The 143,286-nt window shown below is 42.4% G+C and overlaps 5 protein-coding genes and 1 long non-coding RNA gene across 19 annotated transcripts; 3 read left to right on the top strand and 3 right to left on the bottom strand.

Annotated features, from left to right (window-relative positions):
• Positions 1-18,002: 18,002 nt before the first annotated feature.
• Positions 18,003-75,583, top strand: LOC116315173 (rho guanine nucleotide exchange factor 9). 6 transcript variants are annotated; one of them, XM_039615959.1, is made up of 15 exons: positions 18,007-18,339; positions 19,678-21,359; positions 23,363-23,701; positions 24,512-24,638; positions 24,726-24,835; positions 46,165-46,344; positions 48,514-48,714; positions 51,667-51,846; positions 52,083-52,315; positions 53,379-53,508; positions 55,354-55,485; positions 57,370-57,613; positions 59,682-59,750; positions 74,456-74,600; positions 74,711-75,583. In XM_039615959.1, exons 2-15 carry the CDS (start codon positions 19,752-19,754, stop codon positions 74,829-74,831), a joined length of 3,819 nt encoding a protein of 1,272 aa, XP_039471893.1. In that variant the 5' UTR covers positions 18,007-18,339; positions 19,678-19,751; the 3' UTR covers positions 74,832-75,583. The 6 variants fall into 6 exon arrangements, with proteins under 6 accessions (XP_039471901.1, XP_031589231.2, XP_039471893.1 ...); XM_039615962.1 differs by having other exon boundaries at positions 24,729-24,835; XM_039615960.1 differs by lacking the exon at positions 18,007-18,339 and adding an exon at positions 18,432-18,450.
• On the bottom strand, positions 64,308-72,524 carry LOC116315176 (ankyrin repeat and SOCS box protein 12). The gene is made up of 4 exons (XM_031733377.2): positions 72,378-72,524; positions 71,857-72,180; positions 70,517-71,045; positions 64,308-69,823 (listed from the first exon to the last, which is right to left on the bottom strand). Exons 2-4 carry the CDS (start codon positions 72,139-72,141, stop codon positions 69,678-69,680), a joined length of 960 nt encoding a protein of 319 aa, XP_031589237.2. The 5' UTR covers positions 72,142-72,180; positions 72,378-72,524; the 3' UTR covers positions 64,308-69,677.
• zc4h2 (zinc finger, C4H2 domain containing) lies at positions 75,166-86,848 on the bottom strand. 2 transcript variants are annotated; one of them, XR_005614019.1, is made up of 6 exons: positions 86,579-86,848; positions 85,756-85,927; positions 85,384-85,556; positions 78,689-78,851; positions 75,677-75,885; positions 75,166-75,388 (listed from the first exon to the last, which is right to left on the bottom strand). XR_005614019.1 is itself a non-coding variant. In XM_031733375.2 (5 exons), the coding sequence occupies exons 1-5, from the start codon at positions 86,629-86,631 to the stop codon at positions 75,772-75,774; spliced, it is 675 nt and encodes a 224-aa protein (XP_031589235.1). In that variant the 5' UTR covers positions 86,632-86,847; the 3' UTR covers positions 75,166-75,771. The 2 variants fall into 2 exon arrangements, 1 of the variants encoding a protein (XP_031589235.1); XM_031733375.2 differs by having other exon boundaries at positions 75,166-75,885; positions 86,579-86,847.
• On the top strand, positions 75,772-101,641 carry LOC116315143 (moesin-like). Of its 6 annotated transcripts, XM_039615991.1 has the most exons (16): positions 75,850-75,904; positions 88,519-88,623; positions 89,795-89,842; positions 90,045-90,128; positions 90,208-90,303; positions 90,410-90,532; positions 91,067-91,218; positions 91,322-91,405; positions 91,508-91,654; positions 92,099-92,195; positions 92,725-92,888; positions 93,055-93,185; positions 93,376-93,536; positions 93,794-93,886; positions 94,646-94,879; positions 98,989-101,641. In XM_039615991.1, the coding sequence occupies exons 2-16, from the start codon at positions 88,615-88,617 to the stop codon at positions 99,151-99,153; spliced, it is 1,788 nt and encodes a 595-aa protein (XP_039471925.1). In that variant the 5' UTR covers positions 75,850-75,904; positions 88,519-88,614; the 3' UTR covers positions 99,154-101,641. The 6 variants fall into 6 exon arrangements, with proteins under 6 accessions (XP_031589188.1, XP_039471925.1, XP_039471921.1 ...); XM_039615987.1 differs by lacking the exon at positions 75,850-75,904 and having other exon boundaries at positions 87,011-88,623; XM_039615997.1 differs by lacking the exon at positions 75,850-75,904 and having other exon boundaries at positions 87,011-88,623; positions 94,721-94,879.
• Positions 91,290-96,970, bottom strand: LOC120441367. The gene is made up of 3 exons (XR_005614020.1): positions 96,285-96,970; positions 91,530-91,636; positions 91,290-91,419 (listed from the first exon to the last, which is right to left on the bottom strand). It is a non-coding gene; the product is annotated as an uncharacterized LOC120441367 (long non-coding RNA).
• Positions 101,642-101,648: 7 nt separating the features above from the next.
• Positions 101,649-112,113, top strand: LOC116315172 (androgen receptor-like). 3 transcript variants are annotated; one of them, XM_031733366.2, is made up of 9 exons: positions 101,649-102,523; positions 103,592-103,728; positions 104,007-104,123; positions 104,270-104,416; positions 104,540-104,749; positions 105,347-105,491; positions 106,431-106,561; positions 106,711-106,862; positions 110,919-112,113. In XM_031733366.2, the coding sequence occupies exons 1-9, from the start codon at positions 101,649-101,651 to the stop codon at positions 111,081-111,083; spliced, it is 2,079 nt and encodes a 692-aa protein (XP_031589226.1). In that variant the 3' UTR covers positions 111,084-112,113. The 3 variants fall into 3 exon arrangements, with proteins under 3 accessions (XP_031589226.1, XP_031589227.1, XP_031589229.1); XM_031733367.2 differs by having other exon boundaries at positions 104,543-104,749; positions 110,919-111,083; XM_031733369.2 differs by having other exon boundaries at positions 104,270-104,413; positions 104,543-104,749; positions 110,919-111,083.
• Positions 112,114-143,286: the final 31,173 nt, after the last annotated feature.

A 143,286-nucleotide genomic window follows, 5' to 3' on the forward strand; every position in this document is an offset into this window, starting at 1 on the left:
TTGGAATATTCATACTGTTGGTGAACTGACGGTTTAAGCTTTATCTGTTCAGGGAGTGTCGTGATATCACATCCCATTTGCAGCACAATAGAGCTGAATAGAAGAGAGTAGAGTGCTGGCCTTTGATCCCCTACAGGGGGATCGCCTGTGAAGAAGATAATGAGGAAATCAATAAGGCTAGTTGTAAAACTCGGGCTAAGTCATGCCTGCTCAGCTGGGGGTAAGCTGTGTCTTACCGTCAGCCTTCCAGCATCAGCTGAAACATAATTGCGTTACATGTGCACGTGTGGGAGTCGGCGTCTCAGCTTGTGTCCAAATATATACGTACGTGTTTCCAGATATCACATGTGAAAGGCACTGAGGTTATAGTTATAGATTCATGCAGTTTCACTTGTCACATCTCTGCTTAAATTCATGGCATCTCATCTGACAGGAGCCAAGCCGGAGAGAGGGGGGTTCCAAAATAGCCTCAGTGCTGCACTGTATTAGTCTTGCATGCTAAGACAAGCATCCTTTCTCACTGTGGGGAAGTGTGAGTGAAGAGGCAATGGTGAATTGTGATTCCGGCAATATTTCGACATTCTGGAAAATACACGTGTTCCCTTGAAAAGGTCAATACCGCTCAGATATACTTGGTGGTAAATACGAAGCTACAGCCAAAAGTCAACTAACTCAGCATAAACACTGGAAACAGAGGGAAACACCCAGCCTGCTTGTCTCTATCCAAAGGTGAAAAAAGATGGGTAAAAAGCAACCCAGCTATATCTTGTTGTATAAAAATCCCTAGAGGTTTCTGAATTGAGTTAAGCTAGTTCTTTACCACATCTTCAGTCTTCATACTAAGCTAAGGTAAAACAAAAAGAACAAACAAAACAAAAAGTGTTCAATTTTATCTCTCTTGTTTGTGTGCATTTGATTAGCAGTCTGACTTACCCGATAAGAAACTGAGAATAACCCTGCTAGAAACACATTTTATCTGCGTCCAGTAACTTTCGTCATCAAGCCTAAATATTTTTGAAGCCAGCATGCTGCAAATTGAAAACAATCATTTCCTCACACTTATCAGCGAGAGGTTAGCAGGAGGGAACACGCTGAGTCTTTTTATATTGCACAAACAATGCTTTCGTTATAGCTGCTGGACATTAGGCAAATTTACAAGAGAAGAATCTGACATGACTGGCGATGTTCCTTATTACTCATGTATCTGCGTGCTCTACACGGGCAACACATACATTTACTGTATTTAACCCCTAATTGCCGTCAGATAGGAGGACCATGCAGATTGAAATGCATGCCACAGAAATACTTCAGGTGCTTAAGAGACTGATGCTGCCAGAGGGAGATGGTATAAATTTTATGAAATGAATTTCACACTATGACGGATAACAATAGAACCTAACCTCAGCTTGGGGAGCAATGTGAGGCAGCTACATGAATGATCGCTTGCGCATTTAATATTTGTTGCTGTTTGATCAGTCAGTCCGTTTGATATTTCACTCGTATAAAGTTCAGTTTAGTGAAACAGTGTTGCAGTGTTCCGGGGGGAAATGTACTTTATCGTAGTTTCATACAGAAGAAAATAAATAAATAAATACAATAAAGGATTTTGTTTTCACGTTATGGTGCACATTTACCGTAGCTCATTGTCTGCATTTTTATTTGGAGCATTTTATATCTTGTATCAAAATATGTCTTGACATACACTGCTCTTTCCCATCCATGCTTATAAGCAAGTCATAAAAAATGCATCCCTAACCATGATTTCTACTTTTGACCCATTTTACATCAGGAAAGCGACGTGAGTGAACTGCACAAGCTTGCATGCTTGTCATGTGTTATTCTCATTATGTAGTTGACATCAAAAAGGTGTCCAGTAAGAATTTCAAAAAAAAAGAAAAAAAGATGTTAATATTTTACAATCGCACAACTCTGTAATGGCAATTGTGCAGAAGGAGAGGAGAGGAGAGCAGAGGAGACCTTGGGCTGGTTATATATTCAGGAAGGAGCCTCACTCTAATCCAGATACACTCCTGCTCTGTCCCCCATGTGTGCCCTGCCCTTAAGAAGACAAACAATGGATATCCTTCACTCTTCTCCAAATCACCTTTTTCAACACATTATCCTTCATCTACTCATTCTTGATCCTTTTCATGTACACCTGCATCTTTATATCTGCATGTACAGCAGAACCCAAAAAGAGCATGCTCACATGAAAAAGATTTAATTTTTTAAAAAGGGTGAAGAAGGAGGAGAAAGGGCCTGGCTCACTTTCTGTTTGTGTAAGAGGGATTTTTAGTTAAGCCCAATTTAACAGTCAGTGAGTTTAAGCAAAGGTGCTCCACACTTTCTATTCTGCAGCATAAACACTCAATATATGCTAAGCCTCATTCTCTTGGTGTGCATAATGCTGCCTGGATCTCACCGAGCTCCTGTGGACCTGCACACACGGCCCCATCCTCCTCACTCCTTCTGCCAATAGCTGCCAAGGAAAATCAATATGTCAATACACATTGCAAATGTTGGGTCTTGACTTTGCAAGGTAATGTCCGCTTGTCTCTTCAATTTTGCTCTGTGCGCAAAAGGTAAAAAAAAAATGTTCCTTCACTCTCCCACGGACATCGGGTGATGAAAAACACAAACACCGTGGGTATTCACTGTTGCTTCTTGGCCTCAGATATGACAGCGACCTTCTTTCTGTTCATCCTTCGCATACTCAGAGGTTGCAGTGCACAAAACTTGAGTTTTACTTTGCTTTTTTCTTTTCTTTTTTTTTTTTTCCAAAGCCTGACACCCACAGAGCTGGTGATCAGAAAGAGTGGGGAGCACATATTATCTATGCTTCTAGCTATCCATTAGCAGATTCCTCTCCCCTTCACTGCTCTTAGAAAAAAAAATATATAAAAAGACGAAGATTCAGGCTGATTTCAAATGGAAACCATAACCTTGAGCCTACAGTACTGTATCCAGGTTTCATCCCAAGGCCCAACAGTGTTTAAGCATGGTGCTGAAAGGAGTGGGAGGGAAATGCCGAGGAGGAGAACTGGGGCTCAGCACTGAGAGCCCAGAGACCCCCGTGTCTCAGAGAGATCGGTTCTACTCTGAAAACTCTATCTACACTTAATCCTGTCTCAGAGGGACACACACCCACGTGGTGCCCATACAAATGTAAGCACAGAAACACACGTGCAGCTGAATAATTCATACACAGTCACACACAATGAGTGCATATTGCACATTATCACAGCTGCAGCTGCACGAGCACCCTATCCTCAGTGGTAGAGCTTGCACTGATGAGTTTAGAACAGCTAAATGAGAAATAATGGTATTTTTTTTCAGGCTTAAGACTACTTTCTTATTATGCACTAGTTCGAACACACATATCACAGCCGAGCTGGCTAGGGGGCTGATGGCTTGCCAAAAGCACATGTTGAAAGGAGTCTTTTGCAAAACATACGAACCTTCTCCCAGTAGAGCTTTGCACAGTACAAAGTGTGTGACAGATGAGTAAAGCTGGAACACTTTGAAACATCTTCAAGAGTCAGGCTGCCCTACCTTAACATCTGAATATGCATGAGATTTCAAATTAGCAAACCCCCCCCCCCTTCTCCATTTCAAATAACATCCATGCTGGCTCTTCAGCTGTCACGTACTGTGCATGTATCTGACAATAAACAGCTCGAGAAACTTTAACACACTTGTTTTCTTTTTAAATTTTCACAGAGGACTGATTTTATTTGCTTTTTGTTTGTTTTTTAAGGCAGTTTCATGAATAAGGTCACTAGGGAGGGACCAAACAACCCTGTCAGACACAAGCAGTTTCTGAAGCCCATCAAGGTTGTGTTCTCTCCAGGGATGGTAAATGGCACTCATTCTCACTGTCTTGTTGTGTTTTGATCCAGGCTTAGCTTTTTGGACGATCACTGATTTTTGCTGTTAAAGGTGACTCATGAATAATAATATGTTTTCAAGTGAGGTAAATTAATTCTTTGGCATGATGTCAATAACAACACTCTGAATAAATACAGCATTGACACGTCTCCAATTTTTTCAGCAAATTGCCAGAAAGGAAACAGCTGTTGCTTTTAAAATGATTTCCAGCCACTCTGGAATGCACACAACAAATTGTAAGCACAGAAAGTATTCACACGGTGTAAGACGACAGCATGCGGAGTCATATATTGTTAGCCATTGGAAAGCAGAAAAGTAGAAAAGAAAGTAGACAGAGCCATAATAAAGTGCAGGGCAAAAGTCTTTAGTCACCTCTTATTTCTTTGTATTTTGCTTCCAAGCAGCCAGACTTTGATCTTGAGAAAGAGTTGTCAGGATTTCTGAGGGTATTTCAAAGTTTGTCTGTGGACACTGGCTGTTTTTAACTCAGTTTAAGTCCAGTCCTTGCGCTTGACCATTTTCTGACGAACATTTTTATTTTTTGCTATGACTTATTCCAGCATTAAAAAAAAGGGCACCTAACTCAAGGGATCTACGAGAAATGCCAAGATAACCAACAGATTCTCACTCCCAAAGCGTAACATTTCACACTAGGTGACAAATCGTCTGTATATTACGCTTCTGGGCACACAACATGTCCCTGCATTACGAGATCGGAAAAATGAGGAAACCATTTGGAATGAATCTACACATGTACGTTCGTTTTACTTAAATTCCTTTGGAAAACACTATCTAACATCATTAAAGTGCTGATTAAGGTCAGGGATAAGGTTAGGGTTAGGGCTAGAATACATGGGTGGATTACCGCGGGAGTGTCACTCTACTGGATTTCATCCATAACCTGGCGTGCGACAGCTGCTGATGTAATGCAATGTATCACCACATGGCGGCGCCTCCTGTCTCGTGACTGGTGTGTCACCCACTTTTTGTTCTTCTTCGCACTCTCCCTGTAATGTACACGGACTAGTGTGCGGGCTAGTGTGCTCTCAAGTAATGTGTGGTAGAGGTAGCACTTTTATTTTTGATATTTTAAATAATTGAGAACTTGTGAAAAGTCAGAAGCTGTTACTCATTCGCTGTCCACCTGCACACCTCCACGGCTGGCTTCATCTCCACCGCACGTTACAGGCACGTAGCATGAAAAAAGCCACCTTTCGCGTTCCTCAGGAACGCCTCTGGACTTCACAAATCGTCACTATATTACGCCTCGGGAGTGAGAATGAGCTGAGATAACACAGTAAAAACAGTAAAGTAAAAAGTACAATGTTTTTTTCACAAACAAGGTGATTCCCAGCAAGCTATTAGCTGAAAACTTGGCATAAAGCTTGGTATGTGTGCAACATGTTCTTAAAAGAGCTGAGGAAACTGGACAAGTGGAGGACAAAAGAACAAGTGGCAGGTGTGAAAAACTACCTTTAGCAGATGAAGAGTATCTGAAAGTTTTGTTCATAAGAAGAAATCCAGCAAAGACCTGTGTCAGGTCTTTGCTGGATCTAACAGGTCTTGTGGAGAGATGAGTCCATTTGAAAGTCTTGGTTAAAATCATGTGTATATGCAGAGGAGGTCAGGAGAGAGGTAAAGCTGTGAATGTCTACAGCCATCTTTAAAACACAGTGGAAGCTCTGTTGTGGTTTGATACTGCATTTCAGTCAGTGGTATTGGAGATCTTGTCAAACCTTGATGAAATTATGAATGCAGAAATTTACCATCAGATTTTGATCCACCATGCAATCTGAAAACTGTCTGGTTGGCAATGACTTAACTTTTCAGCATGACAATGGTCCCAAACACACTGCCAATGCAGTAAAAGCATACCTAGATAGAAAAGCACACAATGCACACACAATCATTTATGGATTAGCCTCACAAACCCTGGGCCACAATGACAGAGAAGCGGTGTGGGATCATCTTGACAGAGAACAGAACAAAGAGAAGCGCTTTGAATGTCCTTCACGAAGCCAAGAAATCTATTCCTGAAGACTACTTAAAGAAATGACAAGAAAGCTTGTATAAGAGAGTTCAGACAGTGTTGAAGAATAAAGGTGGACAAATATTGACTTCCAAGCTCATTAGAATTGTGTAAACTCTGTTTTTACCTCTTATTCAGTATTTCCATGTATGTTTGCACATGTTTCTGTAAATCATTTTTCCTGACTGACTCGAAACTTTTGCACAGCATTAAATTATGTCTTGTGGTGTTTTTGTTGTCATTATCAGCTAATGGCTGATTTCTGTGACCCTGACTAGTTTTTAGCTCTTGAGTGTAAAATGATTGTCCTAGCTAGCTGCTACATTTTACTGAAAAACAACAGGCTTTATCGGAGAGAACTGCAAATCAGAAAAGATATATAAGAGTTGATGAAATACCGCCTGACACAAGGTTTGCGGGAGACACTGAAGAATATGGTAATGTGTGTTCATACCACAACAATAACAATATAGAGGCTAAAAACCACTGGCTGAAAATTGGATGAATGCACTGTGGGTTGGGGTTTGATGGCATTTCATAAATTCCGAATTCAGTATCAAATCCACTCATCACATCCAAATTGAATCTCCGAGTTCATCCTTTTTAAATAACTATATAAATATAATAAAAGCTCTCAGGATGTTCCATTCCCCAACATAAGCAATATTTATAATATGCATTTGTCAGAAATATTGAAACAAACTTCAGCTACATTGTAGCATCCCCAGGGGTTGTTCTGGCAGGGGGCATTTTGCCTGCTGGTTTTATGTGCTGACTAAGAGTTCAGAAAGTATAGTGTATGGGATTTGTGATGTCGAAAGAGACAAACGCTCATGGCTTGTCCTGGGTGTTTTTTAAATGGCATATCTCTTCCTATAAAGCCATTGATTTGTCAATGACTTGTATTGTGGCAGAGGTACATGCACTACTTCTACTGCAGTTTCTCAGTAAAAGAAACCTTTATATGGTTTCATTCTTGGCACTGCAGTCGCAATCAGGCAGGAGGCAGACTGCATCCAAACATATTGAAGGGATTCTTGTTGTGTATGCTACACATTTTCCCGCATTCATGTATTTGGTCACAAGGGCTTTCTGCCGAGAGGGGTCTAAAGCACATTAAAAGTTGCTATAGGGTGTGTTTTAATCAAAAGCATTTTTCCCCCAGTCAAAATCAAACCATTTTATTTTGTTGTCTACATTAACCATAATTAAAAGAAACCTCACATTGTACTTTAAACTGTAAATAATAATAAGTCAAAAAGTCTAAGAAAACAAATCACTTCTGAACTAGAATCCATATCTCCTGGGTGTAAATCCTGTGTTTAACCCAGTCATCCTGTGCAGCCTGCTGCCTCTGGTACACTCTTTCTACTATCTCACCTGACTTCCTGAAGGCTTTCTGGCAGGAAGCCTTGAAGACAAGTTTCTCCTACCAGTGGCATATCTCGGAAGAAAAGTTTGTCAGCACAAATGCTATTTTCCTTTCATTTTAAGTCTAATTCATGTTATTAATTCACATTACACAGAACTGCTTTCCAAGTCAGACTTCATGATGCACCCCAGTAAGTAAAAATCCACAATTTCCTTTTGGCTCATATTTCTAAAAAGTAATTTTACACTATTTAATCAGAGATGTGTAAAATTGGTCTTTTCTTCGCTGGATTCCACTCACTGCTCTCAGGTAAAGACAAACTAATTAATCTGTAATCCATGACAGGCTGTATTTTATAGAGATGAAGTCACACACAGTGATTCTTCTCCACTCTGCCAATATCCACACCCTGAGTAAAGTATAATCTACAGGGAAACCGTTCTACAACAAAGATGCAGATTCTGGAGAAACCAGCAAATATACAGTCGGCTTCCTGCCCTCTTCAGTTAAATGTGCTTGGTAATTCATCTTGTTGAATGTTGCTCATCTTTTATGTATATAGCTTTGCTGCGTTGTGTATATTTTTGCTTTTTCTTCAGTGGCTCAGGGGATATCAGTGTTGCCTCTCAATAACAACACCCCTGTTCTGATTCACATGGTGATTTTTTGTCGTAGTTTTCTCTGAGTTCAGACTTCTATTTGATGGATTGCTGCAAAATCTGCTACAGATAAATTAGCAAAATTAGCATGCTAGCACACTAAACTAAAGCTAGTTCCAGGCTCAATCAACAATATCCTGCATCAATCATGCACTCGTAGTCACTTCAATCTATTTGCTTGAAGTTTGTCTCCATTAGTCAAAATTAATCTGTGGCTCCCTCCCAACTCCTCCAACCGTTCCCTGTGGTTAGTGGCTCCACAGGGAGCTAATGCGCTAATGCATCTGTCACAGCCCCATGAACTCAGGCTTGGCCACCAAATGCTCACCTGCTCCAGGAGAGGGCCCAGTCTCTCATTTTCAGGCAAGGTTACCAAGCCTCAAACTTTTAGCTTTATTGGAAATTTCTGAAAAATGTCACCCGGTGTTTGGTCCAAGCTTCTAATAATGTGAGACTCTCCTCAGGGACAGTGTTTGGTGGACCAAACAAGACATGAAGCAGCTTCATTGTGGACTGCAATATAAAATCAATTTCATCACATATGAGACTGGCAGAAATTCTCTCAATAATCAGTCAATTAACAGGCGTTTCACCCATCAATTGAAAATAGCTATTCGTTTTTCTCTAGCTACTCAAGGGAAGACAGCATACAGACAATCAATGAATCTTCTGTATTTCACTTAAGTATTTAAATTCTGAGCAATTGTCTGATTTAACTTATTTATTCACCCATTATTTATTCAGCGAGTTACTGAACTAGCGGCAGCTCATCACTCACAAGAACATCTGGTTTTCATGAAACACTCGATTCTATCCAACTCACATCCAGCAAATTAAGTTTGTTTGCAGTGTTCAAACAAGGAAAATGAAGTGATGATTTAGGTGTTTCAGTTGCTATTTGTCGGCTGACACAAAACAAAAAAATAAGACCATTAATGCCGCGTCAACAGATAGTGCAGATGGGAAATACATTAGATTGTGCTCATGTATATCCAATGGAAACATAAAAGGAACAACTGAGTGCCCTTCATAACAATAGACAGTTTACAATGGCCCAGGGGGATGGTGACACAACAGGGGAGAGGAGACACAAGTGTCTTGATTAGTAATACTAATTATCATCAGACCGTTAGCAAAGACGAGAGAGCATTAAGTTAAATGGCCTGCTCCAAATTCTCTTTGTTTCAGCAACATAAATAGCTCGACGACAAATCAGATCTTCATCTTTTTCTCATTCTCTCCGTCTCTCTCTCTCCGACTCCCCACTTTCGCTCCCTTTGAGGAGAACAAAATGAGTCAAAATCTTGTTCGTTACAATGAAATCAGACAACATTAAATTGTTCGCCTATTAAATCAGCCCTTTATCAGACGAGATATTTTCAGTACAAAATGCACAAAATGACAACCAAGTTCACACAAATGCAGGTCTCTGCAGACCAGCGAATGGACTCCAGCTCTGCTGCCACACTTAGATGATAATTATAGTATATATTGTCACAGTGGATGCATCCTGACAAAACACAAACACACCATATGCAGATTGGCCAGTTTAACAGGCTGAGGATAAATCAACATTTAGTGTGCAGCAACGCTGGAGAAATATTTATCCTGGAGGACAAATGATGTGTGTGACAAAGCAGCCATATTGGGCGAAGTAAATAAGGCAGATTAACCGTTCTGTTGTTCTGGTGATGTTGTGTTCCCAGACATGTTCTAGTAGGACAGATGGAGGCAGTGAGACATACAACCCTCATTGTTATCACAGACTGGGCAAAGCTGCATTAGAATTAATTAAACAAAAATAAACTCAGCATGAGGAGGGCTTCATTACTTATCATGCAAGGACCTAAAATGAGAATTAAAAGATCAAAGTTATTACAGTTAAGATGTAGAGAGAGTAGAGTATTCACAAATAATTGTTTTTTTGCTACTGCTGTACATTTGACCTTATGTGTCAATACAAGATAGCCTGTAGGGCTGTCACCATCTTGGTATTTTGAAGCCAGAATAAGGGATGTATTTGGATGAGAGGGAGAACCCAGCCATGGAGGGGCCACAAGCCAGTCCTTCTAGTGCCCAAGCCACCAGATAAATGGGCAGGGTTGTGTTCAAAAAGCGCATCCGGCATAAAACCTTTGCCAAATCAAACATGCGCATCATCAAGAATGAGATTTCCATACCAGATCGGTTAGGGCCTGGGTTAACAACGACTGCCTCCGGTGCTGTTGGCCAACAGGGTGGCAGTGGAAACTGTTGGCTGAAGACAAAGGAGGAGGACAGGGGGAAGGCATGTCCAGAGGCAGCAAGAAAGAAGGAAAGGAAGAAGTGCTTTGACTAGTAAAGGGAGAGAGCTGCCTGATAGGACGTAGAGAAAGAAGGAAGATAGATATATTGCGTGCTCAAGAGACCTTGTGGAAGGGAAGCAAGCCCAGGAATACTGGAGGTGCATTCAAGCTCTTCTACCACAGTGTAGCTAGAAGGGGCAATCCTGAAGAAAAAGTATGTAACAGTAACAGTTTTGTGGAGGTGAAGTGAGAATCAGACAGGATCATGAGCTTGAAGTGTTGAGTGTTATCAGTGCGTATGCCCCCACAGGTTGGATGTCAGTTAGAAGAGACAGTGGAGTTCTGTGATAAGTTGGCTGAAGTAGTAGAGAGTGTCCCCAGGAGGGGGAGAGTGGTGATTGGAGTGGACGTCAATGGATGTGTAGGTAAGGGGACCAGAGATGATGAGGTGTTGGGTAGGTATGGAGTTAAGGAGAGAAATGCAGAAGGGTGGATGATGGTTGATTGTGGATGAGAATATTAAAGGGAGACACCACGTTGAGCGTTTTGGAGACCCTTAGAGAGGCAAGGTGGGGATGGCTCTGACATGGTGGCCAACAGATGTTGAGCTGCTAGGAAGACCCCAGGGCAGACACACGGATGTGATGAAGGAGGACATGCATAGGGTTGGTGTGACAGAAGAGGACGCCAGAGATAGGGAGAGATGCCGAAAGAGCCGAAAGAAAAAGGAGATTTGGATGAGAGGGTGGATACAAAGTTGCAGTTAAGCTAGCATGACACATTCACAGACTGCAAGGATGTATCACACAGCAAGAGATCTTCTAATTACCGCTAAATAATATATTATTGAAATACTGGAATTTGACTCATAAACGGTGGAGCAGGCTTATTAGACGGGGTGTTAATTAACCAAACGAGCCATATTACTTGCTTGATTATTGCCTTAAAAATGATGCATCATCACTAGCAACACAAACATGGTGAAGAGGTCCATTTCAGTTCATTCAGCGAGCCTAGATGAAGGCTAGAAGACTGCTACCTGTTTGTCAAAGCAGAGACGCCTGTAATGGTAACATTAAACATTCACAAGATTTAAACAGGTGGGTGTAAAACCATTCAACCCTATAGATGATATAATTTTATATAAATTAAATTACTAATGACTAATTGGCTCTTTCCTCCTTTCTCCTGTGTTGTTTAGAGCTCTGCCACTGTTTGCTTTAATTCCACAATCCTACTGTGTCACCAAAAGGGTGCAAGTTGTTTTTTTCTCTCGCTCTTTTATTTCTGTCAGACAAGTCAGTCTCATATTGATGTCAATCCATTGGTAAGGTCTAGCCAGTCGAATGAAAGGTCAGAAGACAGACTCTGTATTCCTTTTCAGTAGCAACCAAAGCCACCCACATGTAATACTGTGCGCTGCATTATCAATCCTGATGAAAAGACACGAGGCAATCTTTCATCTCACCTGGGAAATGTCATCTCTTTCAGCGGGACCTTGCCTGTGCTGAAGTTTGTTTGTCATTTCTGTGTACTGATCGTCCGCTGAAAAGATATGTTTCCTTGAGGGATTATTCAAATTAACAGAGTTAAAAATGATCAAGTGGTATTTGCTTTTCTTTTTTTTTTAATTCATGCTACATACCTTTGATTGGCTTGGGCTGAGCACACTGTGAGAAAGACTGATTAAAACATAATGCCTTTTCTAAGTGAATATCATATATTTCCCATATGAAATAATGCACACGCGAGCTTTAGCAGCATTTACCTTGAAGCAAAGATCAGGCTGAGAGCCTGAGACACAGATCAGTGGAGGAGTCTCTGGGGAAAAGTAAGTCTCCCTCCTGCTCCCAATGATAATAACATCCATGGTTACAGAGTCGAGAATGCAAAGATATCACTTTCTTTCTTCTTTTAGGGTCTCTTACACACACACACACACACACGCACACACGCACGTGTATATCGATATATATATAGAAACATTGCAATTACATTCATTATTACCATAAAAACAATCTCTGTGTATATTCACACACCAGAGGGACCTATCTAATCGAATCTATTTCCTTTGCAGATGATGGATTCACCTTCTGTCATGGTGGATGTTGTCACATTTCCATGCTGGTGGAAATATGGTTTTATTTCCCGGCTTATCTCGACTGCCTCTACCTCATCTGCTCCCTGTTCTCTCAGCATCTCACACCCGTCTCTGCCTCTCTCGCTCTCTCTCTCTCTGAATCTCACTAACATTACCACCAGCAGCAAAAAATGATGGTAATTGGCCATTTTGGACTTGGACAGCTGCTAACATGAAAGCAAAAGTGGCTTCAGCTTGGAGTGCTGGGCTCTATAACCTCTTCAACAGTTTTCCCACTAATAACCAGGATATCTCTTTCCTCTCACATAACCTCAATAAGAATGCATGAAAAGATGAATGTGGAACCCAGGTAATACATACAGGACACACAAACACACACACATGTGAGAAGCATCTCTACTGGTTTCGCTCCGTCTTGGCTGATTGGAACTGAGAGCTGAAACAGAGGTATGTCTCCCCATATACAGATTAAAAAGCCTCTTATCTTGCTTCTTAAAGCCTTTAAGCAAGGACGATGCGCTTCACTGAATTATAAATGAGAAAGTTCCACTTGACTTGTAGTTTTTAATTTAAACCAAGCCATTACCTAACTTGCATCAATTAGGCATCCTTGGATTCTCTGGAACTGGCCAGGAAAAAAGTGGCAGATCATGTTACTGTTATTTTTCTCAACATTTTTGCAAACGTGCAAAGCAAATAAAATGATTTCACAGTGTTACACGGGAAAATCATGATATTGAATGGAGGGATTCCACTATTTTGAAGAACGTCCCGAGGCTCGGTACCTTGTAACAGAGATCCAATCGATGCCTGTGGCTTTAATCACATCTAAGTTTAATGCTAGCCACATCTCCGAGGTCTAATGCTTTACTTTCACACCAAATTACTTTTTAGCCCAGGGCACATTTTCTGAAAAAAAAAATGTATCTGTGGTCACAGCTTGAACAGTACGACCATGATCCATTGATTGACACACGGCTAAAGGCTGAATCCCACTGGAGAGGATTCCTCGTGAAGCACATACAGTAGCAGGAATCCTGCCTGTTTCTGTGGAATTACTGCACATGTAACGAGACCTTTATTACAGAGTACGGCGCCCAAAGCCTTACGACAACTTTTTTTCATTTATAGCGAGCCTAGATTCAGGTGCAGACTAGTGCTGAACACAATCACAACCCCTTTATCAGGTTTGGTAGCAGTTTCTTATTGAACCTCCAACAATTGCCAATAATCCGATGAGAGAGTGAAATAAACCTTGGAACTCTGGTAGTTAATTAAAATCCTCATTGGAAATTTGGTTCATTTCATTTCATCATTTTAGATCCATTCCTCCAGTTTCACTTTATCATTCTGATTCCCCTGAAAACTGGATTTGCCTGTGTGGTATTACTCCTGAAATAGACAATATTCTCAAATGCATTGTATATCTGATTTTTAATAATAAAGGATTGTCTTGTAATCCAAAGCAACTCGCGAGATGAAGCAGCATGCTTTAAAAGAACCAGAGTGCCATCATGTGGAGGACATATTTAACTGCAGGGTGCTGTGTAAACTGCATTATACAAAACTGTTACACAATTAAAAGTATTTACAGGAGTGACAGCATATTTCAGTGACCTAAGTTATTGTTTTTTGAAACTTATTGTGTATTTTCTGTTCAGGGACTTGATTTAGTAGAAGAAAAAATAGCCATCCCTCATGTCCCTGGTGTAAAAAGAGAACAGTTTCAGTTGGTTCCTCCAGATGTCTCTCTTTACCCAAGTGTATTTGCATATTTGGCAAATCACACAACTCCAAACAGTGAGGATCTAGGGGGGGACAGTTGTTCAGATGGCACTGAGTGTACACAAGTACATGCAAAGTCCAGAATATACAATGTCTGTCCATTTTCCGTATATTGTAAATACTGTTGTGTTGCCATTTGCACATTTATGCACTCTTCTCAGGGCCAAGAGCTGAACCATATTCTGCTATTGTAATCTAAGGCTCTGCTGCGGTTATAGAAATAGCACACAGAGCTGGGTTGGCCCATAGACATAAAAACTGCAACTAAGTGAATAAAAATACAATTTTTAGTTTAAAGAAACGAGGCGGGTGTTAGAATTCCAGACAGTACTTAGTAAGTGACTACCAGATAAGCAGCATTTGTTTTTGGATGACTTTAGTGGGATTACAAAAGAATAATTTAGTTGTGCTACTTATAGAGGCATCCTTTTACCACCTTCCTTTATACAGAGTATCTGATGATTAGAAGAGCACTTCCATGTATTTCCCTTTGCCAGGAGACAATTCACAGAAAGCTGAGAGGACACAGGGAGAAGAAAGGGAGATAAATGATAGGGCTCATTATAGAGCTATTGTTTCGAATCTGTTAAAAACACAGTTGGTTAAACTTGATTTCAACAGCTAAACCAGCACAGCGGACACTGACCAGAAACAATGACGTGGTCAGAGGTCAACATTCATCACGGAGATAAAAACAGACAACTCTAAAAGGACTTTTCCAGTGACGACTCAGTGCGAGGAATGCCGGTTTACTATCAATCATGCTACTGATCGTGTAGGATATCTCGCCTAAGATCTCAGGCCTTGACTCAGCTCAGCTGTACTGACACATTGTGCTGAGAAGACGCAGAATGATCTTCAAAGTTTTTTTACCTTTTGTTCTCCTCAGCCCTCCTCTGCTGACTATGATCCCACCCTTCTTTTCCAAAGTCCCCTGGGTTTTCCCAGTCAGAAACACTGCTCTCCAAAGAACCTGGAAGCACCCAGATGAGTGGAAATGATGCCAGGGTGCTTTTCTGTCACTTTTACTGACCCAAAAACACAGCCAAGTACAGTTCACCCCGAGGGCCCGTATAGAAAGATACAAATAAACAACGCACTGATAAAGAACTGGGGTGAATATCTGCATCATCGAAGTTTAGATTTTTGACAGCCACAAAACACAGAGGACAAGCAGGAACCTACTGAGCCACATGCGACACTAGACTGGACAAACGCCGAATGCTAAAAATGTCAAAAAACAAGAACATTTAATGTTTTATGAAGAAAGTCCATCCAGAGTGCACTTATGATTTAAATTCCTAAAAAATCTGCTGTTTCCTCCCTTGCTCTAAAACAGGAAGTAGAACTGTGCTTGCCTTCCGCTCGTCTTGTTTATTGGAACCCGCCTTCCTGTTTTCAGATTCATCCTGATAATGGCTGAAAGTCCCCAGCTGAAAGCCTCTCTCTCGCTCACACACACACACACACACACACACACACACACACACACACACACACACACACACACACTGTCAAATCCCCCTCATTCCTTTTTTTCTTCCCTCCCTGTGCCTCTTTCTCCCTCTTGCTGTCTCTCAGATCACTGCTAGATAAGTCATTTTGTGAGACCTTCCAATCACTAGCAACATTCAGACCTTTCAGCACATTCCAGCTGTCCGTATGCGTGTGCCGACTGAGGTGGTATTTATGTGTGTGTGTAAGTGTGCAAAAAAACCCCCAAAAGGCCCATGATTGATTAACCCAAACTGATTGGAAGGCTCAAAGAGTCAAATGTCGAAGCGTTAGCTGGTAGGATGAGCTCAGATGTGTGTGTGTGAGTGAGATTTGGGGATGGTGCCATGTGCACCCGAGCCAAGGAAATATGCAGGTCAGTGCAGAGGGAATGTCAGGAATGTCAGTGTAATTCAAACTCTTGTCTGCCACCGGAGGCAAGTGCTACCTGGAAATACTTTTTACACCAAAAGTGGGCAAATATGGGTGTGTGTGTGACTTTACACCAGAGCATGGTCATGCATAAGGGGTCTTAATGTATACACGGTCGTGGCAGCCCAATGGCATCTCCGGCCAGCAATCAGCGCCATCTAGGGACATGTGCTAAAGTTCCACAGTGTTTTCCAAACACCTGCACCGAAAAACAAGATTTCCCCGACTTCCCAGCTGTTCTCACATGACCTACACCTCCCGAATCCAGTTCCCAGGCTTTTAGTAAGCCTTTCATTTGATATCACAACATATCGGCCAACCCCTCCCTCCCTCCCTCCTTCCCTTCCCTGTCTGTCTGGCTTTTTCACGGCAGCCTGTTTTCACTCAGCGGCTTTGACAAAGACTGGCGAAATAATTACAGCTGGGCCTAAACTGGGTTTGTCTCCAGTAATCTCCACCAAAAACCAATGAGTGCGGACCGTGTCATAGGAAGAGGAGGAAGAGGCCGATTGTTCTGAAAATGAGAAGCCAGTGACATCATTTCAAAGAGCTCTGTTCCGAGTGTTCAACACTCTGGGTAAATGGGCAACAAAATAAACTCACTGTAATGTACGCGGCTCACCAGACACCAACAGAACTTATCATTTCAGGCAGAAGCCCATCTCCATTCATCGCCCATTTCCCCGCTTTCTTTTCCCTCATACAAGATGCTGCTTTAATGAGTTTATTTTCCAAAGATCAGAGGCTGCTTTTTCTGTCTGTACAAGCCAGATCTGAGCTGAAACATTTGTCCCGTTTCAGCCAGGATGTCTTTTGTGATGGCCCGGGGACAGCAGGAAGACTGCTTGGGGTTCTGAGGAAGTGTGAGTAAGGGGAGGGAGGAAAGGAGTGAGGGACTGGAAGCAAAGACAGAGGAACAAAGACATAAGTTAACTTTATGAGAAAAGATGAACAGAACACATAAGAAATGACAGAAGGCATTAATTTAAATCAGTCAAATGTAGCTTTCTGTATGTATAGTATAAAAAAGAGGGGGCAAGCCATTAGCTCAGCAAATGAAGACGTGACCTACGATGCTCCCTCATACGAGGGGGTCATATGAAGATGAGGTGGCTTTAATTCGCAGTGACAGCTGCTTATGAGTTATCTGGGGAAGTGTAGCATGTAAATCACCGTCTTGCTACTACTACAACCGCTACACCCTGGAGCACTCCAGGGAGAGCAGAGGAGAGGAGTACGGCTCCATGGGCAAGCAAGGGAAACATGGACACACAGAGATATTTACATACAGTCAGACAGACTTCCTGGCATTGTCAGCCCGAGAGCGTTGATGTCAGATCCACTCCTTCCTGTGCAGAAGGGAGAATGCTATGCGATGACAATGGGCCCAAAAACAGGACAAAGAGGAAATGTTTAAATTTAGGCCCCCTTCTTCCACCATCTCCTCTTTCACGGCTATGGAGCTCTGGAGCTGTTTAGTTTTGTGAATTCCTTCAGCCCCACCACCACCACCACCTCCCTGCCTCTCCAGAGCTCCCTCTCCCCATTGTGTCATTTCAATAGAAGGATTTTCACATTCAGAGCAAATCCCAAAGGAGGATCAGCTAGTGAGACCAGAGTTCAGTCAATCACTTGTTTTCACTGATGTTCCTTTAGAAATTATAAGTGCTTTCTCATAAATCCACCCAACAAATAGAAGAGAAAAGAAAAAACAAAAACATACATAAATATGTGCTTAAAAAAGCGAGTGGAAAACAGATGAGGGGTTTTTAATGGGCTGGAGATTTATCACAAAAATGTGATAAATATTCTTTATAAAATGAAATGTTTCCAGCATAACTTAGCTCTAAACGCGCTGTTATGAGCCTGTTTAACTCAAATAATTACAGCTGCTCTGCTGGTGTGCAGGCATGTGTGTCTAGGTGTGTGTGTGTGTGTGTGTGTGTGTGTAGGGGGTGTTGGTGTGTGTTTCTCTGTCTGCGTGAGAGCTTTGTCACAAATCAGAGTGTCGGCGTCTGTAGAAGCTTACAGGGCAAGAGTTCACCGGTTTGTCCAACTCGTTCTCGGAGTCTGAGGATAGCGGACGGACTTCACAGGCAACAAAAAAGCCCCAAAACACACGTGATCGGCAAAGGAGTCGCTGCAGTCCACGACTTAACTCATGGATAGAAGTTAAGCCCGCAGAGGACGGCGGATAAGTCTGGCTGACGTTAATAGCGACTGCTGTTATTGACTTTGACGACAGCAGCGACGATGCCTGTTTGACACGGAGGGGGGAAGCTTTCTGCTTTCGGGTAAGTTGTGAGCTCCAACAGCTAACTTCTCTTCAGGAGGACTCGGGAATTGTGAGGGAGAAGAAGACAGTTCGTTTTTCGCGGGTGTTACTTGACAAGCAAGTTTTTGAAGTTCGTGAATTTCACAGCGAAGCCCACATCGGCTGACTTTTGCGCTATTTCGACTCCTTCTTTTTACTTTTTAAAATACTTTTAAGGTGGTTAAAAACTTAAAAGCCCGCTTTACACTTCAGCCTAGCGTTAGGCAAACGTTAATTTTATTGACGCCATTTTTTTAATGACTTAAACGCCCAGTGTGGCAGCCGTCTGTCGTTCACTGACAGCGGGGTAGAGCGAGCTGCTGGTGCCCTTAAAAGTTGTGACACGATAAATACTGAAAGCCAAAACTTAGTGAAACTTAGTGTATATCTCATTACAATATAACTACCAAGCAGGGTGTGTAACATACTGAGCAAAACTCATAATGCTGCTATCAGAGAATAACAGTCTTTTACAGTCATTTAAAAAAAGGACATGAAATTTTCAATTTAAATGCTAAAATAAGTACTAGCTAATGTCTGTAATTAGACAGCGCTTGTAAAACTGTCATTTCTTCTTTTTCTATTTTTTTTTAAACTTTTTGCGCAGCTACTGTTTATTTAAATAGCCCTCTGAAAGGCTTATCAGTAAATTGAATTGTAAAATTGTGCTGAGAGGCCAGCTTAATTGAAACGCATCTTTCGTTGTGATCTGAGGGAACAACAAAGATGTGTGCTGGGGGGCCTCCAATTACACAAAATGCTTCCATACATTTAAAGGGATTACAGTAGGAGGGGGTGCTATTAGCATGTGGTGGGTTCGCTGTGTCACCGAGCATCTTCTTCCTCAGAGGGAGCTTATCTGAGCTCTGATGATGTCACAGCTGGAGCGGGCCTGAAATAACCACACATCTCTGTAGTGGGTGTTTCCATGACAACACATCCTCCCGGTTTAAATGGTGGATGGCAACTGTGTCTGAAATAATTACTTTGAATAATATGGGCAAAATACTGGGAAAGTGGGGCGCTGGGTGTTGACTTGTTGCACAGACGTCTGCCTCTCGCAATCACAGAATGAGACTTTGAATACTGTCGTGGCGTTTCAGTATTTAAGCTCATTTTATTGGTTATTCTTGAACGTTTGACCTGCGAATAAAATTCAGTTTATTTAATATCCTTCGCTGATATTTCCCACATTTGTGGTGCCCATCTGCAGGCAGGCATTCTGAGTGAGTTACATTGGAGTAAGGATGATATAAAATGACAAGGCAGTCAGTTTAATGTCAAACTCCTGAATAAAAATGTGGTTTTGTTCCTCTAGGTGATTGAGAAAGGGAAGGGCCTGAAACATGATGTCCATTGGAACTGATAGCTGACACCGTAGAATGAGAGAGGATGGAGCAGACAGGCAACCCTGCCCTTGAGAGCAACAACCCTAATGGGTTTGTCAACCGAGTGTTTAATGTTTCTCTGGATGTGGAGAATGAGACCAGCAGTGTTTATATTCAGGAGACTGGAACAGGGCCTGCAGAGGGGCAGGAAGAGACCCAGGCTGCCTCTTCTCAGACCCCTGTCAAGGACAGACAGGAGGTCAACAGGAGGCCTCGTGCCACAGGGGGCATCTGGAGGATCCTGAACCGAAAGCGAGCTGTCTCAGAGCTGGAGAGGAGACCCCACTCCATGATCTTGCCAGGGGAGGCTTCCATCCCTAAACTCTCATTCGCTGACAAAGTTCGATCCTTCAAGAAGCTTAAATCCCCGGCTGTATTCAGAGGGAAGGCAGGGAAATTGTCCACTGCAAAGTTTACCAGCTCTTTGGTGGATGAGGAGTCTTTCTGCCATGATATTGGCACACCTCAGCAGCCCAGTGGTGGCACGCTTAGACAGCGTGGCCAGAGGCATTCGTATGCTGGCTATACAGCGCAGTTTGACTGTTTGTTTGAAGACATTGACCTCTCAGCGTCTATGGATGGCCATCAGCCCACTGTAACGGGCGAGGCTGTGACTCAGAATGGCTGTAAACCGTCTGAAAAAGTTTCCTATACTAAAAGAAGCCACAACAATTCAGCCAACTGCAACAAAAGTGCTGCAGCTTGTGAAGAACTAAGCACTAGAGATAGCCCGAGGACCCACCGGAGTGGAGGAAGGAGGCACAAAGATGTGTGGAGTTACCTGAGGAGGATTTCCCTTTTGGGGAAGACCAATCCTGTGTATTCAGAGAGAAGCTTTGACTCTGAGCTTCCCTCGCTGGACAAAACAATAGACTCGGACTATGGCTCTGTGGACTTTGAGAGTGTCAGAGAGTTTCAGCCACCTCCCCCGAAACAGTCGGACACCAAGGGGCACTTTGGTGGTCTCTTCAAATTTTTCAACAACTTTGCAGAGACAGCTAGACGATGGCGAACAACATCACGCTCCTTCTCTCCTCCAGAGGGGGAGAAGACTCCGATGAGCTCCCCACGGGCCCCACAGCGTGCAATGGACAATGTTCACAGTGTGTCTCTGACACTTCACAATGAAGGACTTCCAACATCCCAGCCTACCCCTTCATCACCAGTGACTACTAAATTCTTACACTCCAATAGCTTTGACGGTGACACTCCAGCACCTGTGACAGGTGGACGATCACCTACAGTGGTCCTAAAAGCCTTTAGGCCCTGCTCAGGACCTCAGGCTGTCAATGGCCTTCATAGTTTTGAAGTTACAGACAAACCTGCTGACAGAGAGACAAACCACCGGTCCAAGGCCATAGTAGAAAATCATGTCCCTCATTCAGGCTCAAACATGGAGGCTGAAAATGAAGCAGAAGTTGAAAGGGACCAATCAGATTCTCTCTGTCAAGAGGGAAAGGTAGCGGGACAGACAGGAAATGAGCAGGATTCCCGAGATGCTCCGCTTGACTCCCACCAGATACAGGAAGTGAATGTCCAATCACAACAAGGTGATAAAGAGAGCACAACCAATAGCGTACCAGCATCAGATTCCACAGAGGAAATATTTAAGGTAGGTAACTTTAAATAGCTAATGAGCCACCAAATTCGAATGAATGCATTCAGTAAACAAGTGTATACTTTGTGTTGTTAAACCACCTTTGTTTTTCTGTTTTATTTTTTAGAGAAAGGCATTTTCATGTGTAATGGGTCATGTTTTTATGCCATAACTACATTCCATTGCAGGCTTTTATTCACAATATTAACACTGCCAGAAGCATGCGTCATGTCATTACTTCATAAATGCTGAAAATATCATTTATGTAACTGCTTTAATCATGGTCATTCTTTTGCTTCTGAAAAAAAGCAAACGTAGAAGCTAAAAGGGACCGGGGTGATCTGGTTGCATGCAGGTAGCATACGTGTTAGAGAAAAACAAAAACCATTCAAAGAGCTAGACTATGACATGATTTGGGCACCTGCTTTGCAGTTGTCCTTTTGCCCCATCTGTTGGAGAAAAGAGGAAATAGTAATTGTAAAGGTGCACAACACCATAGTGGAGGAATTTGGCATTTTCTTGCTTAGTCGGCCTTTTGTAGCCTGCAAGGAAACCCCACGTTTCCCACAGAGCCAGGCGTGTGTGTGTGTGTGGGGGACTGCGGCAGCCCAGAGTTCTGTGACATCCGCGCTTCATGACAGCACCCTTCCCTTCTCACTCCAGTGGCAGAATTAGTCATCTCCCTTCTAGTCACACCAACGAGTCAGGACATGTTGGCCCCAGCTCCTAATGACAAAATCAGATATGACATCTCAGTACTCAGCACACTTTCATAGGGGCTTATTATGCAAAGGCAAGGGCTTTGGGAGCATGTGTTTTGGGAAGGGTGCTAATGTTTGGTCCCACAGTAAATTAGCAGGGTTCTACGTTGATGCCACTCTTAAATGGAAAAGATAATAGGGGCAGAAGGAGGAATTAGCAGATAAAAAGAATTCATGTTTAACAGTATTACAAGATGTAACTTAACTTGAAGCCTGCTGAAGAATTTCAAGATGGAAAGTGCTTTGAGCCTTAAGAAGGGCAGAATTTCACTTATTTAACCCAAATCCTTTTAAAGGGCTTAGTAAACCTGTGTTGAGAGTTCTGCTTTTAGAAGTTAGTGAAAAACTAAACAAGTAAGTCTCAAAAGAGCTAGCTGAAATCTGTAGGGTGAGAAATGGCAGCCTAATTAAGGTTCACAAGCCAGGTAGCTGTGGCATGAAAATGGAATAAAACACAACCTAATTTTTTTGCAGAGCTGTTTGTGCCAAATGTGTACACAGATCAGCAGTAGGAAAAAAAAACTGCAAACACTGATTATGTATTCACACACTGATTTAACTGCAACCCACTGGCTTTGGGGGACCTTGTTTCCCTACTAATACAAGTACCACAATACTTAAAGCCTTGCTTCAAGTATTATGGTACCTCATTAAGTGAAATTGATCTATTTAATTCAGCCGTGCACTCATGATTTTGAACGTGAGAGGCCGGTAGTTACAAAGTTTTTGCTGCTATCAGGTTTGGATCATCTGCTGTCAAGGTGATACAAACCTGACAGCAGCACAAATGTGTTTTGGCCTGTCATCAAGATAAGTTATTGAATTAACACAAGTTTGGCAAGAGCATTGCACATGGACAGCAAAAACTGTGAAGCTGTGTACACCGAGCTTTGCTAAAAAGAGTGTTACAGCTCAAAGTCGTGCCCAAATAATTTGTCACATTTACACTGCAAAGCCCTGTTTAGGGGACGTGATGGCGTGGAACAAGAAAATCCTTCTCAGTAATCACAAATTATTTAAAAATGAAATCCACATGTCTGTTGTGCTGATATTTCCCCTGATTTGCCAACAGTCTTGGCATTCAGTTACCTACTGATCCACTGCAATTAAGCAATGGGTTAGAAGCTTTAAAAATAAAAAAAATGTGAGGTATATTTTGTTGAACCTGCAGAGACATTTTTCTTAATTCCCTACACAAGAAATGAATTGTTGCACCTTTATCTGGGCCAAACTGCTGAGTATCTGTGCCAATCACAGCTGTGTGAGCAGATTGCCAGCCAGACAGGCTGCAGTGTAAGACAGCCTGGCCCGGCCTTGCCCCACTCGAGCACAGAGAAGACCTCTGTACCTCAGAAGCGCTTGCGCCCTCGTCCTCGCCCGGCATCAGCTGTCCTGGACCTTTGGAGACCCAACCCGGACCGAGATCTCGACAGCCATTACAGTGAGGTCGGCTCACTTTCCCGAAGGAGACGCAGGCCTGCTACCACAGTGCAACACTCTCTGGGGCAGAGAGGGATGGCTTCCCGCGCCAGGCCTTGCTCTGTCATAGAAACCAGTGTTACTAGGGAGACGCAGTCCACGGAACTGCATCACAGAGTAAGATGTCAACACAGGCATTCATGCAAAAACTCACTAAAAGCAAACATATAAATATGAACATAGACACACGACAAGTAGTCCCATAAATATACCAACACGTGCAGCTATATAAAGCCAATGTAGGTGTGTCTATTACACATAAATATATCTCATTTTTACACTGAAAAAGTGAAAATAGGTAGGCCAAGTCTCACTAGTAGTCTCCACCAACTCACTGACAAATATAGCACAAGCCCATAATGAATCAAACACACACCACAGACTATGAAGGGCATCCCAGTACTAACCCAGTATTTATATACCACTCACTGTTTAGCTGCAACAATGCTCTGCCTCTGCCTGCACTTTTGGATGCAGCTTTTATCCCTAGCTCTCATACTCCCTTTCTGCCTTTCTCTCTCTTTCTTTCTTTTTACTTTCTTCTGTCCTCCCTTGTGGTTCCCTTTTCTCTCTCCTTCACTCTCATTCTTTCTCTGTGGCCAATTTTCTGCCTCATCGCTTCCATAAGCTCTACCTCTCATTGCCCTAACTCAGAGTCAGTTCATTTTAACCTGAGAGACTGCCTGGTTGGCATGATGTATAGTCTCTCATGGTTTGCTGCAGGGCATGCACACTGACCAATGCACCAGAATAGACTTGCTGGATGTGAAATACTTTAATTCTCTGCACAAAAAAAGAAAAAAAAGGGGGACAAGGCAGTAATGTGAAGGGCAGGAGAGAGTGTGCATTCAGCCTTGTGTGTGTGCGTGCATCTGAGTAACCGTGTATGGAATATTTGAGGTGTCCTGACTACTCAGTGTTCTCCAGGCCTTGTCTCGCCCCCCGGGTGTGTCACCGTTAGAGCCCCCACACAGGGCGTCTCTCCAGCGGTGTCGCTCCCTGCCTCTCCCCCCCAGCACTCTCACTGCATTGGCCCTGCTCCTGCCACAGTCAGGTATTGTTCCATATTTTTATTCGTGTAAATATCCAGATTGTTAATTGATGTGTGTTTAATTCTGCTCGTCTTCTTGTCTCTATCCAGCAGACATGGGGCAGTCCTCATCAACAGTGCGCCTGCGGTCTGGAGGTTCTGGTAGCTGCAGGAGGAGGAGGCTGTTAAGACCTGGGTCAGAACCACTACAGGTCAACATAGTGAGTATGATATACACACACATGCAAATAATGGCATTGCATATTTTTATTTCTTTTATTTTCTTTTAGACTTTTCAGGCCTTTGGACAGATTTATTTAAAAAAAAAAACCCACTGCACACAGTGGATGGTATGATGACTGATAGCTTCTCTCTGATACCGTTAATATTGGAGTTTACAAGGCGTTGCTCAATGTTTCATCAGATAATGAAGGGACTGATCCGTGAAGATGGTGGCCATGTGGATTAATGTCACGCAGTACTCTTTGGCCATTACTCATCCCGAGTTGCACACCCAACATTTCAGATGTGTTGTTTAATGTGTCGAGTGCAATTCACTCAGACCAAATGGTTAATTTTCACAGCAGATAAAGAAATAGCAGTAAATTCTAAATAATACTCTTTGCATGCTGGATTCTCTAAAAACTGTCTAGAGTGTCAGTTGTGTAAAATTGGCTTTAGAGAATGCTGGAATAACGCTGCTCGGGAGGTGAAACCAGGCATTTCGGAATCGATGCTTTGAAGTGGAAGTGGCCTCTAGAGGATTCTAGTGAAAGGAGATACAGAGTCTTCTGATACATCCTGACAGGGTAGTGGCACACATTTCTAGTGCTGTCCAGCAGCTCTGCTTACAGAACGAGCATAAGACAAACACTGTTTTTTGTTTTGAAAAATATTAAGGCTAAAAATAAAACCATCCAGAAAACAAAGAAAAGGAAAACAACAGAAATAGAGGTCAAGTGTCAGGAAACCACTCCTCTTTTTGATACGTGTGACCCAATATAGCAAACGGTGCCCAAAAAGGGTCCGCAAACCTTTTCATATATTGTCTGGTTGTCTTCTTTATGTTATTCTTTCTACCCCCCAAAATTGCCATGATTTGTCTAATTTTGCGAAACATTTGAGGGTTTTTTCTACCCCTAAAATTATGCTTTTAGCTTTTTGACACAAAAAAGGAAAAAATGAGGCTCACTGATGTTTGTTCCTTTTTTAATATAACTGTGCTTTTGTGGGTACAACCCAAGTAGAAATGACTTTGGATCTAATGAAATTTTTAATAATTTGCTCACATTACTTTTTCCAGAATGTTTTAATCTCTCTGCACTCCCAAACACACTGTTCCTTTTGCCTCTGTGCATCATTCATTTATTGTAATAATTAAAGTGCTTTAATCTGAAGCACATCTGAGTAGCTAATTTCCAATCGTCCGCTGAGATTTCTGGTTCCAAGTCTTTGTTCCATGTGCGTTCAGTTTTTCTAGCTCTCTAAAGAACTGGATATAAGCTCGTAAAAGATGTTTTTTCCCCAGAAACAGTCTTTTGTCATCATTATTTCAACAAGTGTAGTGAGTGAATTATGTTTATGTGTTTTTAAAAAGCTCAAAATAAAGACGAGGCTTCTATTCAGATCAAATGTATCCTTCAGGTCTTTAACATCACAGTTTGGATGAGACAGCTCTTGAGTCTTTTCATTGCTTTAGAGGGCCAAAATTTAAATGTAGAATCTGCATTTCCTGCGGTGTAAAACCGGTTAGACCACACTATGACAGAGTCTCTTTGTTTTAAAGATTTTTCTTACATTATATCAGAATGGAGCTACATGTTTAAAAGTCAGCTTACTAGCCTGCTTTGTGGTAAATATGGAAACTTCAAAGAATATTATTTATTTGTAGTATCAGAAAAGTATTTTTTTTTTACTCAGAAATCAAATAATTCAATGCTTTGAGTTGCAAAGATATATTGCTACAAGTTGTATTTTCCACATCAGTCTCAAATTTCCAATTATTTACAAGCAGTCAATGAGGACCGACTACAATATATGAATTACATTAAGGAGTATTTTCTCATAGCAGTAATGCTGTCTGCTCAGCTGCTGAATTATGATCCCCGGCTTTCGGTCCTGGCATGTCTTCCCATTGAAATTTTGTAAGCTGTGCCTTTGAAGAAGTGATACTACTGCATTTATAGGCTTTGATTATAACTTTTTTCTCCTGCTGATCTAAATAGTGTTTGTGAAACACTGCGCACTGTTGCCATGACACTCACTGGCTCCAGTTCATCTTCTTGCTTCTATCTTTAGGCAGCCTTTTTAAGCGTGAGCTAAATAGAGTAAGTGTGTGGGTGAGAGAGAGAGAGGCAGAGAAAAAGGGGTGGGAGAGAAAAGAAGAGAGATGCTCCCTTTGTCGTGGTCCTCCCCTGGGGTAGGGAACATGGACACATAACACTGGCAGTGTCTTATGTGTGTGGTTGAGTGGTGAGAAAAGTTTATTTGGAGCAGGCTCAAATGCTGGGATCCAAATAAAATCAGTAAAGACAGCTTTATTGTCATTATAGTTACTGTTTAACAAAATTTCATATGACTCCTTAAAAAGCAAAGGGGTGGATGGTGACTTAACCTGACAGTATATAGATGATTGATGGATGGATCTCTCCGGGTCTTCATTGTTAAAAAGCTCTTGTTTGTGATACAGAGTAGTGTATGTTATAGTCTTCCTGTTAGGATGACTGGTAGAGCCCGGAGGCCGCAGGCACAGAGAAAGCATTCTCACTGCAGTGGATTAACTGCTAATGCTGACGCCTCTCTTCTCCCTTTCATTTAAATGGATTTCTCCCCCAGTCAACCTCCTCTCCTCGTCTCTCCTCTCTTCTCTTCTCCTCTTCTCTCCTTTCCTCTCCTCCGACAAACTCTGGCAATAGGCGTCTTTAATTCCTATGCAGATGAGAGGACAGTTTCCTGTGTGTTACTAATGCTGTGCCTGAAGCTCTGCTGTCAGCTTGTCAGTGAAGGGGACTGTCTTATTAACAGCTTCATGCAGATTAAGAGTTTCAACAGAAATCTTCTATGATTAAGTTTGGGCGAACCTAGGTCTGTCTGGACATAATCATATTATGCAATGCTATCTATTTATTATGAACGCATGACTCAGCAGGCAGTGGTTAGCTGGGCAAGAAATGGAGCAATGATGAAAAAGGACAACGTCCTTATGCACACACTTAAACACACGTGGGGAGTACCAGTGCTCAAAATTTCTGTTCGCTAATTTAATCGGACACACTTGCAGATTTCGTTTGTATTTGCATCCTGGGTCTTTGGCCCCCATGTGATACACCCTCTTTGCAACCCTCTGATGCACACACAGACTTCACATGCTCTTCTGATATATTCAGTATTCATCTGTCAGGATGTATGAGTCATTGCATTGACAACTTCATTATTTGGTGTGGAATGAATAGCACCAGCTAGTGATATTTCTGTCAACCACACTATGAATGTGTAGCGTTTGTTTCACCCTGGGCTTTATTTTAGAGTCCTGAGAGAGAAACCATGGGAATAGCTCCACCTCGAAATAACTGCACGTTTGTACAGTTTGCACTCAGAGCCAGTGGCGACCTAGAATCCTTTATCAGTGTTCATTCAGCATTGTTCCTCAGTCAAGGTGCTGTGACTTACCGCAGCCACCAGCTAATGCTGTTTTGTAGGGCGCTGTAGAATCTGATAAATAGCAGTGCCACTGACTAAACCCGAGTAGATGGTTGTGTCAGAGCCTCCCCAGGCTGTTTCTTCTTAAGAATGATTTTCTGCCCGTCAGGTGTGTGCGTGTTGTTGTTAATGGCGCATAAATGCCCATGTGACTCTGTGCTTACATGTATGGGTGTGTGTTTCTGCGTGTCAGCAAGTGAGGCAGAGAGGCTAAGGGCCTTTCTCTTATATAACTGAGGAGAGCGTTGCCTTCACTCCCTACAAAACCCATTTCCACTTTTCAGATGGCTGCACGTTCCCTGGGACTGGAAGAACAGTGCCTGCGTATTAATTCTCTGAGTCACTGGTGTATCCTGTTTTACAGTAGCTCCGCATTACACTCTGTATTTTGTCAGAGCATGCATGCCTGTGCAAGTACTGATTTGCGTTCATGCTTTCTTGAAAAACACTCCACTGTTCTATCTCTCAAGCTGTGATATGTTGTTGACAGTGTGGGACAATGGAGAAATACTGGAGGATGGTTTCAGCAGTATCACAACATGCAGTCATTTCACCTATGAGACCGTTTCAGACCTAAAGGACTTAGGGGCTTGTTATCCAGCACCAGTTGTAGTTTTATTTGTACAAGTCTTCCCTGGCTGATTTTACCCACAGCCATCACTGTCCACTGCTAGTGCTAGTGTAGCACCTTGAAGGTGCACTGCATTGTCCTGTATAATATATAAAACCAATTAAACTAAGTTTGCAAGAGAGACTTGTAATGATGCCAGGTTTAGCAGAGAAAGCTGTAATTTAAATTGCCTATTCAGAAATAGGTTAGAAAATACAAATGTCAATAAATAAAAAGTAGCTAACTTTCAATCTGACATATATTCATAAGGAATATGTGTAAGATATATTTAATATATTAAAAGATATATTAAAAGATCTGACCCTGGATGTATGTGTATATATGTATATATGTTATCTGTGATTCTTTACTCCCTCTGTGCACATTTAGAGACAGTCGCTCTGATTTGAATTACTTTAACTAACTTACTTGAGTGTTTGGAGTCTGAATAAATAAATAGCTCTGGCCCTGGTCACTTTATACTGCATTAAAATAATGAGACAGAAGCTAACTGTCTGTACAGTGTTCTCCTAGTTAGAATGTGTCCTGCAGGCCTCTGTGAAAGATGGGCTGGATTTTTCTGGCAGCTGCCACTTCTTGTGTACATTATTTAGCTTAACTTTCTGCCTTTGACCTCCCCGGCTCCCAGCTACACCACATGCGGCATCAGAGAAAACCCTCCATCACATCCACGTATTATGCAATCTCCTTGCTCCTTGTACTTCTTCTTCTTCATCCCCCCCCTCTCGATCCGCCTCCCTTTCTTCATGACCTCAGCGCTCGTCATCCCTCCCTCCATCACGTCCATCTCTGTTTTCTCCTCTGTTCACATCAAGTTTTCTCCCCCCCCCCCACGGCTTTCTGTGCTTGCTTACCTTCTCCCCCTTCTTCATCTATTCCTCCCTCCAGGCATGTGAAAACACCTGCTTCCTGTGGCCTGTTGTGTGGATGTGAAAGCTTGTGTGTGAGTACAAGAGCACAAAGTTTTAGTGCACATCCATGCCTGTGTGCAGTCGTATATTTTAGCTTTTCAATGGAAGAAGGTTATCAGACAGTCTATTAAGTCTTTGATGGCAAGAGCTACCCTAACAAAAAAAAAGAAATAAGGTGCTCAGAAACAGAGAACAAGCCAAACAAGCTTTCACCCAAATACGGTTTCACTGCAGAGTTTTGCATTTCAATCTGCTGTTCTGCTTTTGAACTCTTGTGGTGTGGAAGCCGTGAGAATGTAAAATCGTTTTTGCTCAGAGGACAGGTGGAGTTTTCTAACCATCCCTGCAGTTTGTAGCTAGTCGCACATCTATGGCATGCACTGTGTGATAGTGGATTAGAGTGAAAGCGTGGACTCATCACTGCTTACTGCTGTCCCACAGACTATGTGAGAAATGTTTTACAGGAAAAATCTAAACATGGACGTTTTCCGTACCGGAGCACAAATACCCAACGTGCATCGCATGCAAATCATCCTGGGTTAGAAAAGTCAGGAAGGCACTTCTCTCTACATGCTTCCGGGGGATCTGGGCTGCAGGTGGCAGCCAGTGGCTCTGATGAATGGTGACAATAGCACATGCTCACTACACACACAGCCAGCACAGTTGAAGTGTAGTGAAGCAATGCCAGTTTATACAACCAACCTAGCAAAGGCCACTTGACTTTATCCCTCACACCTTAGCCGTGGTCTCTCCAGCGACGAGTCTGTGGGCTTCATGAAACCACACACTGACTCTCACGCTGAACAGTGCAACAACAATGCTTGCTATTGGTTGCAATTTCTAAAAAGCTGCCTCACCATTACACACTTGATTACATTAAGTAAATATTTTAACAGAAGCAGAGTTCTCCCCTCTGTTAGAAGAAATTTGAAAGCGGTCATTTAAATGCATCTTTTATCACTGAGATGATTCAGGGAGGCAGCTTAATGAGTGAAAGGGATATCAAGATGATAATTTAATGGCATCTTTTATCATTTGATGAAATAGTCACTTCTGTTATCTTCGTTAATCGTCTTTAAAGAAACATTTTTTCTGTTTGGGAAATTACACGTATTTCTCAAAGAAGAGAGATGAAACTATCGTTACAACTCGCATAAATGTGAAGCTACAGCCAGCAGCTGTGTGGCTTACAGCAAACAGTGACAGCTTGAACAAGTGCTTTCAATCTCATTAGGATTTTTTTCTTAATAGAGGTGCGGGAGGATAATGTTGAGATTCATTTGTTTATTGCATGTTTGAAGCTATCAGTGCACAATTAAATTACTCTCTGTTATACGGTTATGACAGTAGCGTGGTAAGCTTCTGTCACAGAAGTGTGGAAAACAGGTGAGGCGTGCATCAAATGAGTTTCTAATTTTATATGTTTCCAAGCTAATCTTCAAAAGCTTGCTTTCATTCCACAGAGAGACTTGATGTGGCATTCCCTAAGTTCAGCTGTGTTTATTCAAAGACTTTCCGTCTTTAGTTCTGCTAGCGCTGCACAATGCTATGCAGTCTCACCAGGGACTGACCCAAAGACCACAGTCGCTGGGCAGATTCAGTTTGTTCTGCAGTCTCAAGAACACACAGATACTGTATTGATTTGTCATTAAATAGCAATTCATTCTCACAACTGTATCATGCATGAGCAGGACTATTTCTCTTGAAGCTATTAGGCCCTGGAGTGTTTTGATATCGCTTTTGATATATGTATCCGTGATTTCTCTGCCCTACTTGGCATCTATCTTACTCTATTTCTCAAATCTCTCCGTGCGCTGACCCACTGACTCGACTTTACACTAAAAGCCAAATTGAGCTGAACGAATAAACAGCTGATGCCTGAACAATGGTGACAAAACTGCGTTCAGGAAAAGTCCAGCACTTTATTTTTAGGGCGCTTTTGTGGCTGAAAGGCCTCGGAGGAAGCAGGAAGTCAGTGTGGTTGCCGTGGGGATGGGAGGAGAAGAAAAGAATTGGAGCAGACAGAAGGGAAATGGGTGTGGTGGGCTTTGCCTCCTATTAACTAAATACCTACTGACCACAAAGAGATTCATTTGCTAGCACTGAAACTTTGCAGTCTTTTTCAGAGAGAGGTCATAAGATAGTGGCGGCTTTTAACTGATCCAAAAATGAAAAGTAAGAATTAAAGAGTCTCAAAAGAGCTGATCCCAGACCAGCAAATGAGCAGCGCTTGTCTTAAACTGATATCATGTAGAATCCAGCTTTTACCCTGGGGCATAAATTGCGGGTTAATGTTCTGTCATATGCGGGGTTTTTCCACATCGTGCCAGCCTTGTTCAAGGACGGCAGTTTTTACTCAGCTTTATTCTAATATTATTTAACCACCATATATATATATATATATACACATGCACTGCATTAGCTGCTGTTCATCGGACCAACGCATTTACACAGCTACCATATTGTTCAGGGGCATCAGTATCCCCTAATGTATTCAGGCCTGTAGGAAAAAAGTCTGTCTACCTATTTTAAGCAGTTTATCTCAAACAGCACATGTTTAGTATTAGATTTAGTAAGCGTTACACGTGTTAGCAATTTACACTGACAGAAGAACAGCAGCAAAAGTGAAACGGATGATTTACAAGATGGTATTGAGACCTGCTGTGATGTATGGTTTGGAGACGGCGGCACTGACAAAAAGAAAGGAGGCCGATCCGGAGGTGGCGGATCTGAACATGTTAAGATTTTCATTAGGAGTAACCGGACAAGAATATTAGAGAGACGGCTAAGGTTGAGTGGCTTCGAGACAAAGTTAAAGAGACAAGGCTGAGATGGCTTAGACATGTGCAGAGGAGGGATAGTGGATATACTGCACAAAGGATGTTAAAGATGGAGTTGCCAGGCAGAAGGAAAAGAGGAAGACCTCAGAGAAGATTTGTGGATGAAGATGAAGAAGGACGAGCAGAGGGTTGGCAATTCACAGGACATTTGTAAAGATGCTTAGGAAATGTAAAAATGCTCCTTAATTGCATTGAGTTGTTTGTCAAGTCTTTGGGTGTGTAATGACAGCAACAGTTGACTGAAAAGTCATGTGACTCACTGTGTTTTTATCAAGGCTGCTGTCTACTAACTTCTGGAAACTTACACACTAAATGAGTCTATGTGAATGACGCTTTCCAAGCCTACATGCTGTTACAATCACTTATCACTTATATGCAAATTAACTCTCAACAGTGTGTCATGGACATAGTTTGGCACTAGTTAGCAACATAACACAATATTTTTTAAAAAAACTTGTCACCATTGGAATCTTCTTCCTTTGGCGCTTAGTTTTTGCTTTTAATTATTTTTATTAAAACAACAGTAAGCAGAAGAAACATTTTACAGTAATAATGTCTTCAGAGAATATAAAGTCACTGTGGACATTAAGATCATGTTTTAAGGTTGTATTGATCTCATTTTAAGATCTGCTGAGGTCTAGATGATGTTTTTTTTTTTTTTTTATCCATAAACCCATAGAATTGAAAAAGGGTGCACTTTCTTTTTCACAACTCTACAGGGTGGGCCATTTATATGGATACACCGTAATAAAATGGGAATGGTTGGTGATATTAAAGTCCTGTTTGTGGCACATTAGTATATGTGAGGGGCAAACTCCTCAAGATGGTGGTGACCATGGTGGCCATTTAGAAGTCGGCCATCTTGGATACAACTTTTGTTTTTTCAATAGGAAGAGGGCCATGTGACACATCAAACTTATTGGTAATGTCACAAGAAAAACAATGGTGTGCTTGGTTTCAACTAGGGATGCACCGATCCCGATACTGGTATCGGGTATCGGTGCCGATACTGTAAAATGTGTGCGTACTCGTACTCGTAAAAGTCAACCGATACCATGAACCGATACTAATGTAGCCCGGATGGGAATTTGGTAGTAGATACTCATAATTCCCATGGACTTGAACGCCACATAAGGTGTTCACAGTTCACAGAAGAGAACGGCATGGAGAGATGCACGAGGTTAGCTGAACCAAAGTGAGAGACTCGGCTAGTTTTACTGAGGTTAACTTGCACAAAAGAGTGTGTGACTAGAAAGCTAACCGTGTGAGCTTTCGCAACAGAGTGTGGGTGAAGTGACTTTTTGTTTCAACGGTCGCACCACCGTCCGTGGAAAACTGTGTTTCCAGCCATGACCGCCGAGGCTAAAGGCTAGCCGGACTGCTTGGCTGCGCCACGGAGGCAGCTGCTATGGACTGTCGGAGAGCTGGACAGTGACTGGCTAACGCGCTGTAGCAGAGACAGCATCGGGTCCGCAGGGGAGTGGATTTAGTGTGTGGGACTGGTGAATGGCGACCTACCGAGCAACGGAACTGTAAGTCAGACTTTTGTGCTCTTACTGGGGAGAAGAGGATTTTCTCCATCGTCCGGCGTGAGCAGCAAACAGGCCTGCAACAAGTGTGAATGTGAGTGTGTGTGGGGCCCATGTGTGAATATTGTATGTTTAGTGGATTTATATAACGTGTTTTGGAGTGTATATTAGTGAGTCACTTACCAAAAGGTGATAACATAAGTTGGGTTGTTTAATATAATTTGAAAGGGAATTATTTCATTTATACAGTGTATTTCATTTGGTTAAGGAATTGGAATATCATTTGAGTTTAAAAAAGGGATGTGTTGTACAGTATTTGTCTCTGCCCTTACGTTCAGTAAACGTTTCGTTTGTGTTAAAGAGTTGTGTGGGGTCGTTTCTTTACTACCGGTTAAGTTTAACTTGTGTGTGGCAGAAGTATCGGCTTTTGTACTCGGTATCGGCAAGTACTCAGATCCAAGTATCGGTATCGGATCGGTTTGAAAAAATTGGTATCGTTGCATCCCTAGTTTCAACGTAACTTTATTCTTTCATGAGTTATTTACAAGTTTCTGACCACTTATAAAATGTGTTCAATGTGCTGCCCATTGTGTTGGATTGTCAATGCAACCCTCTTCTCCCACTCTTCACACCCTGATAGCAACACCGCAGGAGAAATGCCAGCACAGGCATCCAGTATCCGTAGTTTCAGGTGCTGCAGTTTGCCTCATCACTGAACAAAATCTTCTGCGTGAACTGAGGGTCCTGTTTCAATTTTTGTTTTGCTCATTCTGCAAATTCTGTGCACCGATCTGGGTCATCTTCGTTGAGATGCTGCAGTAGCTGGAGTTTGTAAGGGTGCCATTTGTGAGTAGCTAATATCCGCCGAAGGGATGTTCGACTAATGCCACTGTCCAGTGACATGCGGCGAGTGCTACGCTGTGGGCTCTTGCTGAATGAAGCTAGGACAGCCACTGATGTTTCTTCATTAGTGACAGTTTTCTTGCGTCCACATTTTGGCAAATCCAACACTGAACCAGTTTCACGAAACTTAGCAAGCAGTTTGCTAACTGTAGCATGGGAGATGGGTGGTCTCGTAGGGTGTCTTGCATTGAAATCTGCTGCAATGACCCGGTTACTGCGTTCACCAGATATCAACACAATTTCGATCCGCTCCTCACGTGTTAACCTCTTCGACATGTCAATGGCTGTGAACAAAGAGAAACTTGTAAATAACTCATGAAAGAATAAAGTTACGTTGAAACCAAGCACACCATTGTTTTTCTTGTGACATTACCAATAAGTTTGATGTGTCACATGGCCCTCTTCCTATTGAAAAAACAAAAGTTGTATCCAAGATGGCCGACTTCTAAATGGCCACCATGGTCACCACCCATCTTGAGGAGTTTGCCCCCTCACATATACTAATGTGCCACAAACAGGACTTTAATATCACCAACCACTCCCATTTTATTACAGTGTATCCATATAAATGGCCCACCCTGTATATACAAATGAATCAGTACTTATATTCAGACCTAGGGAGTCGGATTTCACCTATTAAAACGAAAAGATCCCACAATTTACCTTTTTTAAATTGCGCTCGTCTCTCCTTCAAGGTCATCTTCTGATGGGCCTTTGGACTGCTTTCCACACAGATGCTATTTTTAGATCACTCTGCTCTGTCCCCTTGCACTTGTGTCATTGGTATGCACAGTGGATCTTTCCGAGTATGTGAAAACAACAACATTTCAACTTGAATTTGAACCCTGAATTGTGTTAGTGCTGCTAAAGTAACTTATGTTTTCAGTGCACAGAAAGACGATTGTCTCCCTCAACTCTGAATTGGCAGTCTGACCCTCTGGAACGAACTAATACTGTACAACCCTGTAAATACTTTATAAAAACAATAATCATGGTCCTGGTTTCGCTTCTAACCTTACATGCAAATTTGAGGTTCACTGTAAAATTGCAAAGCGTGCAGTGCAGGTAGTCGTGATGGGATCTAAATATAACAGCAGTCCTGGAGAAAGTCCAGAGGTGCACGATAAGATCACCTTCGGAGTAGGATCGGATAAATACTGATCTGGTTTGGTTTTTAATGTCTGTGGGCAGAATCCCAGAACTTCCTGATCGTTACTCGGGTAAATATGAACGGCAGTTATTTGTAGATAAGTAAAATAGACCTTTGTGTGCGATTTGCATGTGAGCAGTTCTCTCATGGGTAAAACATGTCCCAGTGAAGTGGGGAGCCAGCAGCTGCTTCTGTGAAAGCGGTTCAGGGTTATTTTCACATGAGAGGATGAAGAGTGATGTCACTAAATTGACTGTCAGTTTGGTTTAGTGGTTGACAGTCCTGAAATTGGTGCAAGTCATACGACTGAGCTGCGTCGGGGCTTGTTCCCTAAGTAATGCACATTCACTAAGTGTAATTTCAGACTCATTTAACGTAATTCTCTGCCGGTGGGAAATATTCTGCCGTTTATACCATCTCTTTTTTTTCTTCTGTATATGTATGAGTATATTATCATTGGTGTCTGTGCAGATTTAGACTTTCAGATGTGACCTTTGTTGTCTAAATGTCAGGGAGATTGGAGAGGGAGCCCACAGAGGTAGGGCAGGCTTATGTAATCTCCTCACTCTGTGTTGCACACACACAAGCAGAGAGGAGGGGAAAAAAAGCTTGTTTGAGGACGGTTGTCATATCTCAGCTGTGATGCCTTGTATGGCTCTCTGTTCTCTGAAAGCCAAGCTTTCAGGAGCCATTGCTTTTATCAGCATGTATGTGCAGAAAGTGCCCTGGAAATTATTTATGGCTTTAAAAATACTGATACTCCTTTGGTGTTATTCTCTTAAACTTATTCTGAGGTCTTTTGATCCATTCCAAAGCTCACAGCTGAATGTGAAGTTAGAGTGTAGTTTGGAAAGGGAGTGTGTATCCGTGTGTAGGATGGTTGACTAGGGAGATGGGACAGAACTGAAGTGATTCTCCTATGTTAATTTATTCACAATCACGTCGTGCTCCACTCATAATCTGCCAACAATCCCGCAGGCTGGGATGTGCTCATGTTCATCTAAGGTATCACTGTGAACATGAAGGCCAAAATTATGTGCATGCCAATGGCAAACACGTGCATCAGATCAGAGCTTGGGCCATTTTGTCCTGTCACTTTCGATCCTTAACCTTAAAAGAACTCAACACTGAAAAACATTGTACTGCACACCAGACACGAGTCTCCTTTAGGTCTGAAAGGCTGCTCTGTAGTTGCAAGAGTTGTTCCTCTCTCTTTTTCAGAGGACTTCACCTGTATCCTGCACGAACCTCTAGCAGTTAGTCGATTCTGATCCGTAGAAACTTAACAGAACAACCCCATAAGTACAGCCTCCTTTTCAACCATTCAATCAATATGCTCATAATGCTTCAGTCACACTAAATGATATCAAACCACAGCTGCACTTGTTTATGTTGGCCATGGGTGTAAAAAGCTAACTAAGCTAGCAGCACAAGAGTCTGTTTTTCACATATTTCTGTTGCAAATGTGACAATTTGGAATATATTACTACTGACTTTTAAATAGTTTATTCTTACAGTGGGCTGCTGTTGAAATCCTCTTCATTTCATGGTGACCGTAGAGTCAGACAATAACCATGAGTTTTGTTACTTTTTGTTACTCATGCTTCACCGAATCACAACAGTAATCATCTCAAGGTACTTTACATTGTACGCTACAAAAATGACAGAAACGAGAAATGAGCAGGCATTTGGCAACAGTGGAGAGAAATAACTCCAACAGAACCAGGCTCAGGGAGGGAGGCCATCTGCCGCGAGCGGTTGGGGCGGGGCAAAAAGAAAAGCACAGAGATCACAAGTAACAAACAGGACAACACACAAACAACAGGAGAGAGAAGACACAGAGAAATGAGATGCAGTTATGGCATCTAAGCACATTTGGTGTCGAGGGGAGGGGATCGAAGGAGAAGTGGTTTACAGGGAGCTGCTGAGGAGAAGCCAGTGTGGGCGGGAGATTTGTGATCTCCCTTTCTAGTCCCTGCACCTTCGGTCATTACTACTACAGAAACATAATTTAAGACAATAATGATGTCACATGACTTATTATGGCCTTTAAAATACACTTTGGGGTATAATTACATAGTTGTTGTTTTTTAAATATTTTTGATGCTCGGGAAACAGTTACCATGATCTGGTTCTTCTACAAGTGATGTATATTGTTTAGTTTTTCTCAAGTCTAGCTGAGGGTCTGAGGTCTACCAGCACTGTCAGTTTTGACATATTATGTCTATAAATCCATGTTTGCGTAGACCATTGTCAAACAAAGCACATCAAATACCCAATAATTTGATGTCTAAGATATTAAAATGTAAAAACGTCCAATGGGTGATTTCTTTTAATTAGGCACTGCGTGGAACTGACATTTCCTCCATGAGATCAGTTTCAGCCTTTTTATTGCAGCAGGCAACTGAAATAATTTTTCAAAAGTGGATACAAGTGCTGAAATTTACACGTTTGTCCCTCTGGAGCCATTAGTTTTAAAAATCCCATTAGCCACTTGAAGTTTCAAAATTTTCCAACTGGCCCATCATTTCTATCTAAGGAAACTGATTTATTACACAATTTCAACCGCTGGATACGTTTCACAGGTATTTCTCTTGATTTATATGATGTCAAAACTCCTATGAAGTCAAATTTATAACTTAGAAACCTAAGCACCTAAGAGCTTCTTCATTTCAAGTAAAATAAAATGATGGCAATGACACATACAGCATTTTCATTAATGTTCATGTGGTACCAGTTTAGCCCTGTGCAATTCAGTGAACATCATATATTTGATCCCTGGTTGCGCTCTCTCGTTTTTCTTTTTCATTGTTTTATAACTATTATTTTTAACAGGTTAACACAGAGAGAACGATGATTATTTAGCACAACACCAACAGCTGCTTCAGTTAACCTGACAAAGCAGGTCTTTGGACCGGTCCAAACCTAGAACCTTTTTGCTGCGAGGCAACAGATGCACCACTGTGCTGCCCACCTGTTTGTTATATTGGCTAACTCATGTAACTAATCTAATTACACAGGCAAGTTACTTAATGTTCTGCCCTCTCCTAATTTAGTCTGTGGTAAATGGACTATAATTTACATACATAGTGCTTTTTTCCCCTCAAAGCACTTTTTACACTGCAGGCTGCATGCACAGATATATTTTCAATGCTAACACACATCAGGGGATACTTGGGGTTCGGTTTCTTGCCCATGGACACTTCAGCATATAGATCCAGGAGCTGGGGATCGACTCACCAATCCTCTGAAAACTATGCAACCCACTCTAAATCCTGATCCCCCATGAACAGGATATCTGGGGGGCATAGGTGAGAATTTTGCCACCAGTGAGGAGTGCAAGGGGTCCACCCAAGAGACGTGACAAACACCATAGAAACAGTGAGACTACTGCAGACTTGTACATGGTTAAACGTGTATGATTTAACAATAAAGTCATTCAGAAAAAAATCTAGTTTACTGGAAAAAAAATTACTTTGTTGAACTGAATTGTTCAATACTACATTTGTGGAGACATCTTCCATTTTAAAAAAGCAACAACAGCAACAGGTAACATTAAAACTGTACAGAAATTGAAAAAAATAATAATTGCAAGGAAATGGTGATCTTAATTTTATCTCTGCCCTCTATGGAGAGTAGTGTCAGTGTCCTCGTCTTTTATATAAGGAACTCTTTCTTTATGGATGCACTTCCTTTGTTTTTGGAGCACTTTATTAGACAATAGAGCAAAGGTAAGTCGGCATCAGGTGGAATTAATGTAGCATAGATGTGGCTTGGATTTTGAACTGCATAGGCAAAAAAGGTTGCACTGTAAATGAAAGAAATAACTTCTAAGGTTAACGCCACAGAGTACATCTAGTCCAAGTTCTCCAGTTAAGTGCACGCTGGACCGGTCTTCACACGATCTTAGAACTTAAAACTTGAGGTTCATCCACTCCAGCAGGACTGAATTGGACACCTTTGATCCCCGAGAAACCGTTGCATGTCCGAGAGATGGCACCTTTAAACGATCTTCTTGCATCAGTGAGGTGCGCCCGGTGCACCAGTGGTAATGCAGAAAGTGCATTTATTTGAATGTCAAAGCAGCTCCTGTCTGATGAATCTGCTGCCACTGATAAATTGGCAGACATTATGCCAATAAAATTATAAGATGGTGATCACTTTGAGGAACATGCATCCATTACTCTGACATTTATTCTCCTTCATGCCAGGGTTGTTAATGGTAAATGATAAATCACCACGGCACCACCGCGATATTTTTAGATGGGGTGGGAGATGAATGAGGTTATGATTCTGGTCTCAGTGGTCGATGTAGTCAGCGAGGGGCTGGCTGTGCCCCTCCCCCGGCTGTAGGTGATGGCTGACGCCGGTAGTCTAGCGGCAGAGAGCTGATCACTATTAACACAGGACCGCCTCTCAGGCTCACAGCCGTTCTCCCTGGTCCCCCACTCACCGGAAGGCAGCTCAGCAGCTGCGAACAGCCTGCGCACAGCCTCTCTCTTGTGTGCTCTGAGAATCTATTGGCCTGAGAGTCGGTCGGGTTGAGGGAAGAGGCGAAACACCGGCAGGTGTTGACTAGCGGGGAGAAATCGCGGTGCAGACTGATGACGATGATGATGGTGAGGATGATGCATCTCTTCCCGTTATCTTTATGAATCGCATCGCGCTGTGTGGAGAGAAGTAGGGGCATCTTTTCGTCATTTCTTGCCTAACTGTAATGGAGGATTTCTGGTTGCTTTGAGGCTGCGTGTCTAAGCGTGGAGAGCTGAATACCGCCCGTAACTGAGAGCACAGCTCAGCATCGGCCCGCAGCGCTGCGCCATGGCCTTGGACGTCCAGACTTGCGCGGTGTTTACGGTGATCGCGGTTCTGGTGCTTGTGAACGTGCTGTTGATGTTCATCCTCGGTACTCGTTAAATGGATCTGCGCTTGGGGCCCGGTTCGCAGCGCAGCGCACTTTCACACAGGAGAGGAGAGAACAGCAGTGCGCGTTGGTCGAGAGCGGGGACACCCGGCGCTCCATCACGGCTACGCGTTGAAATGAATGACGTTGGTACAACATAATGTATTTCTGTTTCTTCCCACCACCCTACCACCACCCCCCACCCTCTCCCTCCTTCCAATCCTTCGTTATGTTTTGTGTCCTCCCCCCCCCCCGTTTGTGATAGCTAGTGTTGTCTGGTGGTGGTCGTAGTTGTGCGGATACAGATCTGTGATGCGCTTACCTTTTTCTGTGGTGACTGGAAATTCATTTTCCCCGCATAATAGTATAAACATCTCCCCTCCAACCCACCTTCCCCAACCCCACGTCGATCTTCCCCTCTCCTCCATGTTGAATATTGTGGATTATGCGCATTGATGAATTTTATTCTATAATAATATGACTTTTAGATGGGAAATGAATGTGACGGTGTTTTTTAAAAATAATTCTAACAACATCCTACTGCTGCGTAAGGACTTGTTTTTTTTCCCTCCCTATTGTGATCCACTGTAGCCTCTTCCACAATATGGCAGCTAATAGCTGTGCTGTGATATCTCCCCACAAGTCAGTGTGATATTTGTAGCAAATAGCGGTGCAAGTGAGAGGTTTGTGCTGCTGATCGCACACTCTGGAGCATCATTGTAGTCTCAGCTGAACAGTAACCAACAGCACGGCAGGGCTAGGCCTAATAAAGAAGGGCCTCATCACTCCAGGTTTCCCCCATTTTAGATTCAGCTAAACTGAGCTCCCATTTCACAGCCCCCGATATTGTGCCCTGTTTTCTCTCTTGCACTTGTAGCACCTGTTTCTGAAGCCCACACGTTATGTCACCCAGGCACTAAATGGTGACTAATAAGAAATGCATCATTATATATTTCTTTCAGATGAAATGCAGTCCAAGTGAAAAGGCTTGTCAGCTGGAGATGACAAAAAAAAAAAAGTATTTTTCCTTCCATTCCCTTCCAAGTGCACCGCCATAGTCTAATAAAGGATTGGAGGCAGGTGTCATGAATGTTGAATGAACGTCTGAAATAGATATTCTGAAAGCCCTATCCCAGAGCTGTCCATGACAGTCCTATTAATAGGGATGTTAGACTCGCCAGGTTTTCTGAAGATACTGTATGTGCTTCCTCACACTCACTGCTAAGTGCAGTGTGTTTTCTGTGCGTGTGCAGTTAAGTGATAAATGTTGTACTGTAGGTGCCGTGAGATGTGTATTATGAACACAGATACCTCCATCACATGCTGTTGCATGAGGGCTGGTGTTTTCATCTCTGTGGCTGGTACAAACGCATAAACAGCATCCCCCTTTCGGAGACCCCCGCAGGACTGTAAGCATGCAAATCGTCACAACGTCACAAGATTGTAACATACACCGCAGTGGTTATGGGTCACATGGCCAGCAAACAGAGTGCTAATTACAGATGTGTTTCTCACATGTAAGTATGCGAGCATGTTAAGTGATGTGGGTGAGAGGTAGTCTCGAGTGGGTGTTATCTGCTGTGCCTTTTCAGTCTGCGTCCTGCGCACATCCCGAGCGTTCACACGTTTGTAATTCCTCCAGGGCAGGTGCCTTCTAATAGAGTTCTGTTAAATGCTGTGCAGTCAGAAGTGTCAATGTGCAGATGGTGTGCGCGAGTGAGACAGCGGCGTGTGTGAGGATGTGTGTGCATTTCTCACCGGTTTTAAGCAGAGCATCTTTGATTGGCTCCCAGACTCAGGGTATAAGTGTATTACATAACAGGGTTGGCAGACACAGGGAGGACGGACCGCGAGACTCACTCGGTGCATCGGAAAGAGAAGCCTCTTTCTGGAATACACTACCTTGTTACTTTACGGCTCAGGCTCTCGTGGAGGACCGTCACCTATTCCAAAACAGGGATTCGATTATCATGATCGTATGAACCGGACTTCTCCATGCATACACTCTCCGAACAGTTACATGCCACAAACATGGTAAGGTTGGCTAAAGGCGTGTGTGTGTGTGTGCGCGTGCTTGTTCAGGGATGCTATTGGTACTTTGGTGCAGCTGTGCTAAGGCGGGATACAGAGGAGGATGTTGGAATGCAGTGGCTTTGCCAGTGCAGTGAATGCTGATGTGTTGCGCTGCAAAGATGATATAAGCAAGTGAATCTGCTTTCTATTCGTACACATTTCCGTGTCAGGCTCCATGTCTGTGCTCTGACATGTAACAGAAAGCACTGTCACATACGCCTATATAAAGGGAAAGATTCCTCTGCATTCATTTGCATTGACCCAAATACGGGTTTTGCGGTTCAGAGATATCTGCTTAGCCCTCTGATCTTTCATGTTGGAACTGCAGCGTGCCCATAATGATGACATAGGTCATGACAGCTGATAGACACACATGTAATGATGAGTATGATGAGCAAGCCCTCTCCGTGCTTGGCTCTGTGTGTTTACTGTATTATCCAGCTAGGTATGGGGCCGTGCTTAGGCGGGAACGGGGGAAGATTGATTATGTAATGCTTTTAATTTATTCAGACATGTAGAGGGAAAAAAGGATGCAATATATTGGAGAGGGCAGTACTGATCTCATTAGAGAGATGGAGGGATAAACGGAAAGAACTGAGGAGGGAGGAACACTAGCTGTGAATGGCTCTCTATCCCTCTTTCCTTTGCTCTTTCTGTCTGTTGCCCGTATTACAGCAGATTGATGGGGACAAGAGAGATTGCACTTGTAGTGAATGGGGCTGAAAATGGAGTGGTGCTGGAGGGACGACGAGGGGGTGGGAGGGCAAGAAGCAAGGCTGACCTCAGTGCCAAGGCTCATCTCTTCTATGGGCTTCTTTTTATGGTGTAAGTCAAGTGGAGCTGATTTAGCTTCCACTAGTTATTCCTTCAGGTGTTTTTTTCCTAATAGATCATTTAAATTCCCTTTCCTGAACCAGCAATGATTTTTTAATGTTTTTGAGCACTACTTATTGGTCCTGTTTCCATGGCAGCGTGACACATGTTTTTGCGGTAACCCTCCTCTCTTCCTGAAGTGGAGCACTTTGAGATATAGGCTACAGCTATTGTTACCCCAGCTACCTGTCCAAAGTGATGCCTGACTAAACAGACCCCCTTGATGGCATCTTTGATCTCCAAACTCTCTGCAGAGGCCCGTGCTGTTTTCCTTTGCATTTTTAGATTTAAATTGAAATTGCAGTTTGTGATTGATTTTAATATTTAATAGCTGAGTGATACTGCAGTTATTCGGTGGTCACTCTTTATGTGTGACTACTCTCTCACACACGCACGCGCGCCTAAATCTGGAAATATTGTGGTGCACCCTGAAATGTCCTTGCCTCATCCCATCATCTTGTCAATATCAGTGAAGCATCCTCATCTGTCACCATGACGACGGCTGTTCTTTCACTTCCAGGCATGGAAGTCCGTCCCTCCCTGTATTCACTTCTCTGCCCTGATTGGCTTATAGCCCCTGTAGCTGTCTCACTAAGCCATCAGGGAGGTGGTCTTGTCTACAGGTTGGAGGGCCCATGTAGCTGCTGAGTTTGACACACACACACACACACACACTGTGTTGTTTCTTATAGACACACTGCGCACTAACCGCATCGGCAGGAAGGTAGAAAAGCACTTTTGTGCTAGAATGAGGTAGAGGCAGGAGGGTCATTTTTGTCTTTTACAATAGGCAAAATAATCTTAGATAATTAAAGTGAAAAAAAAAACAATTAGCTAAACATATAAAATGAAAGTAGCTCAATAGGATTATGCAAAGGCCTTAAGAGAAGCAAAGAACTAATTTCGTAGCCATCCCTGTGACAGCTATTTCTACAGGCCTTTGATAAGTCCTTACCTAGAGCCACAGCATCCCTTGTCAGGGTTGGTTAGCGCTGGCTGCTCTGCCCACAGCCCCAGGGACTGGATGCGTGGTTAAGCTCCGGACTGGAGAATGCTGATGAACACTACTGTGGAGAGAACAATTGGGACAAACAGTTGGATTTGTTCCACGGATGCATACACAGGTTTCATGCATACAGAGTAAAAACGTGGGGCTGCACGCGTGCATGGGTCTGCGCTTCAAAAGGTAACAGAGCTAAGTGATCAGTGTGACGGATGGTGACGCTTTAGATTGATGATTTCAGGCGCTCAAGAACATGTCTTTTAATGAGAACAACCTTTAGCTTCTCCGGTTCCCCCTAAAGAATACTGATCACCTGACTGGCTCTTACGATCTCTAATTGATGCACATCAAATAACTTTGCTCATGTACGTTGCACAAATTCAATCTTTATTTTTAGTGTCGCATAATGTCCACATTATTTATTCATGATTTTAAAGTCAATAGAAAAGATTTGATGAGTCATCCTTTCATGTTCGGTAGAAGACTGCTGCAGATAAAATAACAAGCCCCAGTGACAGCATGAAGGAAAGGAGATTATCCCTTCACATTTGTTTGCTCCTTAGCATTTATATTACATTAACACATGTAATTATTCTAATGTCATAATGGGCCAATTACCGTCCCTGTATGGAGACTGGTGCTGTGCCACTGAACACAGAATGTTTCCCCACTAATGGCTCTGCCTTTTTTGTATCGTTGTTTTATTGTTGTGTTGTACTATGATCTGTGTTGGCTATTGTGCCGTTCTATTTGCTATGCAGTCCCCGAGCTGCTAGCGGGCCCTGGCTTTGAGGGCGTATGTTTAACTCCATTAGAAATCTGAGTGGGTTTAACAACAAGGACTCACACATACCGAAACCAAAATCTGGCATATCACTGTACTGCATTCAGTTTCAGATTTGATTCATTTACCGTTTTGGATCACGTTGGATTGTGTTCTGTTGATCAATGTTTAGTGTTTACTCCTGCTTCACAGCTTCACGTGGTCAGAATAATACATAGGGTATTTCTTGTCTCTCCTTCCAATTCCTACAGTTGATAAGTGGAGGTTCAATCGTCAACGCTGAGGCGGTATGGGACCATGTGACCATGGCGGACCGGGAGTTGGCGTTTAAGGCCGGCGACGTCATCAAGGTGCTGGACGCCTCCAACAAGGACTGGTGGTGGGGCCAGATTGATGAGGAGGAAGGATGGTTCCCTGCCAGCTTTGTACGGGTGAGTTAGCTGCAGCCATGGCTGGCCAGCGACCACAGACACAACAGACACCCACACACATACACAAATGGAGGCACATGAACATATGCACCCGAGCTGATAAATAAACATACTGGAAGGTACACATGCACAATTATTCCGCCTTACACAAAGACACTTTCACAAAGCACACACATTAATATGCTTGTTCCACAGTTCCACTGTTAAGTGCTGCTTTATTTTAATAATACATAACACTGAAGAGAGGAGAAAACAGCTAGCGAGGTGCCTTTATCGGATGTTCAGGGACAAGAAAACAAAGATGCTGATGAGCCCCATTTTTTTTTTTTTTTTTTTTTTAGCGTAGCATCACCTTCAACTTCTATCCTTGAAATCCAATTAAATTTACAACATCCTCGCATTACATCATGATTATGTAATAGCACCCTTGTCTTAGTTCAGCTGAATCCAAAAACTGCACGCTGCCACTGAATGCCTTTCCCTACTACTTTTACTTCTGCTTTCTGTAATTGCACTTCTCTTGGAATGGTGAAGCGTGACTGTACAGGAAGATGTATATTCATAGTTTAACGCTGCGATATGTCTTTGAAATTTCTTTGGATGAAAGCGGAAGGCTTCTCACTTCGGTCTTAGTCCAAGGCATATATTTGCGACACTGATATTTGACATCACAGCAAATTTGGAAGCAAGCAGTGAAGCATGGCAGTGGAAATTCATAAAATTGTGATGCGGCAATCCTGAAATATACATTTCAGATACAGCAGGAGAATGCTTTTATCTGAGAATTAAAAATTTGCAATGAAAAATATTTATAAAAGGCACAATTTATGATACAAAGTTGAATATATCGTTGAACATTCCTGATATGGTTTAGTGTCTTAATGAAGGAAGGAAGAATTAGCGTCTTTGCTGCAGTTGAAGGGATCCCACAGCAGAGCACCCACCCAGACACTTTCCATGGTCATTCCCACCTGTCCACCCTTCCATATTCACTCCTGAGAGGGCAGGGCAGACAGGCTGACTGACTGTCAACCAAAAAGTATCTTTCTGTTCTGTCATTCTCTCTTTCCAAGGTGGAACCCCACCCTCCTCAGCCCCAAACAAAACAGGTTTTCTATATCAACCCCATAGCAACTCCACGGTTCCAAAACACCACGTCAAAGGTGCGTTTTTTTCCCAGCTTCATCTACCCATCCAGCCTGCCCGCCCACCCGCCCGCTCCAGTCTGTCCACGCAACGTGCCCTCGACATTACCAAACATTAACGTTATCACATCATTCCTCAACGGGGTCGATAGAGAGGCAGAACTGATGAGTCAAAAGTAAAGCTAATGTGAAATGTCTCCTTAAAGGGCCATTCTAAAAAAAATTGTACAAATGTATTCACATAGAATTAGATGGATTTTGGAAAATTTACTCATGTTTTTTTTTATAGTTCAATTATGGATCATTCTCTTCAGTACTCTATTTACTATTGACTCTGACTATTTCTCAGTCTTAATGCTGCGCTACTAGTTCTCGTCTGCAGTCAGTGCTCTACCACCCGTCACTCTGCTTGTCTGTGGCGCTACATTTCTCATCTTGTGTTTGACATTCTACCCGTCGGTTCTTTGATGTTCTCTTGGCAAACTGTGTGTCATCAGGTGTTGGCTGCTGGGCATCTGAAACCACGCTCACTTGGCCCTTTCTATGAGCGAGAGTGGAATACACGATGTATGTGGATCTCTATGTGTGTGCGTGAGTGTCGGTGAAATCATGAGGTGGTATTTGAGCATATATGCATGCATATGTGTAGGGGGCAGATTTTGAGTCACATGTTAAATGCCCTCAGAATATGTGCTCGGTCTCTAAGAGAGGGTTTTTTTATACTCTGGAGTGTTTGGCAGTGTGTTTTTTGACATGCTGGACCAAGAGAGCAACTCACTGTCCAAACTACCAGAGGACCTCTTCATGAAGCGCTGTGTTTATGTGTGGGATGTTTGGGTGTGTATGCTTTCATGTGTGACTGGTACCACATTAGGAAAGCTAATATTACCAGTTAATACTAACAATAATCATTATATATGAATATGTTTTCTAATCCTTTTTTTCCCACCCAACCTTTAAGAAAGCTCTTTACTCATTCGAATGCATGTGGCTCTTGTGTGTGCGTGAATGTATTTGTCCTCAGCTGTGGGTGAACCAGGAAGACGGTGGGGCAGAGCCAGCTGAGGGAACCAGCGAGGTGCAGAACGGGCACCTGGATCCAACCAATGACTGCTTGTGTCTGGGCTCACCCCTCCAAAACCGAGACCAGATGAGGGCTAACGTTATAAATGAGATTATGAGCACAGAGAGACATTATATCAAACACCTCAAGGACATCTGTGAGGTACTAAACATCGGCACACATTCATAAATCACACATCTATATACACTGCTGTTCCCGACTTTGCTTTAATATGTCACGTAAGAGCAGGACAGGTTATAAACTATATGGTATGAAGCTGAATTAATTAAAAAGCAGCAGTCTTTTTGATGCTACGCATCTAGTATCTTGCATAAATTCGTAACACTCCCACATTCACACTTTTATTCCAGGCATTTTTTTCTTTCTCGTTTGCTAAACAGGCCAAAAATAATGCTTTTTTAGCTAAATGCAAAACCGCAATATGTCAGCTGTACACAGTGGTCCCAGCAGTCCAGACTAAATTTGTCATTATATTATGAATCATCCTGAAGTGACAAGCTAAAATTCACACCTAATAAAAATAAACAAAACCCTGGCCATTTTTATATTATTAGAATTGCAGCTCTTTAAAAATGCTCCCAAGCCAGGAATCTCAGTCTAATATATAATAAACAGACATGTATCCTGTTTAAAGTGCACACATTCCAACATTTCAATATATTGATAACTTAATTTCTAAAATATTTGGAGCTGGTACAATTTCGCCTCCATATGCTGCATCATTTGATTTAAATGTCTTTACAACATACACTATATACGGCCTGCTTTTCCCTGGCATGTGTCTGGTCTTTAAACAGTGGTATCTAATTCACTTATCTAAATGACAATCACTGCTATTTACTGGCCACCACACTGGTGATAAAATGCACTTGACTGATTAATCATCAGCAAGTGTGAGCACCCAAAAGAAGACGTTTTGGCATGTAGGGCTGGGCTATATCATACCGTTCACGGTAATACCGGTATAATTTTGGGCAACGATAGGAAAATGAAATATCGCGATAGAATGTGGGTAAAACACGCATGCGCAGTGCCTGTGTTTACATACGCACATGGCGGCGACGCAGAATGAGAAGAGCGAAAGTGGATCGTTAAATGAAACGGATGAACCAGAACTGGTTTGTAAAAATGCTGCAACTTCAGTGGTGTGGAACTGGTTTAGCTTTCGTCCGTCAGATACACAACAAAGCACTATTTTTGGTAGCGCATGCTAGCGGGCCGTCGTTATTACCTTGTTGTTTGGAAAATACGGCACACTTAAAATCAATCCTTTGATTTTTCTGAAAATTGACAGTGCCCCTTATAATCCCGTGTGCCTTATGTATGAATTCTGGTTGTGTTTACTGACCTCGAAACGATTTTATGTACACGGCGCTCGAAAATCTGTCAAATGTTTTAGTACGACTTTGCTAAGCTACGAACCCGCACCGCTTGATGGATTGTCGGAGTATTACGGCTATCGTAGGCGGGAGCCTCGCTGAGTGATACGTACTGTGCTTCAACATAATATCACCGTATTGTGTGTGTATAAGCTCTTTTTAAGTTTTGTGGATATTATACGTGGTTATGCTGAGGATATGTCGGCCAATTTCCACTGGAAATGCCTTTTGGTTAAACTGTCCGCAAGGAATTTGCACTGTTACATTTTTATATAACGTTAATGCACATAAAAAACAGCTGCTTGTTTAAGTGAAAATACATTGATGGGGTTTTTGCACTAATAAAGTTGTGGAGTTGTAAAGTATTTTGTCTAGTGTCAATTATATCGTCAGCTTTATCGTTATCGCAAATTTTCAAATGTATATTGTGATAAATATTTTTGGTCATATTGTCCTGCTCTACTTTGCTGTTCAGGTGTGTGCTCACACAATCCCACAATCTTCCCAGGAGTAAATATCCCAGCATATTCACTCCATCATCAGACTGTGTGATGCTCGTAAAACCTCCAAAAAACCCCAACGCTACATCTCAGACTCTGCAGCCCTCAGTTAGCATGTTAAAAGTTCATGACAGTAAAATTAAAGAAAGACTGAACATGTATGGCTTTTTTGCAACGTTTGCCAGGAGAAAACCTCTTCTCTTTAAAAAGAACATGCCAGCACTGCTCATGTTTTTATAAGCATCTGAACAAACAAGACCTCTGGAACGACGTCCTTTGGACAGACAAGACCAAAGTGGAGATGTTTGGCCGTAATGCACAGCACACAGCAGTGCTATATGCTAGAATAAACAAATAGCCTTTGCTGCAGTTTTGAATTTAGACGATTTCCATCACATATTTTCCAATCATCTTTCCCTAAACTGCTCTATACACATTCTTTGTATTCCAGGTCATATCTAGGTAAGCATCTTGTTTAAGAATAGTTGCAATAAAGCGTGAATTTTACCTCTGCACGTCTTGCTAATGTAAGCAACTTTCATCTTCCAAATATTCACGGACATGCACGGGCAAAACACTCTAAGGATATTTCTGAGCTGAGGAACAGATTTGAACAAGCTCACTTTTAAATAATAAAAACTGAAGTTGAAGAGCTAAAAACCAGACCAAGCAATCAAAAATACAGTTGTAGAATATTCTGGATTTAAAAAGCCGGTCAGTTCATTAAAGTAAGTTGCTTCGGTGTTTTAGAAAAGTTACAGAGAAGAAGAAATTTTGCACTGCTGAAGTCAAAATGATGCTAAGATTTTTTTTTATTATTTGAAAAATTATTTATTAGATGCCTGTAATGGTTCTTATGTTTCTCAGATGTTTTAATTCGTCACCAGTAAATGACTTGATTGTTGAAATGTCACATTTCTCAGATACAATAATGTGAAGTCCCTGTTGTGATTATGCATATTTGAACTGAGCCTGACTTCAAGAAACAAAACAGAAAGGATTAGCATGCATATTTCACAATGACAGCAGGGAGAATTCTGGCTATCTTATATCAGATCTGCTCCCAAAGTGCCAAAGCTTCAGGGCATTTAATTAACTACAAGCAGCCATGGCACAATTCGAGACCTGATACTCATTTTGAAAAACGTTTGTGCTCATCTGAACAGGATCATCTGTCAAAGCCTCACTGTAGCTGTAACCGGTGTTGTTTACAGGGCTACTTGCGCCAGTGCAGGAAGCGCGTGGACATGTTTAACGACGACCAGTTGAAGGTCATCTTTGGCAACATCGAGGACATCTACCGCTTTCAGATGGGTTTTGTCAGAGATTTGGAGAAACAGTACAACACAGAGGAACCGCACCTCTCTGAAATCGGGCCGTGCTTTTTAGAACACGTGAGTATATTTTAGACAAACTTAGACCAAAAATAAAAGAAGAAGAGAATAGATTTTTCTTTTATCTCGTCTCGTTATCTTGAGATAATATTTAAATTGTGGAGATAATTAACCAGCTAACAGCATCCCAAAATAAAGAGAAAAGTTAATGTTTTAGAAACCATAATCACTCCCCTATTTATGTGATTTTTTTAAATTATCCTGATGATGTCCATCTCTACTCCTTTGCACTACAGCAAGACGGTTTCTGGATTTATTCAGAATACTGTAACAACCACTTGGATGCCTGTATGGAGCTGAGCAAACTGATGAGGGATGGCAGGTACCAGCACTTCTTCGAAGCCTGTCGCCTCCTCCAGCAAATGATTGACATCGCCATAGATGGCTTCTTGCTCACGCCCGTCCAGAAAATCTGCAAATATCCACTCCAGCTGGCCGAGCTTCTTAAATACACCGCACAGGAGCACAGGTACAGTACGCCGAGGCCAGGAATAACTTTTCAGCTGTTTCGTTTGTTGCCCTTTCATAGAAATGCATTTGCTTCTAAAAGTGAAGTCATTACTGATGCATCATTTTGTTCCAGATGCATTGTGTTGCAATGCAGCTGTTGCAGGTGTTGGGTTTAAACCACTGAAGCGGTAATTATCCATGCATGAACTGAAGCAAATGTTGTTTTGTACTCTTTTTTTTTTTTTTCCTTTTTTTTGAAGAAAACATCTCATTAAGAACTCTAAGTTGTCTTGAAAATATTATAAATTCCATTGTTCATATACAGTATTCCTTTCCATATATATAGAGAGAGAGAGAGAGAGAGAGAGAGAGAAAGAGAGAGCGAGATAACAGGTTAAATATGAATTGAGGATTTTTTCTCCGAGTGTTGGCACACCCAGAACAACCTATGTTTTTGCAGCACAGAAGCAGAGTATGTAATCTAAACATTTGCTGATGAGCTTTCATGCATTAAACGCATATGTACGCATCCAGATGTGCAAACTCATGCGTGCAAACCCACGGAAACATGGTGTAAGTGATTCAGCATGTCTCAGCCAGCTCCAGGTCATTCACAAACCACGCGTTCTCAGCCAGAGAGGGACAGGTGCCAGCTCTGCCAGCGAGGCCTGCCAGATCGCAGTGTTTGACTGTTAGGAGCAGTGGAGAATCTGCCAGATATAGGACTGTCTCTGTCACACAAGCACACACACACACACATATTATCTTCCAAAGTGAGGATTGGATCCGCAGCACATCTAAGCCAGAGGGATAAATCCAGCTCAGTTAGCAAAGACGCAGCCGGAGTTAACTGTGAATAGAGAAAGTGGCTGATTAGAATTAAATAGCAGTGTCTTTTTTCCTTTTTTTTGAGTGTGTTCCAGCAGATTTACTACTGTTACTTGAGTTTATAACCCCGCTCTTTAATAGGCTACTCTGTATCATTAACTACTAAAACATTACATGCCTTTGAGTGGCCAACCACCAAGAGCTACAACACTCTTAAACACCCAAGAGTAATTATGTGTACACTGTGTCTGTAGTGACTATCGATACGTGGCAGCAGCGCTGGCAGTAATGCGGAACGTCACCCAGCAAATCAACGAGAGGAAGAGACGGCTGGAGAACATTGACAAGATCGCCCAGTGGCAAGCGTCGGTTCTGGACTGGGAGGTATGTGTATGAGTGTATGAATCTACTGTACTGTACTGAACAAAAGCTTAATGTTTGTGTTTTTATATTTCCCCAAATGATGCCATTAATTCCTAAAATATGGGTTGTAGACAGCATTTACACCCAAAGCATCTCAGACTAAAGAAAAGGGTCCATCAGCAACACCTATGCCTTTGTTTTCATTTTACCACCAGAAAGGGTCTTTGCACAAAAGGCAATAAAAGAAATCCAGCCATGGCCAGCAGCCCATAGTAGCAATGTAAATTACATTGAATGGTTGTGATATGCTACAGTAAGCTCCCCCGCCGCTGCTTTTCCCTGCGGGCTTTTCTCTAATTTTTTCATGGCAGATTCGGGTCGAGTGAGTTTAAAATACTGAGATATTTTGGCGGCATTTTCAGAAGTTTAGTGTTAACTATGAGGTGCCAAACTGGAGCAAAAATGTAAAGAACAGCGACACAGAGAGATTAAAGCGGTTAAATTGCCCGTTAACGTGCTTGAGACTGACGTGTGCGAGAAAGTGTGAAACAAATGAATGCAGATGATTTGACTCTTTTCAAGAAACTCTGTGAATCAAGCGCAGACCTTCCTGGGGGCAACAGTGCTGCTCGTTGATAATAATTAATTTACTCTGATGGTAGTAGTTTCACTTGCAGAAATTCACACTGCGACACACACTTACTCAGAGCATACTTTCTATTTTACCACCAACAAAAACAGTAACATATAATAATAACAACAGAAATATATCAAGTATTTCTTTTTTATGCTTTCTCTTTCATAAACAAGCAGAAGAAAATGAGCAAAAACACAAAAAATAAAATCCAAAGGTTACGTTACAGTCTCCTGCTACATTTCAGATTTGTCCTTTGTATTTAATCTGTGTATGAGACTGGATATAAAAACATTTACTTGTGCCGGTAATTTTTTTTATTTCTTTGCAAAAAGTGTTTAATAATAAAGAAATAATAAACAAAATAATGTCTTTATAACTACTTCAAGGCATCCTGGTGCATTTTAGTTGACAGATGAACACCTGTTGGGAAGTTTTTATTATACTTACAGTAACGTAGTGGGTTGACTTGAAGTTGAGTAACATCTTTCCTCTGCTCCTTTTTCATTGTTACACACATAGTCGAGACACGGTGAAACAAAGAGCAGAGGAGACTAATAAGGCAGAGACTCTCACGCTGGGCTACAAAGTAATGACTGCAGTAAAGTAATGTAAATAACATAAATAAGGTGGTTTGTTTTGACTTGCTTTGCCAGCTGAGCACTCTGGACTGCCATCTTATGTTTAAATGATGTGACTGTCTTAGTCTCTTTTTAAATGCCTGTAGGCCGGCCAGTGTTAAAAGTGCTTTTTTACTAACATACCAAAAAACAGATGAGCTAGGATTCAAACACACACAGCAGGAAAGCGAGTGTTTAAAAACTGAAAAAGACAGCTTGATTTTCAGAGCAGGACGTAACTGTGTGTTGACTGATTTCCAAAGGATTAATCCAGCAGTTTACTACTGCACTTTGCAAAGTTGGGCAGCTTATAATAAGATTTTATTTTCAAGATTGGTTGGTTTCAAGCACTCCCCTTTCCTACCTGGAAAGACATTTAGATGTTTCAGCCTGTAAAAAACGTTCCATAATTCCGATTTATCCCTGATGACATGGTTATGACATTATCAGGTTTAATTTCCAAGACTTCTTTGTGAACCACAAAATACATTATGTAACTGTTTCCACAGGCTGAGTGCGACTAACAGTGATGAGTAAATGAATTTTTGCTGTAGCAAAAGGAGGAGTATTCTTTTCATTCATTAACTCTTTAACTGTTGTGTTTATGTCTAGGGGGATGATATATTGGACAGGAGCTCAGAGCTCATCTACACTGGGGAGTTGTCATGGATCTATCAGCCGTATGGACGCAGCCAGCAGCGAGTCTTCTTCCTCTTTGATCACCAGCTGGTCCTCTGTAAGAAGGTAAGGCTGTGTCTCTCTTCAACGTCTTCCTTTTATTTAAAGACTTTATTGAGTAAAAACATGCTTAGAAGCTAAAATGTAGCCTCTGCTCGTGTTCTTGGAAGTTGCAAGATCACATGGCTGGTGACAGAGATGCTTGAAGACAATGTGAATTCTTACAACCTGAGTCAAGAGCTGAAAACAGATTACATAATGCTGCATGAGAGGCACCAGCCCTCGCTGAAGATGCGTTCAAATCCTCAGTGCCTTTCACAAAATGGAGCTTTGGTAGTTTAGGCTCTAATGCACCGAGGCTGTGCTCGCCTGTCAGACGAATGTTCATGCCTGGATAGACTCAATACACGCACAGAGAAACAGACACAAATGCAGGCAGACACTTAGACACAAACACACAGAGAGGCTGAAAAACTGCATCACGAACACACAAGCGTGGAAACAGAGGAACAATAGTTTTATCACTACACAGGCAAACACACACAGAACAAAAAAACAAAGACTTGGAGTTATATTGTCTTTCCACGCACACACACACCCTCCCCTGGCTTGTCACATTTGAACATCTCTGGCACCAGAAATGAACTCAGGTATGTCCTCAGACCTCTCTGTGTGCCTGCTGTTCTGGTCCACTAACAAAAATCCGCTCCGAGTCATTCTAAATGATAAATTCCAGTCTTTGTTTTTATTCTTGCTTATCCAGCATCCTCAGTGCTACATATGTATCGGCTCCTAAGAGCCCTCGGGACGCGTGAGGAGCACATTACATGTTGCCTGCCTTCTTTTCCTCTCATCTCTTCCTTATCAGCACAAAGATGCACATTTGCCTCTGCATGCTTATTAAAAGACACCCGATCCTTTCTTTGTACCTTCGTCGACCTCGCAGCGTAATGGGATGTTCATTTCCTCCTGAGGGAGGGGTCGCAGCGAAGATTGTTTCATGTGGCCATCTTGTTCCTGCAAATGATGAAAGTTAGAAGGGTTACAGTTATTGTTGCTGTGTGTACTCGTGGAGAGCTGAAGTGCAATGACAATGTCAGTCAATACTCATTCATTAGTTGTGTTTGTGTCTTTTGCAGTATGTGTTTTATAGCTGCTGTGTGTTGGGCTCAGGTACTCAAAAATCATGTTGCTCAGAAATAGATAGAAAGTTGAAATTTCAGAACATAAATTTTGCAGCTTTAACTGAAGTTTCTTCTTACTAAGAAGGACATATTCCATGACCTGACATACACAAAAAAGAGCCCATTTCACAATTTACAACAGAATTTTCAGTTAAAAAAAAAAAGATATTTTCTATGAATTCGCATGAGATGTATTTTTTAAATTTCAGGTTCTTTTATGTCTTTATTTCCTTTACAGTTTAAACCCAATGAGCCGTCCTGAAAGATTTGTGATTTAATAAAATGGCTTTTCTTTTAATGCGAAAAAACTGAGAGATATTGCTAAAATTGTGCTTTTTCATCTTAATATAGCTCAGGAATTACATTTGAACGTCTTTATGTGCTTAGTAAATGGACATTTTTTAAGAAGTTATTAGGCACTGTTATCAGGCGTTATTAGGCACCTTCACTGATGTGGCCCATTTAATATGAAATTGCGCTGGATGTGCCCCATGATGTTAAATGAGTTTGAGACCCCTGCTATACAAGGATTCGATTCATGGCAGTGTCATTTTACAGTCATTCATCTGGTTTTAGTGGTGTATCTGATAATCTAGAGCCATGCTTCTTTTTTGTGATATTAGGCAAAGAACTGAAAAATAGGGCTATTTTCTGCAGCGTGTGAGTGAAAGGTGTCGCGTAAGGCACACTCTCGAGGTACCGTGTTTGTCGGCACCTCTAAGATTCAGCACACACACAATGACAAAATCTATCTGCTCTTCACCAGGATCTGATACGCCGGGACATCCTGTACTATAAGGGCCGCATTGACATGGATCGCTACGAGGTGCGGGACACTATAGACGGGCGTGACGAAGACTTCAACGTTAGTGTGAAGAATGCCTTTAAATTGTGCAACAAAGACAGCGAGGAGATCCACATCTTCCTGGCCAAGAAGCCAGAGGAGAAGATCCGCTGGCTCAGGGCCTTCGCCGAGGAGAGGAAGATGGTGCAGGAGGATGAGAAAATCGGTTAGTCACACACCTCCCTACACCTCCATTTGAAAACTATTAGTTTTGTTCACAAAATGCTCGAACTTCAGTTTATTCTTTTGTATATTTATCACATTTACATAGATGAGATCATCAAACACATTTTAATGTTAGACTAAGAAAACCTGAGTAAATCCAAAATACAGTTTTTAAATGGTGATTTCATTCATTAAGGGAAAAAAAGCTATGCCAGTCTACCTGGCGTTGTGTGAAAAAGTAATTACAAAGCCATTTCTAAGGCTTTGGGACTCCAGCGAACCATGGTGAGAGCCAATATTCAGAAAGCGGTGAACCTTCCCAGGAATGACTGGCCTACCAAAATTACTCCAAGGACGCATTAATGGCTCATCCAGGAGGTCAGAACAGAACCCAGAACAACATCAACAAGAACTGCAGGCCTCCCTCGTCTCAGTTAAGGTCAGCATTCATGATTCAACAACAAGAAAGAGGCTGGGCAAAATGTTCCAAGACGAAAACCACTGCTGACCAAAAAGATCACAAAATCTTCTGTTACATTTGCCAGAAACCATCTTGATGATCCGTAAAACTGGGAAAAAGCTGAACTTTTTGGAAGGTTTGAGCCCCATTGCATCTGGCATGGAGCTAACAAGGACATCGTACCAACAGTCAAACATGGTGGTGGTAGTGTGATGGTCTGGAGCTGCTTTGCTGTTTCAGGACCTGAGTTACTTGCCGTAATTGATGAAACCGTAAATTCTTCTCTCTACCAGAAAATCCTGAAGGAGAAGGTGGCCATCAGTTCATGCCCTGAAGCTCAAGAACACTTAAGATATGCACCAGGAAAATGATCCAAAAACACACCAGCAGGTCCACTTCTGAAAACACAAAAATTAAGGTTGTGGAGTGGCCTAATCACTTCAGCCCGATTGAGATGCTTTGGCATGACCTTAATCAGGCCATTCATGCTTGAAACCCTCCCCTGTGGCTGGATTAAAACAATTTTTCAAAGAAGAATGGGCCAAAATTCCTCCACAGTGATGTGAAAGAGTCATTGCCAGTTATTGCAAGCACGTTATTACAGTTCTTGCTGCCAAGGGTCACACAGCCAGTTATTAGGTTTAGGGGGAACTACTTTTTCACACAGGGCCAGGTAGGCTTTTTCCCTTAGTAGATGAAATGATCATTTAAACATTGCATTTGGTATTTACTCTGGATATTTTTGTCTAATATTAATTGCCCGATTATCTGAAACATTTAAGTGTGACAAAAATGCAAAAAAATAATAAAAAATAAGAAAGGGGCAAATACTTTGTTGGAATTCACTGCACAAAACATGAGCTAACATCAAAGGGACAGTTCACCCAAAAGTTACATTTTTTCTTCCTCGGCCATTTATCCATTTAGATCGTTTCAGTCCAGTTTTAAAAATACAAGTTTTAGAACTGCCTGCCTTCTCTTGAATTGAATGGAGATGCAGGTAATCAAAGCTTTACAAAACAATCTTTGAAAACATTGCAACAGCGTCTCTTTCCAGAAATCATGACCTGCATAACCCACAATGTCAACAAACCTTGTTGTCAGCAGTTTCATGTGCGACCTGTTTTCTTTCCAACCAAAAGGAGCGTGGTTGTAGCTAACGTTACAGATCAGCAGACGCAGACATCAGTGTTGTTTTCTTGTGACAAGCATGAGCCTCTTGTGATGGTTAAAGGGGCATTGCTGTCTGCAGGGTGATGCAGCTTTTTTATCTCTGATGTTTGTAGATTTTGAATCTGAAAGACCAAAGTGATAATTGGGCTTTTTCTCCGGCTGGCTGGGCTGTGCTCAAAATGTAGCAGAAGGTGATAAACTACAAAGTGTTTTTCAGACTGGACAGGATTTTGTTTATTGCTGGGACTCTTTCGAAAAGGCTAGAACTGAATGATGCTTCCTCTAGTTTCCACATACAGTAAAATTAGCTCTCAGGAGCTCCGTGAATTCCAGATTAAAGAAGTTTTACTGTATTTTAAAGTTATTTAAATAAAACTTTTTTAATCTGCAGACTGTGTGAAACTTCTCCCTGACACATAACGCTGTTGTCTTTTAGGTTTTGAGATCTCTGAGTACCAGAAACGACAGGCAGCCATGACAGTGAGAAAAGTGACCAAACAGAAAGGTGAGGCAACAAGAAGATATCAGGTGATTTCCCTTTTTTTTTTGTCTTCGCTGGTGTGCTCTGTCTTCTCATCGCTGTTTACTCTTCCCTTTACCTGCTCTGTTTTTTTGCTTTCTACACCTTTTTTGACACATACTTTGTTTATGGATGGACCTAGACTAGCCTTGTAAGTCTACATAAGCTAGAAAAGTCACGAGCGTTCATGCGTTCTCGCGATATTACTTCAGATGTATCTCCTTTTAAGTTCAATGTCTGTCAGCCCATACATGAGACGACGTTGAAGATATGACCTGATATGAGTTGTAAAGCAGCTGTTAAGCATCAATGAAAAGACAGAGGGCTGTTTGCATGAAGTATTGAGTTTAAAGGAGGATGCCGGTGTTCATGACATGCGGGTCCTGTGTCACGCTTGCCTTGAAAGTGATTTAAAACATCGCACAGAGCTTGAATTTTTCTTCTCTTACTGAGGAAAGGCCTCTTCCCACTGCACATGTTTCGCAGAAGGCGATGAAAAACGTTTTATGACTTGTGATTCTAATGCTGAAACACTCAACACCCTGTTTTAGATTTAAACAAACTGCTTGGTTTCTGAGCCAACTACTATTTTGTGTATTTTTATTCAATGCAGACCTCTTAAAATTGATTTTATTTATTTGTTTATTCGAATAGGGACTACGTAGCATGAACCATGTCGCGCAGCACAGCATGAGCTAATAAGTTAATTTGCAATGCCAAATATAGAATATAAAACTTCAGGACTCGTAACATAACAAAGTACACACTGTAGTACAGTGAAGTGCCATATGACAGGGATCCGATTATTCGGGACAGCAGTATTGATCCCTCTTTGAAGGAAAAGTGATCCTAATCCGGATCCAGTTTGAGTCCCCTTATACGAAACTCCACATCTTGAAACCTGTTTTTTACAATTGAGGATATAGACTATATTCCCAAAAGTATTCACTCGTCTGTCTTCACACGCATATGAACATGAGTGACATCCCATTCTTAATCTGTGGAGTTTAATGTCGGTCCAACGCTAGCAGCTTTAACAGCTGGGAGGGCTTTTCACAAGGTTTAGAAGTGTTTATAGGAACTTTTGACCATTTTTCCAGGAGCTCATTTGTGAGGTTGGATGAAAAGGCCTCCACCCTAATTCATCCCAAAGATGTTCTGTCAAGTTGAGATCGGGACTCTATGCAGGCCAGTCAAGTTCTTGCACACCAAACTCGCTCATCCCTGTCTTTATGGACCTTACTTTGTTCACTGATGCACAGTCATGTTGGACTGCGTTAAGAGTTCCTAAGGGTTCAAGCCCAACTCCTGAAAAACAACCCCACACCACAATCTCACGCCCACCAAACTTTATACATGCCACAGTGCAGTCAGACATGCACTGTTCTCCTGGCAACCACCAAACCCACACTCGTCCATCGGATTGCCAGAACAAGAAGCGTGATGAGTCCAGTGGTGGTGTGCTTTACACCACTGCATGTGACGCATCAGCTGCTCGACCATGGAAACCCATTCCATGAAGCAATCTACGCACTGATCTTGATCTGAAGGCCACATGAACTTTGGAGGTCTGTAACGATTGACTCTGCAGAAAGCTGGCGACTCCTACCCACTCTGCACATCAACGTCCACTGACCCCGCTCTGTGATCTTACATGGCCTACCACTTCGCTTCCACTTTGTCATAATAACACAAACAGTTGACTGTGGAATATTTAGTAGTGGGGAAATTTCACGATTGAACTTGTTGCACAGGTGGCATCCTATCACGGTACCACGGTGGAATTCACCGAGCTCCTGAGAGCAACCCATTCTTTCACAAATATTTGTAGAAGCAGTCTGCATGCCTAGGTGCTGGATTTTATACACCTGTGACCATGAACGTGATTGGAACACCTCAGTTCAATGATCTGGATTTGTGAGTGAATACTTTTGGCAATATAGTGTATATAACAGTGCCTCACCAATCCTACTAGATGTTTCACATTTTGCTGATCCCAAAGCTCATACTGGAATTACAAGGGCAACCTGATTACGTAAGCATTGATGTATGAGTAAAAGTATTAATAGAAAATCTAATAAAATGATCAAAACTTACCTAATTTCTTTTGTTTAATAGGCTGAGCTTCCCTACTTCCTATCCACACTTGTAACTACTCAGTTATATATCATCACAGGGGGACTTGATTGCAGTAGATGCTGCATGTGACCAAGAGGTTATACAATAGCTTAAATGTGCAAAGCCTACAGAGTGTAGCATTGGAAAAGCAGACATTCTCATTGGCTATTCACAGTTATACAAAATGTAATGAGAAGAATCATCAGAATTCTTTTTTTAAGGAATGGACACACAAGCTTGGAGTGAATTTTAAAATACATGGCTTAATTTAAAGTTTTTGCATACAAAACTTGTGTTGTTCCCCAGAAACATAACGTATGTGTGTAAATCAGACTCATCCCATTCTTTACATACTAGCATGTGTGGAGTCACTGCAGCCTCTGCTGTTGTTACAGTAACTACTCACAACCACGTGAGACTCATGAATCTCCTCTTTCTAAAAGTACATGTTTTGATAGTTAGCAGTGAACGACTAAAGCATTTTGAAATTAGATGATTATTTTGATTCATCCTATATTTACCTAAAGGATTGTTGAAATGCAAACAGTGACATGCCATTGATTTTAATGATCAGACATTATTGTCTGTCTCTTGCAATTTTATAAGACAAATGCTGCATTCAGTGGGAATTGGCCATGAGAGTGGTTGTTGGTGCTTCTGGTGCAACCAGAAACAAAACAATAGCTGTTTTGATTAACACTGAACGCTGTGATATCTCGTAACATGTTCCACAGTTGGTCATGATTTATAATAAAGTAGGAAGATTATGCCTTTTCTTCTAATTTACAGATTGAAAGTGTTCTGTTTTAATGCTACATATGTGACATTAAAAATCTATGACACATGTGTGGTATCAAAAACTGCATAGAGACCTACACTTGCCACTTATCTCGGTAAAAGAAGGAAGACGTCGAACAAGTTACTCAGAATGATAATTCCCGAGGAAGCATCGGCGACAAAGCACCCACATGTCCAAACTGCCGGTATCATCCTTTACTATTTAGCCATTTTAGTGCTAGGCTAGATGTTTGTACATTTACCATTACTGATGTTCTTGCCAGTTTCACAATAAGCATGCACATCCATTAAGGTATTAATGAACTAATGACCCCTGCTGGAATGTTCTCTCTGACATTAGGAACCCAGTAGATGTCTGTCAGAAGTAAATGTTGTCTGTTTCTAAGTGCTGTATGTGTACATTGGCTGGCACAAGGTGAAGTACTCTCTTGAATTTCAGATTCATTTATAGATTTCATCTTGAGAAAGAGGGCCATGTTGTATGGACATGGTTTGAAAATGATAAAGGTATATGCATTAGAGTTCTCCTTAGAGCTAGCACAATAAGATGCCATGGCAACTGCTAAGCAGCATTGGGAGGTGTTGTGTCTAACGTTGGCATTGGAGCATGCGGTCACTGTCCAATCTGTTTACAAGCATTATGCTGTCTATAAACAGATAAACAGGTTCCACTAACACAAAGAGATCGAACCCTTCTAACTGCTAAAACAGCGTCTGGCCAAAAACAAAAGACACTGTTTCTCATCTTCTCATATTCTTTTCCTAAGATGCCATGGCAACTTTTGAATATTTCATCTCCAAATATTGATTGTATTTAATAATGACAGTAGCATAGTTGTGATGCTTGTAGACTGTAGCTCGACGACATTGTAGACTGTAGTTAAATGCATATTAACAGCTTTCTGTTGGCTCTATTTTCGCCACTCTTGTGTTCTCAAGTGTCGAGGGTGCTATTCAAACAAACGTGCTGTTAACAAACATGGTGGAACAGCGCCCCTTTGTCCAAATGCCCGATTTCATCGGCGTATCAGTTGTAATCTGCTGCTTCTCTTGTTTGCCCGCCACAGAGTTTGATTGAAAAGCATCCTTAGTCTCCCTTGTGTCATTGCTACAGCTGAATCTCCCAATTCAGCTTTCATCATATATTCATCATATTTTCGGGATTAATATGCAGGAATGTTAACAGTGAAGGCCCATTTTGTATGTCTATGTGCCTGTTTTTTGTGGAAGCATGACTTGATGTTGTGTTGTTGTGCCTGTTCCAGATGCAGTACTGATAACGTTTCCTCTTTGCTATCTGCCTCCCTCCTTCTTCTTTTTTTCTCTTTTGCTTTGTGCCCTGCACTGCCTCCTTGTCCCCTCTCCCTCCCCCACAAAACCTTCTTGCTCTTTTTTTGTTTTTTTGGCGCCTGCCTTCCCAGGTGTAAACAGGTGCACGCCCCCTTCATACCCGCCCCCACAGGACCCCCTCAGTGTGGGGCAGTATGAGGTAACGGAGGACATGGCACAAGGAGAGGTTTTTGAATTCAGTCAATCCAAAAGAGGCCAGGCTCCTTTCTGGCAGAATTTTAGTAGATTAGCTCCATTTAAGAAATAGAGATAAACAGACTCTTCCGATGGACCAGCTATTTTTCTTAGAAGCACTAAACACTGGATGATCATGTCCCCCCTCCCCCCCATGATGAAGAAAAATACAAAAAAAACACACAAACACGAGACTTTGAAGTTAAGGACCAATGTTAATATAGAGTGAGATTGGAAGCTGCGAGAGGACTGAAGACTTGGATTTAAAACAAAGAAAAAACGTATAAAAAAATAAACACAACTTTACAGTTCATATATGTTAGTAACATTCTTAGTTATCATGCTTCTCCGGCTGAGTCAACTGTCACGAACTCTTCCCCCCTTTCTGGATAATCACGCCATCTGAATGTCCTGAAGTCATCGAGATTGTTACATGAGTTCATTTTCAATCCATCTTCTGGAAAGAAACACGAGGCCAAGCCAAGTCATTCCCAGTAGTATGATTGTGACCAAAACAAAAAACAACAAAAAAAAAGCTGAGATCTTGCTGTGCTGCTATGTGAGATTGTTTGATGCATTCTTCTGAATGTGAGATGACGACGTCAGCCGATCGCTGCGGCGTGTGAAGGACCTGCCAAGCTCGGCTGTCAACCTCACCTCTGAGTTAGCTCCATCCTGCCACCGATCACGCACCCATCGAGTCATCTCTGCGGTGCTGATGTCTGCGTCTGGACCTCCTCCTCGTGCTCAGAGCTTCATTCTCTTCTCTGTAGCTGCTTGCATATAATAGCCCCCCCCCTCTCTCTCTGTTCACAGTCTGACATTAGGTGTTCCCTTCCTTCTCCGCATCCCACTCGTCCTCTCTATCTCTCTATCCACCTGCTCTGCCTCTGTGAGTCAGTGGCTCTCAGAGGAAGAGTTTCACTCTTTTGGAAACCTGCCATTGGCCGTGATGTGATGATGGGTCAGGGAACAAATCAATAGGCGGAACATCAATAGTATATTTACATCCGTTCACCAACCACTCGTGACAGGGTATTCATGTCCGATCGCGCTGAGGGGGTGTGTGCACGCACTGGATTTGGCGGTGAGCTTAGATGAAGCAGCTGGGAGCAGGAGATAGGCTGGCTACGGTCCGCCTGCCTTGTGCCACAGCCCCTCTCCCACCCCGCCCTCCCTAGAGACCACCCCTGTAGCACTGTGCTGGCACCTCACTGGGTGGAAAAGAGAAAAAAAAGCACAGCCTACCTCCAGAAAACGAGCGGTGAAAGTGAAGTTGTGATGCATTGGCCAAAAGAATAACATGTCAGCTGTCAAAGAAAAGACTTCGGTTAATTATTTTGTGTCACTCCCACTGTAAAAAAGCACAGCACGTACTCCCGTTTTGAGTATGAGTGATACAAATATCAACATGTCAGTGTGACCAATAAATAAGAAGCCCATCCAGTATTCAAGGGGGCGGGGGGTGTCTAAAAAAGTGATAATGATTTGTGAAGTGGACCAAAACTAACTGGGGAAACAAAAAAGTCGACTGCAGCAGTGCAAGCCGATGCCGTATACGGAGATAGAAAGGCGGATTTAATCTGTAGCATGCAGGTTTCCTCTGACACATTCATACATCTCTATAGACTCCAGCTCCAAACCTCTGCTTTCTGCCTCACCCCTCCTCACGTTGCCCCCCTCCCCCCAGATCTGGCAGTTAGCTCCAGCTCTGCTTAAGTGATTTCCAAAGGACTGTGGCGTGATCAGATTGGTTTTGTTTAATCAACAAAAAAGTGCGTGAAGCCGTGGTCTGCGAGAGATCCTAGCATCATAGAGTCCTTCAGCAGTAAAAGAGAAGATCTGAGGAAGTGAAGAGGAAAATTTTACATGCATCATGAAGACGTATTCTTTTTTTCCCACACTTGGAATGTAAGTGAAACATCTGTCCACGGTTTGTGACCACGTTTTGACCTCAGACACAGGAGTACATTTTGTGTTGAATTATATCACCAGATGGACAGTACATATACAGTTTGACAACTTGTGCAATGTGATATATCATTCTATATCTATCACTATTCACTACAGCGTGATATGAAAGAGTTATATATTGTTCTATGTCATTTGTTTGCCTTCTTATAGGCCTTATAACCTGTTGGAGAAAAAAACAGACCTTACAATTGCTTTGTATGTTGTAATTTATGTTTTGTTTCAGTAAAGGAAGATGAGAAATGGGTGAGTTGGCTGCTGGTGTCTGTAGAGATGGCTCCCAGTGAGATTGTTTTGGAAGATAGTTCTCTTGGCTGGTACGGCAAAAGAAGATATGGTTCCTAGGCTATCGTAACCTCAGGTCCCTTGCTATGGCCCGCCCTGCCCCACCCCCCTTGCTCCCTCCAACTCCCTGCTTAACACTACCACCAGTACCAACATACAAATACAAGCATGCAGGCAAACACACACACACACTCAAACACACACACACTAATAATCATGCTTACTTGCTGGCCCGTTCTGCTGCGGAGAGGAGAGATGCTATCTAACAGTGCCTTCCAGCATTCCACTAGTGATTATCTATTCAGTTTCACAGGCAGATTTGAATTAGTCATGTATTTTCCCTTCAGTGCATCTCTCACTCTCTCTTCCGTTCTGTTCCCACAACCCCCGCCCCTTCCCTCATGCACACTGGGAATTCCTCGTTCCCCAGTGCACGAGAGCCGCTCGGACAGAAACTTAGAGGTCAGGCCACTTTTTCCATATGAGTAGATACTGTGCTGTTTGATTGAGATCCATTTAAAAATTGAAAAACAACTCATTTTCATATATTATCGCACATTTACATAGGAGCAGTTTTATTGCACATTAGAAATTAATTCTAATTTCAGATGTTTAGAAGCATCGACTTCTTTTATTGTGTGTTTAACACGCTGAAAGACAGTTTAATTTGAATATATAGTAGGAAGCAGATTTCCATTAGTTGACTTAGGTTCGCGTGTCGATCTATATTATTAAAAGTGAGTTATGAATCAAGAGTCATCTATTTTACCTTTATCAGCTACACACTGTAAATACTGTAAAAAGAACAGATCATATATTTGGATATCGGTATTTTGCGTTGGAGACGAATGTTGTTCCAGTTCTAGCGTGCGGTAGATCTCAGTACCAGGTAATTGCATGCTTGTGGCATCCAATATTTTGCATGAGACTTAAGGCAACACTTAACGAGATCATTTAGTTTTGTTTAACTTCCAATTGAATTTTCTTCTTCTTTTTTTTTTCTTTTTTCCCCGGCAACACGGAACCATTCATTTGTGTGTACCCATACCATCTCACTAAAGGGAGTTCTTTTCTCTGTCCACCTGTCTCCTGCTCACTTGGCATTACAGGTTGTAGCTTCTGTTTTTTGTATTACTATTATTAATATTATTATTATTTATTGACACATAAGAGGGGAACATCTTTTCCTGAATTAAACACTGAACTGCTGATAGGGAAAATCAAAGGCACTGATGTTCTCTTAGCCCAGATATGATGGGTACTATAAACTCTAGCATCATTTTAAACCCACACTGCTATGCTACAGACTGCTGGTTAATATTCTTTTCCTAAATATATGACTTTTTTTGGTTTGTTTTATTTTTTTGTGGAATGCCATTATGTGCAGAGGCAAAACGGGTAATCATTTTTCTACGACAACAGTGAACCAAATATGAGTTAGCACTGATCTTGGGTGTTTGTGTATAGATTTAGAGCTGAATAAATTCGAAACCTCTTGGGACGGGCTAAAAATAAACATAATCCTGAAGACACGCAGTATTTCATAGCTGTTCATATCACACTCTTGTTCCTTTTAAGTACAATGACTTGACATTACAAAGCAGTTCCTCGCTTGTATTTATTGACAGCAGTATTAAACATTACAATTTTGGCCACACGGTTTCGATGATGTATATACGCTGGTTTGAGTTTTCTTATAGAACTATCAATCTGACCTTGCGCTCCGAGCTGAGAGGATAGCCTTCTGTGCAAATTATTTTCTGTTTTCTCGCTTTCTCTTTCCAGTCATATAACCAAGGCAGCCAAGTTAGTTGAATGCATCAGAAGTTGCACAGATTTATGTAATTCCTTCTAGTCCAGGGTGAGCCAGTAGGCGCGTTCACTCACAGTTAGCATAGCAACATCTTCAGTAGGAACTCCTTGGAGTCGGTTATGCAGTCCCGTGCTGTTCCAGAATAGTCAGGGTAAAAGTCTTCAATGAGCCATATGCCGATGTTGGTGTTCAATGGCAACAAACAGAAGACTGACATCCCACATTTGGACACTATTCATTGTATATTACCATCTGGTTTCAGGGTTTGGTTTGGGAGGGGGGGTGTCTGGATTTTTTTTCCAAGTGAAAAATGTACTCACAGAATCCTTTGTCATCATATGCAAACATTTGTCATTTTCTTTCTTGCTGGCTTTTGAGTTTGATTATTTGTTGTAGAGATGAAAAACCTGAAAAATAATGCCTATTCAATCCAGAAACTGTGAATGGGAGAGTGGAAATGTCAACTGTATGTACATTATATGTTTTGATGTAATCAGAAGCACTGGGAATATGTTGTACTTTGCTGTAAAAAAAATCAATCCATATCTGATATAGCTGTACTTTTTGTTGAAAATAAAACTACAGAACTGCGGGGGGGAGGGTTCGAGGCATCAGTCTGTGAGTGAGAGCATTGTGCTGGCCTTCCTGTCGTGTGACATCATATCCTGTTTGTTTGTAGGGCTCATTCCTAACAGCTGACACATTAACTCCAGGATATATTATGTAAGATAAATAATATCACAGTGGTAATCACTAATCACACACACACAAAAGAAAACATTTTTTTAAAAAATCAACAAACTTCTAAACACTAAAATTGAATCCTGAAAATAATTGCTCTAATCAATAAGTAATGAGCGTTATGCAAATATATTCTCCCAGCTGGAGGCACTGAAGTGGAGGCTTTTCATTCTGCTTCCTGATGTTTTGAAGTCCAAAGACGCAAGAATGTTTTTCAGGCAAGATCTAAGACATCCTGTTGTGGTGCAGACAGTGTGTGTGTGGGTGTGTGTGTGTGTGGCTGGATGTCTAAATAAGTAAGGTGACTACATGTGTCTGTGTAATGTCACCCGAGTAAAGGAGTGAGCCAAAGTGGATGTAGTGAGGTAATATCAGAATAACAATAGTGCCTGTGAGGAGCCTCCGCTTTGGATATCCACAATGCATGGTGTTACTGTGGTCTCTAGTGGCCACTGATGTTGTTACACTTCCCAAAGATACAGTGGATTTTCCAACATGGAGCCCTCCTTTTGCTTCTAAAAGCTTCGTAGACATGAAAGAAAATCATCTGACTTCACAGCTATAAACAAATCGGATGTAAAACAGTCCTTTAGCTTGTTCTGGTAAAAATTTAAAAAATGTATAAAAGAAAAAAAAATTTAAAAAGAAGAAGAAGAAAAGCATCACATGACGTCTGAGGTTTCATGTTTCAAGTAATTTCTCAGGATCAGAGGAATGTCCACGCTGTCAATTGCAGGCTCTTTGTTAGCAAAAGCGAGGTATCCTCTGATTGCCAGTCGAGCCTGTGACATCAGAGGTTTGGGGCAAACTGTTGAAGAAACAGAAAACAACATTTGTATGCTGAGTCAGTATAGCACCAACTCATAACAAAAGGCACCTTACGACAAGTTAGGTAAAGACCCCACAGAGCATTGAAGGGAAAACTACAACTATCAGATGATCCCCTATGAGCGAGCGCATGGTAACTGTAGGGAGGAAAAACTTCCTTTGAACAGGAAGAAACCTCTGGCAGAACCGGGCTCAGGGAGGGGCAGCACTTCTGCCATGACTGGTTGGTGTGAAGAAGAAAGACGAGAGAATATAAAATTGAATGGCTTGCAGCAGTGGTGTATAAAAGAAGAGATCCTCATTGCATCATGGGACGTCCCCCAACAGCCTGAGCCTATTCTAGCATAGCTAAGTGATGTTTCAAGGTCACCTGATCCACACCTTACTATAACTTTTATTAAAAAAAACAAAAAGGAAATTTTTGAGTTTAATCTTAAAAGCAGAGAGGATGTTTGTCCCCTGAATGGAAACTGGGAGCTGGTTCCAGAGGCGAGGGGTCTGAAGGCTCTGTCTCCCATTCTACTTTCAGAAACTCTAAGAACAATAAGTTAGGCTGCAGTGTGGAAGCAAAACTCTATTATCGCAAGCTCTATCGTCATGGGGCCTGATCATTCAAGATTTTGTATGTGAGGAGAAGGATTTTAAGTTAAATTCAGGTGTGACTCGCTCTCACCTCTCTCCTTGAGGAGCAGAAGCAGAGCTTCGTTCTGCTTAGTGGTTTTGTCAATGATGAGTGTGGGCAGATAGACGTCTGCTCCAAAGTCTATAAGAAGCTGAATGTACTCCACCCCACAGCCGTAGCGGAGACACACCTCCAAAACTGTCTTCGGCTGTTTGATCCTGGCCAACATTTTCTCATCCGTGCAGTTGTAGTTGGGGTTTGCACCGTGAAGAAGGAGCAGTTTAAAGCAGTCCAGGTGTCCATACACAGCTGAGATGTAGAGGGGCCCTCTGCACGCTGTGGCGTTGGAAGCCCATTCGGGGACTTTGGGCTTCACATCTACCTCGGCTCCAAACCGAAGCAGCTCTCTGAGTATGTCGACGTCACCCTCTCGGGCAGCGGTCAGCACCGGGGAGCAGTTGTTGTACTGGCTGCCATTGGGATCTGCTCCAGCATTCAGCAGTGCAACTACACAGTCCAGATGTTTCCCACTGACAGCTGTGAACAGAGGCGTCTGGGCCTTCACGTCCAAGCTGTCAACCTGGATTCAGACATAAGAAACCAACAGGCTTTTTAAAAAGTAGAAACAAAGTTTGTTGATACAAGAAGTACACCACTGATTTATCACCGCAAGTACTTTTCCCCTGAGTAAGTATCAAATACCGTCCTGTATGCATGCGAGTTAGTGACTGGATCACAGTTTAACGCTCTTCTAAGTGAAGGTATCATTTGCACAACCCAGCATCCACATGTGTGCCACCGCAAGCTCTCACCTTTAGTTCAGTACGACACGGTTAACGGCTCTGTAGCTCACTAAGTGAAATGCTGAACTGACAATGTTGACTCTGCTCTGCTGCTGTGGGAAATCTAACCCCCCAAGACTACTGATTAGGCTTTGACTGAAGATAATCAATTCGTTCTGCAAATCTGTTGATAGACATCTGCTGGCTCGTGCACTGGAAACAAAGAGAAACATTGCTAATAGCTGTTAAACCCAAAGAAGCATCTAATAGATGCTCCACAGAGCTGAGACGAGCTGCGAAGGTGGACAGTGTTGGTCTTGTGACTCCTAGTAACTGCTTCCAAACTGCACTTAAAAATTTGATCTATTGTTCAAATGTAAATAATCATTACGTCAGCTTTAATGCCCAAATTGTAAAATGTAATGATGCAATATATTGTAATATCACACCTTATTTAATTATTTTTCCCTTTGAATAAATAAAAAGAAAAGTTTTGGGAGCTTTTAAATGAAACCCATGATGTCCAATAGGTCATTTTTGTTAATAAATAAAAACGAAGACATCTTGTTACACACTCAACAGCTCATCATCCTTTCCACAAAGTCTCACCTCTGCACCGTGCTCCAGTAGTAGCTCCAGGCACCTCAGATGTCCCAGTGCCGCGGCAGTGCGCAAGGGAGTTACGGGGACCCCCCACCCGCTTCGAGCATTGATAGACTTTCTGTAATCCTCCTGAGACAGAAGCTCTGAGAGCAGAGCTACATCGTCGCCGCTCACGGCGTTGTTCAGAGCCTGACTCTGCTCGCCGTCCTCATCCTCCTCCTTCGGCTGGAGCAGGGAGAAGATCTTAGAAATGTCCATCAAACTCATGTTGGCAGCTCGGCCCAGAACCATACTCTGACTCCAGGCTAGTTCAAGTCAAAACCCTTTCATCTGCAACAGCAGAGAAAGACCATAACACCATAACTTGTCATTCGGCTTATGTTTTGTTAAGACTAATTTTTTTAACATCAGAATAGCACGAACATGAAAGAATAAGGCTCACGAGCATACACCGCAATCATGAGCTAAATCGGTTTGTGCCAACTGCAACTGCAGCAGTGAGGGATTTACACTGGGAGGACACCTACCTCACCTTGTTGCTTGTTGATGGTGTTTCCAACAGGAGAAGTCAAAACCCTTTCAGAGCTCCAATAAAACACAAGTCACGTGAAGTTAAGGTCCTCGAGGAATGCCCGATGCTTCCACTGGTGCAACAAGTTGAGAATCGTGCAGTGTGCTCTGTGTGTGTGTTCATGTGTGTATGTGTGTGCTTAAACTGACAAAGGTGCCAGAGCTCATTTCTGGGGTGGGGTGGGGGGTGTTTGGGGGCTAATTTTAGGCCACAGATGGGCCTGACTAAACTTCCATTCTTGGAGACTTGAGTCTCAGGTTTATAATTAGAAAGGTGATAGAGTTGTGACACTTAGTGATTGCCCAGTGTGACTTATCCCTGGGACATTGCTGTCTCTTTGCCACAGGCCAGCGTGTGTAGCATGTTAAGCTGGAAGGCGCTGCGCTTCTATATTTCCCAGTCTTTTCTAAGAAGAGCGGTTATTCTGCTGCATGTGTCCTGTCATCACCCCGCTTTGCCTGGTTCACACTGAGGGAGCCATTTTGGTGAGTGTCAGCTGTGTGACTGTCAGGGTCTTCAGAGAAGAAGCCAGTCAGCTGTTCCCCTGCCAAACCCACCCATGTCTTCATGCTGTCCCACGTTCAGAAGGGAGGCTCTGACACGCAGCACTCTTTCAGCAGATGGCACAAGACACCAGATTCCTGGCATTGTTCAAACCCCACGAAGAGGTTTTAATTTATTTGAGCACAAAGAGCAATTAAACACAGACACGGAGGATTGGCTTTTAATACAAACTTCAAGAACAGGGACTGAAAAATGGCGCAATCTCCAAGCTGGGATAAAAATGCAATAAGATATGCAGTGGGCTTTTCTTTTAACCACAGCCAAACTAATAACATCAGTGAGAGAGATTGAAAATAAACCATGCAGGCCACGAGAGCAATGCAGTTGCTGGAAATTTTATTTAGTCCTTCACATCACATTCCCTGCTGTGACATATCACATCAAAAACTTATTGTGTCACTAAACTTGACTGTACTACTTTTATAATTTTTACAATTAATACATTGCACACAAAATAGCACCAAATGTTAAACACAACAGTCCCATTTTTAAATTTCTTTTAAATAAACATATGTGTAACTAACTGCACGACATCGCTCTCATTTTTAAAGTAAGAAGTTTCTTAATTTAAGAAATGTCATCTAGCCCTTAATAAAACAATAATGTAATAATAGTAAAAAATAATAATAACATCAACAACAATAATAATAATACGTTGATGTTTTATTAAAGTCTAGAAATAGTTTCTTAATTTAATTGAATGGAAAAAAGAAAAAAACTAAATATGCTTTATCAGTACCCATGTGCTAGCCATTTAAATTCCCCCGTCGACCACCAGATGGCGGTAGTGGCGCAGTGATGGCAGGAAGTGCAGCTGTAGTAAAAACTAAAGAAGCGAGTGACGTGTTGGGAAAGCCATTTTCTTAATGAGCCGTGTGCCACGTTTTCAATTGTTTTACTAAAGTCTGGCTTAGCTAACAACGGTTGGTTTCTGTTATCTCTCCCAAAAAATAAAAAATAAATAAAGCCAACACTTAATTTAGCGCCATAAGCTAAACGCAGTCGCGGTTAGTCGGTTACGGGATGCAGTTTCCTGAATGCCACTTTATCGTTTAAACAGCAGTGAAGCTCTGTGTCTGTGTTTGGCACAGAATGGAAGAGGAGGAAGCGCTGAGAAACTACTGCAGAACAATGATTTCTCGTGTCCGGAGCAAGCACCAGTCCCCCCAGGAGCACAAACATGGAGGAGCCAGAGGGAGCAACTGGTCCGAAACTGAGAGACGAGTTGCATCAGCGCACAGAGGGAGTAACCTCCATGTTCTTGAACGCAACACAGACCCAGCCTCCCCTCATGTGGGTCAAGGTCCCGCTGTCCCACACGTCCCCTTTCAACTAGTTACGATGCTGAGGATCAAAACCTTGAAGGAGGAGATGAGACGGGTTATGAAACATCCTTGTGTGACTCAGTTTCGCCCTGTCTGGATGTCATTACGGCTGTTCCAGCCTTCATGTGCTCTTATTTGTTGACAGGCTGCAGAGGTGGAGCTGCACGGTCCCGCTGTGTGCAGCGTGTGCGCGCAGGAACATGCTTCTCTGGCCTTGAAAACTTTTATCAGGAGGAAAAAGACACAACTGCAGATCCAAGCGCTGAAGTGCAGACTAAACACACGTTTGGGTAAGTGACTTTTAAGGGGTGATCATCTTAAATTAACCCGCCAGCTTACATGCATGTCAGAGTAACTGATCACATCTGTTATCTGATTCTGGTTTTTTTTCCCCTTATAGGATTGGACACTTTAGGGGGAGTTGGCACAGAATCTCTCAAAGCCCTCCAATGCCCCTCTCTGGATCTGGGAGGAACTACTTGGCAAAGATAAGCAGGTCACAGCAACCTGGGTTTCCTTAGCAACCGCTAAGGAACGTGGAGTTGCCCTGGCAACAGATGAAATGAGGGGTTACCCTGACAAAAACGCTACAGGAACTCATTTAGGAGACCTCGCTGTCCTTTTTCAGACAGATAGCTGCAGACATGACAGCCGCGGTAATTATGGAGCGAGGGACAGTGGCGTAAGTGCAGTCGAACATATTCTTGCCTCTTTATTTTCAAACACAGGCTAAACCCACCCACTTGCACTGCTCGGCAGCAGCTGTGTTTACATTCACACCCCTAAATAACACAAATGTCCAGCCTTTGTTTTGAGTGTAATAGTGGTGGGGGGGAAAAATGCACGCTAACAGGGTTAGTACAAAACAGCAGTTTATTTTCTTATCATTGTATTAAACACACAACACTATTCAAAGCAAATGAGTCTGGCCTTTTTTTCCCCTCCAGTTTTGGTGGTCACTGAAACACTGTAAACATTAAAACAACACTGTGTTGTATTTCACTTTTAAACCTATTCGATTTTATCTTGGCACAAAAAAAAACAAAACACAACAGACAGCCGTGGCAGCAGGCATGCACTGCAAAAGAAACGAGAAAATACAGTAAAATATCTAAGGCAATAACCAATAGCAACATGGGCAACATTATTCAGACAAGTTCAAATTTTCTGCATTATTACAATTACAATTGTCAGGTGCTAATAAACTACCGTGGAAGTCGTACATTACATATAAACACATCCAAAGCACTGGAAAAACTACAAAATAACATTACTAGATGCTCAACCAAATCTTGACAGGTTAGGAGCAAGTTACTAAGACAGTTTGTTAAACTGGGGGGACTGTGTGGAAACTGGAAGCACAGACCTGTCAGACCAGTCATGTGGACTGTACACGGCTGATCCAAGGTCAGTGTCTTGGACCGGTTGTCTTTATACTCCTCTGAAGCTAAAGGTGGGAGTCTACTCATCTGGCTTCCTCTTGGGCTTCTTTGGGTTGCGGGAGCGGCTTTTAGCCTTACATAATGGACAGATGGGAGCGTTACGATGAATCTGCTGGTGGCAGGACAGGCAAGCCTGGAGAAAGGTGGAGGAGGTTAGTGCGAGAACTTAATTTGAGGACTTTTTTGTGTTTTACAGATAAGAAGCACCACAGGTTTCATGCAGCCATGTAATCCATCGGCTAGTGCAGGGGTCGGCAACCCGCGGCTCCGGAGCCGCATGCGGCTCTTTAGTCCTTATAGTGCGGCTCCGCGTGGTTTGGGAAAATAAATTAGAAGTATTTAGCTGAAGTGTATTTTATTTATGTTAGTTCTTTTAAACTTGTAGTTGTAAATTGGAAGATTATTGTGATATTGAAATATAAATATAAAATTATATTCTATTATTTTTCCTCGCTCAATACAAGCGTCACACTCGCGGAAGCCGGTATTCCCTTGAAACACCATGCATTTATCGAGACTTTCAACCCGGGTAGGCCAATTATGGATCTTCGGATCCACATTATGTCAGCAGCTCCACCGTGAACTATGTTAAAGACAAACACTGCTCACGCCTCACAGACGACAGATGACAGCTTACAGTCCTGCGTAAACTGACTTCGCACAGCACCGATTAGCAGACGCTGTGAGCAGAGGTTCAGGAGCAGAAGTGCCATTGTAAACATACCACGGCAGACCCGGCGATGTTTGCATGAGCACGCTTTTCACACGCGGTTGCTGTACGCCACAGCCCGACACACACCACCAACACAACAGCACAGATAGCGCAGACTTTAAGGCGGCGAGGTGTGATTGCGGTGTCGCTCAGGTGCGTCCGCCTTCCCTGCAGCGGCGCTGCAGACCACGCCCCGCCGCGCGCATTAACCAGGTAAAATACATATTTAGGCAGAATTTTGCAAATATCTATTTTCAATTTTTCAGCAGCATAGAGCTTTTTTACCAATTATTTTTTAAAAGTCAGGTCAAGGCTCCAAAAGCCCAAAGGCGATATAAGGGAGGCGGCTGACAACAGTTTTTGTTTGCTACATGGATCATTTTAGTTCAGCTGGGTGTCTTTGCTTTTGTTATATTTCTTTAAGAGTTCAAAATGTGTTGATTACATAAATAAAATGTAATTTTCTCTGTAGCACTTCATGGATTTCATAAGCAGCACACCTTAGTTGTTCACACAAAGGTAAAAAACAATATATACAGTGTTATCTTCATTTTAGATGTCAAAAAGTATTTGCGGCTCCCAGTGTTTTCTTTTGCGTGGAAACCGGGTCCAAGTGGCTCTTTGGGTGTAAAAGGTTGCAGACCCCTGGGCTAGTGTCTGTTGACTGTAGCACCGCTAAAGAAAGACACGAGTGAAACTCATCAACTTGTACAGGAATAGCCACAAGCGATGAAAAGTGGGCAGGTCACAAATTGAACTTATCTCAAATGCAACTGTACTGATTACTAGTGAGTACAAAGGCTGCAGCCGATTAAAATATGACAGGGCGCTAAACAGATTAGAGGGTTATCTATGTGACCAGAGCTTTAAATGTCAAAAGTCCAGAGTCCGATATAAACAATGAGGAAGAGGAGCAATGCACAGAACTCAGCTTGGTGAACTGATTTATGTGCATGTAAACAGATACATCCTTTTAAAATGCTAAAACATCATCATATGACAGTCGGTGGTTTCTGAATTTAACCTGGCAATTTTTTCAATACCTGTTTACACTCACAAAACTGTTTAAGCAGCGTCTGACAAAGCTTAGCCTTCACTTATACACTGATCAGACATAACTGACCGCTGACAGGTGAAGTGAATCGCACTGATTATCTCTTCATCATGACACCTGTTAGTGGGTGGGATATATTACGGAACAAGAGAACATTTTGTCCTGAAAGCTGATTTTAGAAGAAGGAAAAATGGGCAAGTGTAAGGATTTGAGAGAGTTTGACAAAAGGCCAAACTGATGGCTAAACGACTGGGTCAAAGTTTAAAAAACTGCAGCTCTTGTGGGATGTTCCCAGTCTGCAGTGGTCAGTAACTATCAAAAGTCTAAGGAAGGAACAGTGGTGAACCACTGACAGGGTCATAGACGAACAAGGATCACTGATGCACGTGAGGAGTGAAGGCTGGCTTGTGTAGTCTGATCCAAGAAACGAGGTCCCGTAGCTCAAACTGGTGAAAAAGTTAACGCTGGTTCTGACAGAAAGGTGTCAGAATACACAGAGCATCACAGTTTGTTGTTTACGGGGCTGCAGACCAATCAGGCTGCCCATGCTGACCCATGTCCACCACCAAAAGACCCAAGATTGGCATCAGAACTGGACCACGGAGTAATGGAAGACGGTGGCCTGGTCTGATGAATCAGGTGTTTGTGCGTTACTTACCCAAGGAATACCTGACACTAGGATGCCCTATGGGAGGAAGGCAAGCCAGCAGAAGCAGCGCAATGCTTTGGATATTGTTCTGCCGGGTTGGGCCCTGCCTTTTATTCAGATGCTACTTTGACCCATACCACCTACCACTGTTGCAGACCATTAACGCGTTCTGCCACAAAGCAGAAATAGTTCAGGATGGTTTGAGAAGCACAACAACGAGTTTGAGGTGTTGACTTGGCCTCCAAAGTCGAGCATCTGTGGAACATGCTGGACAAACAAGTCTGATACATGGAGATCCCACCTCTCAACTTACAGGATTGAAAGTATCTGTTGCTAACTTGGGCCAGATACCACAGCACACCTTCAGAGTCTAGTTGGAGCTGTTTTGGCAGTAAAAGGGGGACCAACCCAATATTAGACAGGTGGTGAGAATGTTATGCCTGATCGGTGTATAAATAGCTGAAGTTTATGTCAGTTAAATTCACAGTGCTTTGGCATCATTATGTGTGTGTAGATAATACCTTCATAGGTGGAGGTTGCTGTCTGAAGGTGGCCGTCTGACGGGCGTCTTGCTTCCTGGACACCTGAAGCTGCTGTGCTGCAGCTGCGGCGGCAGCAAGGGATTCTGGGATGGCAGGCTCATGTGTCTCCTTCTGCCACTCTGCCTTCTGCTTCTCAAAGTAGCTGTTCAAAAGGAAAAGCGAAACCTGGCTAGCAGTGAGTCTTATTTAATGCTTATGAATCATATTCCAGTTGAGATTACCCCATCTACACCGTGCACCACGAGACGAGGGGCGGCAAAAACTGAACAAAAGGAAGACTTAGATTGAACATTATAGTGGAGCTCACACGTTCTCTTTTTATGCACAACTCTGAGCAAAAGCACAGTCGCTGTGAGACTGTGTGCATGCATACAAACGTGTGTGTGTGTGTGTGTGTGTGTGAGTGTGTAGGCAGGGGAGGGCTGGGAAAGAAATGTGGCCTTGGACTTTATGCTTGACTGGCTCATTTTCAAAAAAAAAGAAAAAAAGAAGTGATATCCTATTTCATTACGCTCTGATTTTTCTCAAAATAAGTCTGCGATAGAGCAGAACTTTGAGCATTCACAAACCAAACTCGATGATCCACCAATGCTTCGAACAATAAAGATCATTTGCAAGCGCTACATTAACACACACATCCAGAGTCATGCGCTAAAAGTTTATGTGCCATTTTTGTTTTCATGCAAGTTAATACCTCAGTGTGAGGTTTTCTTGCTATTATGGAGGTGTAGCGTGCTCATTTCTGTGCTGAGACATCACTCTCAAGCAGTCTCTTTAAAAAAATACCCAGCAGCACCCCACAGGCCTGTGAGGTGTGATTTAATTTTCTCAGAAACCGCTCCAACACAACTTGTGATACAACTACAGTGGCTACTATTACTACTAAGTACCGTTACTCAACGAAACTCGAGCAAATGGTGCTTCAAACGTCTCCTCCGACATCTCATAAATCTTTCTCTCACTGTGGTGACTTGTGTGTATGAAAAGCACTTAAGAACAACAGCGGTATAAGCCAGAACTTGCATTTACCAAGTACTAAAGTTGGTATTCAAGTATCTCATACAGTCAGGATGAACATGAAGGAGCACGCCACAAAGAAAAAAGGAAGATTTCCACCTGGCCAAAAATGAATTAATCAGCTAAGCTTCCACATAGCACGTGGCCAAATTAAGAATCCAACCTCCCAACAATGTCAGCCTGAATTTCCCCAACAGCAAATATATTGACGCCCTTTTCTTTTTTTTCCAATGTGCTTTCAAGTTAGAAAGTTTTTCCTTGCATAGGGAGGTATGTCACATACTGCGAGAGAAACACCAGATCATCATCGGTCTGGTAGAATCATTAGTGAAAATACACAAGTGTGATATCTCCACTGAAGACTGCTTTTCTACAGCCGTGCTAGCACAGACCTGAAAAAAACAACATGAGCCTTTGCAGTATTAATTCAATCACTTTAAAATATTTGCACCTATACAGCAAAATGTAGAGGATACAATAAACGAAGCCAAAGCTGTGGAATACTTCACTTCCTAGCCCAAAAGTGGGATCCACTGCACTATTAGGACCATTAACTATGATTTCCTCCACATCGTAAAATGTACAATCACCTACTGTTGATGGATGTCAGCCTGCAGTTTGTGCTGCTGGGAGTCTACTTATCAGCCCCCCACCCCGCCAAGATGTACCTCTGGTGTTGTGGATAACAGGAAGTTTTTGAAGCAAGAAATTTCTGTCAGCATCTGAATCTCGAATCTAGACAAGTGGAATTATTTTATACTAGACCTAAATTTCTGAACAGGCTAACAAATCCGTTGATCACAAGAATACCCATCTGATGTTTAAACGCCTAAGTGCTCAAAGGGTCCTGCAAAGACAAGAAAATTTGCCAGAGACTTTAAGTGTGTGGAAAAAAAAGTAAATACGGGTCTTTAGAGTTTTAATGCCAGTATCTAATAACCCCCTATTTTAGGTGCCAGCTTCTAATAGCACATATTTTCCCAGTTACTCTTTATATAGTCATGCTGATTGTGTTGAGGTGATTTAACTTGCCAGTCTTTACAAATAATTGCAGTTGTTCCTCTGTTGCCGTCCAAATACAGTCTAGGGGTGTCACCAGAAGCGATACTTACAACAACTTTCAAAAACGGAAAGTCTGAAAATGCCCTGGAACTTGTTTTTTTGTTTTTTCCTTCCACAATTCCATATGTGCTGTAGGTAGCACACGCCTAAGTGTTTTAATCCAGCGGTCCCCAACCTTTTTTGCGCCACGGACCGGTTTATGCCCGACAATATTTTTACGGACCGGCAATAAGGTGTCGCGGATGAATACAACAAAATAAAACTAGTGCGGTACCGAAAAAAGAAGATTTATTCATAACACACGTGAAAAGACCCAGGAAAACCGAGTTAACGATAAAAACGATAACAAAATAACGCTGAAAACCGATAAAAACCCTGAAAACCATACATTTCACACCTGAGCCTCAACTCTCGCGGCCCGGTACCAAACGACTCACGGACCGGTACCGGTCCGAGGCCCGGGGGTTGGGGACCGCTGTTTTAATCTATCCGTACAAGCTAAAGAAGAAGGAGGAAGAAACGCCCAGACATAGGAATACACGTGGAAGATGTGTTGCAATGGCTCCACCCTGACTTACTGATAAGAGATTTTGCGGAATTGATAATCGATTTCCCAAAACGCAATATGTAAAAAATGTTACTGTAATTCGAGAACCAAGAGAGGAATACTTCCAATTTAGCGAAGCACCTAAAAGCCTGTAACTAAGCATTGCTCTAGCTTATATTACCGTTTTGTTTGAGACAGCTGGCATAAGTGCTGTGGTACCCACTATTTTCACAGGCTATGATGTTAGCAATGGCTTATGTTAAATGTGTGGCACTTGTAGGTTGCTTTGCTTTCACTCTTCTTTGCAGTTCATCCCAAACCGGCTCGATGGGGTTTAAGGCGAGAGACTGTGCTGGCCACTCCATGTTTTCAAGCTTACCATCTTATTCTTGTTTCCTGAGGTGGTCCTGGCATAGCTTGCACTTATGTTTTGGATTATTTTCCTACTGTACAATGAACTCCTCACCAACTAGGCGCATTCCAGAGGCTACTGCATGCTGTGGTAGCCATTTTCAGGGTGTGTCTCTCACTCTCTCACACTGTACAAGTCACCAGCAAAACAGCCATAGAACATTATGCTTCCTCCATGTTTGAAAGCTGATGTCACACACTGTGGAACCATCCTTTTGCTTAAACAACAGTGTACAAAAATTCTCAGTGATGAACTGAATATTTAAAATTTTTATTCATCAGTCCATAACACCTTCCTTCAGTCTTCAGTAGTCTATTGGTGATGTTTCAAGGCTCAGACAAGCCTCTTTTTGTTATTCTGATGTCTTAGCCATGGCTTTCATGACGCAAATCAACCTGTAAAACCTGCAACATGAAGTCTTCTCTTCACAGATGAAACTGAGATGTGCCTACAACTACTATTAGTCTGTGTTTGAAGCTGTGGTCCTGTAAGCCGCCTAGAAAACAAGCTGTTGACTCTCAAAAACCTGTCTTCTGATTCTGTTGTGGCTTCCTGTCATCGTTTCCTCCAGTTTCTGAGTGCCTGAGTGGTGAAGGAAACCGTACTCGCTGACACCTCGACTTTCTTCGCAATTTCTCACAATTTTTATAGCAACACACTACTTTCTGCAGTACAATACTGTTCAAATATTGCTCACGCAGGTACGACAACACTACTTTTATGGAGACATATGGGGTTGTAAGTAATCAAAAAAAATTGGGACACCTGTAGAAATCAGTAGCACTAACTTGAAGGCTCAATCAACTTCCATTGCTGCAGAACAGCTATAAATTGTTAACCCATTTCTTGTTACCTGAAAAACACCTTTTTGGATAACTGAAATGTACATTGTTTTCAGTTTCGGATAACCTCACTTTAAAGAAAAAAAAAAAAAAAAAAACTTCTGGCAGTTCATCACTTACCTCTGTACCATTTTTAAAAAACTGTGGTGTTCTAAGACTTTTGACCAACAGTGTATATAAACTAAACTTAGTATAAAACCAAATACTCCAAATATTAAAAACACTAAGATCCAACACACCAGAAATGGCCACGAGACAACACAATGAAGCAGTATTCCAGGAAATCATCTGCCTCGCCACTGGAGCATGCCAAATTTCTGCTCTTAAAAGAATTTTCTCCTTCTTTTTCACACCCGTGTTTTAGCACTGTCAAATCTTTCTTTAAGGACCACTCCACCATATTGATGATAGGGAAAGGCAGCTGCCATTCTCTGTAGATATTTATCCAATCCAATGGTCTATCATCTCAGCAGTTTTCTTTAACGACTTAACTACTGCGTGATGGTACTAAATAAGCCAAGTCACAGAAGTCACAAGAAAGCCATTACTCTGCCAATTATACCCACATAAATCACTGACTGTACTAAGTTCACCATGTTTGGAGCAAACTAAATTTTCATTTTCGTGATCAGGCAGATTCTCTCATGAACATTACATTACAATTGTTGAAATACTATCCTGTTTGCTCAAATGATAACGTCTTGGACTTTAATAACTATGTAATCACTTGAATAGACTTTGAGCCCGATGCTTAGATAACGCTGTTTGCAATCCAAAGCCAGAAGTAAATCTTCCTTTCTGTAACTACTGCAATCTCTGTTTTAATTACAGCAAAAGCAGAGCAATAAAGCAACAAGACCAAGAAACGTTTTTAAAGGCTAACTATTTTATGTCTCATCCTGGTGTCAATGTCTTCTTAAGTACTGACAGGAAAATTTTTCTAATCTTAGAAATTTAAGGACGTGTTTTTTGATCTCTTTATTGACACTCCCCACCGTTATCAAAATACAGTGAGATGCACTGGACTGATCCCTCTGTGTGAATTAATTCATCCCAATACACGAGTCCTCTAGCCCCGTCAGCAACACCTCAACAGAATCCCGCTCATTTAAAATTATGCAGAAACCAAACTGCTGTCTATCCTTTGGTTGTGTGTGAATATTTCAAACCGCTTCTGTGCCACATTTGCCAAAAAAAACCCCCAAAAAAAACCTAACAACATGCCTTTGCACAAACCACTTTCCATTAGTCCTTTATAATGCAATAATAAATTTCAAGTATGAGTTCTGCTGTTGCTTCATCCCTCTGACACAGTGTCTCTGAAACAGATGCTGTCACCGGGGTCATTAATTACAAGTTGGGGCCTGTTGAGAAAAAAACCTGCTACATGGTTGTGTTTCATAATTAATGTTGAACACCTGTGTATCATTATTACCTGAAGCAATGGACTTTATTAGATTTGAACTGGAGTGTTTTTGTTTCTTTTTTACCAAATGGAAAATTATTTTTTTTTAAAGTGCATCCATTTGAAATTCAATGATTACATTACATTTCAACAGAGCCTGAAATCACTTCCTTGAAATTTCTTTAAGTAATACTTCTCCAGGCTTCTTGAAGGACATTCCAAAGCTCTTCTTTGGTTGTTGGCTGCCTTTCTGTGCCTTGTTTTTTGGATCAACACAGGGCTTACAAGGCATCAATCAAAAGGGCCAAATGCACTTCCCACTCGTCAGTTTACTCAAGTCTTTTTAAGGACACAAATATGCTAAGTTATTGGCTAATATCTAGGAATCAGCTTGTCGGTACAAAAATGCTATTTTATGCCTGTCAAACTGTGGTAACAATGGTATTTTTGTAGATTCAACTAAAAGAATCGGTTTCTAGTAATCATTTAAAATTAATTATTTGCTAATTTATCTATTATGTGTAGATACAGCACTGGTTTGTCTGGTTGGGTTAGGTTTCTTTTTTATGCTTCAATGATTCAGTGTTCAGTGGCATAAATAAAAAAAAAAAACAAGAGTCCTTTGAAAATGGGCAGGTAAGGTTGGGCTGTATGACCACAAATCAAAAGTCACAAGTCACATCCATGACAGCTTTGATTGATTCTAGTCCTTGTACATATTGATGACAATATGTACAAGGACTAGAATGCAGCCAGTATCCAAAGAATAAGTTTGAAAAACGTTCTGAAAACCTGGAGAACTATTGCTCAATACCACTTTACAAAAAGTACAAGAAAGTCTGGGTCTTTGAAAGGAAACTAAAGAAACGAGGTCACTCAAGTCTTCCGCACAGTACTGTTCCAGCAGGAAATCATATTTAATGTTGTTTACGTGATGCAGCTTCCCTCAAAGTGGACATAAGTTAGTGTCATTATATGACAATGCATTTGTGTTTGCTTTTATGTTTAAAATCTTTTGCACCGTGTGCATAGGAGTGACTGAGACACTCCTATGCTGCACAATTAAAACAATATGAAGTCATAACATTCTTACAAAATTTGTATTCAGTTTTTCAACTGCTGTATTTTTTCTACCTATGACACACTGTAGATCACATTGTCTTTTAACAGCAATGCATTCTTTGTTATCGTTTCCATCCTGTAGCATCTAGACAGCAATATCTCAAGAGGGCAATAAACAAACTCAACAGCTACTACTGAACAAGTAGTAGTATGTGCTATTAATTCTTGGTGTTGACAAGAAAATTTGATGAGATTTATTGCATAAATAATATGACGTTAGATGCACTGTGTGTGTGTGCGTCTGTGTGTGTGTGTGTGTTTACTGACTCCAAGGAGAGCTTCTCCTCTTCTTCATTCAAGTTAGGGAGTCTGTGTAGACCTAAAGTCATCCTCAGGGCATCAACGTGCTCCTTCAGTGGTTTGTACTCATCATGCAGGCGCCGAGTTGTTTCAAGCAGTTTATTGAGGTCATTCTCCGATTGCTTGATGGTGCTCTCCATCTAAAAGCACAAAGGCTGATTTTTGAGAAATGCACATATAATATGCTCAGCTCAAACTATCTATAGTTACATCTAAACACTGGAATTTTTCATCCTGCTACATAACATCAGCAGACACTGCAGTGACTAGAAGTTGTTGTGAAATCACACAAAAGTTCAACAGTGATTTAGTGGCACTTACTAGAGAACAGCCACTCACCACATTGATATCTGCATGGATGAGGCGCAGCTCCTCCACATGGGCCATTTTTTCTTGAAGCAGGAGATCCATTTCTTGTTTGTACTCTTTCAAATGTTTCTCCTCAGACTCCAGAGCCTCAAACTCAATCTTCAGACGAGACTTGATCTTCTGCATTTGGATAGTCTTATTCCTGCAGGCAGTGGGACAAGGAAAAAGACATGAGCTGCCAGGTTGTCTCAGTCACTCCTATGCACACGGTGCAAAAGATTTTAAACATAAAAGCAAACACAAACACATTTCCATCTGCTTTGCGGTATTGAATTTGTGCATATTTCTAAGCTCTAATTGCAGTAATGTTATGACCTATTTAAGTGAGCCTGCACTGTAATTAATTCATACATAATTACTGTATCAAAGCGTTATAGCAAGGGAAACATTACTTTGCACTACACTACATTACATTACACTGACAGCCTGCTAAGCTAAGGAGCTAGCTGGCAGACAGTAACAATTAGCAACGCACATCTGGCACCTTGTTGTCACACATCTGGAATGTGGATGCACACGGTTCAAATATGCGGTTTAATAACAACTTGCTTATATGTGTCATATTCAGCCCGCCTGCCACTTCGGTCAAAAACAAGTTAACACAGAGCTACACTCGCTCAAACCTGTTTAAAGGGAGGACAGAGCAGGTCGGCTAATATTAGCTAGCTCAGTAACAAAAGCGAAGCCACAAGGGCTTTTACCTTGGTCGGCTAATGTTAGCTAACATAGCGTATACTTAGTACGTGCCAAACATTCAGGCAACCTTTAACTGTATCCGACATCTGAGTTTTACCGTATCTCCAGGATGTTCTCCAGTTTGCACATTATTTCTTGTTCGTCTGCCATCGTTCACCAGTCACTAGTCGTTCAGCTGGCCAGCTCAGTTACCCGCGAGGCCAGGGTGGTCTCCTTGTTGATAAAAACACAATAGCCAACGCGAGCGCGCACACGAGCACGCGTCCGTACTGTAAAACCGTGGCTATGTAAGGACAAGTGGAACCGCGAGCCCCCTGCTCCAAGCAACCCCAAGCAACCTGCGAGACACTCACGTACAAACTGTCCACTTCCTCTGTCTAAAGTAACTATATAAAAGCTATTTAAAGAAACTCACGGTCAGCAAACAAAGCACAAGAACCAGAAACTCGATATATATATATGTACATATATATATATATGTGTGTGTGTGTGTGTGTGTGTGTGTGTGTGTGTGTGTGTGACTGTGTTAACTGCTTTGTGCAACAGATCACGTTTCCTGAAGTTGTAACCTTTCACAGAGGTTCATGTTCAGATGGATTTGATGTACTCATCAGAGGCTTATTCAGCTAAATCATCATGCAGTCATTGTTCACCACCTGTTATAAATATGGCTGTGCCTCAAGTTTCCAGCTTACAAAGTAGCACTGGCAGTGGGAAACATGGCATCAGATCTAAGCCAAAATGTCAAAGTCTAAAGTGCTATTTCCAAGCATTAATTTGCAGCACTGAATCCATAGCATGCACAGTTTTTGCAAGTAAGACCAGCTTAATAGTTTAAATTAAGAGAGTAATTTCTGAAAACTTGTTCATGAAATAAAGAATTTCTCTATTGTACTTCCCAAGCACTCCCGCGGGGTTGATGCTTGTTAGGCTCCATGAAAGTGTGATGGGGTTGAGGTCAGGTGACTGTGGAAGAAAAGCGCACAAAAGACAGCACTCTCTGGTCTTCTTTCAAGTAGTTCTTGCACAGCTCGGAAGTGTGTTTGGGCTTATTACGGCGCTGCAGTATGAATCCTTCTCTACAAAGGTGCAAGCCAGAAGGTGGAGCATGTCCCTAAATAACTGAGTGCTACTCTTTGGTCAGACTGTCACTGATTTAGTGCAGGTGTCAAACTCCTTGCTCATGGTTTCCCTTTGAAATTTTCTGCTGGAAACTGGCAGGACAGCCAAATTTACCTTAGCCAAGGAGGTTGTGTGATTAGTTTGAGCTGCCTGTTCTAATTTGAGAGCAGGTTTAATCAAAAAGTTATGGAAATAAGGGGGGGAAATGGGAGACATTATCATGATGTTTTGAAGAAATACCACAAACTAATCCAGATTGAGATAATCTGAACACTGCTTCAACAAAAGGGATGCAAATCAGTGACTTCTGATTACGTGCACAAGGGGGTTAGAGTGGTCAGTGCTAAAGAATTACTTAAAATAGTGCAGAAACATTACTTTTTCACTTCACAAGTTTAGATGTTTCTAACTCTTCAAACTTTCTGTACTTGGTTGTGTGTTTGTAAAGCTGAGAAAAATGCACTTTTGACAATCTTAGAGTCTATGAAATGCATAAACAAGGAATATTCTTTTGGGGGGGCTTGTTGCAGTTTACTTCCAGATGAAGTAAAAAACAAACACTCTTCCCTTTTAAACTGTATGCCATAACAACATATGCTTTGAACATTTCTGAGAGGATTAATAGATTAGAGGAATGCACTGCCGGATTCACTGATACTGAGAAATAATGGCCTGTGGAGTTAATGGTGATTTGTATCCGTCTACAGACAGGTTTGGCAGACGCACATCATGCCTCATTGAGATACTGCGAGTGATACAAGGTCAAAACCTCAATGATTCATGAAGAAAAGCGTAGACAGTGGGTGAAGGCTGCCACTTTAAAATCTGCAGGCCAGGGCTGCCACTGGATTAACTAAATGAACAGTACTTGGGAATAATACAATGGCCCATTCTCATTCAGTATAATCCTTGCAGGTATTGCAAGCAGTTTCATATGACTCGGCAGCAAAAAGGCAACTACAAGCACCTCTCTGAAGAAGTGTTTTGACTATAGGTTAAAACAGAATACAAATGTCAACTGTAAGTAATTTGACTTTTATTATCTTTCTATATTTTTATTATACTGCGCTACATAAGTGGTTTAAGTATGGCAATTGGACCTCGTCTGTAAAAGCTACAAGATTCTTAGAGGTATTTTTAGTGCAGCTCTTATCAAGCTGTGATATTAAAAAGGTGTTTCTGATTATTTGCATTTGTTCCTGCATGTATCGAAGCTTATTTTTTCATTTTTTTCTCTATACAAACAAAACAGTAGCAAAGTTGAGCTTTCTGTTCTTTCTTTCATGTGTAGCCTATTCACTGAAACAGTGTGTTCAGCGAGACTATCAGCTGTGCGACATTGTTATCGTTTCTGTCATAATTAAATCAGGTTCTAATGGAAGCATGCTTAATAAAGCTTTAAAAAGCCTTACGGGGAATAGAGCAAACAATTTTCCCCTCGCGTTGGTGTTTTTTTGTTTTTTGGCTATTTTACAAGTCAGTCTATACCAGGGATGTCAAACTTACATTTTAGTTTGTAGGCCACATACACCCCACTTTGACTGGCCTGAAAGAGTGAAACCCTCTTTTCTGTCGGTCTAAAGAAGTTTAACTACACATTTAATCTCTGAGTTATCTTTGTTTGCTACGTGATGAAGAAACGCTGCTGTAGTAAGCGAAAGAAATTTGTCAGCACGGCTCATTGCGCTTAAATAATGAGAAATAAATGTGCAAAATTACAGAAAAACATCTAGCAGCTCATTGGCCAGACTGTGCTGTAATTATAAAGCATAAAATTTTTGTTAAGTCACAGAAAATGTTCTTTTTACTGTCGACACATTTGGAAAAAACTGACATTTCAATGGTAGATAGTAAAAACACTGTTTTTAACTACTTTAGTGTAACATGAGGGATGTCTTTATCAGGAGGAAAAATATAAAACATCTGAAAATACAGTTAAGATTTAAAATGTATGCACTCCTTCACATTTTCCAAAGTCAACTAGTGGAATAGATTAGAATCTTTATTGGCCCCCAAACCACATGTTTGACACCCCTGGTCTATACCAACAACTGCAAAAAATATGTGCTGTATATATGGTGTCGCTGCTTTGACCCGTCATTATACATACTACTAATGCATCATGGAAAAAAACCCAACATGTTGCAAGTTAAGTCTAAAATACACTGTGGGCTTCATTTTTTGATTGTAGTCCCCACCAACATCTTGCGATTGGATGCTCCTGGTTGAACAGAAGAATGTAAGGAACACTCCTTTTTTTGCTGTAAAAGAACCAAGAAATTTAGCATTTTTTTAACGAACAATGTTAGTACAGATTTTGTAGTGCTCTTTTTTTCACCCAGTTGCTCTCCATGCTCCTTGATGCTTCTCCAGTGACGCAGATGAATGCACAGCAGGGAGCATTTCCCCTGTATCTCAGTGAGAGTGTTTTTCTCTGGCAGATAAATGTCCGAGTTACAACCATGGATGCAGAGCTGGAGTTTGCCATCCTGCCCAGCACAACTGGCAAACAGCTTTTTGACCAGGTACACTGTGCAAGTACAGTCAAAGACATCATCTGACTTGCAAAAGCACGACTTTGATTGTGTTCCTTCATGTATTTAGATAGTGAAGACGATTGGGCTGAGGGAGACGTGGTTCTTTGGGCTTCAGTATAAGGACAGCAAAGGCTTCTCAACCTGGCTCAAGCTGAACAAGAGGGTGAGGTGAAAGTTTTGGAGATGTAAATGTTTTCCACTGTGTCCTGTGAGGCTAATTATTAGCTACTTATTCATCCATCTGCTTGTAAAATAAATAAATAAATCAGGTGACTGCTCAAGATGTGAAGCGGGACAATCCTTTGTTGATCAAGTTCAGGGCCAAGTTTTACCCCGAGGACGTCGCCGAAGAGCTGATCCAAGAGGCAACTCAGCGGCTCTTTTTTCTGCAGGTTGGATATGAGTACATTTACAAAAACCCCAGCTTTTGAATGGAAGGTTTTGTAAATTTGCACCAAAAATTGCAATGATGAGCATACCTAGTCATTTTAATTTATATGGAACCATTTGTTTTTTCCATTAAGACGACTCACACCTATCAGTTTATTGCAAATGGCATATTTACTGAAACATAAGAAATATTTGCATTTAGATAAAAAAAACAAAACAAGGAATAATAGAAATTTCAATTCAATTCAATTCAATTCAATTTTATTTATATAGCGCCAAATCACAACAAAAGTCGCCTCAAGGCGCTTTATATTGTACAGTAGATAGCACAATAATAAATAAATAAATAAATTTCAGTAAAAAGAAACAGCAGGTTTTGCATTGTTTCCATAAGAGAGTACTGGAAAGTGTGCATTCGGGTGCACTAGTTAAAGACAAGAATACACAGGATTTCTCTCACTGTGGAACAGATTAATACTGCCATCCTTGTCGTACTATGAAATGGGTTATTTGTGAGTTTTTGTTCTCTATTTTAGGTAAAGGAGAGCATCCTAAATGATGATATATACTGTCCACCTGAGACTGCGGTGCTTTTGGCCTCATACGCTGTTCAGGTCAAGCTCGGAGACTACAGGGATGATTATCACGTACCGGGATATCTCGCAAAAGAGAAGCTGCTGCCACAGAGGTAGTACATCCTGTGAATATTAGCATTAGCCAGAGTTCACCTTAATTTCGAGTTTCGGCGACCTTAACTTTAACTGGCGTACCTACTCTACTGATTGAACCAGGGTTTTGGAGCAGCACAAGCTGAACAAGAGTCAGTGGGAGGAAAGAATCCAGGTGTGGCATAAAGAGCATAAAGGGATACTCAGGTACTACAGTTTTTCTGCAAAAAAACAAAACAAAACAAAAAGTTTGAATACACTTTTTTGCACACAGGTGTTTTGTTCATAATGATACTTTCTTCCACACAGAGAAGATGCAATGTTAGAGTACCTGAAGATAGCACAGGATCTGGAGATGTATGGGGTCAACTATTTCAACATCAAGAACAAGAAAGGCTCGGAGCTGTGGTTAGGGGTGGATGCACTGGGGCTAAACATCTATGACAAAAAGGACAAGTGAGTCATAATTCATGAATGCCTCTGAGACATTTACATACGTCACAGTCTGTTAATCTTTCTGTTCACTGGTCCAACACAACCACTGGCATTCATGGTGGCCAGATGACTTTGCTTTTCTTTATTCTAGAGACACCATTTTTTTTTTTTAATTTGAATGAAATGAGCTACTTTTTCTCCATTTTTCTATCCATATAATCAAGTGCCTGAAAAAGGCTCTACCGTGTATTTTGGTTCTTGTTTGATTATCAAATTCTATCATGCTAATATGTTAAAGTGATTGTGAAGATATTTGCATGCTGATGTTAGTGCTAAAGTCACAGAGCTCCTATCAGCAGGCAATCAGTTTCCGTCTGTTTTGTATTTTCAACATGCTAACATCTGTTATATTTCCTGTACACCACAGTATGATGAAAAACCATACACCATTTTTTTTTTTTGCAGGCTGACTCCAAAGATTGGTTTTCCCTGGAGTGAGATCAGAAATATTTCCTTCAACGACAAGAAATTTGTCATCAAGCCCATCGACAGGAAAGCTCCGGTATGCGAAACGGTATCGTTAACGGTGGCGACATCACCTTCCATGAAGCTAAACTAAAATCTGGCAACAGCCTGTCTGTGCAGTTCATAGATGCTCGTGGACGGCATTAAATAGTCTTTCCTTGTGTACCAGTGAGGGTACATAATATGTTAGTATTCAAACATAGGCTTTTTTCATGATAATTTGCTGTGACTGTAAACAGGAGGTGTGAGCGAATCCCATATTTTTATTACTGCCAAAATAAAAAATTTGCAAACGCATAAATTACAGCAAGTAGTGTAATGAGCTTCTGCTTGATCTCATTTACAAACATGAGTTTAGACCCTCAGTCCAATTTGCCTTCTGACTGCATGCAGAGACTTGGAAAGTGCCCAAGAGTTTAGAAAAAGTAATGCTTTCCTCAAAAACAAAACTATCCTTTTTGAATATTTAAACCCATCCTTGATGGTAAAATGGATTTGATGTGCTAGGGGCCTATCACAAACCAATCCTTGGACATTCAACGATTGCTGCGTTCTGTTTGGTATAGGACTTTGTCTTCTATGTACCTCGCCTTCGCATCAACAAACGCATCCTGGCATTGTGCATGGGGAATCATGACCTGTACATGCGCAGACGTAAGCCCGACACCATTGAGGTACAGCAGATGAAGGCCCAAGCTCGTGAGGAGAAGAACAAGCGACAAATGGAGAGGTAAGGAAGTGGTGGTGGTGGTGATGATGGTGGTGCTGGGCGGGGAGTGAATAATGAAAGTTTATTTTTACAGTTTACAGTGTGTTCTCTCTGCTTTAAGAAAGGACTGTCAGGAGATGATGTTTTTTTTCTTTGGATGTGTATTTATGCACAATTCTCCTGTCAGGGCTCTGCTCGAGAGTGAGAAAAAAAAGCGAGAAAATGCTGAGAAGGAAACAGAGAAGATTGCTCGGGAGACCATGGAGCTGATGGAGAGATTGAGACAGATTGAGGAACAGACAAAGCGAGCTCAAGATGGTCTGACAACTTTCTGAATGCAAATATTTCTTAACTTTGGTTTTATTTTTCTGTTAAAAAAACAAAACACTGAAGCACGGCTGTGCAAATTTAAACATTTTATATTTCGTGATTGTAAAGCTTAAGCGGGCATGTAAACTGTGCTGGGACGGATGTGTGTTGGATGTGTCTGCGCCCACGTTTGTTTCAGAGCTGGAGGAGCAAACTCGCAGGGCGCTTGAGTTAGAGAAGGAAAGAAAAATTGCTCTGGAGGAGGCTGAGCGCCTGGACAAAGACCGCAGAGCTGCAGTAGAGGCTAAAGCAGCCCTGCTGCACCACTCTGAGACCCAGATCAAAAATCAGGAAAACCTGGTACAACTGCACACAGCACTTTCATTCACTTTCAGTCAAATTCACAGAATCATATATTGACGAACCTATATACTGATTCAGTCTGTGAAGCTACTAATAGATTGTTTTTTAAAATCTGATTTTTAATTTCAATTTCAGTTAAATGCAAAGTGCATGAAAGCATATGTTCTCTCCTACACATTGGACTAGAAGAGCACAATGACCTAATACCCGGAGGGCTTCTAACTCTCTGTCCATTCCTAACCATTGTTGTATAGGCCACTGAGCTGGCAGACCTTACTTCTAAGATCTCTCAGCTGGAAGATGCCAAGAAGAAAAAGGACGATGAGGCGAAAAGATGGCAGAAAAGGGTGAGAGTAAATCAAAGAATCATGAGAGAAATCAAGGAGGGCTTCAAGCTTAGACACATATCTGTCAACAGACCTGAGTACAAAAGACAAGTGCAATGTTACCCACGTCACTGCGTTGTCATTTATCTATCTATAAATGCTATACTGCAAATACTATAATTGCATGAAACATGAAAACATGAAACAGATAATCCAAACGATATACTGTACATCATCATAGTTCTTTATTTAGTCTGGAAAGGTCTGGCTTCTTTAATCACCTAAGAGCTTATATTAAAAATCTTTTATACTAGCTGTGGGTCCACATAGTCTACTAGCACATAGCACCCATGCCTTAATACTAAAAGCTATGTTGCTATGTTTATAACATAAATGATTTACAGTATAAATCATTTATAGTTTATACCATTTATAAATCATTTATACTAGATGTGTAGGTATTAATTTAGTTACGGATTTAATGTTGCAAAAACAACAACATAGATGTCAAATAGTTAAAGTGTTTTGTGTTTGATGAAGGAATCTGAAGCATTAACAATTATCAATCATTGCCCCTATATATCATTAATAAAAAATAATCATAAATGTCAAGCAAAATAATAAATAGATGTCATGGTCAGCTATTTCAGTGACTGTACATCCATAAGGCATTTTTTAAGAATGGGACTCCCATGTTAGTGATAATTACATCAATTATTCAGTTACTTTTAATATAACATCCAACCCCAGCACTTCAGTACGAGTCATGTCTGTTAACAGGCAGTGATGGTAGAAGCTGATTTGGAGCGAACAAAAGAAGAGCTGAAGACTAAACTCATGGGTGTCCACATCCAGGATTCGGTCCACTCTAACATCCTCGACCACGATGAGACGGATGAGAGCAGCGCAGAGGCGAGCGCTGAGCTGACTTCACCGGGGATGGTCCGAGATCGCAGCGAGGAGGAAAGAGTCACAGAGGCCCAGAAGAACCAGAGACTACAGAAAAACCTAAAGGTAAGGTCAGCTGAACACAGTCAAATGTCTGTCTGGTAACACATCAGCTTGTCTGGTCAGAGGTCCTATTCAGCTACAGGTTAGCAGTCATGGATTGTTTAAGAGAGCAGACAAATTATTCACAAAATACCCTTGATTTTGTTGTTGTTGTTGTTGTTTTTAATTGAAAAGCTTTAGGTTCTCTGAATAATATTCTGTAAATTAGAAACCACTCAAGCTGAATGCTGAGACTAATGTGACAATGAGTAAATGGCCAGTTCCTGCAAAATGAGTCTGGATTAAAATGAGCCCATTCTACCAATGTGGGAACAATTCACATAAACACACACGTGCAATCAATTCTAATACCTTTTACATTAATTAGTAAATGCAAATGTTACAGTTTTTCTTGTTGACACAACAGGATTTGAAGTCCTTCAAAGCTCTTTGTCTTCTGCGCAACAGAAAGCATTTCTCATTCTTTGTTACTGTTTGCAAATTTTAGCACATTTAAGTAAAAGACTCAGCATAATTGTTAACAGGGCGAAAAACTGTTGGTTGTATAAACCTTTGTGATCGAAATAGATTATGTACTTTTTCTCAGTTTAATGTCTTTACTCTCGAATATGCCGGTATTATGTAATGGTGTACGTAGTGTTAGACATCACATTCAGAGCAGTCCCACTGAACAGTCAAAATCTGCCCTAAAGTAAACATATTTACAGAGCATATGCACAACAGAGAGCATCGTCGCAATGTGGGACCATGCAGGGACTGCTCAGATGAAGATTTTAGGAGGGAAACAGATTGCCCAAAGAAAAGGAAAAGGAGTAAAAGGGTGTGGCAGTGAAGAAAGGGGAAGACAACAGCGTATGTGAAGACGCAGAGACATGCAGGTGGCCATCCTCCTGTTAGACTGCATGTGAGCAGTTATTACAGTTTAGTATTTTTTAATTAGTTTCTATAATTTCATTTTGACATTCTGTTTTAGTTCAGTTTTGTTTCAGTTAGTTTCCATAGTTTCAGGTTAGTTTTTACCGGTTGAAAATGTTTAGTTTTAGTCTGCATGCTCAATCATCCAGGTAAGTAAATCCCAAAAGGTTGATTCTGAATAGAATAGAATAGAATAGAATGTCTTTATTGTCATTGTCACAGGTACAATGAAATTGGTCTCTGATTGGTGCATCATCCACAAAATTTAAATTAAATAAAAACAATAAAAATAAACATAAAAATACTTAAAGTGCTAATAAGAATAATATATCTTCACTAACAGCTTGAACAAACAATTCCCATACATTCACACACACATACCTCGCTCAGTGCATAGACCATTTAAGCAGCATAATAACCATTGTTTTGTAGCAGCATTAAGACATGTTATTGCAGTTGGGTAAACACTGTGTTTGAGTCTGTCTGTCCTTACATTGATTGCTCTGTACCGTCTGCCAGAGGGCAACAGTTCAAACAGGGAGTGGCCATGGTGAGTAGTGAGTAGTATCTCTTGTAATGTTCTGGGCTTTCTTAAGACAGCGGGTGCTGTGTAGGTCTTCCAGCGTGGGGAGAGGACAGCCAATGATCCTTTGGGTGGTGTTAATGACCCTCTGGAGTCCTTTCCTCTGAGCCACTGTGCAGCTAGTGTACCAGATGCATATGCAGTAGGTTAGTATGCTTTCGATGGAGGCTTTGTAGAAGGACACCAGCAGTCTCTGTGTGAGATGTTATTCCTTCTGAGAATTCTCAGGAAGTGCAGTCTGTGCTGGTCCTTTTTCAGCAGCTCATAGGTGTTCACACTCCTGGAAAGGTTCTCCTCTATATTAACTCCCAAGAAGCGAAAGTCTGCCACCCTCTCTCCACACAGTTAATGATTAGTGGTGTTCATCTGCACGTAGCGTTTTCAGTGGGAGAAAGGTTTCCTCACTCATGCAAGTGACTTCTTCAGTCTCAGCTGACTGCAGGTTTCCCCAACCTTATAACCAGTACATTTGCACAATGAGTGAAACCAGCCTACTGAATGTTCCTTGATTATTAACATGCAAATTGTCATGACCATTGATCAACAACCACAGATCAAAGCCCAAAATGCTAAATTTAAGGATAATTTCTCTCTATTTTTTTTATTTTATTTTAGTTAATTTGACAAGTTTTACAAAATAACTTCAGTTAATTTTTAATTTTCATTTTAACTAGTCTCAAATATTTTTCACATAGTTTGTACTTAGTCAACTATAACCTTGCAATAGACAGCTTTAGACATGAGGTCACTGGGACTCTGTGACCGAAACAAGCGGCTGTAGTGTTGCACGGAGTGTGCCGATTATTATTTATTTGCTTTTTAGTCTTAATAGTTTAAATGTTTTTGTTCTGTCCACTTTTTTGCACATTTTATTTTGTGTATTTTGTTTTTTTCTTTACTGCATCGCAATATGTTGAGCGGCCATTGCATTGTGTGCCTCCAAAATAAACACTTTGTTCCTCTCATTATATGCAAAGTGCTCCTTTGCAAAAAAGAATGTAAAATCATATGCATCTCAAACCATCAGTATTTCCTTTGATACACAGCGCTCAATGTCAGTGTAGGACAAGACTGGAAGGATAGGAGTCCACTGTCATTATCGTAGAATATCAGCAATTGTTTTACCACTTTGGTGTCATGTTAAAGTTACTTGCCATGTTGCTCTATTGACACAAAACTTTGGATTCTGAAGCATGAAAATAAGCTTTTATGCAACTTATGCCTTTTGTAGTTTAACTAATGCATGTATCGTTTATAATGTGTGAAAGCGACTGAGAAAAACTGCCAACTTGTAAGTGCCACCTGGTAAATATTCAATTCAATCCAGTTTTATTTATATTGACCCAAATCACAACAACAGTTGCCTCAAGGCATTTTATATTGTGAGCTCAAGATCCTACAATAATACAGAAAACAGAGAAAACACCAACAATCATACAACTCCTGGCGACAGTGGGAAGGAAAAACTCCCGTTTAAGAGGAAGAAACGTCCGGCAGAACCAGGCTCCGGGAGGGGCGACCATCTGCCGCTACAAGTTGTTGGTTAGGGGTAGGGGACAACACAAAGACAAGATGTGGAAGAGAGCCAGAGATGAATAATAACTAATGATTAAATGCAGAGTGGTGTGAAAGCACACAGAGAGTTAAAAAAGGTGAGTGAAGAACAAACACTCACTTCATGGGAACTCCCCAGAGCCTAGACCTATGGCAGCATAACTAAGGGAGGATTCATGGCCGCCCGATCCAGCTCCAACTATAAACTTTGTCAAAAAACTCATTCTAATCTGTCATTAAATTTTTATTGGTGTTACATACTTTGTAGTAAGTGGCTGAGTTACATTTTTAGATATTATTTATTTGATATCTAACAGTGGGGCCACACCTCAAACCGTCCCTTTCCAGTCGTGACTGCGTACCTGTCCTCCACAGCAATTTGTTCTCGTTTCCATGCTCCATCTTCCCTCCCAAATTCTCTCTTAGTCATGCTCTCCGATAGATATCACTCCAATCCTCAGTGAGCCTCATCCTCTGGCGTAGATTGTTGTTCTTCACCTATCCATCATGTTCATTTTAAATAACCATTGTAATCTCGTTTGGGGTTGTGAACTCTTACCTACTCCGACAACCAGCTGACTGCTCTTTCCTTCAGTCTGAAAAACACATCTTTAGTTCCTGCTGTCCTGTTGTGCTGTCACAAACGTTTAAACTAGTTTGTTAAATCTTCTGTACATTTTGTTGACACATTCGTATGGAGGTTTTGACTCTGCTGTAAAGACGGGCCACATAATTACTGCCACAAATTGTGTTTCACCAGAGCTAAGTGCACTTTACATAATTAAACATTGGTGGGTCGGTACATTATCATTCTTTTGTTTTTATTCAAGTTGCAAATCCCGTCTGTGCCCCTATCTCACAGACGTGACGAGAATTGATGCTGCGTAGACAACGCGACACAAAAATAGACTTTATAACTGGGCACAAAGGAGTGTTTTTTAGATGGGATTGAGGGGGATTGAGGGGGAGTGTAGGGGAGCGGGGTAAGGCTTGTGAATAGTCTTCTACTCTCAGGTACGAGGATTTTATTCACTTTGTGTTTGTGTTCTTTTTTTCCCAGTTCCTGAGCACCGAACTGGCTCGAGCTGTAGACGAGAGCAAAAAGACCCCCAATGACCTGATCCACGCTGAGAATGTGAGGGCGGGCCGTGACAAATACAAGACCCTGCGTCAGATTCGTCAGGGCAACACTAAACAACGCATCGATGAGTTTGAGTCCATGTGAGCAGGAGTGCTGTCGGCCCGCTCAGCCTGGAGGAGAGATTAAGTTCGGATGAGCTGGACACACACAGAGATTTTAGAAGTCTAGGGGAACATTATCACGTTAATCGTAAATTAAGCTTAGGAAGGACAGTTTGAACCCGAAAACAAATTATATTATAGACAATGTTGACGATTTCTTTAGTAAGCAAGTCAGTGAGAATGTAGCAGCTGTTCTTCTAGATGCATTTTTAATTTCACACACACCCACATTCCCACTTCTCATTTGTGAACAGGTTTGCTGTTGCCCTTATCAGTCTGATTACATCCTACTGCACTTCCAATATATCCGATTGAAAACCTTATTAATGTTGATTAATTGAAGCAGTGACATTTAAGGCAAATTTTTTTATTCCAGCAAAATGTGAAATCATCTTTTCTTTATCTCGGAAATAGAAGTAAAAAATAAAACAGAGAGACACAACTGATGTGGGTTGGGTGCATTATTTTCCATATGAGCAATATTGGGTGTCTAATGAGTAAATCTGCTGCCGGTTATCAGTTTTAAATGCATGTTTGTGTAATATAATGTAATATAGACGAAGTTAACTTGCCACTGTGGTGCAGGGATGTGGCTGGGGGGCCTTAAATTCAACTGGCCCTGTCAATGAAAACATGGGTGGAAATGAACCTTTTTGGTATAAATGCACCTTTGTAAGCATATTCTTTAAAACTTTATTTTGAGAAATGAGAACAAATTGCTGTAAAAATAAAAATCTTACAACATGATTTTACAGTATTTCAAACATACAGTAATATTCTGTAAACAGCAATGCATTCTGGGAGCTTGGATAAAGCTTATACTGTAAAATTCCATATTTATAGATGCATTGTGGGATTTAAAATAGTCCTAGGAATTTTCAGCAGTGTATGGAGGGATTTCTAGTGGTGGTAAGTGACTTATTTAATTCATTTGTTATTTTAATATTTCCCTCTTTGTGTTTAGCAGCTTTAAATTGGGCATTTTTGAAAGTAATGTTATATCACCGCTCGTTGTCTGCTAACAAGGTTAAGGTTAGCTTGATTGTTGCTGATGCAATCATTAGTGAATGCAGAGGAGCTTTTGGCACTGATACATAAGGTCAGCTTTCAGTATGAATCATAATTTTGCAAATCAGGAATGTAGTTTATGGTTAAATTAATAAAAGTTGATGTGTTCAGCAAGTAATACCAAACCTTTTCATTATATTTATTTTAACAGCATCTCTAGGTTTTTACATAATTGTCCTGTAAAACAAATTCAGCATCATCCTGTAAAAAACTGTTTACAAAAACTACAGGGCAGCCAACCCTGCTGCCAATAGTTTTACTCAAAATTTTACAGGGTTTTTCTTACAGTGTTCATTATGTCTTTTACTCTTAAAGAGGAACCTAAAAAAAAGATGGGTGCACAGATTTTTCTTTATTTCGCCAACTCAGTACGATAAACCATATTTCTGATTAAAACCAGACAGAATTTCCTTGTCTTGTCCTGCAAAGCACAACATTTTTGATAGGATTTTCTCATTTCCCATGTGCCCACCCTGAATGTGAGTGTGCGCCACTCACTCCCTCTTGTGTCACCCCATTAAAAAAAGGGGGGCTGCCACTACTTCTTCTGTTCCTGCAATCCAAAAAGGAAGCTTTCCACAAACGCCCCAACCCAATCCAGACCTTTTTTATGTACTGGGTAAAATTAATAAATATATATTTTTTCCTTTTTAGCTATTTAGACAATTTGTAGTCCCCAGCCCCTGTCGTGCTGCTGAGTCATCACAAGCTCTCCAAAAATAAATAGTTGAAAGCACAGCGTGACTACCTATCAGAGCCTCCACTGACCACCCAGTTCTTTTTAATTATTATTTTAATGTGTTTAAAACACATCAATAATTGTGCAGTCTGGTTTGTTGGTAACCTGATTGTCTGTGCGAATCAGACCGAAAAACACAAGCAAGCTCTAAGTAAACAAACTACTACACGGAGTGCTTGCAGAGAAACCTGACGCATGAAACGTACAAATACATGTAATGATTAATCGCGGCTATGCTCTTCAGACGCCATTAGATTTGCACGTAAAATAGTGAGAGGCACGCAGCTAGGTTTTAAAATTGATAAAAGTTAACCTACACTGGGTTCATTAATCACTGTCTGTGCCAAAACCAATTCTCAATATGCTGGTGCTTTTCTTTCTTTCTTTTTGGTTTCCCGATAATTCGTGAGGCGAATTTTAATCCTGCGTTGAAAAAAATAAATAAAAGAAAGTTACTATAAAAGTGTCGAGAAGCCCTCGTCATTCGTAAATCAGACCGGCGGGACGTCCCTTCCCTTTCGTAACTTACGTCGACGACTGGTGTGCATTTCCCATCCGCCGAGACGCACGAGTGTAGTGTCACTGGGTAGGCGTTTTCTAGCCTGGAAAGTGTTGTTTTGTTTGTTCGCCGCGCACCCAGTGCACTCTTAACTCTGAGGACCGGAGCCGAAATGTCCTTTCACTCGTTTTTGGAAGAAACAAACTCTTTAACGATGAATGAAGGGGATCGATTGGATACTACCATCTATGCCTGTCCGGCTTATGAGCTCAGTAAAGCGGTGTCGGTGTCTTTGGGTTTGGATTCGGTGTCTTCTCCGCCCAATAATATGAACCAGAGCTCCAGCAGCGCCTTCGCAGAATGCGACTCCGGTACTGTGGCGGATAGTTCTCGGGGAGTGCCAGAGTTGAGAAGGGCTGGGAATATGAACTCCGACGGCAGCATGTTTGTCCTGGGTGACAGCAGCCTTAGAGAGGACGACTTTGGAGAAGTGTGCCAGGGCATACAGCAGGTGAGCTGTATGGATCTGTTCGGATCGGGCGAAATGGACAGTGCGCAAACTGTGACGCGTGGCTCGGTGATATCCAGATACGTCTGCAGGGAGTCAAATGTGTTTATGAACCCCACGCCGGAGCTGCCCGCGCCCCCTCAGGTGCCCGGGGTCGTACCCTTAAAACCACCTTCGTCTTACTATGCCAGTTCAGACCTATATAGGGATCTCCCACCGGAAATGTGGTGCGCAAATGAGCGCGCATACAGCGACCGATCCCAGCCTCAGCCACAGCCACAGAGGGGAGAATCAGGGGAACATAATTTCTTGTGCAAATACTGTAATTGTGGGCAAGCTCCTCGCGGAAACAGGCAGGAATGCCGCTGTATCTGGTACGGTAGAGGTGAGCAGGGTGGCAAAGGTGGCATGCGAGCGACGGCACAAGGATATGGCCAAATGGAAAGTTACCCAAGTGCCATTCCTCAGGGGCAGAACACTTTCTCCACTATCAAGAGTGAGCCTTCGGTGTGGATGAATTGCACAGATCGCAGTTTAAGGTAACGATCAGATCTGAATGATTTGTTTCGTTTGCATCAGGTCAAAAGGTCATTCATACTGCGTACAGTACATACCGATCCCTCCCATCTCTCACACCTTTCTTTAATGAGAAACACACAGCGTGAGCCTCGTGCCAGTAATTACGCTTCAATCAACCCGCTTTGCAGTCGGGCTTTGGTCATTTTGTCTTCTAAAAGAAGTGCTGTAATGAGTTTAGGCGTAAGTTCGCAGATGTTTAACGGTGCACTGTCTTTCCGGATTTCATGCTTAATTTCTTGACGTTTCTGTGTCGAGCCACAGAGCATAAGCTAATTGGATACGTGTCAGCACAAATAAATCAAAGGCAGCGAACACGATTATTATGTATCGCTATCAGCCATGACTTCTATTGTAACTCTGTGGAGTCCTGAAATGTTCAGCAGCACTGAACCCTTTGTCCTCCAACAACATGGTGTGCTTTTTTTGGCCTTCTCCAAATCATTTTTTAGCATGCAGCTACACTAACTTAAAGTTTATCCTATCCTTAAGATTTTCCAGAGCTGTCCTTATAAGCCCTGGGACTGCAGCAGTAGCAAATGTATCAGTGTCCCTATAAAGAAGAGATACAGCACCTGTTGCTGCTTCTGCTTCTAGAAAGAAAGCCTTTTATTTTATTACAAGTTATGGATTCATTAAAAAAAAACTGCACTCTGGCATGTGCTAATCACAGCTTTTACTTTGGAGCAAACTGGCTCCCTTTGCTGACAAATTGTCAACCATATGAGGGAAAAAATATAATTTGATTGGATTTTAGAGAATTTGTATGATAACACTCAGTGAAGGCAGACCTACTAACCCAAAACCAATAATGTCTGTGTGAGTGCTTTTTAATGTCTGCTGCAATTCTTCACCAGTGTCTTCCCTCAGTTTTTAAACCCTTTTAAAAACTGAGGGAAGACACGAAAACTTCTTCTCATCGTGTGTGTGTGTGTGTGTGTGTGTGTGTGTGTGTGTGTGTGTGTGTGTGTGTGTGTGTGTGTGTGTGTGTGTGTGTGTGTGTGTGTGTGTGTGTGTGTGTGTGTGCCCAGGCACGAGGATTTTTTTCCAGGTGTGTATCTGTCAGAAAGGAGAGTGTGTCAAGTGTGCGGAGATGACGCCTCGGGTTGTCACTATGGAGCAGTCACCTGCGGCAGCTGCAAAGTATTCTTCAAGAGGGCCGCTGCAGGTGGGTGCAACACACACACACACACACACACACACACACACACACACACACACACACACACACACACACACACACACACACACACACACACACACACTCACTGATTTTAATTTCTTACACCCACTTGCTCTCTCCTGTAGACAGGGCACAGTGACCCTGACATTATGAGGTCTAGTTATTTGTTATCAGTAAACGCCCACATGTCGTTGCTATGAGTGGAAGCCTAGGCATTGTTGAACTCACACTCCTCATCCCCCAGCACTCTTGTGTGCCTCCAGGTAAGCAGAACCACTTGTGTGCCAGCCGAAACGACTGCACCATCGACAAACTGAGGCGGAAAAACTGCGCGTCGTGTCGCTTAAAGAGATGCTTCATGTCAGGAATGAGCCTTAAAGGTGAGCTGCCAGAGATGAGGAAATAATGAGACATAAATAAAGGAAAGTATTTTGCAGTTTTAAAAAATGTGTCAGCGTGGTCAGATCCCTTACATTTATTAGATCAGAAGCCCTCCAGTTGAACTCTAACAGAATCATCTCTCCAGGTCGCAGGCTGAAGGGAGCCGGACAGGTGAGAAATGGAGAAGAGGAGCAACAGCCAGCTAGCTGGGGACAAGGAGAAAAAGAAGAGAGGGCAGCGAAGAAAGACGTAGTCTTGGAGTCCGGAAATGCAGGTGTCAGGGCTCAAGGTGGTAAGGATTGGTTGCACAGAGCTCAAGTGTCAGGTTTATTCAACGCTGAATTTACTTTTGCCTGGAAAGACTCGATCTTGTCACACTTTCTGCTTCATGTCGTTTTTATCTACATATCTCAAGCAGCTTCCCAGGCCCTGGGTGCGGCCATCCCCCCACCCCTGCACTCGTGCCTGTCCCTGCTCAGCATCCTACAGGCTATTGAGCCAGCTGTGGTCAATGCCGGGCATGATCCTGCCCAGCCAGACAGCCCTATGTCCTTGCTCACCAGCCTGAACAAGCTGGGGGAACGGCAGCTGGTAACCGTGGTCCGCTGGGCCAAGGCAATACCAGGTAAACTAATCTGAGCCAAGGTAATTAATTCCAAGTAGCTCTTCCAGAGAATCCGGTAGGGAGCACATTTCCATGGCTGTTTCCGTTGTGGTTTATATTCAGACATACCGCTTGCATTCCTTGTTAAGCAAAACCCTGAAAGATCAGACTTGTAAACAACTTTGAGTAAGAGAGTGGGTGGTAAATGGGCAGCTTGAGAAGAAATAAGCGTAATTCAATCAAAAATCACGTTAGAATTCCCTGTGGTTTGGATGAGCAGTACCGCTGTTAGGAAATGTATTTTAATCTACCAGCACTAAGCCAGGCCTCAGTATCTAGGTCAAAAGATGACAGACCTTTCCAGAAGTTTGCGCTGGTTTAGTGTCCATGCAAAACAAACAAAGTTGTTCAAATATTAGCCACTAGAGGGGGATGTTTCCCATTTAAGCAAAAAAGAAAAAGGAAAAAAAAGAAGAAGGCTGAAAATGGCCAGCATTGTATCCATGTTTGCCTCAACAGTTATTTAATTGAGCTAAATCAGCTGATTTTTTTATTCTATAAAGCTGTTTTAATGCTTAACCCTGAGGAGAGCTTGATAACAGCGAGTTTTGTTAACAGGGTTTCGGGACCTGCACGTGGATGACCAGATGTCAGTGATTCAGCTGTCATGGATGGGAGTGATGGTGTTCGCCTTAGGCTGGAGATCCTACACACTGACTAACAGCTCTATGCTCTACTTTGCTCCAGACCTGATTTTCAATGAGTGAGTTTCAGCAAATATTCAATTTAACATCAAACAACGAATTCACAAAAAAGGAAAAAGGAAAAAAAGGAGACACAAAATCTTTATAAAACTAAGAAACAAGAAATTATCACTGTGGCATGGGGTTTGCTGGAATGCCGTGAGACTTCACTTGTCATCGTGAAATGCGATGAAAGGCACGGCGCGACACGTTTTTGGTGTTTTTCGGCAGGAGGAAAACAAACAGCGAATGTCTCTCCGTGCACGCCAGCAAACCCGTCACTTTACATTTTATAAATGTGGCTGGCGGAGGAAATCTCCTCAAATGCTTTGCTCTTTTTCATCATCGCACAACCATTCATCAGTGTCCAAGAACTTCCACTCTGACAAGTTTTAATTTACACGCCGACCTCACCCCCTCGGCCCCTTATCAAAATGTTTCTGACACCTCAACTCCAGCCTTTGTCTTTTTCTTTCTACTCCCAAAAGAAACCCCGACAACAGAGTTTGTGTCACACAAATCGCTGTACATGAGTCCCACCCCCCTCCCAGGCTCTTATCAGTAAATTGTTGTGTCAAAAAGAAAGAAGGTGTTGCTCGGAATTACGATATTCGCCAACCCTCGTGGCAGCTCTGAATTGGTCAATGTTTTGCGTGACATTAGCAAAACACTCATTCTGTCTGTGTTACACCCCTGTCACTCTATTAGGTTGCTTCTGACCTGCATAGTAATGGATACGCCTGCCCTTGTAGCTGACCCTCATTTTTCAGTGCCTCACTGTCATTCTCTATTTTCCATTATCCATCTAACTCGTTTTTTCTCACCTCTGGTGCCTTTTTTCTCTCCTTTTTTTCCCTTCATGTCCCCACAACTACTCCTTTCTACATTTCTCGCTATGTGACTCTCCTCCTGCGTCATGCTTTTCCCCCCCCTTTTCTCTTTTCTATCCCTCCTCACAGCCAGCGGATGCAAGCGTCCAGCATGTATGAACACTGTGTGAGGATGAAGCTACTATCCCAAAGGCTGTGCATGCTCAAGGTTACCCAGGAGGAGTTCCTCTGCATGAAGGCCCTGGTCCTCCTCAGCATCAGTGAGTCGCTCGGGACCATGAGTAATGGCGCGAATGTCAACTCAACGTGTGAAATACAACTGCAATAGAGTACAGCCATACTTTAGAGAATTGATGGGATGGATAAAGTCTGTGAGAGTTATTGTTGTGTTCTGGCTTTGTGGTCACAGTGCCAGAGCAGGGCCCGAAGAGCCAGCATTGTTTTGACAAACTGCGGACCTCCTACATCAAGGAGCTAGACCGTTTGGCCAGCCACCGCGGAGAGACCACCCGCACGCAGAGACTGTTTCAGCTCACGCAGCTGCTGGACCACCTCCAGTCGGTAATACACACAACCGCATTCCAAAAAATGCACCACGCTGTGACTCTGGACATGGATGCACATGTCATTTTTTAGTGTGAGCGCAAAATAATGCTCCTTCCTCTCACACAAAATGACAGACAACACTGTACAGGCTTGCAATACAACTGTAAACTTATTATGAATGAACACACAAGTAAGATTTTTATTATTTTAAAATTTCATGGCTGGATTAATTCACCCCAGTCTGTCAGATATTGCATTTAATATCTAAGCCCTTGTTTTTTTCCTCAGGTTTAAGCCTGTTATTTTTTTATTCTCTTTTAGCTTCTGTGTATCCGTGTTTCAGATTATATGTTAACCTGGATTTGAGATTTGCTTCCTTGAAACGGCTAATCCTTAACAGCCTACCATGATAATTAACAGTTATGAAAGAATAGTGGTGCCAGATGCTGCTGTATTAAAGCCAATAAGTTGATTTCCATTTGTAGATGATTTATATGAACTGAAAAATAATCCAGACACAGTAAATGAACTGCTAATTACAGTCATGTGAAAAATAAAGTTTGGAAGTACGGCCTTTACTGCTTTGTGAGCAGCTCTGTGAAAGCGTTCAGGTGTGTTAACACAATGCCACAGCCTTCCCAGGAGTGGACGTCCCAGCAAATTTTCAAACCTCAGTGAGAATGTTAAATGTTAAAGTTCATGGCAGCACAATTAGAGAAAGACTGAAAAAGTATAGCTTGTTTGGAAAGGGTGCCAGGAGGAAGTATTCTCTCTAAAAAGAACATGGCAGGATAGCTTAATTCAAAAAGGTGCAACTGAATATTTTTTCTTCTGGAGACTTTTGGAAACAATGTGTTCAACATCAAAAAAATTAAAGTGGAGATGTTTGGTCGCAATGCACAGTACTGATTTGGGCTTGTTTTGCAGCCAGAGGACCTGGACACATTGCAGTGATTGAGTTCACCATGAACTCTTCAGTATACCAAAGCTTTCTAGAGTCAAGCAGAGCAACAACTCTGCAATAGAATGGCTCACAAAGAAAATAATCAAGGTGTTACAAAGGTCCAGCCAAAGTATAGACCTTAACCTGACTGAGATGGTGTAGCAGGACCTAAGCAAGCTGTGCATAAACAATTGCCTGCAAACCTCAAAGAACTGAAGCAGTGCTACAAAGAACAGAGGGCCAAAATTCCTCCAGAATGATGTGAGAGGCTGATAAAGGTCATACAGATAATTATTATTTTGAGTTATTGCTGCTTAATGTGGTTTTACAAGCAACCAAATTATGGGCTGTTTTCACATGACTGAATACAGAGGTGGCAAAAGCACAGGCTTTCTTTACTTAAGTAGAAGCACAGATACATTTGTTAAAAATACAGTAAAAGTTGAAGCACTGAAACAACTTTACTCAAGTAAAAGTGAAAAAGTACTGGCTCAGAAATCTACTCAAAGTAAGAAAGTAAAAAGTAGCTCCCTCTAAGATAATTCTACTAAGCATTTTGGTACAAAGGCAACTGAACCTTGCACTATAATAATATAATAAAATAATGTTAGTACATGAGAATACCAATGCTATCGAATCTAAAGTCTAACTTTAAGAAATCCACTCAGTTTCAATCTGTTATGCAGTGAAAGGGAACTAAAAAAATAATAACTTTTTTGTTGCCTACATTGTAGAGGGTTACTTTGCCTCATACCTAAACAGTGAAATGATAACAGTCACGTGTTAAAGTGAGATTCAGCAGATCTGTGCAGTGGCTCGGCATAGGGCAAAGAATCACAGCAGCTCCAGTAGGTTTTCTTAGTGTATAGACTGTGATCAGCTGACCTGCTGCTCTTTGTGGATTTACACAACTGAATTCAACAAGATGTAAACAGTTTCACAAGCTATCTTCACCGATGTGTATCCCTTACACTGACACTATACTGTTTATACTGTCTTTCTACTAGACAGTGTACATTCGTATAAAGTTGGAATTCAGTGAATGAATCTAAACATCATCATCTTAACTTCAAATTCATCTCTGTTACACTTGATGTAACCTAACACTGACCATGAGCACCACAGCCACGGTGCACAAGTCCAATACAGAGCTTTGCTACTGAAAACCTGTTTGTTCTGGTCAAAACTACCTAATGTTTTCATGCCACGTATGAATAACATATAGTGAGTTTAGCTTAGTTTGTGTTGCAGGACGTTTCACAACATTAAAACACATCATTTATCAAAACATATCATATGCAAATCCAATATGTGATTAAAATTAAGCTTTAAATTTGCAGTTTATCAAGCATCACTGAGCAGTCCTTACCTTCAAATCTATCCTCTCTTCTTCCTCTACTGTCTTTCTTATTTTAGCTGATAGAAACGTTGAATACTTAACCCATTTTCCCTCGGGATGAATAAAGTATTATCAATCAATCAATCAATTTGAAATTACCACGTTTTAACCACCAAAAAAACAAAAAACACGTCACTTCCTTCATGCTTTGTCCTCCTCTGCAGCGCTAGCTAGATGCTGTACCGCGTACCGTGAACCTGCACTCCTTCCTGCCCACTTTAACCCTGAGTATAAACACTATAAATGATCATTTTAAACCAAAAGTAACGAGCCTGTTTTGAAAATGTAAGGAGTAGAAAGTTCAGATATTTGTTTAAAAATCTAGTGAGTAAAAGTAAAAAGTTGCTAGAAAAAGTATTAAGTATAGAAAGTTTTAAAAAGTATTTGTACTTCGTTACTTCCAACCTCTGACTGAATCTGACTGCTTTTCTACTCTCACTCAAAACACTTTTCACTACATGCCACATGAACCTATTCACATGCAAAACACTTTAATCTGTGGCCATAATTTTCACTTGATGTCATAAGAGTAGTGTTAAACCTTGAAACAAATGCATAAGCAAAAAAGCGGGTTCATAAAATTTGCCTCCATTTGCGCGACCATGCAGAAGGTTGATTATCATTTCTGTCAAACATTTGTGCACATTTATAGCCAATACAAGCAAAATCAGCAACATCTGAAAAGAATTTTAAAAAACGCTTTGTATTATATTTTAACAAGATATAGAAAGGTCAAGTTGTGCTGTGACCTTCAGTAAAAGAAGAAAATGGAAAGATTATGAGCCAAAGAAAAGGCATAAAAGTCCAGGCACTGAGGTAGATTCAAACGAGTTATAAAAGGTCTTTAATTTAGTTTAAATTCACCCTAAATAAGGCGCACGCTGATAGCCATCGGTGTATTTAATGTTTCTAGATTTATATTCTGTTTATTTTGTTAATAATATATTTTCCTTTTTATGTCTAAGCCGTAAAAGACTGATGTGGTATTGTAGGTACATAAGTGTATCTACTTAAAAACACATGTAGTTTTCCTGTTACGACTTCTCGATGTGCATTTTTTGCATTTTTACTTTCTTTTTACTTGGTGAACTTTCTTTTGTTGTTGTAATAAACACTAATCACTCATATCATCCTCACTGAGGTTTAGGGAGGGGAAAGTGTGTCGATGTAGATGTGCAACCACTAGGGGGTGTAAATGGACTACTTTTAACCTTTTTAGGATTTTTTTTTTTCTTTTTGTACTTTTATCTCAATGATGAGAACAATTAGCTGTCAAAGGAAAAACCCCTTACATCATTATATGAGTATGACCAGAAGAGTTAAAGCGCTATGTGGAGAGGAGCCACAACAGTTTGAGCCTCCTGTCTTTCACTGTGGATTTACCTTTAAATGCTCGGCTTTGTGGCTTTTGAGCTGGAGGGCAGCCAGAGATTGTCTGGAAGGGCCCTTTAGGAAGAAGATCAGAGCTGATGAGGACTCCTTCAGCTTTGCCCTGTCTGTGGAGCTTAGTGTCACAATAAGCGTTATCTCCTAAAACCGCCTCTTAAGCTGTGCCAAGACAGTCTCGTTTGTTTTTGTTCATTCGTATTATTATTTGGGCATTTTTAGTCTTTATTATACAGGGACAATAGAGAGCATCTACATGTTTTCCACATTACATATTTATTGATCTCTTTGTTTCTAATAACCCCACCACATGTATGTGTCATGTTTTTGTCTCTTGACTTAGGTTGTGAGGAAATTACACCAGTTCACCTACGATCTGTTCATCCAAGCTCAGTCCATGCATATGCATGTCAGCTTCCCAGAGATGATCTCGGAGATTGTGAGCATCCACGTGCCCAAAATCCTCTCTGGGATGGTCAAGCCCATCCTTTTCCACAACGCGGCCTAGTGAGTGAGAGTCTCCAAGACTGTCTTTTCATCAGCCACACCGACCGGAAAGAGTTCTCAATGATTTTTACGCTTCTGTCCTGAGAGTAGGGCGCAGTCCAGGTGTAAGCAGATGTTAACAGAAGGGCAGACAGCACATTCTTCCAGTCTAATGTAGTCTGATTTCATCTTCTCACTTCTTCTTCTTATTGCCTGTTTGAATGTATCCTGCACATACACAAATGCTTTTTGGAGGCTGATTAAAATACTTGCATGCATTTCTGTCCACATACTAATGGTGAACCTCGTGGCATGTGAACTTCTTCAGCTCTTCATGTGGATAATCACAAACTCTTCTGGGGCGTGTGGTGCGGGGGGACAAGTTTGAAGGCAGCACATCAAGGTAGCTTGTCTGTGTGCATTAGCATGACATTTTGAACTAGCTTTTTTTCACAATGAATGTTTCTGTGTGCACCTGAGATGAAAAAAGAAAAAAAAATAATAAATCAGTGACTGACAGTTAATAAGCGGTTGTGACGTGCATGCTTGGAAGCAAAGCTATCTTGCCCGGAGGCATATAAAAACATTTTTTTGACAGCTGTCATCATCTATTAGAAAAAATATCGGACTATTAGATTTCTGTTTTGTCAAAATGAAAACACTTTCAAGGTGCCCGCGACTGCAGCGTCACCAATTTCAAATGTATATTTATCCATTTTTGATGCCAAAAAGGTCACAGTGAAGGACGTAATTGGACAAAATGACTCCATTAGTCGAGAAACACCACGGGTGACTTTATTTTTTTTTTTTTTTATCAGGAAAAAAAAAAGGTTTTTCAGTGCCAAACATTATTAAAGTTTTTCCACAGTGGACGTTTCATACTGTTGTAACTTTTCTACAGTTTCCTAAAGTGTTCTTTGCAAATGCTTTGTTGTGTATTACCATGTAATCCTCGTAGTTTATGACAGTTTTTGCTAAAGGTCCAGCCAAGAACCCGCTCTATTGTTGCAACATTTACAGCTTGACATGTAATAAAACAAAATAAAGCCAAAGTCTGAGTGCATACCTGCTGGGTTTTTCTTTTTTACTAATCTCATTGTCTTGATGATTATACGGGTGAATATTCCAGTTTTTCTCCTCCGCCTCATTCAATTCAAGCCCGCGAGGAGTTTAACTGGCTGAGCAGGGCGAACGAAACATCAGACAGACATTTCTACTACTGCATTACCCACAGTCGGGATTATCACACACTCTCCATCCAGTCAGGTAATACATTACAGCAGAACACGGCACAGAGCTGGATATTTAGGAGGCCTGGAGGATTTCTTTCATCAGTTGAGCCTGTCTGCCAATCAGTAACTCCAGCCTTTCGCTACCATCTAGTGGCGGCTGCGATAACCTGCACCAGTGAAATGAAACTTGGCAGTTGTGTAGTAGCACAACATCTGTTGGATCCATTGACATTTGCTTCGTAATGTAATTGGACACGGGTTCACTCAATGTTTGAGTGAGGTTACCATTAAATAGACCGAGGCACGAGAGTGGACTTGAGTGCATTAAAGGGTAACAGCAAGTAAAGGCTGCATGAAAAGCATGATTCAGGATTGAAAAACTTAATATAAATGTTGAGTGTAGGACCTTCACGTTTAACCAGGCTGTGATGTTGAAATCATTGATTTAAAAAAATGTTTTTCTTTGCTTTTCCAGAGAAAAACTCAGGTATGAGACACTATAAACAGTGTATATAAAGCATTTACATAACGTCTGCAAGCCTAGATAAACAATGAGATTACTTTAAGAGCTGGCTCATTTTAGTTACGTGGTACATTTGAAAGCCTCATCCATAAAAACGAGCTGTCTGGGTAACCTCTGCCGCCATTTTTAGTCCCATTTCCTGAACCACCTCTTTCAACAAGTATTTGTCCCTCTCATAAATGAATCGGAGCTGAACGAAGTCGGGATTGAAAGTCACGCTGAAATATCACTTATTTCTAAATACGTCCCTTGCTCGGCGTGCCCCTGTGGCTTCCCTTGAAGGGAATTGCATCTGGGAGGTTTGCAATGATCAAAAATGTATGCGCTGATGTCGACATTTGAACTTAGTTTGGATTCCATTTGATTTTTTTGTGTTTCTCCGAGTCTGTTCCGCATCAATATTACATGTCTGCTCTGCGAGAGGAGGGGATTTTTTTCCTTTCGGGTAAGGACGACCACAGAAAGCGCAGTCACTCTGACCACAAACAACAAAACTTAAAACTATTTCCTTATGTGTAGAAGAAGGAAAGATTAACACGAGGAAAGACAAAAAAGGGCGCCCAATTAAAAGAGAAAGGGCGCGCCGAGCTTGACCCCAAAGTAACTGAACACCCACAATACCAGAGTGGCGGGGAAACGCGCTTTGCGCTTGGTACAATACTTTCTTTGCCAGAGCTTATATAAAACTCAAGCGATAATGTCTTTAACACCAGGTTACCGCAACTCAACTGCTACGGTGACCGGAAACCAATTAGATTGTGGAGGTGGTAAGATGACACCCCTGAATGGGGTGTTTCAGTGGCCTATCTAATGGAGGGTGATTCCTACCCAAGCACCAGTCCATTAACAACCAATTAACTTCCTATTAATATTTTACCAGACAGGGCCTCTCATCCTGACATGTTTTTAAGGAGCTTTTCCCAGGAGTGTTTGAACATGAGCAGCTTTTAGCGCAGCATAAAGAGGCCTGTGTAATGGGCTGGAGGAGGAGGAGTGGCAACCTGATAGCACTGAGAGCAGAGGAGGGGAGAGAGGAGAGGAGACAGACTTCTGCAGCTGGTCTGCCCCGAGCCGAGCCAAACCTGAGCAGGGCCAAACGTACAGAGAGGGTGTAGAGGGGGGGTTGCAGTGATAGGAAATCCACGAATTTTGAGACTGTGACTCCACATCAGACATGATGAGTAATGATCTTGAGCGTAAGCGTGTTTTAACGGTTAAAGATGTGAGCGATGAGCGTTTTTGCTGTTTGGTCAAAAAAGAAGAGAAGGGGGGAAAAAAGGCTGAGTAGCAGTTTTGCTTCCAGGACCATAAGTGCTTCTCACCATCACGGGGTCCATCGTAAAATAAGTCTTAAAGAGCAACATTCCTGCTACCGATCTGCCCTAAACTTGCTTTATGCTGCGTAACGCTGGTTTTTGTGGACATTTCAAACTAGTTCAGGGAAACTCCCTGCCTTCAGAGAAGAGGAAAGCGAGAGAGAGAGAGAAAGGCCATTATGACTATAGCCTGCAGCTACTCCCAACGGATAAGGCATTTGTCTTCACTTGAAAGTATGATTTATTTTTCCAGCAGTCAAAAGGGTTATGTTTGTCACCGCGCACTGAAAGGACTTTTGGAAATAGCAGCAGAAATGGGGAAAAAAGAATGTCTGCTGGTTTTCTAATGCAGTCTTGATGTTTTCTCAAATGCTTCTCCCTTCTATGGTTACATCGCCTGCGATCGCTTTCAGTCTTCATTAACTTTAGTTAATCATACTGAACCTCGCGTCTAATTTATCAGCGGGAGCGTTTAGTGTGTGTGAGCCGATGATTAAGAGAAAGAGGGGAATGTGGGAAGGTGGCGGAGGGGGGCTGCAGGGGGGACGTGGTTGTATCAGGTTCCTTCCACTGGGTGTAGATGTGGTCTTAGATTTCTCTCCGGGCTGCTGATTAGCCGTGCGTACGTGTTTGCGTGCGCGCGTGCTCAAGTGTGAGCGCGCGAGCCGGGAGTTGCACCGGAGGAGGAGACGAGAGGAACTTCGGCTTTAATTTCCCCCAGCTCCAGATATTACACCCCCGCGCGCTCCTGTTTTTATTGGAACGGAGACCAAAAAACACCAAGTGTTTATGATGCATTAAAACATGGCGGGGAACTTGAGTGTGGAATTGTAAATCTATACGTTTGGCCCCGTCTCTCCAAAGCGAGCTTAATTCTTTTATCGAGGATTCTGGCGTGTTTTACAAAGACTGATGATTGTAATGCTCCGTGAAATCATGTTTATCATCTTGATGTGGAGGACAGAGGTGAGAGAAGCAAATGGAGGCAGAACTTTGGAAATAAAATGGGTTGTGGTTGAAGCACAGAAGGAGAGAATTATTCTGCATTCCCCTAATGGACATTTGAACAAACAGATAGGTGAGGAGACCACATTACATTCTATTAAGACCACTTTTGTTGTCAGTGAACTGTTAATGATGTACAAAGGGAGTTTTGCACCTCTCTCCAGGACACTGCGAGCTTTGTGTTTCTCATTATTCTCAGGAAAGCGCCAACAGCTTTTATACCTGGAGACACATTAGCTGGCTCTAATTAGAGTAAATATTCTTCTGGTATAACAGCAGTATTGCCTCACCAATCCGGCAGCGATTAGCTCTGTGTTTTTCTGCAGGGCTGCTTATTCATTCCCGGCCCCTCTCCATCTCTCTTTCTGCTGTTTTTTTTCTGTCTTGATCATTGCTTTCGCCTCTTCCTCACTCTTTCCCTCTCCGCACTCAATTTACGTCTCGTCTCTCTCCGCCTCTCTCTCTATCTCTCCCTCCTCACAGCAGGCGTGGAGCACCGCTAGCTGTGACAGAATCACACTGCCTGCCCATGCTCCACACACCTCCCAAGTTCATTATATCTGTACACACAGGCCATCTCTTGTAGGCCCTCATACCGCCTATGTCCCAGCCAAATGCAATGTGACAGCGCCGCCAAAGCCCTCATTTATAGCCATCACAGGACAGATTTCCCCTTCCAAGGCTCCCGTCTGCAGCCTGATAGATGGTACCCCTGCTTTTTTCTTGCGCGTGCATGCTCCAGTGTTGTTATTTTGTGGGTGTGTGCTTCCACATCCCTCCATTCATCTACGTCTGCACCTGTGTTAGTCTTTGTGTTTGCAGCAGGCCTGACTTAGAACAGCGACGTTTCCCCTGTCAGTAGTGATCGCTGAAACAATGTGTTATGATATTACCGGGCTTTGTTTCCACTTACTCACACGCAGTGTTTTTATATCTAATGCACTCTGCATACGTTGTTCTGATTTCGTGCTTAACTTTCAGAGCGCTGCTCAGTTTTAAGTGCACGCTTCGTGCAAGACCCTCCATTCCTGTGGCGTGCTTATTGGAGCACCCTTGGGGCGGGCACATCTCTAGTTCTGGGAGGGGGGGGATGCTGCAGCACACTTCAGTTGGCGTGCACACTTTCTGATATCTTGTCTTTTCTTCCCTCTGAATTTTAGACTCCGAGTGGCCGCCCCAGGCATCAGTTCTGTGTCATACTGGGAAGGTCAAAAACAGACACGCACACACACACTCATAGATTTCGAATATCTCCATCAGCCCTCAGAGGATCAGATTGTTTTACGGGAAATCATGTCACGGGTCAAATGATTGAATTATTAATGGAAGTGTGGTGCAATAACAATCGGCCCTTGTCTATTATGATTCCAACGTGATATTCACAGGCCCCCTCTCAGCCTGACTTACTATGTTACAATCCAAATCCAATAATGCCGACTCGGCAGAAGAATGTTTCCCCTCCTCCTCCTGCTATTGTTTCATCAGTCGAAGAGCGTCTTTAGTCTGTTGAATCCACAGGCACGAGTATTTCCAAGTCTCTCAAACCATATCGACTGCCGTGCCATGTTTCCAAGGTTAAAGCAATACATTTTCATCAAAGGAGTCATGGTAAAGTAATCCGCGACCGTAGGACTCTTTCACAATACGCTGCTCTATGAAAAGTGTATGTTTTTGTGCGTACACTGAGTCTAATACAGTATGAGGGTGCGTAATCTAGCATTCCTTCAAAAAACTCTAATCTTTGTTCCTTTTTGCGGTGCCAAATATGGATTTTGTTTCTGAGCATAGCTGGAAATCAACCAAGCAAATCTAAGGCCTATTCATGATTCACATTATGGAAATGAAGGCAGACAATTCGGTATTCCCACATTTGCATATGTAAAGATCCGCACTCTGAGAGGTACAAGTATTTTAACCTAATTTGAAGCACAAGAGATTCAATTGGAAGCAATATGTTGGTTTTATGATGTTTTGAGAGGGGCTCAGTGCAAGTAGAAGCACTTCTTTTCATTTTCCCTCGGGCCTGCTTCTCACACAGAGCCGGTATGGAAATGCATGTTCATGTAGGGAAAAGGGGGGGGATGGTGATGGATTCTTGACCTCGACTCAGGAGGATTTCTCGGGTCTGTTTTGAGAATGACCGTAAAGCAACACGGGGGAAAGAGACGTTAGGTCAACCATTTCGCATTTATTATCTGCTGGTGCCAGAAAACACAACTCTTTTAGACATCCTAAACATAGCACACTGGACACATGGGCTGACAACTTCACTTAGGCAAAGGAAATCAAGCAGGCTTGTTAATGCAGCTGTTGAAAACAGTCCCATTAGGAGCAGTCACTCCTATGCTTTGTTTTTTAATCATTTGTACTTGCCTTTTCATCGTCTCTCCCTATTGGGTATGGCTGTGGGTTTTGGTGTTTTTTTTTTTTTAATTTTTAAAAAAGAGAGAAATGAAACATGTTCCCAAACATTTAATGAAGGCATCTCTCTTCCTCTTATGACTCGGAAAAGGATATCACAGAGAATAATAGAAGAAAAGAAAAAGAAAAGTTGTAATAGGTTTCTTGGTTTCATGTTCCCCAACAAAGGCGCAGGCATGTCTAGCTTAATCAAGCTCGTTTGTGTCATTATGCATTCTCATTACAGCTTAACAGAAGTTTCCCATCTGGAGAAGCAATGTCGCTGTTTACAGTCCTCTCTTCCTCCCTTCTCCTCCCATTTCAAACCCCATAGACATTCTCCGAGGCCTAAATGAGCTTGAAGACAAAAAGAGCACTGTGTAGCGTTACATGGTTCTGTGTAGAAATGAGCTTTTTCCCTCATTATGCTCCTCATTTTATGGGAATAGAAAACAAAAGAAGACATATGTAATTACAGCATGAGCAAAGCATAAACATGCCACATACAATGAGGCTACGCTCTCGGCAGCAGGCTAATTGTAACTTTGCCCTTCTCCTTCAGTGCCTGAGTTATGCGATCGCTCACTTCGAGACCCAGAAAACACGCATATGTGCTCCTAAACATGCACGCACGTACGCACCCATGCTGTGCGTGCGCACCCGACCGAGCTTCACTTTCAGTTTCTCAAAAACGGGGACATTTCCCAAGGTTGTTTATGGTCTTTATTGCTTTATAGAGAGAGGCACGTGGCTTTAATGAGGGTAAATGACACTGCAGCTATTTTGTCAAGCACATGATAGTCACATAGTTATATCTTCTGCACTTTGCTCAAATAAAATTTTTTTTTTTTTTTTAAGATTCTGAAGCAAGCAGCATTTTTTTTTAATGCAAACAGCGTTTGAGATTGCAACAGGCCATGTGTTAAAACTACTGTAAAGAACTTGCCAGTCACAGCCTTAAAGTCTCCTCAGGCAGTTAAAACCACAACACTACAACCATGAATGGCATCCCAGCCTTGGTCTACACACACATCATTCCACACATTACTCCCTTCAGCTCCCCTTTTGATGTGTCAGAGAGAGAACTAGCCACTGTTCCACTGTTTTTTTATTGCTCACACAGCAATGTGCGTGTACATATATGACTCTGTGTGTGTGTGTGTGTGTGTGTGAGAGAGAGAGAGAGCAGCAAAGTGTTTGCTCTTCAAAGGCAGCAAAGGGGTGTGCTACTTAAGGCCTATTAAACCTGGAGCTCTGTTCATTGTGGCTGGGAGAGAGAGCACTGCGTGCTGAGGCAGACAAAACGGCAAAGACGTACCTTTGAACTGGAATCATGTGGGAGCTCACATTTTCACAAGTGCTGCAGAACAGAAAACAATGTTTTGGAGAGTCCCCTGATATATATATATGTGTGTGTGTGTGTGTGTGTGTGTGTGTGTGTGTGTGTGTGTGTGTGTGTGTGTTTGTGCTAAGGACCAGCTAACAGAGAATCTGTTATGGCTTTGCCCCTGACGGTGTGATATTACAAGCTTGCAGTACATAATCCAACATACTGCAACTTATTAAAATATGACCATAGCAGCTCCCCGAGGCTACATAAACCGTCTCTCTCCCTCTCACACACACACACACACACTCACACTCACACTGGTATACATTCCTGTGGCACACATGGGAACGCACTGTCCATACTTCTGTCTCACTCTCTTTCTCTAATAGCACATTCTGTAGACCCAAGCTGCACTGTGGCTCAGCGGCTGTTAGCGCTGTTGCCTCACAGCACGTCAGCCCTGGGTTTGAACCTAGCGCTTGTGCGGGATTCATCTGGGGGGTCCATTTCCGCCATAATTAAGCCAAGATCAATATTTTCTCTGTATTTGCTTAACTAAGGCTCTGGCTTACAGTTGGAGTTTTGGCACTTCGCGGTGGTTGCCTGTTGCTCCTTAAACTCTTTTTTGAATAATCTTTATTTTGTTATAAATAATTTACAGAAAAAAGGCACAAAAAAGTACAAATATGACGGTGGGAGTTATATAAACAGACAGTCCATAAAAACATTCAAAAGGAAATAAAATCCAACATTCTTGTTGGTTTTAGTTAAACTATACCTATTTATTTTTTAGTTTTCCATTAAAACTAAACTTCAAGGTAAAGACTGAAACATGCTTAAAATGTATTAAACTATTTTTTGTGTGAAAATTTGCTGGTATGAATGTGATATATTGCATTAATCAGAAAACAATTAACAGCATGCAAACTGTTGTTGTTCTTGAGAACACCTTTATCTATGTCAAATAGTATAAAGCTGTCCTGTAAAGTGATGCTAATACATTTTTCATACAAAAAAGTCATCATATTAGTCCAGATATCCTTACATCACTCTGCATTTCCTCATTAGTTATTATTAATTTCTGTCTTCCACAGTGTCTTTTTCTGCCCCTCCTTGAGGCTGGTTTCTTCCTGTTAAAAGGGAGTTCTTCCTTCCCACTGTCGCCAAGTGCTTGCTCATAAGGGTCATTTGATTGTAGGGTCTTTACCTTATAATATAAAGGGCTTTGAGGCGACTTGTTGTGAGTTTTGGCTCCATATAAATAAAACTGAATTGAATTGTGTGGGAGCAGTTGCAGAAGAGAGGCATCACTGCTCACACTTAAGATGGGTTAAATACATAGAATCAATTTCCCCTAGGGGGATTAATAAAGAAAAAAAACCAGGCATGAGCACACACTTTTATTTAAAACTGCATTTGAGTTCATATCCCGCCATGGGAAGATAAATGTCGCCAACAAATCAATACTCTGATGGAGTTTCATACTTTCATTACACACCTCCCGCTGCAGCTAATTGTCCCACAAGGTGAAGAAAGGCATGCCTCAGGAAGAGCATACCAGTGTATATGTTACTCAATATCACTGGATGCAGCTGATAAGCATATCAGACACAGCTCTCTCTGTCAGGAAGCAGGAAGGAAGTGAGTCAGACACACCGAGTCTGATCTGTACCACAGACTGCAGTTTATATATAGGGAATCTAAAAAACAGAGTGAAAGAATTATCATAACCTGCAGGGTGGTTTGTGCAAAGCAAAGTTTGGCTGGATTGATTTCCAGAACTCATTCCAAATAACAAGAAGCGAGTTGAGCGCAAGGACTGCAGTAATGATAGATATGCCCGTATTGGATTCTTTTATAGAGTGGGAGTGGAGCACTATTGTTAGATCATAATTCAGACAACCTGCTTCTTTCAACTATGGTGGATGAGTCTCCCAGGAGGGTACTGTTGTAGTCATCTGCATTATGTGCGTGCTTGCATGCTCGCACATAATGCATCCACATCCACCTAGACACACACATGCACACACACAATCTCTGGGCTCATACAATTTTGGTGTTCGTGCAGTCCCCAGGGCGCAGAGCAGGACAGGAGATTTATGTTCTCTGTCGTCCAGACACGGTTCTCCCGGCTAGCTCCCCACTCATTAGAGCTCCTACATGGTCATACGTGTTACTCTAACAAGCTGAATAAAGCCTCCCTCCAAAGCCTGATGGATTCGATGGGTGGAGTGAGTTCTCCTCATTGCAAGAACCCTGAAGGAGACGTCACAATACACCAAGCAGCGCAGCAACAACTTATCTCCATCGAAGCGGGGGGGAAAGGACTACGGTGTTGTTCAGCCATCCATCATGGTTATACACATTTATTAGGACTTAGTTTAATGATCCTTCCGTGGACATGGAGATGCACTTAAATTAAAATGTTTGGTTTGCGCTGTGTTGTGTGTAAAACTGAGGCGAGGAGCCCTGTTATCACCGCTATGACTGCAAGTGAAGCCAGAGAGCGTGTTTGCTAATCTCTATAGTTACCAGATATGAAATGAGTGTTGTACTCATTCACTCTCGGTTACAGAGACCGGAGTAAACATGAAGGCAAAATGAACAAACAGATGAGTTGTTTGTGAACTGCTCTGCTCACAGGGTTTATCAGTATTGTTTCTAATCCGCCTGATAATGAATCCAGAGTCTATTTTGCAACCCATGCCTGACTGGTCATGGTATGTGCACGTGTCTTTGTGTCTGTGTGTGTGTGTGTGTGTGTGTTGATTACAGCAGAGCTACTGATATATCTTCCAATGAGAGCTGTTCGCATTGGTGGAATTGACTGCAACGTAAAAAGAGCTGTGCTTTGTTATAAATTTAATTTCTTGTGAAAGCTCGGGCAATAAGCGGTAATATTGCTGCCAATGAAGCTCATTTCATCTAAGTCTGCACCCTGGGATTTAATCAAAAATCCTTTAGCTGTTCGCTTACAAGTGTTGAGATCAGGCTCTCCACTACAGAGGAATACATTATAATGATTTCGGTAATGGAGACATATTGCATGTTCTCATGCTAACTGCTGAGGCTCTGATCAGGAAAAGGACTGACCAAGCCACAGTTAATAATCTCCCACTGGACTAGCTTTTTCTTCTCTTTTTACAGCCAAGGCAACAAAGTTGCACACAGGTGAAGGTTGCAATGAAGCAGCCATTAGTTGGTAAAGCGAGATGGGAGACAACCAGCCAAGCATTATTTACAACTTAGTTGGCGTAAGACGGGCTGAAGAGATGCCCCTACATGCTCCACACGGCCCATATTTCACACACAGCTATCAAGAAGTGGCAAATAAAATGTCTGCAGTCAAATTTTACAGACCAGTAAAGTGTAACTTAATAAAGGCGGTGAAATGCATGGTGCATTGACTGCCTGTGCAACAACATAGTGATTCCAGAATGATGGAGGATGCCATTAACAGCATCATTAATGAGCCAACTCAATGCCTTTGTAATCAAATGAATCCATTCAACGGCCTAACTTATTCAAACAAACAGCGGGGAGTGAAAAGAGAGGTGATAGCACAGCCACAGCCGGCAGTGCGTTCCTCCCAAGCCTTTCCTGATTAATCGCGCTACAATTTTTGCGCGCTAGGTCATTCACCTCAGCAGTTCTGGCACTGAGAAGGAGTTGGATGGCTCTTGGAAAAAGCGCTGTTTATCATCGCACCAAGAGCAGGCTTTTTTTTGAATGTAGCACAAGTCAATTCATTCATCCTAAAAGTGTTTGAGTTGGCATGCAGCGCAGGTTTTTAAAAAGATATTTAGTGATCTGGGGAGAGTTTCACTTTTCTAACGCAACATCCAAAGTAAACCTTTTTCACTTCCAATGATAGTGGATCAGCGCGGCACAGACAGAGAGCCGTGCCATTGTAAATTAATCAGGTTTGTGGAGGAGAAAGAGAAAGAAAGCATTCCTCAAATGAGACAAACCCCAGCCCCAGCTTGATGCCGGCAAACCCTGGCTGTGTGATATGGCCGGCTTCCATTCTAGAGCCAAGGCAAATTTAGAGCTGATAAAGTTGGCCAGGTCTGTTACAGAGAACCTCTGCGTTATCACAGCTCCGGCCAATTGTCTGTACAGATTCCTCCACTTGTGCGCTTATCTATCACTCCAGGGGCACAGATGAGAGCCAATAAGTATGTAGGAGTATTTTTCTTTTAGGGAAATAACATTAAAGTCAAGTTGTGTCTTGGCTGTGTGATTGGGATTCCACCACTGAGTCACTGTCAGATTTGTGCCTTTTTTTCACCTCACTGGGGAATACAGTAAGGGAGACTGTTGTGTATGCAGTCTCTGTACAAGCTGCTCTGTCTGGGGGGACACCAAGCCAGCCTGGCTGCCCGGCCCCTTCATGGAGACAGTGCTGGGTTTAATTATTCCCAGCTGTGCCTCATCTCCCTCCCCAGCTGGGCTCTGCGTCCCAGTGTCCTCTGCAAGTATGCCACCTTCAGCGAAGTCAAGGTGAGACACAAAGATGAGTGTACCCACACACAGAGCCGGTGCTGGGGCTCATTCAAATCCACACAGACAGAATCTCCCCTGCATAGAAGAAGAGAGACAAAGTAGCATGAATTCCATTTGGTACAAAGGTTTAATTTAGTCAGCTTGCAGAAGCTGGCATTGTTCTGCAGGCTCAGTCAATTTGAATTATAATAACCGAGTTTTACATCAAATTGCACTTAGAGGCGTGTTATGTCAATATAAACAAGTGTGGCCAAAGTTATACCAGATGAACTAAAATAATATTTGGAGGTTTGTGTAAATTCTTCTGCAGTTAGTGACTGCCTGGAGTCTTTGACCCAAAGACATCTGCAGATCCTTTCAATCCACCTTCTCTACTGCACACACTTTTTCAGCTTTTGCTTTTTTTTGTGGGCGCTCTCCACCTTTAGTCTGCTCCAAGAAAGTGGAATGCAGCTCAATCGGGTTGAGATCAGCAGACGAGGATTCCCCACCTACACGTTTAAGGCTGATTCTGTTGTGTGCTTCAGCATTGTTGTCCCGCTGAATTGTGAAACGTCCAATATGTTTTGATGCGTTTGGCTCAACCTGAGCGCACAGAAATCCCCCAGCAAACCTCTGCATTTATCCTGCTGCTTGCAGCGTCAGTGAAATCATCAACGAATACCAGCGTACCGGCGCTAGTGGCAGCCGTAATGATGACGGGGGTGCTTTAATCATGTCGCTGTTCTTTTTCATCCGCCTGACAGAGGTGAAGTTTTGTTTCATCAGACCAAAGAACTTTGTTCCACAACACTGCCTCACTTTTGTACATTTTTGTGAACTGATGCTTGGCCTATCTGTTTCTGAGTTTTACCAGATGTTGCATGCCTTCATCCTGGAGACCATTCTGGACTTGTGCAGCCATAAATGTTTTTTCTCTGCACTATTCAGATGGGTTGCCATTTTCAAGTTTCTTGTGTGCACAGGCTTTTTTTTTTTTTTTTAGATGGAAACCAACTGTTGATTTTACCTTTGATATCTCTCTCTGACAGATTCTGCCATGTTATCTCATCTTACTCTCGCTCTCTCTCTCTGAGCCACTTCTGAGCTCTTTTATGCATGAAGGAAACTTTGAATAAACACACACCTGGCTCAAAGGGATATTGTGGCAGTTTCCAATTACTTTTGAATCTTGCCGTCTGGGCACCGTGTGGTTAAAATAGCTATATCTCCCACACAATTTTTTTTCCATCACTGACACAAACCCACTCAAATTAATGCTGAAATTATTTCATTTCAAATTGAATATACAGAATCTCAGGGAGAAGGACGTGACAAGTGGAACTGTCCAAAAACTTGTATGTTTTTGTGCTTTAATTCAATTCAGTTTCATTTATATAACACAAAATCGCAACAACAGTCACCTCAAGTTGCCTTATGCTATGTGGCCCTATCTAGGCCCTATAAGACCCTACAATACTACAGAGAAAAGCCCAACAATCAAACGAACCCCAATGGACAAGCAGCTGGCAACAGTGGGAAGGAAAAACTCCCTTTAAACAGGAAGAAACTTCCAGCAGCAGCCATCTGCCACAACCAACCAGCTAAAGTTGAGGAGAGGGAGACACAAGAAAAATGACTAGATTGCATTACTACAGAAACACAAGTGAGAGTATGTCAGGATAAAATGCTGTCGTCTTTATCAGAGAAACCATTTCCACAGGTATTTCTCCGTCTTTTTAAGAAGATCCAGAAACACCAGCATTGCTCTAAGTGTACCAAAAACACGGTCAGTTATCTCTTCCAGGTGTCCTTTACCAGTCCTTTTTGCAGCCTGTTGCCATGGTACCAAAGTTTTTTAAATAAAGGTTGAATTAAATTTGGTCTACTTTAAATATGTCGCCTAGTCTTAATGCTGTAAAACTGAGTAGTTGGATTTCACAGAGTCGGATAAATAGAAGGAAAAACAGGCTGATCATACCCCACCCTCTCCCATATCTGACTTGTATTAATCTAGAGCTCTACCTCATATTGGGAAATCCCATAATCATCCAAAAAGAAAATCGAATTAGCAGTGTGTTCAAGGATCTCAGTCTCAGAACATGAAGTATTTTTTTGCTTAACCAGTATGTTACCGAGTTGCTCTTGTTTCCGTGAACGTGGCCTGTGCGGAAGGACAGCGACGCATTAATCATGCACACTTTCGCGTAAAACAGATGTGATGTGCTGAGATAACAGAGCAGCGATGCCGCATACTGTTTTCAGAATGAGACAAATGCTTGTGAAAGCTGTCCCTGCGTGAAGCTTTTGCGTGACCACCACTCTGGCAGTTTTGATTGAATCCCAATCTGACTGAGTTTGACTTGGTCCATCTGTGCGACTGTCCTTGGCCTTGGTTTAGGGTTTTGGGGTAGAAGGGAGGGGTGTAGAGTTATCACACTGAGAGGCTGTTAGGGTCATTACAACCCTCTGCTTCGATATTTCCATTTTTTCCCCCTTTTTTTTGATGGGAGCCAAATGTTGTGCTGGAATCCCTGTGTCTGTCTGTCTTTGTTCCTGTCTCTCACCATCCTGTCCAGGGCTATGCCAGCACAGCTGTGAGCGGCAGCGTGTAATAAAAGTCTAATGCGAGCAGCTGCTGGGGGTTTAAACTGTAATGAGATGGTGTGTGAGATTACCACACTTCGCTAGTCGCTGAGAGAAAGCCTGGCACCCCTACAACACCGCCCCCCCCAATGGTACAATTACACTTTAGATATGGCTAATAGAATATCCACACAACGCCTGTAAGCAAGATGCATAATGAGCTTTAGCTCTGCCTCTTCTCCTTCTTTTTTATCTGTCTCTCCATCTCCCTCACTCTCTCTCTTATGCCCACAGCTGCACAGAACGTCCACCCCCAAGGAGCTGCTGTAAACTGCGAGGGGCTGATGTAGGAAACAGAGACAGTGTTTTTGAAATCAAAGGCACGCCTAGTCAGAAGATTCCCACAGAGGGGGACAGTTTTTTTCTCCCCCTTTTTTCTCTTTTCTTTTTTTTTTTCAGGGTCTGATCGCTGGAAACACAGTTTGCCTTCTTACATCAACCCAACAAATAATTCAGGCCTCAAGTCATGAATAGTTGAAAGCCCTGTGTCAACTTCATTAGTCATCACGGGGGAGTTGGTGGTGGAGGATGTATGCATACCCACATGGTGCCCATGCATTGAATGGCAGGGTTACAATAGAAAGGAGGCTTGCTTTAGGTCTGCTGTGGAGCCTTTGTTACGAGCTACTTTATTATGCAAAATCTTTTTTTCCCCACTTCTCTGTTATTGTCTTGCTTATTTTTCTCTTCTCTTCTCTTCTCTTCTCTTCTCTTCTCTTCTCTTCTCTTCTCTTCTCTTCTCTTCTCTTCTCTCCTCTCCTCTCCTTCCTGCACTGCATGCTGGGAGTGTGAGTGAATGGGTGTGTGAAGGTGTGTGGTGAGTGCGTGGAGCTGTTGAGTGAGTTTGGGACGTTTGGACTGTTTTTTTCCAGAAAACTTTGGGCTTATGGGTGGTTAAAAGGTAAGGCACGTTTATTTCATTGTGTTGTGTGAAGTGAAGGACTTTAGTTAATTGGCCGGTTTTACCTTGGGTTATGGCGTCCCTCCCCAGTGAGGGTTCGCCTCCCCTGTCTATTAGACATGGGGCCAGGGTGGTGGCACCCCAGCAGTACACCGTGGAGCAGGTTCTGCTAGCTGTTGGTGAACAGGTGGGCCATGAGAATATAACTTATGGCTCTCGGATGAACAAGGCTGTGGTTGCTTTTCTCCGTGAGGAGCGCTTGGTTCACCTGTTGGTTGAAAGGGGGATCATTCTGGATGATTTGTTTGTGGGTGTTTCGCCGCTGTTTGTGCCGCCGTCTACGCGGGTCACCGTGTCCGGTGTCCCGCCGTTCATCCCGAATGAGCTACTTGAAAAGAACTGACCCGCTTTGGAAAGTTTGCTAGCGGGTTCAGGGTTGTTCGTCTTGGCTGCAAAGACGCCAGACTGCAGCACGTTCAGTCACTAAGAAGGCAGGCCTTCATGTACCTGAACGATCCTTCGCAGACACTGGAAGTGTCGTTTAAAGTACGGTATGAAAACGGCTTATATACTGTTTACGCCAGTGCAGGTAGCATGAAGTGTTTTGAGTGTGGTGATGTTGGCCATAACGCTCGTCCTGCCCTCACAAAGAGCAGGAGGTGCGTGGTGACACAGGTGAGCAAGAGGCTCATGCTAGTGGGGCGAGTGAGCAGGAGCGCGCTGCCGGTACGGGAGAACGGCCGGCTTGTAGCGATGCGGACGAGCGGCCGTCTACGAGCAGCGCTGTCATCGGCGAGCCGCTAGCGGCGCAGGGTGACAGAATGGAGGTCGCAGCCAGTGCTCCACAGGCTGCGCTAGAAGAACAGGGGGTAGTACAGGCGACTACTGAGGTGGAGGATGGCTGTGATGACATACAGGTCAGGGACAGTGTGGAGGAAAATCAGGATAGTGGACAGACCAAAGCAGCGGCAAGTGAGGTGGGTGTTGCAAATGTAGTTTCGGGTTCTTTGAGCGCAGAAAATGAGGAAGACGACTTGTTGGAAGATGATTCCCTGTCACAATGCTCTGATATTGTTTCACAAGACGACCATCAGCAGTCGTATTCCTTGGAAGATATAAATCGCTTTTGGATGAGACATTTGGTATGCAGTCTGTGGATGTCACTGAGTTTTTCCAGATGTTGATCTTTTATAAAATCTGTTCTGAAAATCAGAAGAGTTGTTGGTTATGAACAATTGAGCAAACAGAAAAGATTCCGTCTTAAGAAGATCCTGACTAAGTTGAGGAGGGAAAAACGTGGAAAAACTCCTTTAAAAGCATAGTGAGATGTTTAGAGCACTAAGGGTGTCTTTCTGGAAGTGTCTCACTGTCTTTTCTCTTTTTCTCCTCCTCTTCTCTCTTTCTTATATGGCGAGCTTGAGAGTAGGTACACTTAACATTAATGGGGGTAGGGATAGGGAAAGGCGTGCAGTCTTAGTGGAGCTTAGCAAGAACAAAAACATTGATGTGTTCTTTTTACAGGAAACACATAGCACTGTAGATAATGAGACAGAATGGGGAATGAGTTGGAGTGGGCAGGCTTTTTTAAGTCATGGTACCAACCTCAGTGCGGGTGTAGCAATTTTATTTTCTAGGCACCTTCACCTGTCACATGTTTCTGTCTGTGAGATAGAGCAGGGAAGGGCTCAGGTAGTAAAAGCAACTATCAAGGGGATATCTTTTGCTTTTCTGAATGTCTACGCCCATAACTCAGTTGCGGGTCGTGTGCGATTATTTCGAAAAATTACTGATGGGTTAGCAAAATTAAATAGTGGTTCAATAATAGTGCTGGGAGGGGACTGGAATTGCACAACCCACCCTTCAGTTGACAGAAACACAGGAGAGCCTCACCCACCTTCGGGCTCACTTTTGTCTACAATCATTCTTCAGCATGATTTGACTGATGTGTGAGAAAAGCTCCATCCCGCAACCAGACAGTATACATATGTGAAAGTCTCTGAGAGCAATGTGAAGGCAGCTAGGCTTGATAGATTATATATCAACCAGACGTATAATAATAGACTAGTTAAAGCAGAGATTTCACCTGTTGGTTTTTCTGATCATCATTTAGTGACTGCTGATATTTCTTTATTGGTGCATTCTACCATCTGTTCGCGCACTGGCGCTTTAACGTGCAGCTGATTCATGACAAAGAGTTCTGTCGAGCTTTTTCTGACTTCTGGTGCCACTGGAAACTGAGGAAAACGGACTTTTGCAATTTGGCTCAATGGTGGGAGGTGGGGAAGACACAGATTAAGCTTTTTTGTCAACAATACACATCACATGCAACGGCTACTGTTAAAGATTACTTGGAGGACTTAGAACGAGAGCTCAAGAGGCTAGAGACTGAGATTTTAAGTGGGACAGACGATAGAAATGATGCCTGGGGCAGTAGGAGGAAGGCTTTGGGCAAGTTTCTTCACGAGAGAGCAAAGGGTGCTCTTCTCAGGACTCGGATTTCTACTATTAAGGAAATAGATGCCCCGACAAAGTTCTTTTTTAAGCTGGAGAAAAGGGTTCGAGAGTCACACCAAATGTTGCACCTAAGGCTCCCCGATGGGAAGGTGACTTCTGACTCAGTGGCAATGAGGAAGCTTGCCATTGACTTTTATGCCGGCCTTTTTAGTGCTGACGCGTGTGACCCTGAATGTGTGACGAAGATGCTGGTGGGGCTGCCACGGCTGGATGAGGCTGAATCGGCTGTGTTGGAGTCTGCTATTTCCTTTGCGGAGATGTCTTCAGCGGTTCAACAACTTAACGGTGGTCGGTCATCAGGAGTTGATGGTCTTCCTGCGAATTTTTACCAAAAAAAAATTCTGGTCGCTGATGGGAGAGGACATTTATGAGGTTTTCACGTGCTGTATGACCACTGGGATCTTGCCAACAAGTTGCACAAGGGCAGTTTTGACTTTACTGCCGAAGAAAGGGGACCTGGGCTTGCTCAAAATTGAGGCCTGTCTCTTTGCTTTGTACGGACTACAAGATTCTTGCGAATGTCTTTCTAACAGGTTGAAGACCTGTATTGACATGATTGTTGATGTGGATCAAGCATACTGTGTCCCTGAAAGAACTATTATGGACAACTTTTTTTAATTCGAGACATTATTGATCTGGCCAAGCTCAAGGGCTTGGATGTGGGGTTTTTATCTCTGGATCAGGAAAAGGCCTTTGATAGAGTTGATCACCACTATTTGTTTAAAACTTTAGAAGCTTTTGGGTTCGGGAACATTTTCATTTCTTGGATCAAATTGTTGTATTCAAATGCTGCTGTTATGTTAAAGGTGGGGGAGGGTTGAGTCGGCCTGTTCCGGCTCTGAGGGGCATCAGGCAGGGATGCCCTCTTTCTGGTATGTTGTATGCACTGGCCATTGAACCCCTTTTACACCATCTTAGACAGGGACTCTTAGGTTTTACCTTTACCGGAGCAGGAAGTCCAGTAAAATTGTCTGCTTATGCTGATGATGTTACGGTTTTTTTTAACCAGTCAATGTGATGTTACAACACTCAGAAAGACACTGGACTTGTATGAGCGAGCATCCTCCGCAAAGGTTAACTGGTCAAAGTGTGAAGGTTTCATTTTGGGAGGGTGGGTTGATAAAGGGGAGCCAGTGTTACCGCAGAATTACAGTGGAACAGGGAGGGACTGAAGTGTCTGGGGTGTGTTTTGGGAACTGATGCTTTTCAGGGAAGAACTGGGAGGGTGTTGTTGAAAAGATTGCTGCCCGGTTGTCTCGATGGACTTGGGTCCTGCCACAGTTGTCTTACAGGGGAAGGACTTTGGTTGTTAACAACCTGGCCGCTTCTGTACTCTGGCACCGTGCCACTGTTGTTGAACCTCCAGCCTCTCTTCTCAAGGAGATACAAAACGACTGGTTAATTTCTTTTGGGAGGGTTTCACTGGATCAGGTCTGCTGTGCTGTCTCTACCTGTGTCAGAGGGGGTCAGAGTCTGATCGACCTTCGCAGCCGTGTCACAGCGTTCCGTCTTCAGACAGCACAGCGTTATCTTTATCAAAGACAACAGCCACCCTGGTTCAAGACTGCATCTACGCTGCTTCACAGGATAAAGGAACTTACATATGACAAGCACCTGTTTCTCATAGACCTGACTGGCATGGACCTTTCGCAGACCTCTGTTTTTTACCAGTCTGTTTTGACTGCTTGGAAGACTGTTTTTAAAGTACAGAGAGACTGTTCTCAATTTTATGGTGATGTTGGTGAGGAGCCTCTGTTTTACAATTCCTTGGTGCCAAGTAGGATGCTCAGCACTGCTAGTGTGCAGAGGTTCCTCGTCAATGCTGGTCTTACCAAGCTGGCGGACCTGAGGACGGCAGGGCAGTGGAAAACGGCTGCCAAGTTGGCTCAGGAGACTGGGATCAGGTCTCTGCGCTTTCTGGAGAAGCTGGTGGAAGAAGTCGTGGGTGGTCTTCCTGGACTCGTAAGGGCTGCGCTGGGGACTCGCTCTGCAGGTGGTCAACCAAGTTCAGCTGACTTCCCTTTGCTGTCTGTTTGTGCTGCAGTTGGGGAGCAGGATGAGGAGGGAGGCTCTCTTCTTTCCTTTCGAACACCTGTTCTGGGTGACCTGTCAAGGATTTCAAAGAAGGCTATATATGAGGTGGCTGTAAAGGTGCTGAACAGGGGATTGTTGGCTGGTGTTCTGGAGTCGAGGTGGTCAGGTGTGTTGGCTCCGGGGTCATCTCCGAGGGGCAGCTGGAGGTCCCTGTACAAACCTCCCATAGAGAACGCAGTGCGGATCTCCAGTGGAGAATCGTGCATGGGGCCGTGGCTACGAACAGACACGTGGCACATATGGATCCACCTGACGGGAACCACTGTCTTTTCTGTCTGACCGAGGAAACACTGCAGCACCTGTGGCTTGGCTGTTCCAGGCTAGCTGGCCTTTTTTCATTGCTGCGGCAGTGGCTTGCTGGCCTTGGGAGTGTTTTGGAGGAGGGTCTCTTTATCCTGGGTCCGAGGTACTCTGCAGCGCAGCGTAGGAAGGTTTGTTTGATTTATTTTTTGATAGGTCAGGCGAAGATGAGTATATGGCTCACAAGGAGGAACAAAATGAAGGAACGGATCTGTAAATTTGGAACTTATGTTTAAAGGGTTAGTGGGTGCACGTTTGAAAGTGGAGTTTGTTTATTATAAGATGGTGTCCAACATTGAAGAGTTTGTCTCTATTTGGGGCATTAATGGGGTTTTGTGTAAAATAACTGATGATAATTTAGGTTTGACTTTTGAAAAGTGCCGAATGGAGTGTTTTCTGGTTTTGTTTTGGTTTCTGTGTTTATTGTATTTGGGTGGGGTTGATGGTGGGAGGGAGGGTTGTTAATATGTTGATTTGGCATTCATTTTCAGTTCTGGTTGTGAGTTGAAGTATTGATGTAATAAAGGTGTGTTAAAGGTCAAGGTCTCTTCTCTTCTCTTCTCTTCTCTTCTCTTCTCTTCTCTTCTCTTCTCTTCTCTTCTCTTCTCTTCTCCTTCTGTGTCATCCTATTATTAGAGCTCTCTATCCCAGGTTTGATACGATGAATGTAGGAACATAAAAGTCCTTGTTATGATTCCCGCACCTCTTCTGAGTCTCTCTGTAATGAAAGTTCAGGGTGTCTGGGTGTGAGGCGTACGTACCTGTCATAGCGGTGCTGCGATAATAGGCCCATTGGTGCCACTGCCTCATCGTGGCGGATGAGGAACTCCTCTGAATGCATGCAGCTATTCATTACCTCATGCAGAAAGGCTAAACTCCAGATTCACAGCTCTGTAGGGCTGGATATTGTGAACGTGACCCCGGGGAGCAGAGCAGCGGAATTTCAATACGCCACTCGGCCAGTATTATTCCACACCTGAATGCAGAGCCTTCCAGACAATTAGCGGAGAATTATAGCAGGGGAGACGTTGGGTAATTTACAGAGTCCGTCTCGCCTCTGCCCCAGCCTTGGCCTTGCCATCCGTGCAAGGATATTATACATTTTGCACAGCGGGGAGATTGCAAAGTCGCTGGCAGGAGAAAGGAAATGGATGCTCTCAGAGTACTTAAATGGGAGCAAACTCCATTTCTACAGGTATTTAGGAGATGTCGAGTGAGGCGACTCCTGCCTTTCAAAATCTTAAACATTACTGTGAGAAGGGTGCACATCAAGCCTGATGTCTGACTCCTTCTTTTTTTTCCTCCAGCTGCACTCAAACGTCTGCATTCCCTGCAGGTACCGCTGTGAGGCTTTACGTGCAGCAAATGGCCTGTCACTGTTGCCAACTGTAACTGTTTTATCAATCCAGCGCAGATGAGCTCCATCCCATTATAAATGCAAAGGATGATCAAGTCATTAAAGTAATGTTTGAGCCTGGACCGTGGATAGGCAGCCTTATCGGCGTATTCCACCGTCCCTTTCATTAGCCCACCTCGTCTTGTTATTATCATCAGCAGCAGATATCGTCTGCTGCAGATAACGGTTGTCATTTAACCGCGCTGCAGCCCTTGATTAAAGTGCTCCATTAACTGACACACTGTTGTTATTTTGCCATGAATCCATCTCTTCATCTATACAGAAATTTGGGTGATTATGATACAGCATGAACATAATGGAAAGTTGAGCAGAATCTCCAATCAGGTGGCATCATCACCCTCGTCAGCTGCTGATAAGATTAAATTACCAAACATCCAAACAAATGCTCAAGCGAATGCATCAGTCAGCCTCACTTCTGTTTGCCTTGTCATCTTGTCGTGCGACGCCACGGCTCGCCGCTCGATGTGGAATGCTCCTTGCCACATGAGATCTTCTCAGTATCCCAGCCCTCTCCTTCCAAAACGTGTGTTCCAGCTGTTACCACTCTCCGGAGTTGTGAGGTTATAATGAGCATGGAAGCAGCTGCTTCCTCCTACAGTAGAGGCCCCAGCCTCTCTAATCCTGATCATTAAGAAAGGAAAGGGTGTGGGGAAGCCAGAGCGCGCAGACTTGTGGGCCTCGACACTCCAGGACAGGCTGCGGAGACTTGGGTTACTCGACCATTTTATTAGTCCACCCAGCAGGTATAACCCTATTGATCTGCCTGAAGTGGTAAAAAGAACCAACTTATGCAAGGCAGCTGGAGCAGCGACTACAAAGAAGCACTGCCACTCTGGTTTCCGCCTATCATTGTCCAAAAATATTTGCCTCCATTACTCCACGAAGCTGCTTACCCGAGATTAAGACACAGTAGCCTGATATTTCGGTATTCTCCCAGCCTTAACGTCGCCATGCATAAACTCAATCTTACACAGAAAATATCAGATTATGAAATATTTATGTTCTGACCTTTCTCAGTAATGATTTCATGATTTAATTTTCTCTGGCTTTACCTTAAAGTGCTGAGAGAATACAAAACAGACCAAAGCACCAGGCACGGGCGGGGGGCTTAAAAAGATGATCTATAGAGACGATGACATTTGCATTCAGCTTGTAAATATCAACAACACTCAGGCAGATTATTCATAGGTCTAGACTTTCCTGTTCCACAAGTGTCTCTCACTAATCCTTCAGACATTGCCAAAGACATCTCTCTCTGTCTTTCAATTTCACTCGGATGAAACAGTAGAGTGAGCGATGTTTAAAACACAACGATACCCAACGCAAAAGCTGGAAATAACATACCGTGGATGCGTCGCCATTAAAGCGAAATATATGCAAGCGCACAGCATGGAATGTACCAGTGTAAAGTTAATAGAGTTACATTTAGAATAACAAGCCCGCTCAACCTTGTCATGGTTCGGTCGACGCGAAACTGCACCCAGAGCTGTGTCTCTAACAAGGCTCTGTCTTTGGAGATATTTTATGTAGATTAGTTATATGCTAATTTGAAGCATGACCTCACTGTTTGCCAGAGAAAGTCTGTCTGTCTTTTTGATCTGCATATTAATGCCCAAAGAGTAGATGGAAGTTGAGACATGAAAAGGTTTAATAAAATCAGCAGGTAAAACGCGGCCTCATAATTAATCCAGCAAAGAGGAAGTCTTCTGCAGACAATGGCCGCACCTCAGATTCATAATTAGGCCCTTTATTGATATTCCACAGCCTCTCTGGCACATCACCTGAAACAGTGATTAATCTTTCGCGGTAAGAAAAAAACGAGACGTGCTTAACTTCCTCCTGTACGACTGGCTTAACCGAGCAGAATCCTGAATTATCTCGACCAGAATCATAATACACCCCCCTCATCCCCCGATCCCTACGCGATAAATACACAAACTAGCAAAATTACTAACCAAACTCATTTTTCAGCTCCAAGCACAAACGTAGGTGAAGTTCACGGGACGGTGCAGCGGCTTTGTGTGTCATTGCGTTTGCTCTACCTAACCTCTCCTGACACCTGGAGTCAGGGACCCCCCTCTAAATGTGTAATATTCAATCTTCCTGACAGCTCTGCTAATGACCAGAAGGAACCAAAACAGAGGTAATAGGTGAGCCTCAAAATTGCTTTCAAATTATCCCTGATAATGATTCCCGTCCAAGTAATAAACTCTGCTGTATGAGCGAGTGTGTGTGAGTGGCGGTGTGTTTATGTCGAGGGGGGGAATGTTAGAATGGCAGGGCTAATTATCAGCACTATTAAAGGTAAGTACATCCAGCTGCATCCCGGACAAGTCCTAATGAAGGACAGCAGACGAGCTGGACTCTTTCATCTGTCTGCTGTTGTTGGTCAGCATCCACACCTCTGGACCACCGGTGTCTGTGCCACTCTGCTCCGACTTGGAGGAGAAAATTAAACATCGCGCGGTGACACGGGTCGTATTTCTTCAGCGCCTGCTTTCTTTTTCACTTGTCAAGCAAAGGGCGATTTTGTGATGGATTATAAAGTTTTCAAATGAAAAACTTGTTATGTTAGGTTGATTAATTCTCTTTCCCCCCCTTTTTTACCTTCTTCACTGGTGGATATAATACAGCTAGTCTGACTTTGTCTATCTGCGGTTTATTCTTTATTTATTATTACTTATTTATTTATTTTTCTGACAATAGCTCTAAAAAAGATACTGTTGTCACTCTTGCGTTGGGTTGCTTTCCCTATAATTAAACCATTAAAAACCCAGGTCTGCACTACACAAATTACACTTATTAGACATAAAGTAAAAATGTACTTTATCTGATGAGCATTTAAAATTGCTCTTTAAAATCCTATGATTTATATATATCATAACCGTATCAAGACTTTAATGTACCTAAACAATTAGAATGTAATATAAATGTTATATAAATGTAATATAAATGTATTTGGTGCTTGTATAATCTTGTCATCTGTCCAAAATTACTTCCATAAGCTTTCAGATGGTGCCTCACCAAACAGCTCCAATAGAAGGATTTTATTAGCTGTGTAAAGTTTGGAGGACAAACACAAGAAAACACGTGAAATATGTAAGCGTATAAATAAATATAACCCAGTAATATTTTATAGACAAGGTGCACATATACATATATATAAAAATGGTGTTTCCCAAATGCTCTGTGCTCTGTAAAAAGACTCTGTGGGCTGTGTAGCCTTGGTCTCTTTATCTGTTTTTATAGGGGATTAAAGGCGTAACACAATAGGCAAAAAATGAAGCGTAGAAAAGTGAAACACACAGACTTCCACAGACATAAAACCAGTGTTACTGTTGGAAACATGTCATGAAGTATTCAGTTACAAAAAATGGTGTAATGTCAGAGTCCTCATTAAGACCCTGAGAGGCTACGATACTCAGCGTATACCTCCAGAAGCCTGATGCAGGGTATTGTAGTGGAAGCACTGTACAGCTAAAAAAAGAAAGAAAAAAGGCTGATCTGGTAGCTGTTTGGAGTGTGGCTCAACATGTTCTTACATCTGCTATTTTCCTGATCCGGCACCCTTGGTATTGAATTCTGGGGTACGTGTGATTTTTCTCATTTTGCCTTTTCAGATAGCGTTCCCATCCCGTTAGCATCATTTTCCAACATCTCCAAAATTGGTTTTTTTCCCTTTTAAAAACATTCACGGCCTATTTGTGTTTTCTGATCCGTCACCTCTGTGAGATTATCATTTATAAAGAATTGGCCAAGTTTAAACACAACAAGCGTTCAGAGGCTGTGCTCGCTGTTAAACAGACACCGACACGGATTGTTGGCAGTGGACAGGAAATAGCAATTTTTGGTGCAAAGTCCAATTTTTGCTTCGTCACACTATTTCCACCTCTGCCTCTGAGAGAGGGAGCAGTCATGAGGCAGGATGCCTGTCAGGAAAATGTGCATTTCAACCAACCCAACAAATGGGAGCTTCAACCAAGTTGTTGAGTAGTGACCCATAATGCCGCAGTGCCACGCCAAGCACACAAATCCCAGGTAACACTGAGTCAGAGGCTGTACATGTTAGTTAAGCTTGCAGCACTTTGTTTTTTCTACTTGGAAGACTGCAAATGTTTTTCATCAGGGTCATGGGTGAATATGGGGTCAGGAAGTTGTTTTATTTCCATAATCTATGCAATACATGGATTTTTTTGTGCGCTGCATATGATAACAAAAACACTTATTCCCCTTTAGATACTGTTACATGACTATATAGGAAGTCTTGGCTTAAGATATTTTGTTCCGCTGTGTAAAGCCTGCAGATCTTTTCCCACTATCTTCTTGTAGGGTATGTTTGGTGCCAAAAAAGTAAAGAAATAGTCTTTTAAAAAAAATAGCCCTGTTTCTTCTGGACCGCAGCTCATTGTATTTACAGTGCTTCACTGTGGTTCGTAAGCCAAACAGCAATCCATCAGTCTCTATTTCTCCTCTAATGCATGTAATGTAGCAGTTTGTACATTTCTAATCAGTGCTGTGTATACATCACTGTCAACATTCAGCACCCCACCGACTTGTTTCTTTTCTCAGATTACAACCGTTGTAGTCGGTCGTATATTTCCAGAGCTCGTGAATTATGAATGATATAAAATATTCAAAAAACCAGCACAGAGCAACAGTAGAAAGAGCTTCTCGATCAGTCGGGTATGCATGTGGTCTGTACTTACCTAAATGAGCCCAGAGCTGTGCATAGTCTAACTGTCTGACCTCTACGCTGCACATTTATTTTCCAAACATATGTTGGCTATTTCGGCAGCTCTGGACTGTGAAACTGAGACAGGAGGAGAGAGGTCTGTCGAACATGTGAGCATGATCTAACTGGCTGTGAATACGGGGCGAATGGACCAGCGGTTAGCGGTTGAGGAGAAAAGCTAGCAAACTGACTGACATGTTTTTGTGATCTGATGCAGATTTTGCAGAGGTGCTCTGTAGGACTGCGTAACCCCGGGCCTTGGGGCTATGAACTTCCAATCATTTCCGAAAATGCATGAGCGCACACGCACACACAGCCACGCACAATCCCCACCAGCATAAACACTCATGAGGTACAGCTGTTCTACTGTGTCTGATATTAAATGACAAGGTGACTTGGTGTCCTGTGGGCCACCTGAGAGGTAGGGCTCTGCAAGGGGGACACAGCAATCTATTCTCCTCAGTGCTGAGAGGAACTTACTCAAGCAGAGCAGCAGTTATTTCTCCACTCTGCTCTGCCCCTGATCCCTCCCCGTTTGCCTTCAAGTCAGCACCAGTTAGCAGTTCCTTCAGTGTGTGCACGCGCGTGAACATGTGTATGCGAGACCGCGCGCCGGGCTAATTTCTACCGCCGTGCACTGCAGTGTGTTACGAGCATTCTCTGGGATATTGATGTGCTGCATATTAGGGAGCCGAGTGAATCAGTGCTGTGCGCTGTAAATATTCTATTGTCACTTTAATGCCTCTGTCAATGGCTTTGTCCGGGGTAATTCTGTCCCCCGTAGCTTCCACACACTTCATGCGCACACATGCAGCCACTGAGACTGAAACAGAGAAAATGAAGGAAGAGAGATGGAGAGGATACACTCACACACACACTTTGCCTGAGGTTTTTTTCTTGCCGTCACAGATGATCAGGCCTAGTTCTGGCTTTAGCACAGCTCTGGCCAACCCCGGGTCCTGAAGCCAAACTGTTAAAAGACATTAAGTCAGCACAGAGACGCGCCACTGCTTCCTCTCTCTGCTAACCACAGGACACTAAAAGTGTGTGTGTGCATGTGCGCGTGTGTCTGCGCCATGGAGACGGAGAGACTTTGGGGCTAAGATCTGCACACATGTGTATCCTAATGAGTCTTTGCATGTACTGCCGCATGTGTAGCCCTCTCCTTGCTGAGGTCAGATAAAGCGGGGGGTTTGGTGGGGGGGGGGTGGCAGAATATTTGGAGCAGCCTTCCGGTCTCTCTGGGCTCACCACATGCCTGTCGCAGCTCAGTGAGCAGACTGTGAAAAGCTTATGTAAATGACGAGCCGCTCAGATGTGAAATCAGCTCTGTATTAAATTGTTTTGTTCCACTTGTCAGAGCTGATTAGTCCAAAAGCTCTCCAAAAGCTGCACAGGTATTGTGTTGATTGTATTCATATAGGAGCGAGTGCAGAAAGAAATGCGTGGAACACCTCGGGGAAGAGCATCTGTGTAGGTAGCGGGGTGCAATTGCCCTCTCAAGTGTGATCACTAGTCAGATATCCGATGGCAGATTAGTAGATTCTGAAGATGCTGGATGGCCCCTCACAGATGCACACTGATTGAGATCTGCCCCCATACGAATCCAGAAACACTCCACTTGTCTCTTCAAAAGAGGCCATTTTCACTCCATTACAAAGCCCCAGATCACAGGCTCCATTAGTCTAACCTTAGTTCACTTCTGAGAGAGCCTCAGAGCTACATCCCCCTACCTTGCCTTCCTCTGTTGCTCTCTCTCTCACACGCACATGCACATACACGCTTCTGGGATGCAGCACAGGTGACGTTGTTTTTTCAACTGAGTGTTCGAATAGTGGGGGAGAAATTAGAGTGAAAGAGAGAGGTATGTGAGAGAAAGCGGGGAAGCAGGTCTGAGAGACATGTGTGCAGAGAGAAAGAAAGAGAGGGAGAGAGAGAGAGGCAGTGAGAAGATTGCAGCACTACGTCTGGAGGGCTCCCAGCATAAAGCAGGTCTTTGAAAAGGGCAGACAAAGAGAAAAGGTCTCGGCCAAATACCTGAAAGAATGTAGAGAGGAAAGAGGAGCGCGGCCAGAGGGAGATAAGGCAGTTAGCCGCACACTGAGGCCAGCTCCTGTGCCATTGGATCGGGTTACTCCTGCTCGCATGTGCGTGTGTCTTCGCATGTGCTCCTCTGCGCGCTCGTCCATTTGAGCCGGCCGACCTCGATGCCGGCTCTGCCGACATTCCGGAGCGGTCTGCCTCTGTTCACGGTCCAGTGAGGTCGCTGACAAAGCTGTGATGGGCGAGGATGTGTGTGGCGCCTCCGGGGCGAGCCCAGGTTGGTCAGACAAGACCCCCGGGCTGCAGATGTGAGCCTCAGACTACAGGGTAAAAGAGGTTTAACAAAGTCTCAATATTTCTGTTAAACCCAAGAGAATCTAGGTTCCTGCGCGTCACTTTTTTCTTTTTTTCCAAGCTCTTCTCCTGGGCTTCAAAGCATCTAAAGATGAGAGCCTTCTTTGAAAATGATTTTCAAGTCTGGGCTTTATCGGTGTGTGGGAAATCACCCTCTAGCTATTTTGTAAAGCTTAGGCACCTTTGAATATACTAACAGAGCCTTAGGATAAAGGGATCTACTGAGCTACCATATTGGCAAGGCAAAACGAGGTGCAGACCAGCTTCTCCCCGCGTTGGGGTGGCAATGACAACAAATCCGTCAGGATATTAGAAGTGGATAATATGAGTATCGAAACAAATCTAAGCAGTTATTAGTTGTGATTGAGGTCTGATAGCAATTAGTCTCGCTCCGGCACACAGACTGACTCCTGTCTAATGATGTCATTGACCTTGTCACCTCGCCGAGGTCAAAGTGTCCATGTTAAACCATGCGTAATGGTTCCGTGTTTAGACTACAAGGGCCTGTCCAGCTAAATAGTGATGGATCGCTTCTTCTCGCTGCTGGTGGTGTGTGTTGCTTCAGATGATACGGGTCTCAACATGATACGCAGTTGATTAAATCAATACTCCAAGGAAATATGTGGTGAGCTCAATTTCAGTCCAATAACACAGGGGTTTTAGGTGCATGTGTGAGAGCATGCGTGCGTGTGCATGTATGTCTCTCCACGCGCTCCCCTGAGGAGCGTTTACACAGCACACAGAATAAAGGACAAGGACATTGTGTTTGTTTGCAATATGCTTTTTCAAATGAGGTCATCAGTAGGAAAAAAGAGAAAGATATCAGTGATCATCTGAAAACACATGAAAGCAAAATTCCCTTCCCTATCAGCGATGACAGAGAGGATGACAGCGTGGTTATTTACTGCCCCGGGTGTCAAAATCATAAAGGCGAGATGGAAAAATTACAAAAAACCCAAAGTCGGCTTATGCAAAAACTGGAGAATATTTTTCTATTTTCTCTCGCTTGCTTATTAGATTTGCTTGTGTGAACTGAATGAGGGAGGCAGTACATAAAGGATGGCACATGTGGATGCAGAATACAAGATCTGAAAGAATTTCCACCCATATGGCCACTGCTTTCTGTCTGTGAGCCGGACAGGTGCTGCCCTTAGGCAGTGAACATTAACGAATGCAGGCACGCTGTTCAAAACACAAGCAAAACAGGGCTAAGAACAAGAACAATCATTTGTGCTATTTTAGTCCTTACCTGTATTTTGTCCTTTTCTCTCTTCCCTTCTTTTCTGTCTCGGCCCAGCGGTGACCCACAGCAACCCCCAGCCTAATGACTGCTGCAGTTTAACACTCATTAAAGGTGGTCAATTAACCAGAGGGCCCAGAGTCACTTTCATTAGGCGACTTGTAAAGGTCTATTTTAGTCTGGCTTTAAACACAAACATAAGGGGGGCAGACAGGACGGGTTGCTCGGTGCCTTGACCTCCAGTGCTTGTAGCTTTAGATGCAAGAAAATAAGGGTTGGGGAGGGGGGTCGGTTAAAAACCTGCAAGAGGAAGAAAAAGAACCTCTGGAGAGTCATTTGTTTTGTTTGATATTTGTTTTGTTGAACTGGATTCTGTTGGTGTTTTATGGAAACAAACTGAAATGGTAAAAAAAACAAAAAAGCAGTGAAATTGCTGAACAGAGCACAGAAAATGAGATCTCATGAGAGTGAAGATGAAAAACAGAGCCATCTGCGCCGAGGGTTGGCTCTCTAAAGACGATCTGGTCTCATTTCAATCCTTTGTATCACTCCTTTACAGTAAATCAAGGGAGAGACTTTTTTTTCTGTGGTTTTTAAGTTTTTGCGTGCGCGCGTACTTATAGATGCTCGCGTTCGTGCGCAGACACAAGAGCAACCACGCTAAGGGGAATGATTGTTTTTTTCCCCCATTCCTGTAACACATCTCAGAGAGAGTGCGTGCATGTGAGAGGGGAATGTGCAGATCTGGTTTTAGGCAGAAAGCGTCTCCTGGTCCCAGGCCTCTGGAGTCATCAGCCTGTGAAGGTCAAGTCTGATTCAGAAAGAGACAAGGCAGATTGGCATGGAAATGGAATCTGCTGTCTCTGTGCCAAACGTCCAGACTGACTGACTGGCCTCAGCCTCTCATCACATCCAAGTCTATCCTCTCATCGCACCGTGCACTCCTCCTCCTCCTCTCGCGGACGCCTCTGCATACCAATATCGGAATAAGACAGCGGAGGACAGGCTCTGAAACAGGCCTGTTTAATAATCACGATGTCAAACAACGTCCGCATGAAAAGGAAACACGAATACAGCTGTTAGTCGCAGCTAGGAACCATCTGCTAAAAGCAAAACTGTCTCTTCTTGCTGCCTTTTTTTTTTTTTTTTTTGCATATGGCAGATTTAGCCTTAAGACATTTCTGAGGCAGTTATTTCATAATGAAACAAGAAATGCACTTATTGTGCTAATGGATTCATAAGCAGCTGCTGCTAAAAGATATTGTTTAAATGTTTATTATATCTTTATGAGAGACAGCAAGTTAGATGAGTTGCACGATGGCTAATGGCTGGTGTGCGAGTGTGTGTGTTCTGCTGTTGTATGTAATGAGCATGCGCTTTTGATATGAATGAGTGCAGTGAGGCGTGAGATGAGTATGTGCCTGCTGGTATGGAACGAGTCCTTGCACTTCTTGTGTGTGTGTGCGTGTGTGTATAAATCTGTGACTGGACTGTATTTGTGTGTGTGTGTGTGTGTGTGTAAGCGAAGGAGAGAGGGAGAGAGTGTTCACTGGGCTGAAATGGGTCCCTGCCCTTCATGAATATTCAGCTGCTCTCCCCCCCACCACATTCTACTGATGTCTCACTGATGTCAGCTTGCGTGTGGGAAAACGAGTTGGCCCAGTAAAACAGCACTCCCCTAAAGCTGTTCTTG

Source organism: Oreochromis aureus, linkage group 2, assembly GCF_013358895.1.
Source record: "Oreochromis aureus strain Israel breed Guangdong linkage group 2, ZZ_aureus, whole genome shotgun sequence".
Classification (NCBI taxonomy): Eukaryota; Metazoa; Chordata; class Actinopteri; order Cichliformes; family Cichlidae; genus Oreochromis; species Oreochromis aureus.

What these genes read in the sequence shown, in the direction of transcription:
- LOC116315173 (XM_039615959.1), top strand. Translation starts at nt 19,752, where the DNA reads ATGGAGCAGACAGGCAACCCTGCCCTTGAGAGCAACAACCCTAATGGG. An exon ending in CCACAGAGGAAATATTTAAG is followed by an intron (nt 21,360 to 23,362) that starts GTAGGTAACTTT and finishes TGCCAATCACAG; the next exon opens with CTGTGTGAGCAGATTGCCAG. An exon ending in CCACGGAACTGCATCACAGA is followed by an intron (nt 23,702 to 24,511) that starts GTAAGATGTCAA and finishes AGTGTTCTCCAG; the next exon opens with GCCTTGTCTCGCCCCCCGGG.
- LOC116315176 (XM_031733377.2), bottom strand. Translation starts at nt 72,141, where the DNA reads ATGGTTCTGGGCCGAGCTGCCAACATGAGTTTGATGGACATTTCTAAG. An exon ending in TACTGGAGCACGGTGCAGAG is followed by an intron (nt 71,046 to 71,856) that starts GTGAGACTTTGT and finishes GTCTGAATCCAG; the next exon opens with GTTGACAGCTTGGACGTGAA. An exon ending in TCTGCTCCTCAAGGAGAGAG is followed by an intron (nt 69,824 to 70,516) that starts GTGAGAGCGAGT and finishes TTTCTTCAACAG; the next exon opens with TTTGCCCCAAACCTCTGATG.
- zc4h2 (XM_031733375.2), bottom strand. Translation starts at nt 86,631, where the DNA reads ATGGCAGACGAACAAGAAATAATGTGCAAACTGGAGAACATCCTGGAG. An exon ending in GAGAACATCCTGGAGATACG is followed by an intron (nt 85,928 to 86,578) that starts GTAAAACTCAGA and finishes CACTGCCTGCAG; the next exon opens with GAATAAGACTATCCAAATGC. An exon ending in GAGGAGAAGCTCTCCTTGGA is followed by an intron (nt 78,852 to 85,383) that starts GTCAGTAAACAC and finishes CCTTTTGAACAG; the next exon opens with CTACTTTGAGAAGCAGAAGG.
- LOC116315143 (XM_039615991.1), top strand. An exon ending in GAGAAGCTGCTGCCACAGAG is followed by an intron (nt 91,219 to 91,321) that starts GTAGTACATCCT and finishes TGATTGAACCAG; the next exon opens with GGTTTTGGAGCAGCACAAGC. An exon ending in CCATCGACAGGAAAGCTCCG is followed by an intron (nt 92,196 to 92,724) that starts GTATGCGAAACG and finishes TGTTTGGTATAG; the next exon opens with GACTTTGTCTTCTATGTACC.
- LOC116315172 (XM_031733366.2), top strand. Translation starts at nt 101,649, where the DNA reads ATGTCCTTTCACTCGTTTTTGGAAGAAACAAACTCTTTAACGATGAAT. An exon ending in GTCAGGAATGAGCCTTAAAG is followed by an intron (nt 104,124 to 104,269) that starts GTGAGCTGCCAG and finishes TCATCTCTCCAG; the next exon opens with GTCGCAGGCTGAAGGGAGCC. An exon ending in AGGTGTCAGGGCTCAAGGTG is followed by an intron (nt 104,417 to 104,539) that starts GTAAGGATTGGT and finishes ACATATCTCAAG; the next exon opens with CAGCTTCCCAGGCCCTGGGT.